Source organism: Symphalangus syndactylus, chromosome 4 (assembly GCF_028878055.3).
Source record: "Symphalangus syndactylus isolate Jambi chromosome 4, NHGRI_mSymSyn1-v2.1_pri, whole genome shotgun sequence".
NCBI classification, from domain to species: Eukaryota; Metazoa; Chordata; class Mammalia; order Primates; family Hylobatidae; genus Symphalangus; species Symphalangus syndactylus.
This window is the reverse complement of record NC_072426.2, coordinates 147,309,858-147,454,036: the sequence shown is the minus strand read 5'-3', so window position 1 is coordinate 147,454,036 and position 144,179 is coordinate 147,309,858. Positions and strand designations below refer to the sequence as shown.

Here is a 144,179-nt window from a genome sequence, read left to right as displayed (position 1 = left end):
AGCCTCCTGAGTAGCTGGAATTACAGGTGCATGCCCAGCTAATTTTTGTATTTTCAGTACAGACAGGGTTTCACCATGTTGGTCAGGGTGGTCTTGAACTCCTGACTTCGTGATCTGCCTGCCTTGGCCTCCCAAAGTACAGGGATTACAGGCGTGAGCCACCGCGCCCGGCCCTGATAAGTTTTTACATCAGTTTTCTCCACTCTGAAAGATAGGGAAGGACAAAAACATAAAGGTAACATTGGATGGAGAAAGTCAAAGGCTGAAGGATTGGGAATAACTTAAATAATTATCATATGGATGGAAATGAAGCAAGAGAAATATTGGGGAGAAAAGGGTAGAAGAGTTATGAGCAATGTCTGAAGGAAATAAATAGCCAGATGTCATTAATTTTAATGAATACTCAGTGTCTTCAGCCAATGTCAAATAAATTTTTGAATATATATTTTTCCTTAAAAAAATAGCAAATTAAAAAATAAGTCCTTTCCAGTTTGGACAGCTTCTACCATAGTTATGAGAAAACTTGCCATTACTTCGTTCTGTACATTGTCATTTAAGGTATTTATTTAGAAAAACCTTTTTAATGCTGACCTCTACAAATATCTTAGGTGCAGGCTTTTTTTTTTCTTTTTTTTTTAATGAGAAAAGTCATGTTGTTGAACATGCACAAACCACTTTCTAATGTTCTTTAACCTCATACCATTTAGACTTGCCTCTCCAAAGAGATATATTTCAGTAAGTGGCCCATTAACATTACATAGAGGAAGAGCCTCATTTTTTTTTCATAACCACTGAATCCCTTGTTAGACATCCCTGGAGTTTGCACTGATAGAACAACCCGAAGCTCTTTAGCAAATGGTAACTTCGAATCAGTGCCAGTTCCAACGCTCAATCATGCAACCCAAGCTCACAGAAGACATTGTTTACACAATGGTAATCAACAGAGTAAATTTAGAATGTCCTAGAATAAATTATGATAAATGTCCTGCTTTAGGATGATAACTTAATGGATCAGACACTGACTGTCTCCTACAGGGAGGGTGAATTGATGAGCTCTCTTTTCAGTGAGCAATTATGATCCAACTTTCTGAAGCTGTAAAATTCAAATTGGATATTTTCAACCAGTTTTATTTTAACTCAAAGCTTATGTTTTAAAAGTTAAGAATAATTGCGGTCTCTTGTGGATCAAGGAATAAACTGCTTTACAGCAAAAGAGTAGCAAGGTCTTCCTGGCAAGATGATGCCTTTCTAGTGTTCTTCCTACCGACAGAGTAACCTCCCGATCTCTAGAAGGAATCCTGAAGCATGTGCCAGAGATGCAGTTCCTAAAGTCTTTTTTTCTCCATGGTTAGAGTGACTGGCCAACATCCCCACAAATCTATTAAAGCAGGTTTTTGTTTTTTTTTTCTGATGTCTTGTTCCTTGAGATTTCATTTCCACATGTGAGCCTGAGTAGTCTGTACGGAATCCATGGTTCACCTTTGACTCAATATCTGCTGCCTCTACTGAACAAAAACAGCATCCTAACAGATAGATCGAGTGAATTTCAATTTCCATGCATCTCTGAGCCTTTTAATTCTCATCACTTCAGCTTAACAACTTCATTTTTCACTCTCATGCCTTTATCCATTTGATTATAGATTACGTTTCTCAAAGTGGACCTTTTCCACAGCTGAGTTTTTTTAAGGCTGAAATCATGGAGCAAGCCTTTTCTTATTTTCAGTTCTTAGTTCCCCAAATCTGAGTTGTTGGAGCAGAAACCGAAAGGGATAAAGTCAGTATTAATTAAACATATCTGCTGTGATAACATATGTATTCATCCAGTTTGAAAAGTACACTACTACCATTGGTGTTTCTTTAAGGAGTTCCACGAGCATGATGTGTTTCTTACTTGTTTGTTTTTGCTTTTGTGACTGAGCCAGCAGTTGAATGTATTAGTTAAGCAATCTGTTTCTGGACTCAGGTAGAACTGAGTTTTTATCACAACTCTACCACTTAACAATCTTGGTTGAGTTATTTTGTGATCTTGGTTGAGTTATGTAATATCTTTAAACTGTGTCTGTAGATAGAATCAGTAACATTGACTTTGAACAAACGCTAGCAGTTTAAATGAGAATCACAAATTTAAAGAATTTGATGTTAGTGGGCAGTCAATAAATATTAAATATATTGACTATTCTTCTGTTTTTCATCCACGATGACCATGTTCCTCTGTGATTCATGTTTCTTAAACTGTTCCCAATAATTGTGAGTTGGTTATAAGAAAAATTTGATACGAGAAAGCAAAAGGGTACAAGACAGGGGTTTCTAACATGAAAGGAAGCCTTGTAAACCATAAAGCACTATACAAATATTATAAAAATGAGAATGTATGTTTTCTTACCAAATAATAAAGGCAGTAGCCCATCTTGAAATGTACATGACATGCGGCACCAACCCAGCACCTCCTACAGTGGTAGCAGGACTAGTAATGTCAGAATGGAAGTGGCAAAATGATCCCAGAAGAAAAATGAACATAGGCCAGTGTAGCAGGTTTGCTCTTTTGCTTGCAAAAGAGCTGAGTGCAGCTATCACAAAAGACTAAAGCTCAAAAGACCTGAAAGATCATCTGGTTTAATTCCAGTTGTAGATTCAGATATTAAAGCCATTGGAGGGTCAGTTACTAATCAAAGTCACATAAATGCAAATAGCCAATGAAAAAACTTAATTGAACTTAACAGAAATCTAACTCACAGGGACTTTTGATGCTCTGATTCACCAGGACTGGGTCAAATATTCACTCCTGAAGTAAGGGGTAGAATCAGCTTCACCAGAACTACATAGGTTGTGTGTTTTTTTCTAGATGGGGTTCTCCCCGTGTTTCCCAGGCTGGCTTCAAACTCCTGCGGTCTAGTGATCCTCCCACCTTGGCCTCTCAAGTCGCTGGGGCTACAAGCATGTGCAACCATGCTAAGCAGAACTACATAGATTGACAGTAGAATAGCAATGCTTTCCCAAGGAAGATTGGGGTGCCCTTACTGAAAAGAGGAGGAATGGAAGACCCTCCAAAGATCCTTCCATTTCATAGAGGTTCCTTAGAATCAACAGTAGTATCCTTCAACAGCAAAACATTTCTATGGTTCAAGATCTTCTTTATTCTGTAAAACAGTATGGTGCTGCATCCAGGCATGACAAGCCTGCTTGCAACACCAATCGTATTTTATTTATTTAAAAACTGACAATAATAAAACATTTTCAGGTTTAAAAATCACTGTTCAGATACTGAATAAATACATTAAGAAAATTAGCATGTTAGGAGCTGCTAATGAAGAAAATTAGGATTATATTTCACATTTATATGGAAAGATGCAACTTCTAATTGATGAAAAAAATCTTATTGCTAAAACAGAAACTTCTTCCTTCAATGGAATATAATATATGCTCCAACTCGCTGGGTCAGAAAACTTGTTAAATGCAAATTATTTTATATAGGGAGCTTCAATCACCATACAAATTTTACAAATATTTGTTGACATTCGTTGTTACTCATATTTACCAAGTACCATTATTTCACAGCTCATAGGATAATTATCATGTATTTATAAATTACACTCATTATTTAGCTTTCTTTCAAATTATATATACATTTTAAATTTAATTGAATTTTAACTACATATTCACATTGAATTTTAACATAGACCTTGAATTTACAGCTTTCTCACTCTTTGCCTGAGACCACTTTCTGTATTACATATGTTTAGCATGTAACTACAGCTCTTTAAAAACAGAATGGTTTTCCCAAACAGATCCTGATCTGTAAGCTATTTATGTGGATAATTGTGAATTGTTGTGAGATGGTATTGACGAATACAACATGGCCTCCACTGAAGTGTAATACCGTGGTGCTATTTGCTGGGAGGGCCATATATTTCCTGGCAGAACTACGTAGATTGAAAGTAGGATGTAGAATAGAGTCTTGGGCCAGGCCTATGGCAGTAGTTCTTAATATTTTGGGTATTACAAACTCTTTTGAAAATCTAATGAGAGGTATGAATCTTTACCTTTAAAATATTCGCATGCACACACCTTTATAAATACTTGCTTAGAATTTTGAGACCACATGAAGCTATTTATGTACCCTGAGGAGTCCCTAGGATCTGACAAGACTTGAGCCCCTCTAGGGTTTACCTCCATATTCTGGAGAAGGTCTGTGAGACTTTCACAAACCCAGGAAATTTTACAGTCTTGGGCTAAGTCCTAGTCACTCATCTATTTTATTCATTTATTTATCTATTCACTTAGTCACTTATTTTTTCTGCAAGTTGATGCATGACACTGCTGTGAAAAGTGCTGCAGTAAAGCATAGCATGTTCAGGAAGAGCCATTCATTCAATAGTAAGCATTTACTATAGTCATACACTCAAATGTTACTGTTTTGGAGGAGAACTAAATGAATACTAGCCTTCCTCAGGAAATGACACAGAAAGGAAGAAAACCTAATAAACAGCAATAAGCTAGCAGATGAGACCCTAGGTAACTTACCTACATTTTCTCTTTTGATTCTATAACAACTTTGGAAGCTCAACATTATTTTCACCATTTATCAATGAGTAAATTTAGTTTAACGGAGTTTTAATAACCTGCTTAAGGTCATAAGTAGCAGAGCCAGGGTATTAATCCAATCAACTGCATTTCCAAATCCTAGGATACTCTGCTGTCTTCCTAGGGTAGCATACATTCAGATTTGCTAACACGGCAGAGTCAAGTCACAACTCCTTGCCTGGTGGTACGTAATGCATCCATTTCATTGAAAAATACTATGCATATCACCTACCTTCTGAAACATAGAAAAAAAAATAAAAAAATGCTACACATATTATGCAGAGACAGCCTGCCCAGGGAAAAATATATTTGGCCCACCAATCAGAGGACTTTGAATTAAGTTTTTTCATTGGCTATTTGCATTTATGTGACTTTGATTAGTAACTGACCCTCCAACGGCTTTAGTATCTGAATCTACAACTGGAATTAAACCAGATGACCTTTCAGGTCTTTTGAGCTTTAGGCTTTTGTGATAGCTGCACTCAGATTGTCCAACTATTAATAAAGTTCAATAATTTAAAGACTGATTAGTAGATTATATCTGCGCACATATTTTTCATCAACCTAATTAAAAAGAGAACTATTTATATTAGTGGACCTTAACATATCAAAAACACTAGAGACAAATAAAAGGCAGAGAGACTACTCACATATAATTTATCAATTTCCCGAAGAATTCACTACTTAAGTGTCCTTCATTTCTCTCTTTACAAATGAGAAGATTAAATGTTGAAGAGGAAGAAAGAGTTGCCCAAATTTACAATCTAGTTAGTGACCCTTATATGAAACTCAAACCCCAAATTCTGCTTTTTTAATATCACATTGCAGGAGCTCCTTCCTAGGCCACTACCCAGGGCCAGATCCTTCCTTTCACTCCAGGAGAGTTCTTCCCTGGTGAATGGTTTGGCTGTGTGCCCACCCAAATCCCACCTTGAATTATAATAATCCCCACATGTCAAAGGCAGGGCCAGGTGGAGATAATTGAATCGTGGGGGTGGTTTCCCCCATACTGTTCTCATGGTAGTGAATAAGTCTCCCGAAATCTAATGGTTTTATAGATGTGAGTTCCCCTGCACAAGCTCTCTTGTCTGCCACCATGTAAGGTGTGACTTTGTTTCTCCTTTGCCTTCTGCCATGATTGTGAGGCCTCCCCAGCCATGTGGAACTGTGAGTCCATTAAACCTCTTTCCTTTAAAATTACCCGGTCTCAAGTATGTCTTTATTAGCAGCATGAGAACAGAACAATACACCTGGTTTGCCTGAAAGAAGGCTCTCCAACAAATGTATTCTGCTTCTCAGCGCCCAATTACCATCCAGAAAACCTGACTTCCATACCTCTACTCTACTGCTTTACATCTCTAACGCCCCTCACTGAACACAGAAAATCATTTCAGCCCATTCTATTATATTTAAAGCCCATTGAATGTGCCTCTATCTCTCTCTTTTGGGACATCTCTCTCTTTTGGGACATCTCTCCGTCTTCAATCCCACACGAGTTTCAGTCCTGACAATCATGCCTTATCCTCTGTTGAGTTTTCCTTATTTCTCCTAGCTTGAGGAGCATCTCTGTGCTTGGAGTTTTCTAACATTATAACTGTCATACAGCAACTCTCCTCCTTTACCCAGGGCTGTAGTTATTGGTATGCTTCGTGTTTGTTTCACTAAAGACTTCTGGAGTAGGAACTCGAGGGTAAAGTGATTAGCATGGGGTCTGGTGCTTTGAAGAGAGCCATAAGTATGAATTCTCCTTCTCAAACATTTTCTTCCCTCACACCTCTTCCCACAGTGTCTCTCAGACAGAAAGAACTCAGTAGGTGTTTATTTTTGGAACAGGTGGGTGTAGTTGGTCATTTCTGGAATCCAGGCCATCTCTGAACCCCACCCTCTGTGCCTGCTGCTCCCCTGCCTGTCCTGACTTTCCTACTGATGCCCACTGGTGTATGTCTCAATGTCTCTTCAAGGTCAGCCTGGATGCTGACTCCTTTCCATCCATACTGCTATTCCTGCCACCGTTTCTCCTCTTTCTGAACTCTGTCAGTGTAGATGGTCTGTTTTAGTGAATTGGCATTTAATCCTCCATTATTTCTGCTTTTATAAAGTTTTCATTTGTCCGGTTTCTCCAAATTTAGGACATGAGACCTTCCTTATATGTACCTTTCAATATATTTTCACACATGGAATTAGTCAAAATTAGATAATTCAGAGAATTTTAATAATACTTTTGAACCTACTGGCACACAATATTTTATAAACTTGCTAATACTCTGGTCTCTAGAAATAGTCACTGAAGCTTCCCAAAGTTGCTTGATTTCTTTTTGTACACACAGCATTTGAAAAATTTTTTTCCTCTTCAGTATTAATTAAGTCCCAACATATGTCCCTTAAAATACAGGACACTGGGATGTAAAGCCACCGCCTAATTAAGGGAAACAAACATGAATGACCATTGCTGGACCTCCCTTCTCCCTGCTTTTCCATAGCTGTGGCCCGTTGGGGTCTCCTAACAATGTGGAAAAGAGACCGACTGATATTGCTCTTAGAAACGTGGAGAATTTTGTTGCTATCATGACACGTGTTTGGACACCATAAAATTTGGGCATGAACCTTTTCACCTGGCCCGAAATACTCTTTAAGTCTCTGTCCCCTTCTCTGACTAGAATAGCCACAGTCATAAGGAAGCGTGCAGGCTTCCATGGTCACTTGTATCTCTAATGGTGATCTATTTTGCCTAGAAAGTCTCCGTCCAGCAGCCTGCAATGAACTTAACGTTAGTGCCCCCTGCCCCCAATTCGTGTGTTGAAATCCTAACTCCCAATGTGCTGGTATTAGGAGGTGGGGACTTTGGGAGGTCATTAGGTCATGAGAGTGGATCCGTCATGAATGGTAGTGCCTTTATAAAAGAGACCCGAGAGCTCTCTCACTCTCTTTCTACACTGTGAAGATACAGCAAGAAATATGACCACCCACAACCTGCATGAGGGCCCTCACCACAACCCAGTCATGCTGGTAACCTGGTCTCAGACTTCTAGCCTCCAGAACTGTGAGAAAATGAATTTCTCTTGTTTAAGCCTCCCAAGTCTAGAGTACTTTAAGAACCCTAACTAAGACAGAGCTGGTCCCTTGTATGGATTTTCAAGCCTAAAACTACTGACTTTGAGAGAAGTGATGAATGGAAAATAGCTTTCTATATGGTTTGGGAGATTGGGGACATATGGGTGATGTCGGTGAGTTAGTGACTGCAGGGATCTGTGTGTGGTGGGGTGCTTGACGAAAAAACTTGGAAAAGAATTGCTTTGTTACTAAACAGAACTGAGACAACACAATTTTTAGGTATAATTACGAAGCTTAGTTATTACCAGGAAATCCTTGCTACAATGTTTTATTCCAGCCTTTAAGAACATATTTGTAGATATTTTCTTTCCCCTTTTCGAGTGAAGAATTAGCATTGGTCAAATTTTCTTCAGTTTCATCTTTCAGTGACACTTTTTTTTTCACTTTTCTGCTAGTATTTTCATGCACTTATTAAAAAGTCACCTAGTCCATTGTATTGTCATATTTTAATCAGTGCCTTTGTAATACGGACATACATGGCCAAAGGAACAACGACTCAAATATGAGTTTGTGAATAATTGATCATTTAGGAGGACATACACCTTCAAGAACAGGCGCTCTGTGTAAAGATACAAAATGATAAAATATATGGCTTATATGATTGCAAGTTAGTCTCAAGAAAATAAATGCCATCTTTTATATTTTTAAAGGCTCTGATTCTCACTTTGCATGACTGATTGAAAAAACTAAAGAGAATTTACTCATTCACAGAGAGTTAACATTATTCATACATATATGTATTTCGCTCTATAAAATAGTCTCAAACTCTCCTGTTGCTATTTTTTTCCATTCCACAGACCTCATTACACTAAGTAAAAAAATAAATGGAGTAAGCATGTACGTGAGGGAGAACTTTACAAGCAGATAAGTCTTCCACCGTTGAAACCCTGCCAAAGCCAAACTGTGCAGTTTATTTTCAAAGAAAGAGTGGTTATCACTTGCATACACCACTCCGGCTTGCCTCATGCCAGATAAAATTAATGGCTAAAAACTTCAACTTGACTTTAAAACAAAACCTTAAATACTAAAACCTGATCTTTATCAGGCTGTTATAGGAGAAGATGACATCTCTATGCCAACCGCAGATATCTATTTATAAAAGAAAGGAGTTGTACTTTGGCAATCATATTGCAGACCAATAAAACAATCTAAACCACTCCTCAGACACTGTAATCTACATGACTGCATTATGCTCACAACATGAAAAGGATGAAAAATAACTGACTATTCAAATATGTATTGATTTGGATCATTAGATTACAGTTATGTTGGGGCATATCTCCAGTAACTTTTCACTAGCATGTTTTCATTGCACAGTTGAAGCTAGTTAAATCTGCTCCATTGATTTCTTATTTCAGTGAACTGCTGGACATTTTTGCGGGGAGGAAGATTAAGTAGTTTATACAGTGACACAATAAACAATTCAGTTTCTAAAATTAGAATCTAATTATCAGGTGGCAAAAGCCTTGAGGACATAAAATGTGTTAGCCAAACTAAATAGATTGCTTTATATAAAGTAAGAAAAAAAAAGTCAAAAAAAATCGTAGTAATATTTTAAGTAAATATCAATGGAGTAAGTGTGACAGATACTATTTCTTGTTTCATCAGGAATTATACTTTCTAAATAGTTATACTCATCCAAAATAATAATGGAATTAATTTCAAATGTACATGTATATATCATGATATATACACAAATCACCATCTTCATGAATATCACTCTTTAATATGTGAAATTTTTGGTATTTTTATATATACACCAGTTATACAGTGATAGGAGGTTGACCATAAGAAAAAAAGACTGAAATTCTTTGACTGGAAAGTGCCGTAATTACCTTTCCCGTTTCAGTCTGTTTCACATTGCCTGACTGCTGTCATGTTCAAAAATAAGTCCATTATAAAGTTAGACACTAGGTGGCAATAGAAACCCCCCTTTGCTGCCTTTGTCCATTACCCTCGCATTTGAATTCTACTCTCTCTTATTGACTTTTAAGTTTCACATAAAAATCAAAAACAGGAAAACAGCCACATTTCTCTCACTCCTCTTTCATCATAATATTCCCTTTCTTATGATGAAAGATTATGTTTCAGGTGAACCAAAGTATTTCATGTGCCTATGATGCAGGATTTGGAAAATAAGTTCATTACATTTGTTACATTTGTTACATTTGTCATTTGCATATTTAGCACTGAAGATGGTACATTTGTTTATAAATGCTAAACAATGTATTAACATTTTATTGAACAAAAATAAGTTGTATGCTTTAATGCAAGCATCTGTGTATGATACATCAAATTCATGAAATATGGTAATATTGATGACTTAGGTACCTTTTTAGCACTGCATTTCTAATAAAGATTTTCTCCTAAAGTGAATAATAAGAAGCGAGCTTATTGCCAATAAAGATTAACGATGTGCTTTTCCTAAAATAATGTAAACTGGGAGGAAGAGAAGTATTCAGAGAAGGAACAGAAATTTAATATGATAATATTCATTAGTATTATCCATAAAACCACTGTCAGAATATGTTTAAATTTTTATATAAAATGGCATTGAGGATTTCAGGGGGGAAAGAAGGGCAGAGTATTTGAATAGTGAAGTATCAGTCAAAATGAACATTTATTTTGTTGGCTGGCTCTACTGTATTGCCAGCACATTTACCTTGTTGTACTACACAAAGTAGGCTGACCACCAATTCAATTCAAACTGCTGAACTTGATGTATGGGATTTGTATGGTTTAAGCCCCTGGTTACTTTCAAGTTTGCTTCTCTTGTTCTTTACCTTGCCAAGGTTTACATGGGTTGAATTTGGAAGGAATTTTTTTTCCAGTGAAATGATTATAGATTTTTTTTTTTAAGTTTGGTATATGGCCAGGTTTCTAAGATTGTCTTCCTGATTATTTGCTGACAGTATTAATTGATGATACTCTAGAGACCGAGTAATTTTGAAAATATGCATTTTCACTGTATCAAATTAAAAACTCATTCCAGATTACAGGAGTCTAAAGAGACAACCAAATGCACTGCATAATTTTTTACTGGATCCTGGATCAGAAACAATAAAGCATTGAGGAACGACTGTCTACTAGATAATACGTTTCTTGGGTACGTTATATTATGGTTTTGTAGGAGAATATTCTTGTTCTTAAGGTGATATATGCTAAAGTATTTGGGGCTAAAATGTTATGTTGACTGCAACTAACTTTCAAGTGGATAAGCACAAAAAAGTATACACAGAGATGAAGAAAGAAAAAAAAACAAATGAAGCAAGTTGTTAAAAAAAAGGATGACCCTAAGATATGTTGATATTCATTATATCATTCTTCTCATCTTTCAAAATAAAAAATTGGGAGAAAATCAACTTTATCTCTGGAAGTACACAATAGAAAATATGTATTACTATTCTTTTATTTTCTACTTATCCGGAATGAATCTACCATTTTCTCTAGATGAACTGTACTCCAGATATTTTAAGGTTAGTATTTACTTGATTTTTTGTGGCTGACAAAAATTTTGTCTTATGGGTAAGATAAGAATGATATTTGTTTCTTGAACAGATTGTAAGGCATGAAGAAGGAAAAAACTGACTTGTTTTTATAAGAAAATCTGTTCCTCCTTCTATAATCCCAACTGTCCCAAGCTGAATCACTAGGCATTGGATACACAGTGTGCTATCCGAGGCTGAGTCATCCCTGCTGCAGATCGAAACCGTGGATCTAAAAAGAATTTTCTCATCTAAACCAGAGCTTCAGTCTACCAGGTGATGTAGTTTTTATGGTGTTATCAGTTTAAAACATTTCCTCGTAGAATGTATGTTTATAATAATCTAAATGCCAGTAAATAATATGACAGAAAAAGCATTTGGAAATATGGAATAGGAATTTTGATGACCATGTTTTGCTATCGAAAGTTAAACCAGCTCCTGGGGGAGCATGTTAATGAAGAAAGCTGTTGACTGTTATATTTTTATTCAGCAAAGCAGCCATTAAATATTGTTTGTTTATAGTACTCCACCTTATTCAAAAAGGAATTTGAGGCCAAACATGTAGTAAAAGAGCATTTAAGATGTGAGTGTTTTGAAAAAGGAAATTATATTTATCACATTAGCACAGGGTAGGGACATAAAAAATATCAAAATCCATGTGTCAGGCTTTTAATAAACAAACAGAAATTCGGTTTCGAGGTGTATCACATGTCTTCTGAATGGAATCCTAGAAATAAATTATGTATTTTGCTTTCTTTGTTGAAATAGAAAAGTTTAAGCTATATAGTTAAAAATAATAAATATGTCATTTACATATAAAATATATGCAATGTAATATGCATAACATAATTGCTATATGTGATATATAATTATATTACATATAAATATTGTACTATATTTAATTTATGTATGAAATATATATTTTAAATAATATATTTAATTATATAATTCATATATTAATATATTTTCATTACTCATTTGCTTATCATGTATCTAAAAATGTAGCATTTTTAAATTAATTTGGCTTATAAACATATTTATAACTATTTAAATAATACAGGAATTTATTTTAGATAAAATATTAATTTTTCCAGAGTGACCTTACACAACTGCCATTCTCAAATCCTGATATTTGTGCTTATAACTTTTTTCATGACTTTATAATTTTTTCATTAGGTTTCTTAAAAATTGAATGTAGCTCCCCTGTTTCAAAGTATGGCCACATCATGGGGTCTCCTGGGCTCTAAATCACTTTCCGAATGTGGATGGGGTGTGTCTACTTATTTGTATTTGGGTCTATCTGAGAAAAACCTTTGTAGGAGCTAAACATACATATATATTTTACATACCATATACAGATGATCATATTACGTAGGACATATGTGATAAATTAATAAGGAGAACAAAACTTTAGGACAAAAGTTTAAATAATCTTAAGAACATATTTCAGTCATATTTAAAAGCTTTCAGTCATATTTAAAAGCTTTCAGTCATATTTAAAAGTCGTATTTAAAAGCTGGCATAGAAGTGACTGAGTAAAAAAACATGAATATTTTACAAACCACAATGTATATCTTACATCATTATGCTTATTCTTTAAGACAGTTCCACTATGCATAAGTGACAGTGAGAAAGGGGGGGAAATATCATATTACCTCTAAGGAGGGAAACCTCTCTATATTATAGTTAGCTGTTTGTTAAGCAAAGAGAGGAGGTTACAATTTATATCTTCCTAATGAAAAGATGAACTCAAGATTCCAAGGGAAAGAAGCTTAATTTTTTATTCTTTTACATCTTGAAACTACATGTTGGAAGAAGTGCAGTGGGTTTTTTTTTTTTTTCTTCTGTTTTTGTTTTTGTTGTCTCCAATTTTAAGCAGGCTGTCTTCAGTAGCCAAAGATCAATGCCCCCACCCATTATTCCCAGGCTCCAATTGCTGCTTCCTGCTAGGTTTGCTATAAAACCAGAAGGACGGACAAGTAGGATTGGCAGCACCCTGGTGTCCTCTTGTTGCTCCTCTATCTGGGGCTGAGCCACATTATTCTTAGAGACTTCCTACAGGAGATGCTTAAAATTTTAGGAGAGTCAAGACATCCACACATAACACTGCCCTCTATTTTGATTATATAGAATTTGTTTTCTGAACTTCAGAACCTGGTTCAAGAGATTGCTTAAAGTCAGGCATGTAAAGGCTGAATTCTCTTCATAAAAGCCTTTTCAGTTTTTCTTTGTGAAGCTTTAGCCTAGGGATCACCATTCAGGCCACACTCTCTCTCTCCATGTGCTCATTTTTCCTACTCACAGAGCAGAAGCAAATTTTCCTGCATTAAGAGCAGAAAAGAAAACAAGATTTTGGAGAGTTTGACTTATTAAAATCTTGAACTCTTTTCAAACTGTCTCTTTTGAATTGCTCATCAGGCTGAAAAATAGTGATTATGGATAAGAAAATCAAAAGAAGAAACGGGAGCTTGAGGGCTGGTTTTGAGGAGTGTGGTTTTGGCATGGCTATGCCCATTTTAGCATTTCATTTTCACCTTCAGCACTTCCCTTGTTTCTAAGCTTGCCACTTTTGTCGGTCAACATTTATTGTGCAGTTACTATGTGCACATTTATATGACATTCTGGGCACAAGTTTTGTCAAGCAGCAATCTGTCTGACCTTTCCTTAATCCTTTACGCTACCAAAGTTTTTCTATATTAAATGCCTACTGTGGATTGCTCCTCAAGTAAAAAAGTAGTTTGATAAACATGATCATTTTCATGAGGACTGTGGTACCATAAACCAGAGGAATGATCCAAATGGTAGAAGTTTATGATATTAAGGGTGATGACTAATTTAAGCTAAGTCAAACTTCAGTTTTTTCATGTTGAAATACTCAGAGAACTTTCTATCAAGCCCCTCTTGATTTTGACCAAGGAAAGTACAAATTATTAACCAGTCAAAGAACACTGGGTCTTTTTCCCATATTCCTAATTTTTCCTTGGTTAAGGTATCTTCTTCTGTCATTGTTATCAATTGGACAGGAAGGTAACATTTAAAAAATAGTGTCTTTCATAAAATTAATTAAATTAATCCTCATGCTAGTGCTTCTCCAACTTATTGAGGTGAAAATTATCCCAATGTTCTGATGCCCTTTATAGCGCACCAGAAAATATTACATCATATGAAGTAGGAACATTTTTATCACAGCAGAAATCTGACTATATATGAGTTATACATCTATAGCCTTAAACTTATGAGTCCATGGTAACAAATATTCTTGTGCTAAGTTTTTAAGTTAATGTCTTCCTGCTGATTATTTATTTTGTCCTTTGCTAGCAGTTGCTGGCAGCCAGGCAGTTACACGTTCCACAGGTTAAAGAAAAATTTATACGAGTAAAATTTAAAATTGAAAACATATTATCCATGGATGATACGTCTTTCCTGAGAAATAGAAAAAGACGGCAGCTATTTTATCAGTAGGAAACCTGTGTCACCCTTGGCATGTTCGTGTCCTGCAGCGGCTTTCTTGAGAGTCACTCACCTGGCTGATTGTTAGACTGTGGAAAAGAAGCAGATGTGAGTGCCACAGAGGTGACAGCTCTGTGCTACTTCTCAATGTATCTTGATCTTTGTTTACTTTTTTTCACATTAATTGTTTTCAAGTTTTTTTTTTTTTTTTTCGCAGTGGGAGAAATCAGTAATTCCTTTTTCCATTATGCCTCTTACTATATTATTACTTTAAATATTTTAAATTTTGTTTTATATTTTATTTACAACAACCCTGGCATCCCACATTAAAGAAATGAAAAATCGCATTTTCAAAAGATGAGAAATGAGGTAAAATGAACAACTAAATGTATCTCAGATGTGTATTTATATAATTTTATATTCATTTAAATGACTTTTAATTTCACTCTGTATTCTTCCATGCATTTATTTTACTTTTTTGTATAATTTTTCTTTTCCCAGTTTCACCCCAGTAACCCACTCCACTCCTCCCCAAATCCTATTGGTTATCACAAGCTAGTGCAGTTAAAAGAATTACACTGTAGAACTTTCAGTTATCTGACATTGAGTGCCTGTTCCTCTACGTCATAACCAATGGTCATTTGTATCTTTCTAAAGGGAGAAAAATGGGTGTTTTAGCAAAACTGAATAAAAAGTCTGACATGTTCAATGGATGGCCAAGCTCAATTTCTATCTTTCACCTCTTGTTCAGGAAAGAAATATTGAGTGCATTGAGGGACCAGTTTAGACTTCAAACAAAATGCAAAAACGTCACAGAGCTTGTTTGCAAAGTTTCTATTGAAAGCAGTAAGTGGGCTGTTGCCAGTGTAATGAACCCTGATCAAAAAGTATTCAAGAAGTTTTAAAAAATTAGCTTCACTTTAAAAGACAATAAAAGTAGGATAGATGGAGGTTGCACGGTGAGGGAGGAAATGGGCGAGAAAGGAAAATATTTCAACTTTTATGCCTTTTGATCCTTTGCTTTACCTTACCCATCATTGTATCAGTATTTGGAAGTGAGAGAAAGCTGTCACTCGGATTTTTGCCACGTTTTCTTCTTTTGTTTTACTAGGAATGTTCTGCTGTTAACACACTGGAAATATTTGTAGTAGAAAAACATTCTGACATGTAATTTGAAGTATAAATAGAATTAAAATAAAAGTAAAATCTAACATATGTCCTGGTTGAACACAGATTTACTTTTCACTTGCTTTTCACCCTATCCTTTTTCGGGTTCACTTTATCTTTTTTGTATTGTCTTTTAATGTCATAAAGACCTGTCCTTCACACCCACCTTTCCAGTTTATTCTGTAACAAACTGATAATATTCCATTAAAATTAGTTATTACAGGAAAATGACTTTCATAGGCTTTAAATTTTAGTTTTTTTTCCGCCCAGAGAGAGAAAAAACAAACAAACTCCATTCATTAATGGAATTCTAATTTGTTCATCTGTCTGGTAATGAAAAGCAGTTGTTTTGTTTGCCTCTGTATCCCTCCAAGAGATTTTCTTTCTCTGTCATTGAAAATGTTGCTTACATTTTGGGTTCAGAGACTGCCTGCAGGGTCTGTGGTATCTTAACCATCCCTAAGCAGCAAGTACAGGCATTTTTGGTGGAGCTGATTTCCATAATGTGCAACTGGAGAGGTGCTTTTGAAAAATAATTGCAATGAGTGGTTGAGTGTTTGTTGTCCTGTGGGCATGGAGAGATTTCTGTCACTCGCATCTTGGCCTGCTCTAGGACTTGAGGAATAGGTCTCTTGTTTCTACCTCTAAGATCTTACATTTGACCATTGGATGAAGTTTCAAGAGAGTTTAAAAACAAGTAAATTTTACAAAAAGTTTATATTATAAAAAAGAAAAAAAAAATGATGGCCCCCCCAGAGAGGCCCTTAACAGAAGTGATGGCTCAGATTTATTTTGATGTAAGTTCGCTATTAAATAAAAAATAATTAAAAGAAAGGTTTGTGGCCAAGAAAGCATGACGTGTCATTCAGATTATGACTCTCGATGGCTATAGTTTACAGCTGCATTTATTGTCAAATAAAGCAGATGATTCCTCAGTGTATTATCAGGAACAATCAACAAAATAAATTTAAAATATACTATTTAAATGTTAATAGAAAGCATCCCCACTTACTAGATAAAGAATAGCCCAGAGAAGAAAGGCAGTGTTTATGTGGTCACTGAAGTTTGAAACAAGCTTGTTGGATTTTGATCCAGTGAACTTTCCAGATATCACTTTGGATACAGGAACCATAAATTTTCATCTGAGCAGAACATACTTGTTTGAGTTTTGCATTATAGTTCATTTTCCACTGGACTAAAATGAGATACAGTTATAACGTTAGCACACATAGCTCAAATCATGAGGAATTTTACTTAGTCTTTACAAGCACAGACTGATGGGCACTTAGCAAATAACTTAATAGTATTTTTCCAGTTTCCCTATAGAAAATAATAATATTTCATCTCCTTCCCTGTGAAATCCTTATCAGTTTAGGCATTCCCTGGAGATATTTAGCCACTGATAGGACCTTCAGTGAAAGTTTAGAAAACTTATATTATAGATCTCAGGTACGTATAATACTTTCAATAATTTTTTAAGTACCTTTTTTTTTAGATTTATAAAATCTACATCTATAGCATGCTTCTGTAGTCCAGCTGCTTCTGAAATAGCACAGTATCAGCCTATGTGACATCCTAACATATGTTAAATGAATCACCCTGAAGTGGCAGTATTTGTCAATCTGAAATACAGATTTTATTTTTGCCTTAAAAATAGATAAACTAGCATGAGAGTATCAGAACATCATGGAACCCATTTTCTGAGGAGCAATGTAGTTGGATGAAACCAATCTTTGATATTTGTTTTTGAGGCATCCCCCAAAATGTGATTTGCCAAAGAGCTCTGTGAATGAATGGCATAAATTTATTTATTTCACTTAACGTGCAAAATAAAAAGCAGTGACACAGAAGACAGGAAGAAGAATGGTTAAAAAATTCTTCACTCAAATCTATTAACAACGTTTTCATATTCAAATAAAAATGATAGTATAAATGAATACATAAAAACTGCTATTTGTTAGTCATTTCAGAAAATAAATGCCATGTTGAACTGAATCCATCATTGTTCAATAAATGTGCAAGAGAGAATCAATTGACAGTATTTTAATAAGTGAAAAATGTATACCACTTATCGCTTTGTTTTAACTTAAAATAATGACCAAAGCAGGAAAACTCTATAAAAGAAAATGCTAAAAATATTTCTTAACAAGCACAGGGCAAAAGCTGACATCTCAGATTCAAAAGAAAGTTACGTTTGGCAAGAGCCTTACTCCCATGATGTGTTAGTTATATTTAACTCTTTTTTTTTTTTTTTTTTTAACAAATGACTAAAACCTGGACCCTGCATTGCTTGGGCCAAGACATCATCTTTTATGACACATTTCTACACAAACGTACTCCCACCAAGGTCATCACTCACCTTCTTAAACACCAGGGGAGCACAAGCCAACATTTTAATTTACAGAGCACATTTATACATGGGACTAACAGATATGGTGCTCCTATTGGGGGCTGCCACTAAGCACCAGGAACATATGGAGCGGCTCAAGGCAGTTTGGAAATTCTTTATATTCTGCCCATGTGCTTTACACTCGCATTCTCACTCTCTGTTAACCTCTTCTCTTTCTGTAATGGTTGTAACCAGTGCCGGCACTTTGCTGGAAAAAGCACAAGGAGTTTAGCTCAAAAAATACAGTGCTGGAATAGTGGGTTCTTGCTGTATATGAAACAAAAAGAGAAAACCTGCATAAGGAATATGAACAAATGAATTAGTTTTCATCGGTGCACTCCACCAGCAGTCTATTCTGGGCCACATCTAGATGCAGGGCCCTATGAAATTAGGAAGAAGACAGCATTTACAGCTGCTATTTTAAAATGTTCCATGACTTAAGAATATTGCTGGGTGTAACTTTATGCCACATATCATTTTTCGCTTCTAATGTTCATCTGAAAAGCTCTTTTACCAGAAATATCTTTGATCAATTTCCCTGCTTTTCTGATTTCTTTCTTTCTCTCCTCTTAAAAACCTCTAACCCTACCTTTAAGGGCATCTTAGTAAGAAAACGCAGGCCACGTTGAGAAATAACCAGACTAGATCATGGAGAAAAACAGGGTAAGAGGCAGGGAAGAAAAGATTTGTGGAGAAGTGAAGAAACTTAAGTGTATTAGAAAACAATTATTCACGAGCCAAATTATCAATTGTTTTTTCCCATATTCCTTTCTCTTCTACCAACCTTGTGGACCAACACAAACTTGGCATATTTGTGGTTGGATAATTCAAAATCACATCAAATGCTCCCCATGTGATGTATGTTCTCTTGCTTCCAGAGATTTCTGTTTCGTGGAAATGGATAGTGAAAATACTCAAATGTTTGCCTTGGGAGAGTGAGAAAATTTGTTTGAAGGATGCCAGGGATTGTGTGTGTGTGTGTGTGTGTGTGTATGCGCACACACACATGCACGTGTGATCTTTATTCTCTAGGGTCTCCTTCTTGGTTCTGCGCCAGCGTCTCCTTAGCCACACAATCCTCCTTCCTCTTACTCTGGGTAAACGACCTTTTAAATTTTTTTGCCTAATAACAATATTAGTAGAGACACTAACATTTTGATGTCTTTTGTCACTTCTTCCTCCTTCCTTTCTGTAATTTTGATTCCACATAGGATGAGAAAAAGAATAGAGCAATGCATTTTCTTTAAACAGAATAACTGGCTTGTATGCATTCATCATTTAATATATATCCATTGAGTTGCTTTGAGGTGTGGGTCTAGCCACTGGCCTGTGAAAGCTACATTGTACGTGTCTCTATTAAAATGCTGTTCTTTGGTGTCTAGATTCCTCTTGATAGTTTGATATTTGTGTTAACTTGTTCTCAACTTTTATGTGCTTCCTCATTGTGTCTGGTCTTTTTTTTTAAAAACGCAGAGTTTTCTAAACCATGGTCTATTGAATGCCATTAGGTTGTGAGATGTTAATGGGTAAAATTAAAAAAAAACTCCTGTAGTAAAATAAACTTGGCACTGTAGCATACCCTCTAATCCTCAAGGAAATATATGGCAATATTAGAATATTCAAAGTTCTGAGAAGTTATGCAGCAGAGCAACCAATTTAACATTGTCTAATCTTGCATTTATCAAATATTTTTTGATCTCAGAACTGAGTTTTGGAGAACATCTATGATATATCCAGTTGGATTCCCAGTTTCAAAAATGCTACTTTAGATCCTTACAGCTAACAAGTGCCAGTGGGTTCACACTCAGCATAACACAAAGCATGATACTTATGATAAGAAGGTGTCCTTAGAAAGAAAGGACATAGGTAGATAGATAGGTAGATAGACAGATGGATGCTATGCACTAAGTTGAGGGTGCCACAGCTGTCAGTGCTGTTACTTAGTTTTAGTACATTTCAGATGTAGAAATTACGCAAAGCCAGATTTGGTAATGACCAAAAGCATGTAAAAGGCAAAATCTTTTAAAATTATTTTTTGAGCCACTGCTCTGCCTGGTTGTCAAGAAACTTATATTTGATCTTATTTTCTCATTTTTAAAGTGAGAAGTAATAACCCAGGGAGACTCATACCCAACTCATAGAGTCTTTGGAAGATTAAATGGCAAAATTTATTTTAAAAACATCAGTACAGTGCTCAGATTATTGGAACTGTTCGATAAAAGATCATTTATTTTCTTCCTTCTAGCCTGCTTTCCTGCATGAAACACAAATCTCTATGGCATAGTATTTTCTCCTAAGAAAACATTGTTAAGAAAAGAAATCCAAATATGAAAACTAAATTACAAAACAAAATAGATTTATTTTGCTTCACAAATATTTACATTGTTCTTATTATGTGCTAGGCATTGTTCTAAGAATTTTAGAAAAATTAGCTCATTTAACTCTTGCAGCAACCCTGTGAAGAAGGTATTACTATCATTCCCATTTTAAAGATGAGGAAACTGATGAATATTATTTGCTTGAGATGCACCAGAGATTTCACAAGAAAAAAAGTTATTGTGGAGAACATAAAGCGTAGCTTAAAAGAGCAAGCATCAAATGTGGAAGCAGATATATATTGCTAAAAATTTTAATGGAGTATCAAACTATAAAAAAGCTTGGACTTTAAATATCTCTACACAGGGCAGGAAGTTAGGAGACCAGGTGGCATACTGCATATTCATGCGTGTGTGTGTTTGTGTGTGTAAAATCCTTCAATGTGTAATGCATTTAACACATGGCAACCACTTTATACATATGATCCAATATTATTTCATTATCTGTGTGTCCTGGTTTGTCAATAGATGCTACCTGGGGAAATTTGGGAAGTTTTGTTAACAAGAGGCTTTCTCTTTTCCCCTTCCATTTGAATATATCTTATTTGTCTCCCCACAATTTCCTGCAACTCTCCAAAGATTATTCTTACACTGAAAGAGATCCTTGAATGTTTAATTGTCCATAATCACCCAGCTAGAAAGAGGCAGACCGAGGATTGTATATCCAGATACACATGACTAAAAAGCAAAACTAGCAGATCACCCCCTTTCATTACACTTGCTGTTTCATGTTCAGGACTTTTTTCTCCCCAGGTCCTTACCCTAGCATGCTTCTCCCAAATTGGAAACAATAGGACTATCTATTGGAAGAGATAGGGCTTTTCATTGGAAGAGATACTAGAGATACAGTGTCTATCCTCCTCATTTATGGCTAAAGGCACAGACATGAGAGAGGTGAAATCTCATGAGGACTAGAAGTCATTATATCTTTCCAAGTTCAGGGCAATTCATTCCTCATTGTTGTGAGCTTTGGATTAGTTTATATTAAAATAAATAGTAAAATGTTTCAACAACACAGTGTAAACCTCATAGAATGTTTACCACATGAATGTGTGTATATTTTTAAAAGCCAGAAAAGCCATTAAGCAACTTAAAATTCTGGCCTCCAATTTTGATAATTTGTCTCTTGGGTACTGAGTATGTCTTTGTGCATCTTGCAGAATTCAGAATGCTCTGTTGGCTCCACAAATGGAACTGTTTTGCTCTATCTTGATAGTAAGCTGGGAGACCAGTTTGAATCATGTTCAAAGTAGACAGCACAATTATTACAATAATGTGCATAATAAAATTCTATAACTAGGTAATCTCTTAACAGACCATCATATATCTGGCCTGTCAACTGTTTCCACTCATATGACATGACAGATTTCCTTTCTGCCTTTTCTCTGTTTCTCAATTTAAACATTGTCTAAACTGAAAGAAGGTCTTATGTGTTTGAAATGTACAAAAAGACCCAAGAAACCTAGATGAACAATTTAATTCTATTCAATTGAATTCATCAGAAGAAGTGTGCGGGTAAAACGTGAAGCTGAAGCTTTTTGTTGCTAACTTTAACTTAGTGACGTAGAAATGTCAAATGCAGTAATTACTCAAACGTCTGTGGAATGGATTAGTAATACGGTAAGTAGATATGGCTAAAGACCCCTTGGTTTTGATTGTAGTAATTCTATTCTGTGATTTTATGAGTTGCTTGGCTGAGACCTTAGTATCATGTATAATGTGTCTTCTTTCCTTAGTAGGGTTATTAATTGTACTAAGCACCTGTGAGAATAAATGCAAATATACTTGTCACATTTTTTTTCTTTTAAATATTCTTTAGTATATATCATTGGTTAGTCCTTTGCTCATGACAGCGTTGCCTAGATTCAATATTCCAAGTGGAAAGATGATCAACTTAAAGAAAATGTTGGGTTTAAATTCTAGCTCTGGAAATTATGAGCTGTGTTACCTTGGATTAGTGATTTACCCTCTCTGAGACTCAGTATTCTCGCCAACAGATGAAGAAGGGTAAGTGAGGCCTATCTGATAGAGGTGTGAGGACTGAGTGAGCTATATGTGGTTTGGCACAGGACCCTTCTGAGTTGGTTCTACAGATATAAATTTTTTACCTTGAAGGAGAGAAAAGTGAAATAATTTCAGCAAAATTAAGCTATGAAAAGACTAGAACAAATATGTCACAAAGGAGGCTATTCAAATGGACAATCTACCTGTGAAGAGCTATACAACCTCATTAATCACTGCAAAAAACCCGCAATGGTATAACACTATATACCCATTAAAACAGCTAAAATGAGAAAGACAAATTCAAGTACTAGTAAAGATGTGAAGCAAACTGCTGGTAGGAGTATCATTTGTTGTGACAACTTTAAAAGCGTTTTAGCATTGTTTATTAAAGTTGAAGATATGTATCTTTTATGACTCAAAAATTCTACTTGTATGTATACCTGTAACAGAAATGCTTAAAAATGTGCACCAAAATACAAGCATGATTGTATTTAGAACAATATTGTTTGCAATAGTATAGAACTGGAAATTACCCATGTGTTTGACAGCAGTAGAATGGATATGTTGTGGTATCCATTATATAATATTCAATATTATATAATATTCAATATTATATAATATTCAATATTATATAATATTCAATATTATATAATATTGAATATTATATAATATTCAATATTATATAATATTCAATATTATATAATATTCAATATTATATAATATTCAATATATTGAATATTATATAACAATGAAAAAGAATGAAGATCTTTGACACGCCACAACCCAGACAAATATCACAAGTGTAATGTTGATCAAAAGAAGACAAAGGTAAAAGAGTGTATATTGTATAATTGCACTTATAGAAGTTTCCAGAATAGGCAATTTATGCTCTTTGAAGTTAAGCTACTAATTATCTTGTGATGAGGATGAGGTTGTGACTTGGAGGGCTCATGGGGGTGTCACCAAAGATACAGGTAATTATCTATTTCTTAATTTGAATGTGTTACTTAAGTGTATTTATGCTGTAAAAATTTATTGTGCTGTGTATTTATAATTTGCATTCTTTATGCATGTTATACTTCCAGAAAAGAGTTTAATTTAAAAAAACTCACGATCTAAATCCTGCTAATGATTTTCAAATTCTACTAGGTGGAGTTGCTAATTATGACTCAGTGCACCAGTGGTCAGCAGACTATCAATACTGATTTCACTTCCTTCATTGTTTACATTCTCAATAAGAGAGTACTTTTTCTATTGCTTATTGTAAAAAGACCTTTTTTTGTGATGTTATGTTCCTCCATAATAGATTTCTAATATTCCCAGGATCTCTATTTTTTTCTTATTTCTGTAATTATCTTTTGTAAGGTTAACCAGTCCTTATCAAAGGTAATGCAGTGAGGCTTCTGTGGTGGATATTACTGGCACCCAGGAAGAGTTTAGATGTTTTGGAAGCAAAACCTGCTGCACTGTGTGATTTACAGGCCCTGTTTTTGGAAAGCAGTTTGTTTTATTCTTTATATCATTCTATTATTTATATATGGCTGCAGAACAAGTGAAACGTATAGTCTGGTTATTGTCAGGATATGAAGGAAGCCAAAACAGTGTGGAAATGTAATTTTGTAAATTCTTTCATGTGACAGTTGTAAGCATCATTTTTTCAGAGTATGTATACAGTGTGCTTGGATATCCTGTCTTGGAGAAGAGGTGCTGTCACCTTCTAAAGGAAGAAGAAATAAAATCAGCTCTGGAATTATGCCAAATTATGTTAGGTCCACCTCTTGGTAGTGCCAATTCATTCAGTTTACAATCTCCAGTGATTCTTAAGACAAAATGTCAGGAAATTTGACCCTGGTGTTCTGAAAGATAATTCCACTTGCAGAAAACTCATGATTTATTTTCCCTCTTTGTTTATTAGTTATGTATTTCATAACACAGTAGAAAATATGGATTTCACCAGGCCAGTTTGCCAATGTGGCAGCCAGTCAAACACACAACCAGTTCTAAAATACTCCAAGTTCAAAAACCTCTTTGGAAATTGGCATTCTTAATTAAATTAAATGTTAAATTTAAATTGTGGTTCATTAGACATGTGCTTTAGGAACAACTTATAGCTAGTAATATTTAACTTTATTAATATTCCTTGTCATATTCTAAACAACTATCTTTCCAAAAACATTTTTAACAAAACGGTATTTCATTACATAGAAACATTACAATCACAGAAATCTAAAACAAGCTAGAAAAATTAGTTTGTGCATTGACTTAGTCTCAAAATTCCATGCAGGCATAAAAAAGACTCAGATTGTGAGAATACTAAAGTTGAAAGCAAAACTTCTTCCACACAGCCTGGCAAAAGTGCAGCATTGTGTTTTTTTCCCTGTTGCCAGATGAACCATGGCTATGGGCTTAATGTAAACATTCAGTTTCCTTACAAAAATCATTTCATCATATCGTCAATGTTCCCAATAGATGTAATGCGTTTCCATTTCATTGTGAATTCTAAATAATGAGCGCAGGTAAACCTTTGAGGTTCAGCTTGGCTTGAACCAGGATACACATGATTAAATGCTTATTCAGAACTCTTTCATCTGGAAGTCTTACAAGAAGGCTTGTTTTTGTTTTACTGCCTTGCTTAAAGTGTTTCAGTATTTCCAGTTTGACTTCCATCTCATACCAGAAGGTGAAAAGACATTGGAAATGATTGCTCTTTCAGTGAATTTCAAAAGAAGTTCTGGGTTTGATTTTGGGTAAATATTTGGCTTTGTTTTCAATTTTCTGACCTGGATGGCTCAGCCTTTTGAGGTATCTTTATAATAGATGTAATTTTATTATTCTGATGGTGACTATATTTGCAAAATAAATTAGAGAATTGAGCCAATTATCCACATAGTTCAAGCTGGAAGGTCATTTCATCTTAATATTGCATGAAACTGAGCATTTGGGGAGGACATTTCTTTTAATGATTGCTTGAATTCTTCACTTTGTATGAAAACAACTTTCATTGCTGATAAAATTATTTCATTTAGTTTTATTTTCTCATATATGGACTTAAGTCATTATGTATAAAAAAGCTTAGAAAATCTCAAGCAATGAACCATTCTTCTACTTTAATATATTTCTCCCTGAAAGATCATTAAAATGTTGGAAAAAGTTATCATTAACTTGCTTCTTTCTTTTAGGTTGAATGATTTCATATAGCTTTTTTTTTTTTAACATAAAGTAAGAACATTCTAAGGAGTGATCTATATGCTATGAATAAAAGGATGTATTGTAACAAATGCGGTGTCTCAGGTGATCAGTTGCATAGCAATAGATAATGGTGAAACAGGTATTTTTTTTTTTTTTTTTTTTTTTGAGACGGAGTCTCGCTCTGTCCCCAGGCTCGAGTGCAGTGGCGCGATCTTGGCTCACTGCAAGCTCCGCCTCCCGGGTTCACGCCATTCTCCTGCCTCAGCCTCCCGAGTAGCTGGGACGACAGGCGCCTGCCACCACGCCCGGCTAATTTTTTGTATTTTTGGTAGAGACGGGGTTTCACCGTGTTAGCCAGGATGGTCTCGATCTCCTGACCTCGTGATCCGCCCGCCTCGGCCTCCTAAAGTGCTGGGATTACAGGCGTGAATCACTGCGCCCGGCCGAAACAAGTAATTTCTTACAGCAAGTTTCAGAAAGCTCTCACCAGCAAGAAATTTCAGCATTTACTATTAACTTGGAATTGTCGATTATCAAGGAATCACCCCTTAACTCTTGGAAATGGTTAACACATGAAAACATAGACTCATACAATATTTAAACTAGATATTCCCTTAACCACCTCATCAGCTAGTCACACTAATCATGAATGAACTGTCGGATACTTTTCCAGGCAGTGGTGAGCAGCTTTCAGTAGCAAGATTCACAGGGAATATATTTTGGTGGAGGGAGCTCTGTCCTGGGTAGTGTACTGCAGAGCATCAGAGGATAAAATGGGGTTGCCACACACCAGGGGAAACACATGACCGAATATAAAGAGGAGGGATTAGAGGAAGTCGTAGGTACCAGATTTGGTAACTTCTTAGCTGGCTCTACATCAAAGAATGTAAATCTAGCTTTACTTTAAGTAGTTCGATCATCCAAAATAAAATTACCCCAGTGATAATGCCCCCATGTGCTTCTTTTATATGTTTCTATGCTGTTATAGTGTGTATATTGATTATACTACATGAATAACTTTTGGAGTGTTACACAACCTTTATCAATACTCCTTTAGAAATACCTCAATCAATATTCCCCCTTAAAAGGACATGAAATAGAATTTATTCAAATCAATGCTAACATGTTCTTATTTTAGGGAGACTTTTTTCCTTTTCTGGTTATTTCATTGTGTGTCTTTTAAATAAAGTTTTTGCCAATTATTTTCTTGTCGTAGTATATATTATTATTTTGGGTTTCAGGAGCTCAAATACATGCTTTGTTAATATTTCAGTTGTCCATAATTTCCCCCGTTCAATATTCAGGCCTCTGATATTTCAATATTTCAAAATACTGCCTTCAACTTCGTGCAACTTTGGCTATAAAAATACCCAAAATAATATAACTTTATTTCCAAAAAATAAAATGTATAAGATGCTAATAAAATATTATTTCAAGGAAAATAACTAAGAAATGTTTTGGTTAATAATATGAAGAAAAAATGAAGAATAAATGTTTGCATCATGTAACATTTAAAATAGAATTCTTAGTTTGGTTCTGAGAAGTCCAGTCATAAAATGCTTACATGTATTTCCTTAGTGTTGAAACCCAGCTATTTTACTCTGATGGAAAAAATTCCACTGGTGATATGAATTCCTGAGCTTAAGGCTAAACTATTAGATATGAAACCTCTAGAGATGATGAACTAGTTAGGCTTTTAGACTAAATAAATACTTTCATGATGGTTTGTGGAATGCAGCAATCAAAGGATTTCCATGGCTTTCCTTGGGAGATGGGTATCTTTTTAGGAATTCCAAAGGCAGCCTCTTACAACTTCACATCAATCAACCAAAAAGTAAATTTTTCTTCTTTTCCAATTTTGGTTTCTAATAGTTATTTATTATTTTGGACTCATAATCATTTTTGTTCAGGAAAGCAACAAGAGCTGTCTTTTTAGGGTGAATGCCAACTAGAGATATGGAATAATAATATCACCCTATAATTAATAATCTTTATTTTGTAGCTTTAACGCTATTCTCTCACAGACCTGAATGCTATTTATGGTGAGGTGATAATAATAATATGTTATGCTTATTGAGCAATTACTATATACTAAGTACTGTGCTAAGCACCCTTTACATGCTTCCTCATTTAATTCTCACAGCAATCCTACAGGCGAGTATTTAAGTACTTGTATTAGAGAACTTAAGTAATATCTCAACGGCACACCCTTAGACAGTGGCTAAGCCAGGATTGGAATTCCGGCAGTGCATGTGATTCTGGCGTCCATGCTTTCAGTTGCCGGGTTATACTGCCTCATAATTGTACCACTTGTGGCTGTCCGAAAACTCAAGAATTAAGTGGGTCATCAAATTAAGAATTTTATCAAGAGAGCTGAAGGCTTGGAGAAAAAGGAAAGGGGAGAAAACAGAAGCAAAAAAAAAAAAAAAAAAAAAAAAAAAAAAAAAAAAAAAAAACAAGAAGTAGTTTCCAGATTTCCTGAGCTGGGTTAGAGACTCCTGTTCATCCATTGCTGTGCTGTGCTGTGCCAGCATGCTCTTCAGGTAGAAGTCCTTTCGAACTTTCCTTAAAGCACTTATGAAATGTGTCAGCACCTGAAATATGGACAGAGGCAGAAGTTTCCTCCAGTACTGGGAGGCGTGAAGGTGACATAGCTGTGATTTGCGGATCTCTCCTGCATCTTTCTATGGTTAGGCCGTGGGATTGCTTGGGGTAGGAGGTTCCAGATCCCATTTACTCTTAGAAGGAGACTCAATGGCACCTGCCTTTCTGGCAGCTGGCACTCTTTCTAATGGGAGTGGAAAAAAAGAGGTGTTCATCCATCTGGCATCTTTAATTTCTTCTATTCTGTATTTCTTCATGTTTTGGGTTTACATTTATAAAACCCCTCTGGATGATGAAAAACAATGGAAATTAAGTGAATCTCTCCAATACACATTAAAAGCCTTCACCACTGTCTGTATAATATAAATTCTAGCTGAAAAAGTTTAATTTAGCAGAGAGGACTTTCTTAAGATTCTATAGAGTTATAAAATGCTATCTTCTGTTATATATTTTAAGTAAGAAAATTATAATCTACATTAATTTTTTTCTTCCTACATATCTAACAAATAATGTAAGAGGTTTTACAAAATGTTGATATTAAGAGATGCTGGAATTATAGGACCAAAGTAAATATTTTTTAATTCTTATCTAATACTGTAGAAAAGTAATTTATTAAAACTTTAAAAATTATTTTGTGTTGTTGCATTCAGTAATCAGCACAAAGTGGGTAGTGACTCATAATAAACTATCAACAAAGGTGAACTATTCAAAATCAGTAAAAATATTATACAGTATGAACATCTTCTATAATCACTTACATTATTAATGATATTATTTTGAACCAAATTTAACTAAGCAAAGCCATTGTATTAGTTGATTATAATTCAATGTAGCAGAAATTATACCTATATCTACTTAATTGTACCTACTTACTACATACATTTTTGAAGTGATGATCATTGATTAACTTTATATGTTGTAGCTTAATATTCTTTTGTATAAAACTGAAGTGAGAAACTGGATAAAGGTCCAGATCATTATCTTTTTTAAAGAATTAGCTTTTTTGGGGAAAAATGCCTTTGTAGTTTTCCTCGAGGTTAAGTAAGATGAGGGTTACAGCTGTCATGAGACCAAAACAAAGGTAAAAGATATAGGGCACATGGGTCTGCATTTTAGAGAAGAGGAACAGAGAAGGCATGACGAAATATCAAGTGGTTAATAACAACCAATAAGGCGATAACATAAGCCTTGTGTCTTGTACAAACCACAAAATGATGTAGTGAATGGAGACTTTATATTTTTTAGCCTAAAATATTTGGATAATTTATGTAAAGTCTTGTTTTGATCTATTTTGTTTTGTTGCTGAAATTATCTGTATAATTGCTAAAATTATTAGCTCAGATTTTGTGGGAAGATGCAGTCCATAAGCTGAGACGGAAATGCTAATTTGGGACACTAAATTAGAAATAAAATTTCCAAGTTAAAAAATATTGAAGTACATGCAACATTAAGAAGTTTATATTTTGGCAGAGGGACCTGGTTGTAATCTGTTTTAAAATAAATAGATTGTGTACAGCTGTCCCTATATCCCTGGCGAAATGATGATTTAATGTTGATTAAGAGAGAAAGCCTTTGAAGTGAGTGAGGCAGCAGCTCCGAGTATGTCTTTAGCGATCATTATCAGTCTTTTCCTGAAGGATGACTTGGTGCCAAAAGCTCTTTTCTTGCAACTTGTTAAGGTGGATTCAGGAGTGAAGGCTTTGTAAGTCTGAAAAGGCCCTTATTCACAGGCCTCTGGTGTCTTATTCCTTTAGGATCGTGAATGTCTGAGAATAAGCAGATGCAGCCCTTTTCACAGAAGGGCAAAGTCCGCAGCTCCTCGGCATCATGGCATTATTTATTCATCATGAGAGCCGCGAGTGAACATGGACCCTGCAGAAAAATCAAATCAGTGTTCGGTTTCTCGAGCAGCTGCGTTTGGCAGAGAAAAAGCATTTGGATCTAACTTTGGTAACTGGACAATTATAGGCATTATTAAATTGGAGATGCAAATGAGTAACCATGTTTTCTTCCGAGTTTGTTCTATTTCACTTGTAGTGCTTAAATTAAAACCAGCTCAGCATTTGTAAAAGCTGATTCCTGAAAGCTTAGAAAAGTTCCGTACTTGTCTATATACCAGTAGTTTCACTAAAAACATTTACATATTAGTTAACCTCAAAGGACCGAACCTGCATTTCTTCATGTTTACAGGTTTAAATGGTTTTAGCCCTAAAGTCATTGTGTCCTTAGATACCTAACACTGAAGATTTGCTCACAAGTGGAGATTCAGAGAGAATAAAACACACAAGCTTAGAAATGTTAGTAAGTGTCTCTAGGTATTATAAAAATACCTATAGATAATTTAAAGCCTGAGTAATGTGTATATGTATTTCCTGATTTGTGGAATAGACTAATATTACATCATAGTCCGAGAACTTTTTATAAATTGCCTAGCTTTTAATTTCAATTCTTCCATTTACAAACTCTGGGACCTTGAACAAATTATTTTACCTCAGTCTCCTCACTATAAAATGGAGACAATAATAGTGGTAACTCTTAAATTGTTGAAAGCATTAAACAAATTAGTGTATGTTAAATAAATTAATACACATGCTTAGGATAATGCCTGATAGTAATTGCAATTCTGTAGATGTGTGTATATATGTATAGATTGAATGTAGTTTTATCAAATAGTAAATTGGCATATAATAATAATCCCTCATTATCTGTCTACCTTTCCCTCCATATTTTAGTTCAATAAAATTATAGTTTTATTCACTTTGTAGTCCACAACACTTATCAATTTGTGTTGATGCAACATGCTAATGTACATGTTACAATAAATATTGTAGCTTTTAGACTGTTTAATGTCTATCCTGATTTGATGTGTCCAAAATTCAAAGCTTGCGAATTTTTTGGCTAGTATTTTATCCACACATCTTCATTATTGGAAGTCTACTACAATGCATGAAAAACAATAAAAAATTACTTAATGTAGATGAAATCATGGCAAAGTAAAACTGCCAAGCCAGACAGCAGGAGAGCAGCCCCAGGCTTCCTGTCTTCTGCCATGGACATCCACCGTCACACACGCCACACATGCCACACACACCGTCTTCACCAAGTTCAAATAATCAATCCCCACTAAATTCCTTGAAGTGATTGGCTCCTTTATTCAGGCTCTGTCCATAGGGCATAAATCTCTCCTATACATTTTAAGTATTTTTCAATGCCTTTACTTTTATATAGTTTATTTCTTGTCCACAACAACTAACCTCCCTACTTAATTTTTCCCCATTTGCAGCATTTTTGGCCTCCTCTCTAAACTTGTCATGACTCTATTTTACTTTCACTTTGAGATTAAGCTTGAAGCGTATTACCATGTAAAATCCCATCCAAGAAAGTGTGTATTGCTGAGCTGTCTACAAGATGTGCTTAAATTGTGGAATGCCAAGCATTTTCTTATGTACAAATGGAAACATTTTAGAATTATACACAAATTAAAATATTAGTGCATCTGGAGTCCGTTTGTGGGCAAGTGAAGAGAGGCTGTAGTTTAAATCTGTGTGGCACTGGTGGCAAATGTGATGTTCTATGAACAGCTCTTAAAATTGATGTCTGTAATATTATAACATTTTGTATGATTCTTGGATTTTTCAGTGATTTCTCTTAATGATATCACATACTTTTGTGTTTTCATATGTGCCTCATAAAATTTGATTTCATTTGATTTCTGTTTTATTTAGCATTTTAAAAATTAATTTAAAATGGAAGCTATTTTATCCTTATTAACCTCTTTTACATTTTTATATGTTCTAAAGAAAACCCAAATTATTATTTAAAAAAATACATGCAATATGGAACTGAGGCTTATTACCTCAACAAATACATTTTATTTAAGAGATATACATTGGAAGATGATTCAGACCTTCTTTGTTTTAACTACATATAAAGGATAAATGATTTTTAAATTATCCAATGATTTAAAAAAAAAGTTCAGCAATACAAATTCCACATCTGCTCCAACTGCAGACATATAAAACCAGTGTGACAAAAAAAGGATCATTAAACAATCTGATTTTCTTGTTGGGAGGGTTTAATGCTGTTGGGCATAGTATTAAAATGTAGAATTTGATAGCATGTCTTAAACTTTTAATGATGTGTTCATGAATATAAAACATGCTTCTCCCAGTGACTTTATGGCTTCTTCTCTGCATAATTAGTGGTATCTGTTTTATGAGCTTACTGTTGTTTCCTTGATCCCATGAAAATGTGAAACCACTGTAATGATTTACACCATTCCAGAGCTTTAAAGATACGAGCTGTTTCTTAAAATAAATAACAAAAAAAAAATCCAAAAGTATAATCCTAGAATTAAAATCATAGTGGGATCTTTGAATGTTAAAAAACAGACAGAGAGGATTTGTACATAAATACATTTTCAAAATTTTGTTTGGTAATATCTGATTTTCAATAAACACTAATATAGAATATATTCACCATTTATTACTTACACAAAGCTCTCCTCTTATTATCTATATATATATATTTTTCTTCCTCATGGTTGAAACATTTGGGAAAAATCTCTTTGGAAAAATGTTGTACGAATAATTGTTTGGATCATTTGCAATTTTGGGGAGTTACTAATTGAAGTAACAAAGAGACATTCATTACTAAACATTAAAGATCCACAAAATTCCAAGTAAATTATATTATTAATTCTTTTAAAGTTGTCATTAGTAGAAGCACAAAAGAGTGTCTGTACTGTTGGCTTTCAGACTTAAACTGATTATTTTACTTGTCATAATAGAGTGTATATTATTTAACCAAATATAACTTTGTCATATTGCCTCAATAACTGAAATAGTCTTGATCTTTTTTGTTATTTCCATTATTTGGTATCCTGAAATGTAACTTTCTCAATGATCCTCAATTATTTTATGTTTTTTTTTCTTAGTTTGATTACTGGTAGGAAAATTTTATACATGAATAAATTGTATGTTATATATTCATGTAAAAATTGTATCCAAAAGAGGAAAATAACAAATAATTGGCATAAGTTGCATATATGTTTGGATTATTGCTAAGCTTTTTCTGTTGCTGTGGAAATGGAGCTGTGGATGTATGTCTCAGAAGAGTGTCTATAATCAACCAGGTTTCCCACTGTAAAACAATTGGTTTGGATTCTCTTCTTTAATTGGATTGACTTTTAAAGTATAAATTGATCAGTTATTTGATGCCTCATGCAACTTATGTAAGCTTAAAAAAGTTTTTGTGGCTAAGGTAAGTAGTTATTTCTTAAGGTAACACTGAGTTAGTAAGATGATACCTAAAGAACAGACTTAAAATGTTGTGTTTTCATTATATCCACTAAATAAATATAGCATTCTAATTATTAAATTTTAAAATAGAGACATTTCAGCATCAGTGATTCTTATAATTTGAGGACTTGCATTACTTTCCTTCCGTTTTAGTAAATAATTTGTTTTAAAGTTATCTTGAAATTGTTTGATGGAAACAATCACAATTGTAAGAAGTGGAGCAGACGTCGCTTTAAACAACACAAGCGTGTTAATGACTGTAAAGCAAATATTGGAAAAGCGAATCCATTTTCTATTTGGATTCTAGTGAAGATGATTTCCAGTGGAAAAAATCATTTCCAATAAATTGAGTTAAAAACTTTTTGATGTACAGGCCATTAAGATAGAAGTATGGCCCACCCATTCTAGCTGTCTATTCCTGGAAGTATTTTAAAACTTTTTTTTTTGCAACATTTCTCTAGTTTTTGTGCTGTATCAACCAAAGGCAATATTCCAGTGCCCGAAGCCAAAAAGATGTCTTGCTTTTACAGTAATGGCTTGATTTCCACCCATCATTTATTTGGAGTTTTACTATAATAGCACATTTACTAATAGCACATCTGAAAGTTTCCCCTTTGAAATTTAAAGAGATTAGTGTCCTACATTTATTTAAAGGAAACATACTCCAAATTTAGTGACATTAAGATCAAACAAATTTGTATGAGCTTTTCTTTTTTGGCTCCAACCTACAAGAATTTATTTTACTACTCTTTAACCGCGTTCTATATGAACATTTACTAGTCATCGTTCACGTTCACTGTAAGACTCCTTCAATCCATCCAGTTCCTGACCTTAGATCCTAAATTAGCAGTTTTCACTGTGATTTGAGAATCAATAAGGAGAAAGAGAAATGCATTGCAAGCGAAATTTGGATTCAGTTGTAGTTGAAGTAGTAGAATTCTATAATAAAAAATTATCCTCAGGTCATTCACACCTTGGGTTCAAATGCAAATTTAAATGACAGAAATGACTTACATTTAGTACCTTATGAGATTTTAATTTTAGCCAGTCCTCTTTTTTTTTTTGAGACAGAGTTTCACTCTTTTTGCCCAGGCTGGAGTGCAATGGTGCAGTCTCGGCTCTCTGCAACTTCTGCCTCCCGGGTTAACTATTCTCCGGCCTCGGCCTCCCAAGTAGCTGGAATTACAGGCGCACAACACCATGCCTGGCTAATTTTTTTTTGTAGTTTTAGTAGAGACAGGGTTTCACCATGTGGTCAAGCTGGTCTCGAACTCCTGACCTCAGGTGATCCGCCCACGTCAGCCTCCCAAAGTGCTGAGATTACAGGCGTGAGCCACTGCGCCCTAGCCAGTCTTTTTTTGTTAAGCGACCATATTATCTCATTTTCTAAGACGTACCAATTTCCTCTCATACGAAGTTCGTATATATTAAAAACATACTCTTCCATCACACGTATGCTTTTTAACTTCTCTAATCCAGTAATTATTTTTGGAGCAGCTCTTATATTCAATTTTTTAAGCACTGAAAAAGATGTTAAAAAATTACAAAAGTTAACTTCTTGTCAACACTGATATGAGGTCATAAACCTCAGCTTGGACCTCCTGTTCCCCAAGCAGCAGCCTAATGAACAATGCACCAAAATTTCCCAATAGTAAGTCAGAGAAATAGAACCATGTCTTCTTCAGCATCTATTGTAGTGTCTGGCACATGGTACATTTTCTTTTTTTTCGAGATGGAGTCTCGTTCTGCAGCCCAGGCTGGAGTGCAGTGGCGCCATCTTGGCTCACTGCAACCTCCACCTCCCGGGTTCAAGCAATTCTCCTGCCTCAGCCTCCTGAGTAGCTGGGATTACAGGTGCATGCCGAGCTAATTTTTGTATTTTCAGTAGAGACGGGGTTTCACCATGTTGGTCAGGTTGGTCTTGAACTCCTGACCTTGTGATCCGCCTGCATCAGCCTCCCAAAGTGCTGGGATTACAGACTTGAGCCACCACGCCTGGCCACATGGTGCATTTTCAATATATTTCTGGCTCATTAGTGTATGACTAACATAATTTGTTTATCTTTGTATCCCTTGAACGAGCTTAGTGCCCATAAGGGCTTATGTGAGATAATCAATATACCCACCTGATAGACCCACAGAACTATATGCAGTTCTCTTGGACCTCATGCTGTCCCACCTGTGTGCATTTTATTCCCCCTACCTGGAAGAAAACACCTTTCTTAACTTCTAAACATTATCCTACTCTCTGCTTCAGAAATTACCCCCAAATTCACACTTTTTGAAACATTATATTTTATTTGAAGAAAAATTAGAAAACTATGCTTATTAATTGAGAAAAATCTTCCTAGACTGAGAATCACATAAAAGCAGGGACAAACCATTCAAATGGCCATTTGAGATGGTGGCTCATGGCACTGCTAGCCCACCATGGGATGGCTGTGGTTGATCCATCCTTGCAGAGACACTCTACTCTCCAGCTGCACAGAATGAAGATCTCGCTCACATCCCTCAAAACCCATGATAGGAACCAGAGGTTGATGGTAGACTCCTATGAGCACCTAATATTTGATGAATGAGAAGAGTATACATCAGAAAAGAGGCCGTGACACATGAAAATGGCCCATACTCCCCTAGACTTGGCATCTAGTGAACCCCAAAAGCCCTACATCATTAGAACCTCTTGAATTCTGCATATTTTCTCATTTATCTGGTCTTTCCTATCTTAATTGTGTGACCTGTCTTATAGGACTGTTTCCCGATTGCTGCTTCAACACCTTTGGTTGGTGCCTGGCTGGGCCAAAGGCACAACACATGGATGATGGGCTTTGAGTAAGGCAGGACAATTAAGAGGAGAGTATTTCATTTGCTGAAGCAAGAGATAAAAGTCCAAGGACATTAGTGGGAATGGAGAGAAGTGGACAGATTTGAGAGCATTTAGGAAGTGGTATCTACCTGGCACAGTATATTTTAGACCCAAATACACTGGTGTTAACTGAAACTTTAAAAAGCCAATATGTCTTTTACAAAATTTTTATTTTGAAATATTTTCAACTGAAGACAAAAGTAGAGAGAGTAGAACAATGAATCACATTTAATACCTTTTCCAGATTATGCAGTTAAGATTTTGCTACATTTGTTTTATCTATTTTTTTTAGCTGACGTTCAAAAAGAACTCAGTAATTATATCACTTTATCCCTCCATACTAACGCATATGGGTATAAGCACAATCTAACCAAATAAAATTAACAGTAACATCGCATCTTCTAATATGCAGTCCATAATCAAATTTACCTGTCTGAAAAATGGCTGGAAATACAATTCATACAAGAACTGTGCAAAGATAATTTATACATTTAAGTCAGCTTAAATCTTGATTTTCATATTTTAACAGTGAAGATTTGGTGCTCTAGTTATTTCCTATGCTGCCTACAGGTTGTTTTGACTTGTTTGGTTTTTCATTTATTTGCAGTATTACAGAAACATAAACTTTTAAAATGTATATGTATTCAGTGTGTATTAATTGATTTCATTTACTTTTTTTGATGCCCATGTTGTCCCGATTTTGGCCAATGGAAGCAGTTTTTCTTAATTAATGTTTATTATCTGAATATTTTCCTTTAATACAGATTGTGTGAATGTAAAATACAAAGCATTGTGTATGACTACCATAGAACTTGGTTAAAGAAGAAACAGTGGGCTGGGCGCGGTGGCTCACGGCTGTAATCCCAGGGCTTTGGGAGGCCGAGGCAGGCAGATCACGAGGTCAGGAGTTCGAAACCAGCCTGGCCAGCATGGTGAAACCCCATCTCTACTAAAAATATAAAAATTAGCTGGGCATGATGGCACACGCTTGTAGTTCCAGCTACTCAGGGGGCTGAGGCAGGAAAATCGCTTGAACCCAGGAGGTGGAGGTTGTGGTGAGCTGAGATGGCGCCACTGCACTCCAGCCTGGGTGACAGAGTGAGACTCCATCTCAAAAAAAAGAAAAAAAAAAAAGAAGAAACAAGAAACAGTATGTTCCCCATGATCCACACATGATCCCAAACAATTTGTGATCATTATTTCAGCTTCAAAACTTTGTTAAGATTTTGATTAAAATTAAATAGTTTGGGCAGATAAAATAACCAATTTGGAATACTTTTGGATATTGTTACATTTGACAGTTCTAAGCTTTGTTAAGTAAATTTCCTAGAAGATCTGATGTTCAATTTTTCCTAAAAAAAATGGTGAGCTTCTATGTCTACAATCATGTCAGATGTTCTATACTAATCCGTTCTTTTGACCAAAGCTGCTAGTCTAGATATTCATTTTGGATAATCATTGTTTGATAAATCTATAAGAAGTAGAACATGAAACAAAATTAAGCACAAAGGCCTGTGTAACTGGAGCCTCACCTTGCACTCTAAAATTATAATTCCTCTACTCCAAACAGTCCTCCTAATGCAAATGCGCAAGATCCCCACTTTCTAAGTAACAGAAAGTTCAAAATCCTGTCAAATCCCATCCCAGTTTCCAAGCCTTCCCTGTTAGCTACCAAGTTCCACTGTAACTCTGATTGCCAATGGCAGTGGAGGGTAAAGGGCAGCTTAGTGGAGGTGTGCCTAAATCATGAGAGCTGGGTGTGGCTCCCAACTCTCCACATTGCCAGCATTCTGCTGCTCCCTGTATAAACTCATCTTCAGAAGGTGAGATGCTCATTTCTTAATCTGATGTTCCATGAAAGGGATGCTAGGTTATGAGGCTAGGACCCTGTGATGTAAAGCTTTTTCAGTTTCCTCTCGGCTGACAGTACAGATTTTGATGGAGGCAGGCCAGTGGCCCTAGGCACTGAAACACCTTTCTTGGTAGAAAGGATCACCTCCGCAGTTGTGGGGCTCCTCAGAGGTCAGCGGCAGCTGTCTCTCCAGCAGGAGGTGTGGATTACAGGAAGGTGGAAGGGGTGCTGCCAGCAGGGCAGCGTGTTCTCTGAGGTTTGGGAACGGAACTGTAGAGGCTGGGGGTGAGAGTGGGCTGTGCTGGCCCTCTGATCTCTCTGCTCCTGATGGAACCAGAACAGCCCCAATTGCCATGGGTCTTCCAATAAGGTTATTTCCTTAGTTGCAAGTTCAGGTGAAGGGCGAATGCTTTCTGTGAGGCATGAATCCAAAAGGTTACAACTCCTGGTGATCAGCTTAAATTCACGACCATATTTCAGGTCACAAACTGGCCTCAGGGGTGCAGTGACTCCATATACTAATCTACGTCAGTCCCCCACAGACCCAAAGCCAACATCCCTGATGTCTCCTTGCTGGTCAACTTAAAAAGTGGTGAGGAAGCATTGATTTTAAATGAGCATAATATAAAGTAGCTTGTTACACACTGCTTGAGGCTACTTGCCTTATACCTATTTGCAGTAGTGAACCATCACTACTGCAAACTGGAAGAACAGAACTATGAAAATTAAACTCCAAGGCAACATATTAACAGCTATAATACATGCTTTTCCCTTCAGTAATTGAAATTTGACAAGCAACAGCAGATTTAGGGGGTAGATAGTGTTGCCTTTGTAGCATTCTTTTATATCATTTCAGAGAATCATAAAGACTAAAGGTTAAAATGGAGAATTTAAAGGTTCTTTTCCATTTAAAATACTAGGGCAAAATGATATTCGTTCTTCAGGTCTAACATATACTCCATTCTATTTATTCAAAGATTAAAAATAGCTTTTCTAAATCAGGTAGTTGAACCATATGAAATTGCTGGTTTTGTAAGGCAAAAATAGTTAAATTGTGGCAATTTCATACAGTTCAACTCACATATGGATACCATATTTATTTACTAGCCCAAAAGTTATGAATACATGGTTTGATGCTGTCTTTTTCTTAATAAAGCTTACTTGAATTTATTTAATTAAATGGAAATTTAAAATAAAGCATTTTATTAAAGGATGACATTATATAAAAATAAAAGAAAAATATATCTGATATGTATCAGACATAATATATGACTCATTTAGGTGCTGTTGAAATTGATGGCCTATTGTGCTGTTTTTCATTATTTGGAGGACTCAGCAGCTCAGTGAAGCTCCATTCTTTTCAGTGATTTCAAGTATTTCTTGGCGTGTCTCTGCAAAACTCATTTTTACAGTTCTATCAGGCCCTGGTGACTTTTTGACCCTTCTCACTACCTCTGATTGTAAAATTAATGAGCAATTACTTTTGATCACTGGATTCTTAACAGGCACTGAAAGGGAAAGATGTGTCTATTTTTTTTATATTTGGGATCTTGATTTTCTCTCAATGGAAATTGTTGATTATCTTCAACCATATCAACCATAGATGCTTATACTTTGTTTCATTCAGAAAACAATTTTTCATGATGTCGTAATTTGGAGGAGTAGCATTTCTTAGAAAGGGTATTGTATGGCTAGGGTTTCCAAAGTGTCTATTCCTTCTCTTAATCACTCCATTCAAGGCTGTTTTTTTCCTAACTGAATCTAGGCCAGGAGGTATTGTGGTCAGTTTTATAGAGCACTAGATGAGTGTTGCCCAATGTAGCTGTGTGCGGTGATGAAAATGTTCTTCATCTTTGCTCCCCAGTACAGTAGCCATGAGCCACATGTGGCTACTGAGCACTTGAAATATGGCTTGAGTGAATGAGGAACTAAATTTCTCATTTTATTTCATTAATTTAAGTTTATATAGTCACATGTAACACAGCAAAATGCACAAGACAAAAAAAGTGAGGATCCCTCTAAGTGCAATCAACTACGTGCACTGGCTTCAGAATTGATTGTATGTGAAAAAATACAGTGAGAGCAGTAAGTACCCTCTGATCTATTGTCAGAGGGGCTTATGCTCCCCGTTTTCTACTCAGTTTATTTACCTTCAAAACATTTCTGACCATGAAGGATTCATTTTAATATCTGGTCAGAAAAGGGTATGATTCATTTGACTGGAACATGTGAAACTCAACAGAATGTAAGAGTATAAATTGTAAAGGAGTAGTACTGACTTAGAAAAGAGATGTTATGCATGTCATCGGCCTTGATTTCATTATCTAAAATGCAATGGTTGGCTTAAATGGCTTTTAATGTTTCTTCTAACTGTAAGATATAGTGTATTAGAATGAGATAGTAGAATCAGTTACCTGCCTGTTCTCTTCCTTAGTATACTCTCTGCATGCTCCAGCACCTCTACCCCAAACAGAGAATAGATGGAAAGGATCTATTCCTTTCAAGCCTGGAGGCAAGAGGACCATCTAAGGTGCTGGGCAATAACATGTGTGAAAGAATTTTGGGGACGGGGGCGTTGAACTAGGAAACTGTGGCAAAGGGGATGGTATTAAGTGGAAAGACTCAGGAAATGTTTAGGAGATGGGTAAGCAGGACTTGTGAAGGGTTTGGCGTTTAGGCAGGGATGGGAAGAGTAAAGAGGAGAGATAAATATGCCACTATGTTTCTGGCTTGTTCAATTTTATGAATGGTAATGCCATTTAAATATTGGAGGAAGTGTAGATTCTGAGGAGGAAAATAATAAAATTTTGCTTTAGAGATCTTAATTTTTGGGTATCTGTTGAAGATAGAGAGAAAGAGAAAATTCTAGGATGGAGACACAGATTTAGGATTTATTAGCATGTTAAGATGATATGTAAAGCATTAAGCAGCAGTGGACTTACATAAGGAGAGAAGAGAGAGACAAGAGAGAAGAAAGCTGAGTGCAGGAACACTAGCATGGAAGCGACGCATGCAGAGGGAAGCTCCTAAAAAGGAGCTGAGAAGGAGGGATGGAGAAATAGGAGGCAGAAAAGTCAGATTGGTGAGGAGTCCATCATAGTCAGGAGTTAAATAACATTCTCAAGCTTCTGACTTGGAGGATTCATTTTGTTCCCCCAACCAAGATTAAGAACAAGGGAGGGGGGAGGAAGGGGACATGGATGCGATGAAGAAAATTAGTGCTTTGTTTTGGACTCATCAAGCTCCAGGTTTGTGAGGCATACAAATAGAGCTATGTAATAAGCCATTGAATATTTGGATCACCAGATAAAATGAATCTTGGTCCTATAGTAAAAAATATGGCAAAATATACCCTTGATTTAAAAATATTTTGTTGGGACCTTACCATGACATTCTTTACATTGTCTGGAATATCGTCTCTCTCTATTGTCACATTTCTGAAGTTATCTTGAGTAAAACTACAACCCCTCTCACATAAACAGATACACATACTAAGAAACAAATAACCAAAACACACTCCTGGTGAAGTACAGAAAATGTTTTTCTTTGTAGAAGCTGAAATCAGTAACTTGGGGTCTGACAGATCCGGGTTTGAGTACCAGCTCTGCCACTTACACACAGAGTGACCTTGGGCAAGTCAGTCCCTCCAGTCCAGGCTAGTAATATTCAATATTATAGAGTGTTTGTGAGAATGAAATTAGGTGACATATGAAAATGGTCTAGCATGGTAATTTGCACCTAATCAATGCTCGGTAAATAGTGACTATTATTATTATTTAAAAATCATCAGGCACAAAATTTTAATTCTTCACGCTTGCCTTAATTACCTCCACATTTCATCATGACAGTTATATTTTCTACCACCCTGCTGCACTCTTTAAACTCCATCCAGTATTAGCATCATTCTGTTCACAACAAACTCAAGAGTTTATCCACATATAGAATTTGTTTTGGGGACAAATACTATTTGTGGATGACAGTGGAAGGTTAAGATTGCAGAGGAGATAGAAGGAAACAATAAATATCACCATGTCTTCAGCTTGTCTTCAAGCTGTGGACAATCCAATTGAGGAATCAATAAGCGCTCTTTCCTTTAAAGTTCTGAAAATATTTGACAAAGCAATGCATCCACAAGAAAACTAATGTCAGACAAGCTGGCTACTAGTTGGATAGAAAAGTGTGAAATGGCTCCCTTCCTTCCATATTAAACTTGCCGATGCCTTAATAAACACCACCCCCCAGATTGCTGTTCATTCAGTTTTGTCTAGAAATCCAGTGACTGTAATCACTTTATTATTTCCTCCAACATCTGGAAGGATATGTGGATATAGACCATTATCAAAAAGGTGATTTTACTGGAAAATAATCTTAATGTTTGCTTATTATAAAGATGCATAGAATCTGGAAAGTGCTGCCAAGTGTTTTTCCATCACAGCACCTTTTAGTTCAGAGTTCACTTCAAACAGAAGTCAAGGGGCCATCCTCCTGTTTTTTCTACACATCTGCCCACCCCATCCCTTGTTCCAAGGTCCTGGCTTCTGTTCAGTAATATGCTATGGTCAAAGCCTCTGACACTTTTATTCTTGGCTCCATTTATAGGAATAGATGAATTCATTCTAGGAACAAGCTCAGGTTGTCTTTGGAGATTTTTCCAGAGTGAACTATTCACACAGTAAAAATATCAACCACAATGAAACAAACATCTTTCTCTAAGTTTTACCATGCCTAATTGTTTAACTTCAATGTGTTATTATGCTAAAAGTTCTTCTGCTTATTATGGGTGAACAGGGGAAGGGTGAAGTGTTTGAAGGAAATTTAAAATTTTGTCCTGCCACATAATATGCTGGAAATGAAGGGAATAACATCCTCTGATTCTTGCCCCTGGCCTCACTGAAGAGACTTCCTAGCTGTTGCCCAGCTATCAGAAGTGTTTCATAACAGTATGAAAAGAAATTTGCTGTCCATACTCTAAAAAAGCATGAGGAAAGCAATGTTTTGTAATAGTTCCAAATGGAGTAGAGGCTGCTCCCTTTGTGACACTCTACTATTGAGAATCCACAGCTCCTTAGCAATGAGACATAGGAGGAAGATAGATTCATCTGGTCCCAGTATTAATAATGCAGTCTGTTTAAATTAACACAGTACATTCAGTTCAATCAAGGGTGTTAAAGTGCCTACTATATGCTAGTCATAGCAGTAAGTCCTAAGTTTAACAAAGAAAAGGTCCCTGCCTGCTGTAATTAACAGTCTAGTGAGATAGAAAGACAAGTAAACATATCATTTAGAGTTAAAGGCTTAAATAGAGGTGTTATAAGGTACTGCGTGAAAAAATGAAGTGTTTGGATATGTTTGTATGCATGTCTTTGGGGGAGGTTGGAAGCTTAAAGGATGTCTGGACAAGATTAAGAAGGGAGTTGAACAAAGAAACAAATACATTGATAAACATGTTCTAGAAAATTCTCTCTCTTATATTTGTGAGTTTGCATCAGGGGAATATCAGCAATATTCATCATGAATCTAATTGCCAGTCCCTCTGTGTGTTCATAGAGTGCTACTGTATGTACTATCCCATTCCTATGCTTGACCCATTTATTTTCTAATCTCCAGTTTGGAGAAGGAAATACCAATTTTACCCCACGCATAATTTCATCTGTGACACACTGTGTTGTCAACAGTGAAGATGCAATTTGGGTAGAGAATATAACCTTAAGACAGTCTTCTTAGAGCAAATAAACATGTTCTTGCATTAACCACTTATTCTCTTTGGAGAGCTAATTATTCTTCCCTCAGCTGGCTGGGGCTGAGGGTGAGGGGCAAGGCTTTGCTGCAGAGAAAGTCAAATATCTGACTAAAAAGACTTTTCATCTATGTATCTGATACTTTTTAAACAATTGCATCAGCTAAGTGTTATGGGTTTTCCATCATATTTGGAATAATGAAAATATTATGGTCAGGCACGGTGGCTTACACCTGTAATCCCAGCACTTTTGGAGGCCGAGGTGGGTGGATCACAAGGTCAGGAGTTCGAGACCAGCCTGGCCAACATGGTGAAACCCGGTCTCTACTAAAAATACAAAAAATTAACCGGGCGTGGTGGCGGGCACCTGTAATTCCAGCTACTCGGGAGGCTGAGGCAGGGGAATCACTTGAACCCAGGAGGCAGAGGTGGCAGTGAGCCAAGACCGCACCATTGCACTCCAGCCTAGGCAACAGTGCAAGACTCTATCTCAAAAAATAAATAAATAAATACATAAAATAAAATAAATAAAAAAGAAAATAAAATCTTATATTTTAAGAAAATTTTATTTCTTTTTGAATTAAAACAAAATGTTCACATTTTTGTCTCTAAGTTACAAGGACAGATTAGTTAGTAGGAGATTATGTATTCTGGATAGCCTAGATTAATTGTTGCTTTTAATGCCTTTTCTAAATCTGATTCACAGATGTATATCATTATGGATGTATATTATTAGTGAGAGTAGGAGAAAGGGGCAATTATACTTCACAATGTCTGAAAAATATTGCTACATAATTCCAAGCTATTTCTTTTTCTTTTGGAGGAATACTTTACTTGATTTCAAAGGGGAATTTGTGGACATTCACGTAAGTTAGAGAAATACATTACAAATATGCACCATTGTAGTTCACAGAAGTTAAGAATTGTAATCTAGGGACTCTCAGCAGCAGGCATCCAATAATGCAAAGCAGCAATAAAGAAAGGCTTGCAATGAAGCATGGAATCTGTAAAATGTGACTGGAATGAGGCTGAAAGTGTAGAAGGCCTGTTATGTCATCTGGCGTTTAGTCAGTGAAGATGGTGGCCTGACTTTGTCACAAGGAACTGCATTAGATAAGAGTACTCTGATTATGTGGTCTATTGCATACTTTGAAACATGGAATTGAAGAGCTAAGAGTTCATCTATTCTGGCCCTTTATGGAGGAAACTGAGCTCCAGGGTGGTTAAGTGACTTGGTAGAAAGAGAAGGAAAGATATCCTGCTTCTGACTTCAGGGCTCTTTAAAGTTCACCATATTTCTTAATGCCATTGGAGGATGAAAAATTAAAACATAGACCTGGTATTTACATTTTAACTACTGTTTGCCAAATCATGATTCCACTATGTTAATGAATTCATCTGATTTTCTAACGAAAGGCAAAGTCGCTTTGTTGGGTTAAAAGAATCAACTTAATTTCTGCCACTAGGTGGCATGATGCATTTTTTTCCCCCTCTGGACACTTTTTGAAAAGGAATCTATCCGTCTCTCTACACCACACACGCACGCACGCACACACACGCACGCACGCATACACACGCACGCGCGCACACACGCACACGCACGCACACACACACGCACGCGCACACACGCACGCGCGCACACACACACACACACACAGGGAGATTGGAGAGAGAGAGGAGAGAGATATGTTTTCATCTATCCTTTGTGGACTTCTGTTGTTTTTACTGCTGTGAAATTTGACTTGGGGTATCTGCTTGTAAAACATCAAATCCAAATTCATTATATTCCACTTTTTCTATTACATGGTTTCTGCTTCACTGATTCATATCTGTTTTATCTATTCTGTACGGGAGGAGAAGCTGAGTTAGTTTTCAGCTCTTGTTTAAATTCAGTTTAACAAATAGTAGATAATGTCTCTTCTTTCCTTTTGAAGAGGAGAAAAAGGAAAGAATTGTAGTTGATTCTTATGTAGCAACTTATTCATTCATTCAGTAGCTATAGAAGCGAATTATTTTGTAGGTAATTATTAACGATGCTTTGGATAATTCCCTAGCTAACTATTCCTTCTTTTCCATCCCAGAAAGCAATGAAGAGAAAAGCTGAAGTCATAGTGATTAGAAGTGTCTGTGTAAGTAAAAGCAACAGGCAATCACTGAGTGTGGTGTGAGAGGCACAGAAAGATTGGGAATTCAGCAGGAAGAGGAATTGAAGTCAAACCTCACCTACTTCCCAGAGTCTTCCGGAGTTTCTGAATCGTCAGAAGCTTCAGTATCTGAGGTAAAGAAAAGAAACTGCAGGACTTACAGAATATACCCTTTTCTTTCCATCCTCTGTATTACTTAATAGGTATTTTGCTTTGTTTTCATTTTTTCATTCCTCTTCTTATCTTCTGCCTTAATTTTCAACTCCGTATTACTAAGTGGCATGGTTTTCAAGTTTTCTGCACAGTGTGCTACTATTTTAAATAAAAAACATTTTTATGTTTTAAATTGATTTATTTTTCTTTTAAAATTTTAGATTCAGGGGCTACACATGCAGGTTTCTGACATTGAACCCATCACCCAAATAGTGAACATAGTACCCAAAGGAAGTTTTGCAACCCTTGCCCTCTTCCTCCCTCCACACTTTTGAAGTCCCCAGAGTCCACTAAGAAACATCTTTTAGAAAGTAAACAAGCAAATGCTTTTGTGGAAGAGCCAGACACTTCAGATGAATTTTGTTCTCAGTATCATCAACATGGACTTTTAAAAACACTAATATACAGAATCACTCCTGACCAACGGATTCATCATCTCTGGGGCTGAAGGTGGGGCAATTGTATCTTTTCAAAGCTCTCCGAAATATCTTGATGTACCCTGAGAATAGAGACTTTCTGAAATGCAGCAATATGCCATGTATCATTTTTTCTCCTTTAACCAGCATCCTGGTCTAGCGCCATTTTCCTAGTGACTCATGCTTGAAACACAGCCATCCCTGGTTCTCCCCTCTGTTGTTCTTGTGTGTAATTAGTTCCTAAGTTCCGCATCTTTCATCTCACTAATGTTTTCTATCTTTCCACTTTGTCACATCGCCATTGCCATCACCCCAATTCAAAGTTTCCCACCTTTCTCTCTTTTCAACACAGATGTATTTGACTTCTTTTTCCGATGTTTAAATTTACAATTTTTGTTGCACCTTGGAATTGCAAAATAACAAGAGAAAAAACATTAGGAGAGGAGAACGTGATATTATCATGAATAATAAAACTCTTGTTACATGTGTAACATAAATGAAAATCACCCCCAATTCTTTTTCTTCAAAAGGAAGGAAAATCAGCATCTGAGACGGCTGAAAAATAAGTTCATTTTTTTTCCCTTGCAAAGTTACTGAATTGCCGTCTACTGGTTTTACCATAAGGGTAAGAGCTATATATCTCTTGTTCATCATGTCTTGTTTTATTAATTAAAATTTTATTAGTTGTAAGTAACAGGAGCCATCCTGACATAGCTTATACAAAACAGGTAATGTATAGTTAAGCTATAGAGCACAGTGGTAGAATTCAGGCTGGTCTAAGGAAATAATTGCATACAGGCCATGGAGAGCCTTCAGGGTTTTACTTTTTGGGGGTGCTTATTTTATTTTTCTTCTTTGCTCCATACTTTTTTGGGCTTCTCAAGTCAATGTGGCATTACATAGCTGCCACTGCTTTCAGGTAGATAGAGTACAATTTCAGTCATGAGCTAGGATTAACTAGCTATTTCCTAGCAACTTGCCTGGGGACAGGATCTAACTGGCCCAGCTTGAGTGAGATAATGTACTCTGGTCAAGTCAGCCACAAGCTTTATTCACTGAGACCTTAGTCGAAGGTCACCCCTTATGAATGGGGAGTTAATGTGAGCTGGGAAGATATCCCAAAGGTGTCTAATGCACTGACAAGTGGCAAAGATGCAACAGATATTTTGAATAAATAAATGAATAAAATAATAAATGAATGAACCAAGAGACTGTTAGTTTTGGGTAGCATAATAAACTCAGATTGACAGATAAAGGGCAATTTATTAGGCATCTACTTATTACCAGAGGCTGTAAGGAATAAAAGCTGAAAAAAAAGAGGAGTTCCTGACTTTAAGGAACTCGTCAGAAGAGGTATCATTAACAAATAAGGAGAATATAGACAGTGACAAGAAAAACACAAAATATTATGTATATTCTGTCAACTGAGAGATCATAATTTTACTTACATTAGTTAAGATATTGTCAGCTGCTGAGAAACTGAGAAATCTCAGTGGGTAAACACGATATAATATTTTATGCTATGTAAAGTTCAATAGGAAGGAGGGCTGGGTTTGGGGTTGGGGGTGAACCAGGTGCCTCCTGGGCAGGCTGTACTGCATGGAGCCATCAGGAACCCCAGAACTACCACCTCCAGCACGGACTTCCGCCAGGATCATATTGCCAATCAAATGCAGCCAGCACAGTGAAAGGAAATACCCATATAGAGGGTATTACTACTTCTGCGGACAGCCCATTGGTCAGTCTACTTTCACATGGCCATACCTTACTAAAAAAGAAAACTGGGAATTGTAATCTTGCCGCATCCAGGGAGAAAGGCAGTAATGTTTTGGGAATTGCTAGCCAGTGACTACTATAGCATTATTGTAGTTATGGCACAGTGGGTGGGGGAGGAATAATTTTTTAAAAATTATGGAAGAAATGCTATAGTTAGACCATCTTTGAGGTGTAGATCTTAACTGTTGGAAAGAGAACAGCAATTTTTGAAAGAAAAAAGTAATGTGGGCAAAGATCTGGAGTTGGGGAATAACTGTGTTTTAGGAGTGGTGAATATGAAATAGTTGTCTTGAAAGTATAATAAGAACTGAAAAGGTAGTTATCTTTATTTGGCTATTTCTTTTGAACATATCTTTTTATTAACTTCAGCACATCAGTTTATTTTTCCAGGAAGTGGATTTTGGTTAAAAATTATGCTGATAAATAAATAATGAGGAGAAACAAAAGTTTGGAGGAAAAGTAATAAAAACTTGATATAATTATCTATACTATTTCTTGTCTTCCTATTCTGACCTTTTGCATTCTAAATTGAAACTACCACTCTAATTTTCCTTGTAAAATATCAAGCTGGCTTGAAAATTGTGTGTAACAGCAGTACAAATGTATTTTTCAAAAGGGGGATTTAAATCAATAAATATTAATATATTTTTATTTTTATTCCCTGCATCTTCTTTCTTAAATCAAATATATTCAGACAAATGTATTCATTTGTTAATATTATTTTTTTCTGGGATCGCATTAATTTCAACTAAATATCTTAAGAGAGTAATGGGAGGGTTTTTTCCTTCTTGTTCAGAATTTCTTTTAAATCAGACATCTGGTATTTGGCACTTGACTTTTACTAGACCAATTGAGCACTTTTAAAGGGGAATAAATCATATGACTTTCATTTTAATTTTTACTGTAGTGGTTTAATGCAGCCAACATATGCTGAGTAATAGTATTAAAATAAAATCAGTAAATGAGGGATTAAAATTTGCCTGAGTTCAGTTTTGCAAAGACACTAATTAGAGAAAGGTTTTTCAGATCAGAATTGGATAAGCCAGCAATTTTTTAAAATTGTAATAATATAATGAGAAATATTTGGGTTTGAGCATGCTGTTATTGAGAAGGAAAAATTACAAGGGAAATTAACACCTTTGCTCTAACACGAGGCTGTGGGGAGAATCTGGGAACTCTTCCATGCCCGTTTTTCCACTGCCAGAAAGCATCCAGACAAACACTGAAGACCAATCCACACTTACTTATTTTAAACGGAGATACTAACTTGAAAACTGGAAATATTTGAGTTGGACTAAGCAGGATGGAGATTTCTTGACATCATAAGGAGCATTCATTTAAATTTCTCATTTCAGAAACTTGAATACTAGAAAGCCTTTCTATCCCACGCCTTACTTTTTGGCAGCCAGCCAGTTATTTTCTATGGTTCTAGTTATTGGGGTACCGAACAGTTTGCAGAATTAAGTTAGAGTTTTATTTATAGCTTTGAAACGTCTAGCTAAATGTTCCTAAATATGGTACTTCTTGGTAAACAAATAAAACCGAAATTATTTCTACATCAAAATTGAGCAAGGAGAAAATTAATGGGCAATATTTAGCAGTTTCTTTAAATTTCCTTCAGTTATGAATAGCATAAATAAGAAAATTAAACGGATTAGTCTTAGTACAGAGACCTTAATTCTAAATACTTTGGGTTCATATATATGACCAATTTAATTAAAGGAGGTTTTGACCAGCAACCTAAAACATGCCATATCATAGTATAAGAAATGGGTTTTCTGACTTGTTAGATAATCTGGAAAGGTGTTGTTCTGATTAAAAGGATAAAAGGCTTTTCTGTTCTGTGAGGTATAAAAAGGAATTCTTTCAATATCATGAATAGAACCACTCATGTCATGTTCACTTAGTGGTTTTCAATAAATAAGAAACATGATTGGTTGTACTTTGCTATTTTTAGACATTCACTGTAGTCATAATTTCTTTATATTACAGAAATCCAGAACAGGATAAATCAAATCACTGGTTCAGTGTGCTAAATTAGCATATTCAGCTCTTGAAGAATTTATGGAAAACGGCTTTCAAAATGCAAGCATGTCTTTGTTCTCTTATATTTCTTCAAACCAGTCTCTCATTCTTTTCCAAATATCTAACATTTCAGATTCATTTTTACTTTCATTTTTTGCTCTCTCCTTTTCTAGACACTGCCAAGCAGACTAGGTAATATAGGGAGAAATCTCAAGAAGTACCACGAAGTAATGCTCATCTCAAGACTTCTGCTGTTTGCCAATTTTATTTCTTTTCTTCTTATTGAGATAGTAATTCCCACCATGAGATTCATTAGAAATCAGGCATTAAGGTTGGAGTCTTTCCTTAAAAGATATTAATATACACAATAAGGAAGGAGGTATTGAGGCTGGTGTGTTTCTTCTGTTTTTCAACTTCTTTTTTTTTTGTTTGTTTTTTTTGTTTTTTTTTGTTTTTTGAGACAGGGTCTCACTCTGTCATCCAGGTTGGAGTGCAGTGGCACAATCTTGGCTCACTGCAGCATCCTCCTCTCAGGCTCAAGCAATCCTCCCATCTCAGCCTCCCAAGTAGCTGGGACCACAGGCCTGTGCCACCTCACCTGGCTACATTTTTTGTATTTTTGGTAGAGACAGGGTTTCACCATGTTGCCCAGGCTGGTCTCAAACTCCTGAGCTCAAGCAATCCACCTGCCTCGGCCTCCCAAAGTGCTGGGTGTCTTTCAACTTTTGTATTACTTTTTGTTTGTATATTACTCTTGGTGAAACAAAACAAATTGGAAATTGTAATATATGTTATTTGTCCTCAGGAGTTTATCACGAAACAATCTAGGAACAAAATAAAGCTAATAGTAAGTAGAGAAATTAAATAAAACCACCTAAAATAAATGTGATACAGATACTAGCCAGGACAAGGGGGCTCTGATGGGCAGAAGTTTATAAGTCCAATTTATGTGTAGAAGTGACTTGAGTTGGGCCTTGGCTTATAGTATAAATCAAGAGTGGGTATCTTGAGATGTAATTGAATGGATGTAACAGAGGTAAAATTTCAAGTACAGTAATGACTAATATGGCAGTGACAAACTTTGGGGAGGCTAGGGTACCACCTTAAGTGTGCCAAGTCATGAAGGAAATGCTTAAGTTTACTTAGCATCTTTCTGAGGCTCACACAAGGAGGATTTGGAAAGATGTGTAATACAACCAAAAGAGGAGCATCAAAAGATCAACAATGATTGCTTTAAAATGTTGGCTACTGCCAGTGTTGCCCCAAGTATATTTATCCCTCTTCCTTTCTACTCCCCAATTTTCAGACACTTTGATGAAACAGAATAAAACTGGACTTTTTTTTTTTTTTAAGATATTCCTATGCATTCTACTGCTTTAATCCTACCTAAGTAGAGATGTCCACAACAGAGAGAATGGAGCTGTCACATCATTTCAACTGCCCAGTTTGTTCCTACTGGCTGAATGGGATTGTCACCTTCACACCTGCCAGAGGCTTGGAGCATGCAACAGTTTTATTAAGTGGCTTCACCTTTCTTACGAAAATGCAACCACTAGTAGTCTTCCAATAAAAGCTTTTCTCAACTGTGAGTATACACTTGGCTTGGAATATTTTAGCTATTTTCTCTCTCAGGACTCATGTTTTATTACATAGCATTTAGTCTCAACATATTTGGATACATATTTTCTGTCTGATAGTTATTATCCTTTTGTTTCTTCATATTTGTTTTATTCTTGATTTGAAAAAACTAATTTCAGAGAAACCTCCAGACTACACGCAAGCCAGTGCAGGCACTTGATATCATGAAGCTATGAGAATTCCCAGTTATGGGAAGCCATGATGTCATAAGACAATTAGACCAGCTTAGCTCAGAGCAGTTTCAATGAAATACATTCATTTCACACTGTATTAATATAATCCTTGTGTTACTTCTTTTTATCAGTCTCACAAGTCTTAATTTTTCCAGTCAGATATAAATAAGACACAAGGCAAAAGAAAGCTTAAAGACGGAGAGGCGAGGAGATTCCTTGAGGTCAGGAGTTCTAGATCAGCATGGGCAATATAGTGAGATTCTGTCTCTTAAAAAAAAAAAAAGTAGTAAAAATAACAAGAAAGCTTAAAGAATGGCAAATGTCCCTTTAACGTACATTTCTTCCTATGTCAGTCTCCACGTTTTCTATCCTAGTTGTCACTTATTAACTCAGAGTGTTCATATTCGTGTTAAATTGAGGAAAGGTGAAATTCATTCTGAGAATAACTATTCAGACATTGATAAAAAGATTTGTTCTCTCTGGGCAACGTTCTAGGTCAGTGAATTTAGCATTGAATAAGATGTTATTTTGTATTCAAATAACAGCTGTATCTGGTTTACCCCTTGTGGCGCAGTGATGAAAATTAGGCAATGTGTAAATATAATTTTTGTTATTTACTATGCTACATATTCAATTAGCTTGAAAACAAAAAACAAACACCAAACCATTGATTCCACCATATAGCCCAGAGCTACCATTTCCCTCTCTAAGGGGAAGAGAACCGAAGCATTGGCTAGGAGCAGCTGCAATTAGAATTTCTTTCATAGACTTTCCTGAAAACCCAATAAAAGAAGTAGAAAAGAGAGGCTGGGCCTATTACATTTATTGGAGGCCCACAGCCTGGTTTCTATTAAGTTTGACAGTATTTATTCTTGAAGCTAGAATCATGTACTTACCTACGATTGCAAACATTGATTTCAAAATATCAAATAACGAATGTGCAAAAACTGAGTAATAATGAAATGGATGGAAAGTGACAAAATGGAAATTCTTCTCCCCCACAGCAAAGGCTCAAAAATTCCAGAGGGTGGACAAACATGAACACTTCCTGTCTCACTGTAAAGGTTTTTGGTGCTTAAATTTTAAGTCTCCGTTTTCAGTCTGTGATTGTCTATCAATTATATTTAATTAATGTTTTTATTACAATAATATTGTGCCATCAGTTACAAAGTATTTTATAAAACAATGCATATTTGTATTATTGCCTTTCAAGAAAATTCCAGAAAATTCATAGGGATATTCCCCTCAAATTTTAATGCTATAACATTTCCCGTGTAATGATGTGTCTTAAAAAGTTGCCACTTTTAAAATAGTTTTCTCATACGACATACCCAAATTCTGGGTCTTATCCAAACCTTAATGTTTCTGTCCTACAGCATTTTCTCTTTTGATAATTGGTCATGTGAAAAAAACATGTTATGTTTCCCTAAATAGAAAGATTTTTCCAATGAACAGTAAGAGTCTGAACAAGTAATCTTGGTATGTTGTAGAACTTCAAGTTCTGTTATGGGCAGGATTTCTTCACAAATGTAGCAAAATTATTGCTCTTACTTTTCAGTTTTTCTTGTCTTTTTTTTTTTAATGAAGGACTTGAAATGACCAAATCTTATTTTCTTTCTTATGGATTCTATTAATTATAATGCATATTTGAAAATTGAGGCTTTGTAGTTATTAAACTACCTGTTACTTCTGATGTTACCTTTTGGACAAATGGTATTCATTTAAATTTGGGTTCTGTGAATTTTTGATTTTACAAGAACCCTTTGGCTTTAGAAAGAGAATGAGAACATCTCTGGATTCTTTCACCCCTTTTTAACGGTGGGGCTCCGTGTACTTTCCACTGAAGGAGTGAGCATTGTCAACTAGTTAACGCAAGCTATTGGAAAAATCCCTGAATTGTGTATGGGAAGAATAATTGCACACAAATGCACTCAGGAATCCTATGGAAAATATAGTGCTGTTAACTGGCATGGTTACAACACAATTTAGCAAGTATGTTAGAACAAATTACCCCCTTTAACCATAAGCCATTCTGTTTCACGCTTTTTAATGAAGGCCTGTGCCACACACTAGAATACTTCTCACCTCATTACTACTCATAAAAAGCAATGATCCATTCAAAGTCTCCTCATATCTCCCATATGAGTGGTAAAGAGCTTCGCCTCTCATTCTGGCAGGAGGACAGGGAGGCTTCTTCCCAGCCTGCCTTTGAAGTAGGTCATTAGAATGTTTACTAGATAAAAGGACTCAAAAATTTATCTGTGTAATCTCACTGTTGTCATGTGTTAATGTTCTATCCTTCCTTTAAAAACAAAACAAAACAAAGCAAACAAAACCCAAAGGCATTTCTGTCCCTGTTTAGAGAATACAGGAGATTTGTAAGACTCAGTGCAATTTTTCTCCTGCAGTATTCACAAGATATTTTCAAAGAAACTCTAAAAAGCAGGAAGAATTTAATGGGCCACCGAAATACAAAGTATGGATTCAATAAAAAGGCAGGAAGAGAAGCAAGCTGATAGGCCAGTTAAGAAGAAACAGTCCAATTTTTGAATTAAACAACTTTTTCTCTCCACGGAGTGTCATCAAAAGGAAAATAAAGTTGAATATCCTTGGAAATAACATTATATCAGTTACTAATGAACACGATTTTCATCTAGACTGAAATATTTTTCCCCTATTAATTTCAGGGACAATATATGATACTACTTAAGATACCTTGTGCATGCTCAATAAAATTTGAGCTGAATGCATGCTTTTTAGATGATGATGATAAGTGGAGAAGGAGAAAGTTTTTCATAATTTTTTGAAGACATTCTAGGTCTAATCCAACTATAAAAGTATGTGTGTATACGCATGTGTGCGCATATATATATATATACATGTGCACATATTTTAACATCTGACTGTATAATAAGAATGAAAAAGCCTATAGAAGAGTAAACATATCCGAAAATGCTATTTAACAACATTAGAGTATTTCAATTAGCAGGAGAAATATATGTCATCTCCATGACATATGAATTTCCATTTTGGCTATTTGCTTAATAGTATCCAAAAGAAGCAGCAATGTTTGCAATTCAAGAAAAAGCCCATACTAGGTACTAAAACAGTTTGAAAACAGGGTACTAACATCTAACTTCTGTAATGAAATAAAACACTGAAATCTGGCACAGATTATAAATTTAAATGGTGTTTAAAATCAATTTATTTGTAGGAAAACTATGCTTAATATAAACTCTCTGATGACATTTCCAACCTTTCTTTGTGGTATCTCTGAAAATTTATCTGATCACCTGATGCAACACCGTCAAACCCTACCCAACACTTACGCTGAGCAGTTTCTAAATTAAATTGGTACTCTCCAGGCGCTTTCCCAGAAATGCAAGCTCAGGTCAGATCACACTCACAACGCTACAAGAGGGAAATGCTGGTACTGTATTTTAATAGGCCAGAGGAAGCACGTGCTCCCAGAGACCAGTCGACCCCTGCAATAATAGCTGCACAGCTTTGTTTCATTTGAAAACATAAATCTGTACACACATACTTACTCAGACATATATCCATGTATACAGAAAAAAGTTCAGCTAATAACAAAAGAAAGGATGAACATTGGCACTGTAGATGTTGACAGCATTATGCAAACTTTTCAATATTTCCTTGCATGCTCAACTTTAACTTTTGTTTATAAATTCCACTTAGACATAATTTACAACTTCTGTTAACTTAAGCTGGGTTCTGTAAATCTGTCTAAAAAAATCAGGGCAGAGTGCTTTGAGATGTTACAAATATATCTAGATATCAAACATTGAGCTGCACAAATTATATCCACTTTGGAAACTCTAAGTTTGTATTTATGTCCATAATATATTTTAGTTCTGATGTTTTTAAAATGATGAAGCAAGTCTTACTCTTTTTTCACCCTGCCTTTTCCAATCCTTGCTGAAATATCTATGAAAGAGACTTACAAGCCCAAGGCAAATAAAATGAGAAATTCTGGAGGTTGTCACGATTTAAAAACACTTTGTAAGGTGATTTGAGGAGAAAAAAATACAAAGGTCAGGCAAAACTTCTTGCTAACTACCTGAAATTTGTAACTTTATTCTAGTATAGTTTAAAAACTTCAATACATAAAAATGTTATAAAGCTTTGTATCTGTTATTTCACCCTTGTAGAGCTGTTGCAGAGATCTTACCTTCCCAACTTTCTTTAGAAATAGTTGAAATGTCAGAAATATCTGGATTAAAAGAAAAGGATAAATCCCACCTCTTTAGTAATTCTTCCTATTTAAATTGCTTTTGAGATCAAAGACAGAAATTGAAGCTCTTCTGAGAGTTTGAATTTTAAAATAACAGAAAAGCAAAACACTTGGCTTCAGTTTTTTTCATTTTTTTTTTTCACTTTCCTTGAAAGAAGCAGCTGTACTTTTCACTCTGCAGTTTTGGGAAGAATGGAGAGTCCTGACTGATGCCCCTCTAACCTGAAAAGAGAACACTTAGCCAGCAGCATACATTTACAATAGGCTTTGGCTGAAGTGAGTTACTCTAATTTAGGGCAGGAATTAAAAAGATTAAGTGAAAAGCAAAATAATGGAGAATAAAACAACTTGATATATTTTAATAAAATGGTAGTTTTTAACTATGAATATATGGTTGTAAATCAAGTATTAATATTAAAAAGGGGGGAGGCAATTCCATATCAAAATGCAGTTGGATATGCTCGTGGAGACGTTCTTAAGGAGAGTGTCAGATTCACTTGCATTATTTTCCAGTGGTGGAAGATAGCAGTTGATAAAAAGGTATAAATTGACATGTAATTTTCTTCAGAAGTAAACTTATGCTTCTATCAGATTTAAATTGCTTAGCAACAACAAGAATAATTTCGACTGATAAGATTATTGTCTTTTCTTCTGCTGGTATGTTGCTGTCTCTTATATTTCAGTGATAATTCTCCAGTTCATGGCTGTACGTGTGGATGATCAAAGAGAAGCATTTTAGCTCATGTATGGTACAGCTTCCTTTAAAAGTTTGCTCCAGCATTGTCCAAGCCCTCTTCGGTGACCTAAATACCCTCCTAGGCCAGATTACTCATTTCCACGGCTTCAACTACTATCTGTCCTACCTAAGTTTTCCAAACTATATTTCTAGATCACATACGTCCCCCATGCTCTAGCCCCTCTTCCTGCTTGAATGCCTTATAGGTGTCCCAAATTAAACTTCTGTTCTTCAACCCCTCCTTTCCTACTTGGAACCCTGTATTGGTTCATGGCCTTAGCACCCACTTACTTGCTCCGGTGAAATCTATGAGTTGTCCTTGTTCCCCCTCTTCCTTCCATTTCCAATGTAATCCATCACAAATTCTTCAGATTTTATATACTAAATAACTGCTACACATCACCCCAGTCCAGGTCACTGCCTTCTGTCACCTAGACTAGGGCAACAGCCTCCTGATCTTACAACAGCAGCATAAGGATGAGATGCTGCTGGCAACCACGAGGTGGGGGTGATTGCAGGCTCCTTTGAGTTTTTCCCGAGTATGCAGATCACCCCAGCAGGAGCTCTTCACCCTAATAGCAGTGGGCTCCAGCCTCCCCTCCAAAATCCAAAACAGCCTCACTGTGTCCCTGCAGATACCATCAGGATGTGCCGGCCAGAGTCCCTTGCTCTGAGGCCGGGGTTCCAGCTCTGGCCCCTCCTCCAAGCTTCTAGGTTCTAGTAACCCTATTCTCTTCTCCTTGTTCTCCTAGCCTTAGGGATTCCTGCTTCTTGAAGTTATAGTCTTTTGTTGTCTCATGCCTATGAAGCAATTCTCAATTCTCTTTGTTGGACTTACCAATGTGGTTTTCCTCTTTCTTACAGACTTCGGCTGATAACACTCTCTCAGCTCCAGACAGATGGGATTTTTAAATTCCTCAGACTCTTTATCGTTTTGCTTCCTGAGTTTCCCACATTCAGTTCCTTCTGCTAGAAATGTTTTCTGTTCCTGTTCTCCTTTCAGCTCTCTCACCCCTTAACTCACAGCTTTTGCCTAGGCAACCCCTTTTGGAATGCCACTTCCTCAGGGAGCCTTCCCTGACCCTCTAGACCAGGTTGAATCTCCACTCCTCCTTCCTCCTCCTCTGAAACCAATCACTTCACTTTCTTGCCTGATGTCCATCTTCTGTCCTGATTTAGGCAACGAGAGGGCAGAGAACATATTTTGTTCCTACCCAGTACCAATTTCTATGCCAAACATATTGTAGGCAATCAATGTTGATTGATTATTGATTAAACTTAGTTTCTTATAAGTAGAAAAATATTGGGTAAAGTTTATCAGCTAAGGATATAATTTTAGATTTTTTTTCCCTTCTCAGTTTAGCAATTGCAGGTATATGGGCAAAGAAATGTGAGACTTTTGTTTTTTGTTTTTTTTTGTCTTGCATGGACTTTATTTCACTCATAATCTCCATCAGGGCCCCTCCAACTCCTGGTACCAAGTTACTCTAAATAAATAAATCCTGTAAGCAAAAGCTGTGCAAATACTGTATCAAGGAAAATTCTCTAGTTTTCTTTCCACCTAAAAGATGACCCCTATGCCTCTCCTTTGTAAACATTCTGGAACTGCCACTGCTTTTGCTTTTGGACTTTAATTTCCCACTTGGCTGTTGCTTCTGTTACATGCTATTTCCAAAATTCTAGCTCATACATATTTCTAGAGTCTTACCAGCATGAAGAGGTACTGTTAACTCAGTTGAAGCATTCCTTTTTGTTCATTACCTCACAAGATGACGTTGCAGTTAAAGGTCCCAGTAATTTCTTTAGAATTTACAAAATTGTTACAATACTGCTATATTAATGAGAATAGCCAAGAAAATATTGTGTGTCTCAAAGAGTGATTTTATGACTGTGGACAGAAGTGTTTTCACAAAAAACTAGAAAATGAAATCACCTTGTTTGGGGCAGCTGTTCCCTTGTCTTGCCCCCCATTGCTCCCCAGTGGCTGCGGTTGGCCCAAGCCCATCACTGCCTCATGCCATGAAGACCGCCCTCCCAGGCAGTAGGAGTTTCCCATCCTTGCCTAAATCAGTTACCTGGTCTTTGCTCCACCTTCTCTCAGAAAAATGAAATGGAAAAACTAATACAGATTAATAAATTAGTGACTACTGAGGGCTAAAGAAATCAATTCGAGGTAAAATATGCATCTAAAATGGAATTTTCTAATCTCATCATACCTAAATTGTGCCTTTTGAATTGTTTGTATTTCTTTCAATAGCAGATAGCAGATATTTAACACTCTGCTTTATTATTGTTTTGTAACAGACTGCAGAGGTTTAGCAGTACTTCCAAATATCTTGTATTCGATGGTGATCAAATATTCTACAGCTTCAGAGTCCCATATTTCATGTGCATTGCCTTAACTCAAAGGACAAACTCCAACTGTGTGTTGTAGATATCTGGGGGCTGAGGTAGCCTCTGGAGCTAATGCTAGTATTTGCTTACTTCACCTTTGAATAAAATCTGCCAAGAAAAAGAATCTTGAGTAATTACTCACACGTATTCGCAATGAGGTTCTCACCTGAGTCTCCACCATTCTGGTTAGGCAGAAGGGAGTATGTTTTCATGATACTCTCACTTACTGATCTGCTACTATGTGCCAGGTAATGTTCAAATAGACTCTCATATAATCCTGACAGTACTGCAATCTCTAATATATCTTTGAGGAAATTGAAGATTGGACTGATTAAATAATTCCCCAAAGTTACATGGTTAGTTTAGCCGCTTGACTGGAATTTGGATTCAGACCCTCTTTGAGGCCAACTTCCTGGCCCTCTTGGTCCTTCTGCTTTGTCACTGTCTGTTCACTTTTTAGAGGCACAGTTTTATTCACAATTAAATATATTACTTATTTTAATGTATCTTTTAGCTTAGCTTTTTGATAGGACTCAAGATTACTTAATGGAATTCTGGCCAAACTCTGGTCTGTACATCCAAGTATCTGTTGCTTACATTCTTAAAGATGGGGCTTTGGGAATTTTATAGGCCTTGGCATTTTATAGCATAAATAAATTTTGCTCTGAATGGCTTCAGTGAGACTAAGCAGACTATTTGCCTGCTACCTCTATTCTGATCACTGTAATCTGTTTTGGAAACAAAGAAACAGAAAGCCCTTAAGCCTATGTAGCATGTCAACCCATGTAAACTACCCTCTATTGTTCTTCAGTGATGTGTAAATACACATTGATGTAAGAAGTTTATAATGTTAACAAATTAAGTTTCAAAAGCATTTGTCAAATTTAGGACTTATTAAGTGGTATAGTCTTAGTCTTAGATGAAGTTAAACAAAATTCTTTTCTGGTAACTCCAGTAATCTTTTACCTGGGCAGGAATTTAGATTCATGAAGCTGTAACAAAATGTTCAGTACTCAAGCTGCTAGTAAACTTTGAACAAGAGGCAGTGAAGTGCCGTAGCTGGTTCACACTGGCTCACAAAAACAGATTATTAAATAGTCAGGTATTTTGTGATTTTGTTGTTAAAGACAGCCAATAATGAAAATTAGAGTGGATAAACTTACAGTTAAATAAATTATATCAAAAGGAAAGGTAATAATCAAAATTCATTAGTTTCTAATTAACTTACATCATAATATTATCTGTGATCTTGAGATTATTTATAATTATTGTGTCTGTCTGGTGGAAATACTACATAATGCTGTGCTATTGCATATCTCTTCCAAACTCCATGTTCAGGTATTTTGGTAGCTTAAATTCTGTCATCGTGGGAGTACTTAAACCATGGAAATCAGCAAACACTAAGAATCAAGCCTTTAATATTTATTTATTTATTTATTTATTTATTTATTTATTTATTTATTTATGGTAGTCTAGACTTGAGGAAGCAATGGAAGAAACGTTAAGAACGCAGATCAAACCTAAAAGGATGTTGTAGCTGTAGCTGCTACCTTGTGAATAGCACACAATTTGATGACATATCCTTCCAGTACTGTTTTTGCAAACTATTATCTGATTCAGCAAAGGAACACATCCCTGATAAATGAATAAAGTTCCAATATACTTTGATGTGTTTACTTTCACCTTGCTTGTTAAGGTAAATGGAATATTAACCAACATTCATATTGATACTACATTCATTAATTGTAAAGAGATTGATTATGGATTTAAGAATCTGGCAAAAGTAAACAAAAGCCTTCTGTGAGAATATATTGGCTATATAAAATGTAAAATAGTTTTAGGTATTTCATTATTACTTATAATTTGTATACTATACATTGTGCATATTAGTAAAATTTATAAGAAATAATAAACATATGTATATAATATATATATATTATATATACATATATACGTATTTATTTATTTCCCTTCTGGGAAGCCTGATGTTAGCCTGGCACATGCACCAGAACACCATTGACAGAAGCCAAGCCTTATTTTGATTCCAATTTATTCTCTGTGAATTGTAAAGTCACTGCCTGCTTTTAGAGGGCTGACGCTTGTCCTTGCCACTGTTAATTAATGTATTAATATAATTAGCTGAAGAAATACAAGTGCTGTAGAGGCTGTGGGTAGAATCTATCATGGCATACTTAAAAGTGTTCTGAATGTTAATGAATGATTTGCCCAGAATGAACAAACACCTACCTCATTCTACAAATTTTTGGAAAACTTCCTCCCTCTTGGAAAACATGTAGTGTGGGCTGTCTATGACATCCAAGAGAGCTTCATATTTCAGTTGAATTTTGTTTCCCTCTGGATATAGTTAGTGAGTTAAAAAAAATAAGTGAAATTTTTCAAAAGACTTACTCAAGCCTTAGAAGGTTTTGCTATCACAGTCAATGCTGAAAATCTTGAGCAATAGGGTCTAGAAGGGAAGTTTTACCTTTTATTTTAAGACTGTGAAGTTCCTATCTTTCTCTTTTATTTCTTCTCTCTTCTCTTGTAGCTTCCGTCTATTTTTCTTGTATTTCAGTATTTCCATTCTTTGGAGATTTTAATTGAGAACAGAGGCATAGATAATCCAGAGATACAGGAGAATTTGTGGAAAGTTACAAAAAATCGGGCAGAGAACAAAGTATAACTTTAAACATTTTATTATTTTAGATATTTAGTGTAATGGGGAATGGTAAAATGACACCTGAGTCATTATCTTTGAAATATTTCTAACTTATTTCTGTACTGAAAACCATTATTACTTTGAAGATTGTAGGTAACATGAAAAAGTAGGAGTTATTTCTAACAATAATCAATGACTGATGAGAAGGGTCCATCGTGTTCAAGATTTCATCTTCCACAGGTTCCTACGGTGACTCGCCCAAGATTAATGAGGCATTTTCCACATAAACTGTTAAGACTATGTTTTCGCAAATTTCTGAGATAGGTTGTGTGTGGCAGTGGGGTGCGGGGAGGGTGTGCACCCCTGTCTGTCTCAGAATGTTTATGCACAAACATTCACAATAACTATCTTGAGAAGCGTCACAAGAATCTGATTTTCTTTCTGGCTATTTGTGAAATGTTTTGTTACATCGTAGGGTGTGAGGAAACTTTTAATGACAGAGAAGCTAGGTGCTCATCATATGGCCAGCAACAAACCCCCCTTTTGTTTATTTGGCTTTATGAATCTAAATACTTATGATTGTCCTAAGACTCGAGTAATCAAACAACAGTCTTCGTCTTCTCTCAATGATAAAATTATCCAGCAGATCTAAAGAGATCATCTAAAGCGATAAAAAAAAATACTGTTATTATGCAATTGAACCACCTAGACTAATAGGATGTTTGGTGTGTGAAATCTAACAGCAAAATAGATTTAAATGAAAATGAAGTTACTCACTACTATAATATTCAGGAAATTTTCTAATATGACTCTAGAAAAAATTCCTGCTATGAGAATATTTCTGAGTATGAAATCTCTTTTTTAAAAAAATTCCTGTACCTTAAGTTCTAAGAGCAATATTAATCTTTGCTGGAAATTATTTTCATTTTATTTGGAATAATTTTTTCAACATGTATTCTCTTTTTGCTTTCTATGAAATAAATCTATTACCTGAAAATTTGGTACATTTCAAGTTGAGGCATGAAACTGAGATTAATTTCTCTTAAGAAGCCTTTGGGCCCCCCCGCCACCACCCAGTTTTGTTGATCTAATTAATGATAAAAAATAACAAGTTTCCCATATTTTCACTGATCTAGATTACATACATGCTTATTTTTAAATTATTCCACCTATAAACTTTGCTGGCTTGAGATCTGTGACATATGATTTTATGTCAAAACTTACCCTTTTATCTTCTAACCAGGATGGAAAAGTTTTTCTTTTGCTCCTCCTTATAACAGTGGTGGTAAATCCAAAATAAGCAAGAATTCTGGCTCCTAAGAGAACGTTGCTCATGAGCCTTCCTACTGCATCTAACTGGGATAGGCTTTCAGTATTATAAGGTTACCGCTATTTCTCAATTTAAGTCTCATCTTTCATAGAGTCAAGAAATTCCATTGTTGCCAGACATCTTAAATACCAACAAATCCAAACACTTTATTCTTCAATTAATGAACTGGGATTTAAAGATCTTAAGTCACTTGCCAGTATCCTACAAATGGGTCAGAACAGAGAATAGAATGTAGATTTTCAAGCTTCTATTTCTGTGCTCTTTTCACTACTTCATGTGGCTTCTTTTGAAACCTAAATCATCTTATTGGTGGTTAATCCTTACAAATGAATTAGAGGTGATTAGGAAATTTTAATATTTTTAATATTTATTTGATTATCTTAACTATTGAAATGTTACATCTTGTCCCACAATCAATAGGTGCAGGGTAGATTAGGTTATAATCTGTGGCAATGTTTACTGACTTTCTGAGCCCCAAATATCTCTTTTTTAAAAAACAGAGTCAGCCTCTGTCCCCCAGAATGGAGTGCAGTGGCATGATTATGGCTCACTGCAGACTCGACCTCCTAGGCTCAAGTGATGCTCCCACCGCAGTCTCCCGAGTTGCTAGGACTACAGGCACGTGCCACTATGCCCGGCTAATTTTTTATTTATTTTATTTTTTTTTTGTAGAGGCAGGGCCTCATTATGCTGCATAGGGTGGCCCAAATAACGTCTTGTGGGGAGAAAATAAATAACTAATTTTCCCTGGGTAGAGTTAATTGTACAAATTTCTACAAATTCCTAGGGTAAAGAAGAATTTTGGTTCATTTTAGTTTCTTTCTCTCCCGCCTTGCCTCCCTTACTCCCTCTCTTTTCATTTCAGTTGACTTTCTGACACCAAAATATTCACTTCTTGAAAGATAAGACACTTTGACCCAAATGGGAGCCAGCTAGCTTGAGCTGATGGGCCCGTAAAGACTCCTAGAATACCAGAAACAGAAAGTACCTTGGAGATCATCTGGCATGCACTTTTTACTTTACTGGTGAATTCCAGAGACATGACCTGGTTTGTCAAGGCCACAGATATTGGGAGCCAGAGCTAGAGCCTGGGATCCCTACTTCTCTTTCTATCACACCATGATATAATGAGGTAGTCAATATGTACTTTTGTCCTAGATAAGAAGAAGAAATAAAGAACATAAATAATGAACTATACCTATTGTACACATTTTTGTTTGAACTTATCTGAAAACATAGATTCAGATATTTATGTGTAGTCATATTTACACATATGGGTGCAAATGTGGAAACTTGCAAATTTCATTAGATGTCAGTTTTATAGCATTTTTTGATGATCATAGCAAAAATTTAATGATCTCCTTACATAATGGTACATATAATAAAAAGTACTATGGAAAGTTTTCAGTGTACAGAACATCCCTGTTATTGAACTGGTTATAATTTAATGACAAGATGGTTGGGCGTGGTGGCTCACTCCTGTAATCCCAGCACTTTGGGAGGCTGAAGCGGGGGTATCACCTGCGCTCAGAAATTCAAGACCAGCCTGGTCAACATGGCGAAACCCCACTTCTACCAAAAATAAAAAAATTAGCCAGACATGGTGTCACGTGCCGGTAGCCCCAGCTACTTGGGGGGCTGAGGCAGGAGAATCACTTGAACCCAGGAGGCAGTGGTTGCAGTGAGCTGAAATCACGCCACTGCACTCCAGCCTGGGCAACAGAGCAAGACCCTGTCTCAAATAAGTAAGTAAGTAAATAAATAAATAAATAAAAATAATTGAATGACAAGGAAAGTGTAATTGATTGATTTATAATTCACTTTGCTCCAAAAAATTTTAGGCAACTAAAATATATGTGGTACTAAAGGAAAATGGTTAAGTATGTGTTCTTCTCGTGGTCACTGTAGTAGAGGCAATTGTATATGATCACTTGCTTCCTTTTCTTCCGGTGCACATGGCTTAACTGCATTTCCCTGCCTATGGGTGTGGCCATAGCATTGAGTTCTGGCAATAGAACGCAGGCAGAAGTGATGTACCCCACTTTCGGACTGCGCACTTCAAATCGATCTTGTGATTGCCACGCTCTGTCTCTGCCAGTCTTCCAGCTAGGTCCAATGCAATAACACGAGGCCCTATAAAGGTAGCAAAACCACAGGAAGCAAGAAGATGGAATCTTCAAATGGCAGCATAGGGCAGAATCATCCCTAGACCCTCTTAAACTGCAAATGACTGTGACAACAGTAAGAAACAAACTTCTATTGTGTTAAAATATTGGGTTATTGGCTTACATAACCAGATTTAATACAGACCATTTAACCACAGAGGAATTACTTGCTTTGGAAGTTTTGGATTAAGAAATAATTGCTTCATTTCACATCTGAATGTGTTTTAGAAAAAGATATAATTGCTTCAATACAAAACAATTCTCACTGTAAATTTTGTACTTGATTAAACTTACCTCCTAAGAAAAGTCAGTTAGACTGAAATGCTGTTTGAATGAATAACTCATGAGCTAATGAGTCTATGATACTGGAAGATCATCAGCTATGTATTGTGCAAATACTTTCTCTTAATCTGTGGCTTGTCTTTTCATTTCCTTGTACTGTCTTTCAAAGATTAGCTGTTTTTGATTTTGACTATGTCCATCTGATAAACTTACTCTTTTATGGTTTGTGCATTTTTGTTATCTCCTCTAAAAAACTTTTTACCTAGAAAAAGGTCATAATTTTTTTCCTATGTTTTCTTTTGGAAATTTAACAGATTTATCTTTGACATTTGGGTCAATAATCCATTTTGAGTTCATTTTTATATCTGGTGTGAAGCAAAGCTTGAAGCTTATTTTTTAATATGCATATCTACTTGTTCTATTATGATTTGTTGAAAATACTATTAATTCACCATTGAATTACGTTAAACTTATTTTATTTCTGTCCTTTGCTAAGTCCCTAGTTTTATGGTAATTTGCCTTTTATTTATTACATTTCAACTTTTATTTTAGATTCAGGGTGTATATGGGCAGATTTGTTATATGGGTATATTGTGTGAGGCAAGTTTGGGGTAGGATTATTCTGTCACGCATGTAGTGAGCATAGTACCCAATAGGTCCCCATCCTACTTTCCCCCCTTCAGTAGCTTCCAGTGTCTATTGTTCCCATCCTTATGTCCACGTGTACCTAATGTTTAGCTCCCACTTATTCATGAGAACATGGGGTATTTGGTTTTCTGTTTCTATATTAATTCACTTAGGATAATGGCCTCTAGCTGCATCCATGTTGCTGCGAAAAACATAATTTTGTTCTTCTAAATTATTCCATGGTGTATATGTACCATATTTTCTCTATTTGATCCACTATTGATGGATACCTAGGTTAATTTCATGTTTTCTCTATTGTGAATACTGCTGTGATGAACATATGAGTGCATGTGTCTTTTGGCTGAATGATTTGTTTTCTTTTGGCTATATACCCAGTAATGGGATTGCTGGGTAAAAAGGTAGTTCTATTTTTAATTCTTTGAGAAATCTCCAAACTGCTTTCTATAGTGGCAGAAGTAATTTACATTCCCAACAGTGTATAAGCATTCTCTTTTCTCTGCAGACTTGCCAGCATTTTTTTTTTTTTTTTTTACTTCTTAATAATAGCCATTCTGACTGATGTGAGATGTTATTTCACTGTGGCTTTGATTTGCACTTCTCTAATGATTAGTGATGTTGAGCATTTTTTCATATGATTGTTGGCTGCGTGTAAGTCTCCTTTTGAGAAATGTCTGTTCATATCCTTTGCCCACTTTTTAATGAGTCTTTGTTTTTGCTTGTTAAAGTTTTTTTGTTTTGTTTTGTTTTTTTTGAGATGGAGTCTCATTCTGTCGCCCAGGCTGGAGTGCAGTGGTGCAATCTTGGCTCACTGCAACCTCCACCTCCCAGGTTCAAGTAATTATCCTGCCTCAGCCTCCCAAGTAGCTGGGATTACAGGGGCCCACCACCACGTCTGGCTAATTTTTGTATTTAGTAGAGATGGAGTTTTGCCATGTTGGCTGGGCTGGTCTTAAACTCCTGACCTCAGGTGATTTGCCTGCCTTGGCCTCCCAAAGTGCTGGGATTACAGGTGTGAGCCACCGCACCTGTCCGAATTGTTTAAGTTCCTCATAGATACTAGACCTTTGTCAGATGCATAGTTTGTGAATATTTTTTCCCATTCTATAGATTCTCTCTTTACTCTCTTGATAGTTTCTTTCTATGCAGAAGCTGTGTAATTTAATTAGTTCCCACTTGTCAATTTTTGTTTTTGTTGCAATTGCTTTTGAGGACTTAGTCATAAATTCTTTGCTGAGGCTTTCCAGAAGAGTACCTACTAGGTTTTCTTCAGGGATTTTTATAGTTTTAGGTCTTACGTTTAAGATTTTAATCCATGTTGAATTAATTTTTGTACATAGTGATAGATAAGGGTCCAGTTTCATTCTTTTGCATATAGATAGCCAGTTATCCGAGCACCTGCCTTATGGTAATTCTTAAAGTCATGGCTTATAAGCCATCTAACATTGTTGTTCTTCAAAAAATTGTATTGGGAGTGATGTTCAGCTGAACATAATTCAGCCAGCTGAATACAGACACCTGGTGTTCTTCCCCTCCTCCACAGGAAAGGACTCAGGCAACAAATAAACAGCTAAGATTTTACTAGAGTACCAAAAGGAAAGCACTGGAGTGCAGTGTGGGGGATGGAGATGCAGCTGTGGTGGCTGGAAGTGCAGGAGGGAAGCTGGAGGCACCCGGCCTCTGAAGCCTGTCTTCTTCACCTGGGTGAGATCTGCTGGAGTCAGGAAGGACTTCCTGCTGCAAGGAAAAGGTGAGCAGAAGATCCCCACCAGTGCCCATTGCCATCACAAACACCTACAGTCCTTATAGCAGGTGAATCCAGCAGTCCTCACAAGTCATGAGACAGGTTTGGAGTCTTGCTGGGAATTCACACAGCTGCATTGTCCCAGATTAGGAGAACAAGGTGTGGACCCCCAACCCTCTATTCATCCCTTGTGAGCCATGGTGCTATAGCATGGCACCATCCTGAGACCAGAGCCACTTCTGCAGTGTGCCCTGCTCTGAGGGCCAGTAGCCACTGCACCTCTCCAGCACTTGGGCTCCATCTTCATTCCACCAAGCCCATATAGGAAGCTGAACACCTCAATCCCAGGTTAGTAAAGCATGGGCCCAGGATAGGCTGTGGCTCTGGTCCTGTTCTGTTCAGGGCGAATCTGCCCTTGAGCTGGCCAAACTGCTGCATAGCCTCCCCAAAGCAGGCTGGGCCCCCAAGCCTGTGAGCAGCTGATATGCTCCAGGGCCAGTGAAGTGGCTATGTGCTTGCACACAGGAACTGAGAAACAGTCTCACAGCACACCTGCACCCTCCAGAGAGAGCCCTGGCCTGCCCCAGTGGCCCTGTATCCCCAATCAGGGCCTGACAAACAATTCCTCAGGCCGCTCTTGGCAGGTATGATACTAAGCTGACCAAATAGCCAAAAGCACATATCCCAGACCTGAGTATCAGCCCTGCGGGCCAATCCAGGTGGACATGCCCCAGGCTGGCCAAGCAGCCGTGTACCCACATTCTGGGCCTGAGAAACAGTTTTTTGGGCTGCTGCTGGTGGGGACACCCCTGAGCCAACCAAGCATCCTTGCAATTGTGTTTCAGACCTAAAAAGCATCATGACCCAAGAAACAGTTTCACAGGCTGCTCTTGGCAGGTATGATCCCAGGCTGGCCATATAGCCAAAAGCCCACATCCTACATCTGAGTGACAGCCCAGGCTGACATGACCCCAGGGCAGACATGACCCCAGGCTGGCTGCCTATTAAGTAATTTCTTATCCTTTGCCTCCTCACAAATGAAATGCTATCATTTGTGAAAATATGAATAGAATTGGAGGATATTATGTTAAGTGAAATAAACCATGAACAGAAAGTTAAATACTACATGTTCTCATTCATATTTGGAAGCTAAAAAAAAGTTGAACTCACAGAGGTAGAATAGAACAGAGGATACCTGATGCTGGGAAGACTTGGGGGAAGGGAAGGATAGGAAGGGATTTGTTAAAGAATATAAAAGTTAAACTGGATGAAAGGAAGTTCTTGTGTTCTCTACCACTGTAGGATGACCATAGTTAACAATAATATATCATGTAGTTTAAATAGCTAGAAGGAGGATATTGAATGTTCCTAACACAAAGAAATGATAAAAATTTGAGATGGTGGGTATGCTAATTATGCTGATCTGATCACTATCTATTATATTTATCAACACCTCATTATACATCCTAAGAATATGTACAATAACTATTTGTCGATCTAAAAAATTAGATAAAAATTGTTTTGTCTATTCTGGGTACTTTACATGTTCATACATATTTTTGAGTCAGCTTGTCAATTTCTACAAGAAAAGCCTGTTGGGATTTCGATTGAGATTATGCTGAATTTATAATTTGTGAATAATTGATTTCTTTACAATATTGGATCTTCCAATACGTGAACATAGTATATGTCTCCATTTGTTTAGGTGTTCTTTAATTTTTTTAAACAATGTTTTGAAATTTCCAAGATTTTTCACTTATTTAATTAAATTGATCCCTAAATATTTAGTTTTTGATGCTGTTATTTTTATTTGAAAATTTCTAATTGTTACATTCTAATACATGAAAACAGTATATATAGTGAAATTTCAAGTAAAAATTATATATAGAAATATATAATATATAAATATACTTTTTGTATTATATGTATGTCATATATTTATATATTGTATATATTATATATATCTATGTATTATCAATATATTTATATATATTCTCTCTATATTTATATATATATTTTGTTTTTTATTTATTTATTTTTTGTAAAGACAGGGTTTTGCTATGTTGCCTAGGCAGGTTTCAAACTTCTGGCCTCAAGCATCCCAGGCATGTGCCAAAATACCTGGCCCAGTTTTCTTTTCCATAAGGTCTTTGCCTGGTTTTAATATCGGTGTACTAGTGAACTCTTCAATTTTTGGAAGAGTTTGTATAAAATTGGTATCACTTGTTCCTTAAATATTGAGAAGAACTCACCAGTGAATAAATCTTTTTCTTTCTTTCTTTCTTTCTTTCTTTCTTTCTTTCTTTCTTTCTTTCTTTCTTCCTTTCTTTCTTTCTTCTTTCTTTCTTTCTTTCTTTCTTTCTTTCTTTCTTTCTTTCTTTCTTTCTTTCTTTCTTCCTTTGGAAGAGTTTGTATAACATTGGTATCACTTGTTCCTTAAATATTGAGAAGAACTCACCAGTGAATAAATCTTTTAGTTTCTTTCTTTTTCTTTCTTTCTTTCTTTCTTTCTTTCTTTCTTTCTTTCTCTTTCTTTCTTTTTTCTGAAACGGAGTTTCACTTTTGTCACCCAGGCTGGAGTGCAATGGCACAATCTCAGCTCACTGCAACCTCCACCTCTTGGGTTCAAGTGATTCTCCAGCCTCAGCCTCCAGAGTAGCTGGGATTACAGGCGTGTGCCACCATGCCCAGTTAATTTTTCTATTTTTAGTAGAGTCGGGGTTTCACCATGTTGGCCAGGCTGGTCTTGAACTCCTGACTTCGGGTGATCCACCTGCGTTGGCCTCCCAAAGTGTTGAGATTACAGGCGTGAGTCACTGAGCCCAGCCAACAATCTTTTTTTTTTTTAAACAAAATTATAGCACGACAAAACTTTTCAAACAAAATTATATATTAATGAAATACTAATTTTATTTTCCTTGAGAGAGCATTGGTAGTTTGTGTGTTTCATGAAAACCATATGTAATTTTAATTGCTTATTTACTTGTCTTCCCCATTAGAATGTTATAGACTGTTCTTGGGAAGGGAGCCTGTCTTTTATTTTTAAGATTCTAAAGCTTAGTAAATATTCAATAAATAGTTGTTAAGTAAATGAAGAAAAGGATAAATTTTTAGTAGGGCCATCAGGAGTTTCATGGGAGGAAATTAGAGGTGGATTGTGAGGGATTAAGATGAGAGAAGGAGAAAAAGCCCACAAAGAAGGGATAGCACAAACATAGGAGAGGCAAGGCGAGGGCGTGATTAGGGAATGGCTGCACATGCCTCTTGGAGTATTGAAGTAGAAGTTAATCTGTGCTAAGATAAGCCAGAACTAAGTCCAGGGGTTTACTGATACTGGACATCTGTTTACATTGGGAAGCCACTGAAGGTTTTTGAGAAGGAGAGTTTAAGAACTGGTTCTGTGTTTAAAAGGATGCTTCTGGTGATACAATGTGGGACTGATTAGTGAGGACAGAGACAAGAGGCTATGCAAGCAGTTAGGAGGCTGCTGCATTATTACTTTGGTGAGTAACAATGGGGACACAAAATAGGCCATACGATAAGTACAGGAAAAGAAGATTTTTTCAAAGTGGAATTCATGAGACTTTTTTCACCTGAATGAGTGGTGAATGAAAAGATGAAAGATAATCCTAAATTCTGAGTGGATGGTGCGCCATCAACTAAGGTGCAATTACAAGTGGAAGGGCAGGTTTGCCAAAGAGGACAGAATCTCGCTCTGTCACCCAGGCTGGAGTGCAGTGGCTCTCTGGGTTCCAGTAATTCTCCTGCCTCAGCCTCCCGAGCAGCTGGGACTACAGGCACGCAACACCATGCCTGGCTAATTTTTGTATTTTTAGTAGAGATAGGGGTTTCACCATGTTGGCCAGACCAGTCATAGCCTGGTTGGCTAAGCACAACCACAGCCAAACAGAGTGTTCAGGGACTCAAGAAAAGTGATGAAGATTTTAGAACCACACCCATAGTAGTAAAATTCAAAGCTACTGAAATAAATGAGAACAGTGAATTGGAAGAAACCCTGGGAATGGGAAAAATCTTTCATATATGTCAAGACAAAAATAGAAAGTTGATGGAGTTTTGGCAGAAAGAAGGAGAGCCAGGAAAACATAGAAATGGGATTGTCTTTCAAGAAAGTAACTTGGGAGGTGGTGTAGTGGAGTGATTTAGAGTCTGGAGCCAGGAGTCAGAAAGACTTCCTGTTGAATCTCTGCTTTCACACTTGTAGGCTGCATGGCTTTGAGCAAGTTATCTGGCCTTTATCTGTAGAGTGAGGGCAATTTTATAATCTATCTCATAAGACAGTTGCAAAAAATAAATAAGAAATAATGCCCTTAAAGTGCTTCTCTTATTGTATGGCATACAGTAAGCAATCTGTATTAGCTACTATTACCAATATTAGTGACAGATCCTTTGGGAAGGTTAAAAAGAATGAGGGGCATGCAGATCTGAGATCTTCTCTGGAGGCAAAGGCAAAGATTACAGACCTGTAGGAATTCCTCTTACACAGATGTAGAGTTTTCAAGTCTTTTTGCAGTAGAGTCATCTTTATACCTGTAGAATGTTTGGATGGGGCATGTGTGTGTGTGTGTGTGTGTGTGCGCACACACTCGTGCATTCACCTGAATAAAAATAGTTAATTCTAAACAGGTCTGATAATTTCTATAAAAAGAAGCTCCAAAGAAAATGTCAGGAAGACTACTTTTTTTCTCTGGAAAGACTGATGAAGAAATGCTTCAAAGAAATGAATCAAAGGCAAATGCATGCTAACTTGGTTTCATTTCTTTGCTGAAAATTAGTTAATGTTGTTTTATCACAGTGTATTATGCTTGTTTTTATTTCTTTAAAACAAGTAACTTGGATTTTGATTGTGATTTAAACTTAAGCCCACGTGGCTTATGAAATTAGCCATTTAATCAACAAAGACCAGATGACAGAATTTTAATGTTCAAATATAATTATAGAATTAAAGATTAAGTCAGTATTGTTTTTAACATTTTTATTTATTTGATAGTCTTATCAAATTAACATTTATAAATATTTCTGTGGAGTTTGGAAAGGAGATTGTGAAATATCAGATACAATCTCAAAATTTGAGCATGGCTTTGAAAAATGTGTCTTAAACATCATTGACCAACCTGGCCAACATGTTGAAACCCTGTGTTTATTAAAAATACAACAATTAGCCGGGTGCAGTGGTGGGTGCCTGTAATATCAGCTATTTGGGAGGCTGAGGCAAGAGAATCACTTGAACTCAGGAGGCGGAGGTTGCAGTGAGCTGAGGTTGCGCCACTGCACTCCAGCCTGGGCGACAGAGTGAGACTCCGTCACAAAACAAAACAAAATCATTGATATGTTAGGAAAGACATTTTGATCAGAATATAGTAGCAAACATAATTAGTTATTCCATACAGTGCATACATAATTTACACACATGCCTATGGTAACAAGTTCCCTTTTATAGGGAATGTCCATAGAGTATCCTTAACCAGTAGTGAGCTTTAAACTTTCAAGGCACACACACAACCGCTGACTTACCTTTCTTTTGACTGAGTCCAAGCTTATTTCAGCAGAACTAAATGATTGACTGACTTCCTCCATGGCCACCAACATAATGCCTCCAGAACTAAACCCTTAGTTTCACTCTGCTGGATAAAAAACATATAAACAAAAGCTATTTTAAACTTTCTTGTTTGCTGACCTATCAACGCCCAATAGCGGAACCTACCTTTGATTACTGATGCGGGCCTACTGTGGTCATCAAATATTATACAATAAACTGTTTACATAGCAGCCCCCTTTACAGCTTTTAGATCTTCCCAAGCTGCCAATTTCTGAAGCTCAGCCTGCCAGCTAGCAGACAGAGAGGTGCTTGTGTTCTAGTTGATGGAGGTAATTAACAGCCTAAACTGTCAGAAGGTGACAGCAGGCAAAAAGTTCTTGCCCTGGGGTCACAGCTGGACTCCAACAACTTATTCCTGATTTACCAGTAAAACTAATAATGTAAGTAATATTGGTATTAAATTATAAAATCAAGGGTCAAACTGAAATTCTGGTTTGTACCACACATTTACTGGCAGCAAATTAGTGATAACGTCTTGCAGGGACTGCCCTCCTAAAAAGACCCCTGGAAAAATGAGCACGTGTCTATTTTGGCAACAACATGTGGATTTTGGTAATATAAAGAAGTGAAATGGTGTCTTTTACTTTGATTTATCTCAGCAATTGTAGCTATGAATAGGATAATCTTTTTTTTTAACGTTTAAGAAAACCAAACCCCCAAGAAGTAATGAATCATGCTTAGATGATAAGCATCAGCGTATACTTTTACTAAATTTTGCTTCGCAGTTCAAAAGTGAGCAACACTTATTATTCATAATGTTATATTTTCCTATAGTGAGCCTTAGAGAGTGAGAGAGAGAGAAAGAGAGGTTAGATGGACGGATAGACAAATTCAGATATACACTTGAATTATTAGCATCCTAAACGTACTTTTTTCGTAATCTTGATTATTAAGGAATAATCATCATTATTAGAAACTTTTCAAAGTTTTAAGAAAAAATTGCTTGGGGCTTGCTAATTTGAAGTGAATCCTGGCTTCCCAAATTTTATTATACCTTTTAGCAAAGGTCACATCTGATGTTACAAGGGAAATAAGCAATTGCCACTTCACATAGAAATTTTCTTTCACATACTCATAAATTCCCAGAGGCTCTGTGCCACCGTAAACTTATGATCTAACAAATAATTGTTAGATTTGTTTACTTATAAAATAAATAGGCTGGGTGCAGTAGTTCACACCTGTAATCCAAGCACTTTGGGAAGTTGAAATGGGAGGATCCCTTGAGCTCAGGAGTCCGAGGCTGCAGTGAGCTATGATCATGCCACTGCACTACAGCCTGGGTGACAGAGTGAGATTCTGTCTCTAAATCAATCAATCAATCAATCAATCAAACAAGCAAATACATAAAGAAAAACAACTTTTTAGGTTTATCAGGAAAATTACATAAGTATGAAAATGTAAGTTTTCTGAAAATGAGTCATGCAATGTGCTTAGTGATCTAACAGTGGATCTATTTAAAATACATTTGCAAACCAATAAGCTCCTTTGAACTACAGTTCAATACCTGGTCTCAGACATGTAAAAGATGGAGTGTAGAAATCCAGAATAAGAAACCTAACAGGTTATCTTGTTTAACTACCTTATCTTTGGCATCTGAATAAAGTAAAAGGTTAAGCTGACTCAAGTGAACAATGGTATTATTGACCATACATTTTCATGTGTTTTTGCAGTTTTAAAGGTTTTATTGTGGTCAGCTTAATATCTGCATGTTTGTTAAATTTCTGAATACTGTGTAATTAAATGGATTTTTTTGTGATAGCGATTAGCACATACCAAAAATCCAGTGAAACAATTATTTCTCTCTTCTTAACTGGAGATCATATTTGTGAGCTATGGTATCCATTATCAACAGTGTATTCATGATTCCATTCACATTTTGTGTATCTGATTATAAATTTCATATGGCATTTAATTTGACACAATATAAATCCATTTGAATTGACTATAATGGGGTGTGTGTGTGTGTGTGTGTGTGTATGGTGTGTGTGTGTGCACTTTAGTTTCATGAGCCTTGGGAAAATGATTCTATAAATATATAGATATAAATGTATCAGGCTAATTTTTATGCAAAGCGATGTATGCATTCCTTTCACTTATTAAATCACTGACTTTAGTGTTTACGTAGAGATATCTGTAGACCTCAGAACAGAATTAAAACATTGTGAAAATTATAGCTTGATAAATGTGTACTGTAAAAATAAATCTAATTTGTTGAGTACACATTATAACACTGTGTTAAGAATGCTGAGGGAGAAAAATAATTTTAAGATGTAATTTCTACTGTCTAAGAAGTTTACTGTCAAGGTGGAGGTAGAAAGAATACAATTACAAAAATAAATAAAAGCATGATACTCTAAGATGTGCTGCAGGCAATACACAGCTTTTTGGATAAGGAGTCGGCTGAGAAAAGGCCCCGAGGGAGGTAAGTTTGAAACGTTCTGTAGATAAGGGATAGGCTACCTTGAAATGTGCAAAGGTTACAGGTAGATATGTCAGGTAATGTGAAATTGTAAGGAGCTAGCAATTTATTCTATGAGAACAATATTCCATTGAAGGTGTATTAGCAGGGAGTAGTTTGATCACAGGGCTATTTTAGGATGATAATTTTAGGACAAATTTTGTAGGAAGTTGATTGGAGCAGTAATTCTCAAAATGATTTTTTTCCCTGAACTTGAGGAGTTGTTACACTCTGATCAGTTAACAGTGGTTTATGGCAGGATGATTGTCATAGGGAACGGCGGCTTCTTGCTGAACGTTGAAATCACTGGCGTAGAGGAAGAAGAGATTTCCTTTAATAGTAAGCATTCCAGTTCAGGAAGGAAGTGATGAGGCACTTAACTATGGGGTGAGAATAATGGGAAAACTGGAATAAAGGATGGATATGAGTCAGTTGAAAGGGGAATCTAAAGGAATAACTCTGAAGTCTGGAAATAGTATATGAGATGAAATGAACACTTGAAATTTATAGTGATGAGTGGACAAGTGGAAATTGTTATATGTGTTCAATGATTGATAATCTTGTTCTTTTGACACACTGAATGCTCTCACACATTTTGTGCCACTTAAAGAACCATAGAGTAGCTTGTGATGGTATCTTCATTGACTTGCCCTGCAAGAATCATATTCCTCACCACGAAATTCTACAGCTTCAACTCTAAGAATCAATAGACGTTATTGAGTGCCCACTCCTTATCCTAATGCTGGATTCAGGAAATACTAAGAAGAAATCTCAAAAATCTGGACAGGAACATAAGACGTTTACTTTTACAAATGTCGAGCATCGTATAATAAGCAGAAAAGCACCTGTTCAGAAGAGGATGCGCTTTAAGTATAGGTTGGCAGTGAGAATAACATAGACTAGGGAGAAGACATTTGAGGGAGGCTTATAGCCACAAAGGTGAGACCAGAAGCTTCTCAATTTGCCTGGATTGACAGCAGTGAATACCACACTGTGAATTTTAATCTACAGCTAAAGATGTATTGTTTTCCAAAAAGGGAATAAAGCGATAAAGACCTTCTCGAAAAATAATTTTGCAGTGAAGTGCAGAGTAGACTTTACTGGGGAGCAGTAGGAGATGGTGAGATGGTAAGGATGCATCTGTCACAGTTGTGTAACAGTCATGTGTATATCGTATATATCAATATCCTGGATGTGCCTTGGCTTCAAGGCAGCTCAAATGTGTGGGCCTGGGCCTGTGAGGTGTCTAGCAAGGTCTTGGTTTAGATGACGGCCAGAAGTTCAGCCTAATTGAGTGCAGTCATGACAGCTGGGAACCATTCTGACACATTCAAGCTTAAGCTGAGATTTAGGAAGCTCAATCCCTAATTCAGATAGCATTGTCCTTGAATGTTGCTGACCCTTCCTGAAACAAAACATGCTAGATAAAATTTCTTAGCTTTTTATAGAGCTTAGCATGCAGTGATTTCAATCCCAAGTGAAAATTATAATACTGATAAAGGCTTTTCCTAGGAAATGTATTTTATGAAACTGATAAGTAAGTGTTGGAATTCAACTAGCCTAACCCTTCAAATGAATGCATAATTTTCTTCCAATGCACTTCCAAAGCTTTTTTATTATGGCAAGTTTGCACACAAAAGTAGGCAGAACAGCAGAATGAGTATCTGTGAATCAATTGCATAATTCCAATGCTATCATTTTGTCAAACTTATTTCACCTATCCCCCTACTTTTGTGGAAAGCGAGGGCTTGTTTTTTTTTTTTTTTTTTCACAAAACAAATTTCAAACATCATATTATTTCATCTAAAAACACTCCAGGCAGGAAAAACCCACTATTCTTTCATTTTACTTATCATATTTTAAAATAAGCACCTTAGGAATAATAAATCTTTGCCTATTGTATAAGTAGGATTTTCAAAATTGTATTATGATTTGTTTTTTACTTTGCTTGTGCTTTTATTTTTGTCATGCAAAACTTTCATGTATGAATGTATATATGTGTGTATTTATCTATACGTATTTATATTAACATTTATCAATCTTTTCCTTTACTGATTCTAGATTTTGAATCATAATTGTGAATGTTGTCCCCTTTCTCAGGCCATAAAGGAGTTAGCCCATGTTTTCTTCTTGTACTAGTATGGTTTCATATTCTACATTTGAATATGATTAGTTTGGAATTTATCTGGTGAGAAAAAGATACAGTCCTAAGTACTTGCATATGACCATGAACTTGATGATTGAGACCCTTAGACTGTCCTCTTTTTCTCAGATTCATCTAAGTCTACAGAATCTTTATTCCTGCTACTTCTCCTTTGCTTATTATCTTCAGTCACTGTGTGATACAGTTTGGGTCTGTGTCCCTGTCAAATCTCATGTTAAATTGTAAACCCCAATGTTGGATATGGGGCTTGGTGGGAGGTGATTGGCTCATGGGAGCAGGTTTCCTCTTTGGTGCTGTTCTGGTGATAGTGAATGAGTTATTTCAAGATATGGTTGTTTAAAAGTGTGTAGCACCTCCCTCCACCTTTGTTGCTCCTGCACTGCCTATATGAAGAGATGCCTGCCTCCCCTTCACCTTCCTCCATGATTGTAAGTTTCCTGAGGCTTCCCCAGCCATGCTTCCTGTACAGCCTGCAGAACCATGAGCCAATTAAACCTCTTTTCTTTATAAATTACCCAGTTTCAGGTATTTCTTTATAGCAGTGCAAAAGTGAACTAATGAGGCTGGGCGTGGTGGCACATGCCCGTAATCCCAGCACTTTGGGAGGCAGAGGCGAGTGGATAACTTGAAACCAGGAGTTGGAGACCAGCCTTGCCAACACATTGAAACCCCATCTCTATAAAAGATACAAAAATTAGCCAGGCATGTTGGTGCATGCCTGTAGGCCCAGCTACTTGGGAGGCTGAGGCAGAGAATTGCTCGAACCCGGGAAGCAGAGGTTGCAGTGAGCCGAGATCACCACTACACTCCAGCCTCCTAGACAAAGTGAGACTCTTTCTCAAAAAAAAAAATAAAAAAAAATGAACTAATGATACAGAGACAAATAGTTACATTGTTGACCTCCAAAGAGCTTGTAACCCACGTGGGGTTATAGGCAGTTAGGCAGACAATTGCAATATAACCTATAAGGCCCTAGGATAGTGTTATGTATGGACTACTCCATGAGGATATTAATTCAACCTGGATGGCAGAAAGTGAGGAAAGTCTTTCAGGAGGACATTCAATCTCCGTGATTTTTTAAAGGTTAAATGTGGGAATCAATTAGAGAAAGTGGTGTTGGGGCCATGGGAGAAGACTGGATTCCAGCCTGAGGAAGGAGCACATGTAAAGACAGCATCCAGAGGCAGAATAATGTCTTCAGAGAGTGCCAGCAGTTTCTTTTAACTGTAGAGAACACAGGACTCAAGACATGGTAACAGATTATTTTTATGGAATGTGTACTATGTGTGTGCCAGACACTGGACTAACGGCTTTATAAGCATTATCTCTTTTAATCCCAACCATATTAATGCAACACTAATATTCCATTAATTATTTTACAGAAGGAAAAATTGAGAAGCAGGGACATAAAGTGAATTCCCAGAACCACATTTGGTGTTAGAGCCAAGATTTGTACCTAGACTGTCTGGCTTTAGGGCCCAAGTTCTTGATGGCTCCACTCTATTGCCAGATTATGAATAGCCTTGAAGAATATAGTGGACCATCAAATGGTTTTCAGCAGAACAATGATATATTTATACTATTAGAAGATGCATCTGGATGTAGAGTGGAGAATGTATTAAAGAGGCATCAGTGGGTGTGTGGAGCTCACTTTGGAGCTTAATGGAACCTCAATGAGAAATGTGAATTCAAGAGTTGACCTGAGGTGGTAACAATGGGGATAGAGACACATGGATGGAGATACTAAATAGCTAGGACTTCACTAGATGTTTAGGGTTGACTGGGAAAAAACCCTTCTGGCTTGGGCAGCTAGCTGGATGGGGTGCATTAATTCTGAGTAAGTTAACTGATGATACTCCACAGAAAAAACCAGAACGTAAGATTTTTGGTATCATAATAAACAGATTACACTGTTGTATGATCTGTATATGATCATTTGGGCAGCAATGTAGCACTGTTAATTATAATATATTAATGTTTAGTGCATACATCTATCAGGTAATACTGTTTATTTTGGCCTGAGACATGTTACTCAACATTACTTAATAATAGAACATACATGGCAATGACCGAACACAAATGTTCATTGGAATTCCACAGGTTGCTGAGCTGTCTTTCACAGTTCCAGTCTTCTAACACCTTTTAAGTTTGTTATCTCCAATAGTATCTGATCCTCAGAGATATCTGGGGAAGCTTGTTGGGAATTAATTTTGTAGAATTAGAAGTGCCGCTCTTTTGTTAATTTACTGTTTGACAAACATGTCAGAATAAATACCAGTTTTTACCATTAGGTTAAAGAGGCAATTTTCTATTTACAAAGCAAGGCTTTTCAGTTGCTGACCACTTGTACTTACTAAATATGGTAGTTGTTTAGCACATGTTTTCTTGTGAACATCCGTGTCTTTGTGACTCAGTCTAGGCTGTTGCAATTTGCTCCTTATCAAGCTTCGGGAGAAAATGTAGTAGGTAAAGAGGATAACTGTTCAGTCATTTAATGTGCTTTCATGTAGAGCAGTGGTTCTAAACAGTTCCACAATCAGATTTTTAAATATTAATTTTTATATTCTCTAGGCACTTCAAGTTTTTAAACTATCTACCAAACTCTATTTTAAAGTTATAAATTTTATTTCCATTTTGTATCAGAGAGTATTTCAACATGAAATAACCAGGGTTACCCAATTAGGCAATAAAATTCCAGTCTAAAGCAAAGAAACATAACGTTAGAGTTTGTGCAACTCCGTTTGGGTAAATGTAATATTTCAATTAAAAATATTCACAGTTATTCACTGTTATCAGTTAGGATTCATTATGATTGAACTCAACAAGGCCCAGAATAACAGTGGCTTAAAATAGGTTTACTTCTCTTCAACCTAGTATCTCAAAGTAAGGACTTCCAAGGCTTGCATGACTGCTCTGCTCCATTAAGTTATAAGGGAAGTATATTCACTGTACCATTGTGCCCAGGTGTGGTGGGCCGTCCTCAAAAAGATCTCAGGCCTCAAAAGATATCAGGTCCTGAGAATCTGTAAATGCTACCTTATTTGGGAAAAGTGTCTTTGCAGATGTGATTAAATTAAGGATCTTGAGATGGGAAGGTTATGTTGGATTATTCCGGTGGCCCCTAAATGCCATCATCTATATCCTTATAAATGAAGGCAGACAGAAATTTTATAAACACACACACACACACACACACACACACACTGAAGACAGAACAGGTTTGAAGATGTTGCACTTGAAGACTGGAATGATGTGGTCACAAGCCTAGGAATTCCCGTCTTGAATTCTGAATTCAAGGAATGGATGGATTCTCCTGTAGGACCTCTGGAAGTAGTGTGGCTCTGGATACCTGGATTTTGTCCCAGCAATACTGATTATTTCTTGCCTCCAGAACTGTGAAATAATAAATTTTTGTTTTTTTAAGTCATCAAGTTTGTGATAATTTCTTATAGCAGATATAAATGGTAATACACTAGGGAATGGTATATATTCTCCATGTTCAAGAAAACCAAGTGTCTCATTCACCTTCTAAGCAGGACTGTGTAGAAAGAGGAAGGCATTTATTCATTCATTCACTTCTTCATTCAACAGATATATATATCTGTACTTCTACATTTGAGTCCTTGTGGACAAACTGCAACATAACTTAGTAGGTAGACAAGATTGAAACCCTAACTTTGGAGTATGTGCCTGTAACAGTGGCTGAGTCTTGGTCAGTCCTAACAGCCATATTTCAACCATACGCTGCTGAGTGTTCAAACTGTGTTCAAATAAGGTAAACACCAACCTGCAACCAATCCAGCTGTTTCTGTACCTCACCTCTAATTTCTGTACATCATTTTTATTTTTGTCTATAAATTTCTTCTGACCATGAGGCATCCCTGGAGTCTCTAAGAATCTGCTGTGATTCTGGGGGCTGCCTGATTCACAAATTGTTCATTGCTCAATTAAACTCCTTTGAATTTAATTCAGCTGAAGTTTGTCTTTTAACAGGGGGTTTGAAATATGTCAATTTAAAATACATAATAATAATTGTACAACAAGTAAGCTAGGTAATTGTAGTTATACTATTTTCAGCTTCTAGCAATATCTGGAAAGTGGTAAATGCTAATTTATATTAGATTTTAATAAGTCAAGGATTCATGCTGTAATCTCTGACTAATGACTAAAAATATTAATGTTACCAGGGAGAAACAGAATGATAAATAAGATGAGACAAAATATTTAATTAACCATAGAGAAAGTAAGAGAGGAGGAAAACGGAATGTCAGACACGTTGGATGCAGAAAAAGAAATAAAAAGCAAGGCATTGATTTAAATCCCAATACAGCAGGAATTATATTAAATATCAATATTATAAAGACTCTAATTAAAAGGCAATAATTGTCAGACTCCTTAAGAAATTCAACTATGTAATACTTAATAGATATATGCCTTAAAAAAGGAAAAATGTGTTGAAAGTAAAAGGATGGAAAGTCACACATAGTACAAACTAATCAAAAGAAATCTGATATATTTAAATGAATAACAAAGTTGATTGTAGGCAAGAAACATTACTAGAACTAAAGAAGAACATTTTGGAATGATAAAATTTTCCATTCAGTAGAATGACTTAGGAATTCTGAATTTGCATATACTTAATACATAGCCTGAAAATTCATAAAGCAAAAATTGATGTAATTAAAAGGACAACAGAATATCCACAATATATTTGAAGATTTTAGCAAACATCCCTCAGTAACTGATAGAACAGGCAAGAAAAAATTATAGGATTATAAACACAAATAAGTTACTTGATATAATCAATAGACACAGACCACTCTACACAGTAACTGAAGAATGCCTATTCTTTGCAAATGTATTTTAAACGTTTGCTAAAATTGGTCATAAAAATAAAAAATTTAAAAAGATTAACTGGAAAATCTTCGATATAATCCCCAATGTAATTTTGCAAAAACATATGGGGCAACAAACATAGTTGCAATTAGAAGATATTTAAAACTGAATAATAATGAAGATAGGATATGTAAGTACAAGCATACTTTATTTTGTGGTGCTTTGATTTATTGCACTTTGCAGATACTGTGTTTTTTACAAATTGAAGGTTTATGGCAACCCTGCGTCGAGCAAGTCTATTGGTGCCATTTTTCCACTGGCTTGTGTTCCTTTTGTGTTTCTGTGTCACATTTTGGTAATTCTTGCAATATTTCAAACTTTATTATTAGTAGTATTATATCTGTTATGGTGATCTGTGGTCAGTGATCTTTGATATTGTTATTATAACTGTTTTGAAGTACCACAAATCACACCCCTATAATACAGCGAACTTAATCCGTAAGTGTGTGTGCTCTGAATGCTCCACTGACAGGCTGTTCCCCTATCTCTCTCCCTCTCCTCAGGCCTCTCTTCCCTGAGACACAAAGATATTGAAATTAGGCAATTTAATAACCCTACAATGGCTTTTGCGTGTTCAAGTGAAAGGAAGAGTCATATGTCTTTCACTTTAAATTAAAAGCTAGAAATAATTAAGCTTGTGAGGAAGACATGTCCAAAGTTGAAATAGGCTGAAAGCTAGGCCAAACAGTCAGCCAATCACAAATGTAAAGGAAAAGTTCCTGAAGGAAAGTAAAAGTGCTACTCCAGTGAAGACACAGATGATATGAAAGCAAAACAGCCTTATTGCTGATATGGAGGAAATTTGAGTGGTCTGGATAGAAGATCAATCCAGTCACAATATTCCCTTAAGCCAAATCCTATACCAGAGCAAAGCCCCAACTCTCTTCAATTCTGTGAAGGCTGAGAAAGGTGAGGAGGCTGCAGAAGAAAAGTTGGAAGCTAGAAGAGGTTGGTTTATGAGGTTTAACGAAAGAAGACGTCTCCATAACCTAAAAGGGCAAGGTGAAGCAGCAAGTGCTGATGGAGAAGTCGCAGCAAGTAATCCAGAAGGTCTAACTAAGGTAATTGATGAAGGTGGCTGAACTAAAGAACAAATTTTCATTGTAGATGAACTAGCCTTCTATTGAAAGAAGATTCTATTCTGTGGTATGGTGGCTCAGACCTGTAATCCCAGCACTTTGGGAGGGAGGGGTGGGAGGGTCGCTTGAAGCCAGGAGTTTGAGACCTGTCTGGGCAACAAAGTGAGACCCTGTCTCTATGAAAAATACAAAAGTTTCTATGGAAAGTCAAAGAGCCATGAATGTCTAAGACAATCTTAAAATGCTAAATAAAGTTTAAGGAGTCATTTCTCTTCTATAAATGCGTATAAAGTTAATATGATTGAGACAGTGTAGAATTTAGGCAGACATACACAAATATACCAAAGGCACAGAATAGACAGTTCAGAAACAGACCACACACATAAGGATCATTAATTTATAAAAAATTGACACTGCAGGGCAGTGAAGAATGATTGTACTTTCAGTAAACTGTACTACATCAATTGAATATCAACATGGGAAATAAAGTTATCATTTAATCTCTATCTCACATTCTTTAGTCAGAGTTCTCTAAAGAAATAGAACTAATAGGAGATATATGTATATACACACACACACACACACATATGCGTGTTTATACATATATACTTATAAATGTATTATAAGAATTGGTTAATACAGTTAAGGAGGCTGAGAAGTCCCATGATCTCCTGTTTGAAAGCTGGAGACCCAGGAAAGCTGGTGTTGTATTAAATAAACGCCAGTCTGAGTCTGAAGGCATGAGAACCAGGAGCATCAATGAAGTAAGTCCCAGTCCAAGGGCAGAAGGTCCATGTCTCTCATCAATTAGTCAGGCAGAGAGAGAACTTTTATATCCTATTTTGACCCACAAGGCACTGAAGTAATATTGTTAAATAAATAATAAATGCTTAGATGAGAAAAAAATAACTTCTAAAAGTTGATTAGACAAATAATGTGCTAACCCTTCAGGAAAAAATTAGACAAATCAGACTCCACTAAAATTAGAATATGTTATTAATCTAAACATACAATTAAGAGAGTACTACAGAACTTGCCAGATGACAAAATGTTTTAGGTGTTTCAATATCTTGGTAGAAATTCATGTTGCTTTAAGAATTTGGGCAGAGATTGAGCTTTAACCCAGCTAAAACATTTAATTAATTGTAAAGCGACAGATTTCATTGCAAGGAGGGCATTTATCTTGTCAGAGATTATATATGAAATTGTTCTCTCAGTCAAAAAAGCATAGATTCATTTCTACTGAGACATTAATACTATTTAATTTAAAAATTAATGTGCATTAGAATACTCCCACTGTCATGATCTCTTCTTTCATTGTGTCTTTATTTCAGAATAAATTTTAGTACTAAGGGTAAAAAATATGTTTTAGTTATTTCTTTTGTGACAGAAATTTAGAGAATTTATTGGAATTGTTGGCTATTACATAACTACATATAACTACGTAGTAACTTATGACCATTTCCATTACAAAGTTTAAGCTTTGCTGTCCTATATAAAATTGTGAGTAAAAGAGTAGCTTAAAGAATTCTAGCATCTATTTTTTCAAATTTTGATGTATGGACTTTATTTGACTTTAACAGAATTGGTTAGTTAACTATATTTTAAATTTTCTGGTGAGTTGGGAAAAGGGGAACAGAAAGAAGGTCTATTGAGTCATGGCAAGATCTTTCCAATATATTACTGTGTTTAATCATTCAACCAGTCTGACTGTAGGTGCTATACTCCCATTGCCAAGAAGAAAAATTTGAGGCACAGAAGATTTAAATTTCTTGCCCAAGGTCATATAGCTATTGATAGAGACAGGAGGCAGGGAAATTCTGGGCAGAAGAGGGCAGGTCCCTGGTGAGGGCCCCACCCTTAAGCCAAAAAGCCTGATACTGCAGCCCAAAGTGAGAACTTACATCCCTGATTTCCTGCTCAAATGTTGCCTTTCCAAAACCACCCATGGCCCACCCCACCCCCATTCTGTGCACATAAAAACCCCAGGCTCAGCCAGCAGAAGGAGGGGAAGTGGCTGGATGTCAGAGACTATAGTTGGACGTCAGACAGAAGAGGCTTTACTTCAGAGGGACAGCTTGACAGCATAGCTTTGGAGAGGAGTCTGGCCATCCATGGAGAATCTTCAGGGGAAGATTATCTTACCGCTCCATCCCCTTTTCAGCTCCCGTTGCTGCTGAGAGCTACTTCCAACGGCAATAAAATCCCCCTCGTTTACCATCTTCAATTTGTTCATGCGATCTCATTCCTTCTGGATGCTGGACAAGAACTTGGGTACCATGAGTGCAGGTGCAAAATGTTATCACAATGACCCTCCACTGAGCTGTTATCACTTAAGCCATCCATGGACAGGAAAGCTAAAAGGGCACTGCTTCTGGGGCTTCAGGGGCCATGGGCACCTCCCCAGATGCTGCTGAGGGGTCACACAGAGTTTTGCTCCTGCCAGTGCTCAAAAGCACTCGCCCCAGCTCCTGTACCCACTCACCTGCACACTCCCCCTCCCATGAAAGGTGAAGCGCAGTGGATCCACGTGAGTGGAATTTGCCCCTGCCGGTGCCAAAGCAGCCAGCTAATTCCAGCATCCCTGTACTCAAGTTCCCACCTGCAAAGGGGCAGGGAAATATCCTACTTCACTATTAAGTTGTAGAGCCTGATTTTTATCTTACTTTTATTATTTATTTATTTATTTATTTATTTATTTATTTATTTATTTTTTGAGATGGAGTCTTGCTCTGTCTCCCAGGCTGGAGTGCAGTGATGCAATATCAGCTCACTGCTACCTCTGCCTCCTGGATTCAAGAGATTCTCCTGATTCAGTCTCCTGAGTAGCTTGGACTACAGGCATGCACCACCACACCTAGCTAATTTTTGTATTTTTAGTAGAGATGGAGTTTAACCATGTTGGCCAGGCTGGTCTCGAACTTCTAACCTCAGCCTCTCAAAATGCCGGGATTGTAGGCATGAACCACCACACCCAGCCTGAGCCTGATTTTTAAATCCATAGATGTGTAACCTTAAAGTTCATGAAACTACTTTGGTCAAGGTCATTAACTTCTATTTTACCATCATCTGCCATCAGTTTTCTCTACCAGTCAGTAATATTTGGCAAAATTGATCACTCCTTCCTTCTTGAAATTCTTTCTTGTCTTGGCTTCCATAATATCAAATCATGTGGAGTTTCTTCCTCTCAATCACCTTTGTGGATTCTTCTTTCTTTCTTGAACCTTTTAATGTTAAGGTACTTTAGAGTTTAGTCTTAGGACTTCCCTGCATCTCTATTTATAATGTCTTTCTGGATAATTTCATCTAATTCCTTATGGCTTTAAATACCATCTCTATATCAATAACTCTGGTCCTAATCTGGCTAGTTAGACTTGAATATCCAGCTACCTATTTTATATGCTACTTGGGCATATAATAGATAACTGAAACTTACCATAGCTGAAGCCAAATTTATTCTACTCCAATCAGTAGTCACTACCTCATTAATGCAAACACTATCCACCCAGAAGCTTGAGTCCAATACCTAGGAGTCATTTTGATTTCTCGCTTCCTCTCATTTTCTACATCCAACCCAAGAGCAAGTCCTACCAACTGTCGCCAAAGTTCATTATGTTAGTCTTCTCTTCATCTTCACTGCCTAGTCCAAGCCAATATTACTACTGCCATCCACTCCCAATCAGTTGCCATAACTGCCACTCTTGTTCTCAATTCTCTACCTAGAAGCTCAATTAGTTGTACATATTAAATTAGATTACAGTATAAGCCTACTTAGCTTCAATTACTGCCCATCCAACCTAGAATATACTTCAAATTGCTCATGGTTTTAAAAATGTGTGACAACAACTTTACCTACTTCTCTGACCTCATTTAAATACTTTTCCACTACTGCACTTGGAAATTACAGCAGCTTACACTGGATTCCTTTCTGTTGCTTAGTCACAACTTATTTATTCCCACTTGAAGTCTTCTATTTCCTGTTTCTCCTGGGAATGCTCTATTCTCAGATCTTTGAATAGTTGGCACTTTCTTGTCACTTAAGTCTCAACTCAGATGTTACCTTTTTGGAGAATCCTTCCCTGACCTCCCCTTTCAAGTTGTCCTCTAGTAACTCTCTGTTACTTTCACTTGTTTTATTTTTCTTCTTTTAGCCTATTATGATCATTTATTTGTTTATTTGCTCATTCTCCCCTCCCTCATTTTGGTGGATCTCAGCAACTGAAAAAGACATTATTATAATCACTGACTTAATGACACACTGTTATCATTGGTCCTGAAGCATATCTACTTTTATCTTGCAGTTGTTAGTGTAGGCTTCATGAGAACAAAGATTTGTCTTACTTGTTGCTGTTCACCACTATTTTCTCAACACTTAGCACGGTGCCTGTTTAGCATTCAGTAAAATTTTGTGGAATAATGAAAGAACTAATGAATGCATGCCTTTCATAGTATGGGTTGGTCTAAAAGGAAAATGAGACTCAAAGAGGTCGAATGATTTACCCAAGGCTATTAGTTAAGAAAGAGATGGCCTTAGAAAAATCCAGATTTCCTGGTAGTCTAATGTGTCTTCTATGTCCCATCTTGCTTTACAGTCCGACTAGATTCTGAGGATTTTCTGAAAGCCTTGGAAATATGTTCTATTTTTTCTTCTCAAAGGTATACAGTGTCTTGAGAGAATTAATATATAAAATTTTTGAATTAAAAGAATACAAACAGAAATATTTGTCTTATTATATTCAGGTCCTTTGTTTTTAAAGAAACCTAGAATGTATTCGTTTACATGCCAGTGATGCAAATTTCATTTAATTTACCCTGGATTAAGTTATTTTCATTCTTTCAGAAATGTTGACATGATTTTGAGTGAAGTAGTATTTTTATCTTATAGAAGTTTGTTGCTTTATTTCAGAGGTTTTAAAAAAATTCTATTTTGAATGTAAGAAAGCTCATAGTTCTACAAAATAGAACCTATATGCAATTTAAAAGAATGCTTTCTAAAAATATGAAAAGAACAGCTAACACCACTTTCTGTTTGTGGTTGAATGATGGACAGCAAGAAAATTCTCCATAGACTAGAGTTTCCAAGGGGGTTCTGCAATAACCTTTTAACAGGGCTTTGAAAACAAAACCGCACTATTTATCAATAAAGATATTTTTATTGTATTTTTATAAATATTCATCTGTAACAGTAATGATTCATTTGGCTCTTTCAGAATCATAGATCTTTTGAGAGTAAAAAATTATCCAAGAGGGAGAACTAAATAAACTTTTGTGCATATGTAAGAAATGAATCCCAATTCTTCCTTGCTTCTGTTTCTTTTTTCCCCAAAAATTGTATAAATGAGGAAATAGTGCCAAGGACCTATTAGTAATAGTTATTTCCTAATTGCAGAGGGAAGCATCCTGCATGTTTAAATAAATATTGTTAACTCTGACCTCTCGCTTTGCCAGGACTGATAAGGCAATTGTTTGACCTATATGAAGTACATACAGTATACACAGAGTGGAGTGCAGCAGGAAAACAGGAAACAATAAATCAGAAATTAGAGCACTGATTGTTGTAGCTAATTACATCAGGCTTCTGCTTAATTTCTCACTCTGTCATGCTAACCTGATTTTCTTGCCAACAGACTTTGCAAATTGCTGGTGTCACGTACATTCAGCAAATAATAATCCTTAGTTACTGTGACTGACAAATGAATGAACAGGAGAAGATAGTTTATTATGCAAGGATGAACTGAGACATTCACCAGATACCTGCCTGGATGCTTTTTTAATTCACTTACCTAGATGTGCTGCATGATGCATTTCTCCAGGAGCAGAGATTTTGGCATCAAGACAGTTTAATTAGATTTGTAGCTTTGTTTGATAATATTGAGCAGGAAAAAAGATGGTACTGTAGAAGGAAGGAGAGGGAAGGCATTGGTTTGGACAAAGCGATAAAGTAGTAACTTAGCTACTTAAGTCAAATCTAAAAATAATATGTTTAGAGTGAATGAGACTAGTCAGCACATTATTGAATCCTAATTTTGTCTGCACGTAGATTTGGTAGTTAACTTGGTATTTTTAAGCTATTATGGTTTGATTACTGAAATTCTAAACCACATGTATTAAGAAAGAGTGATACAAATGAGATGCTCTTATTCAAAATTAATTGTTTGATTACTCCCAGATTCTACTTCTGCCTCTAGATAGTACATGCCAATTTAGTTTTCCATGGTCCCAGTCCTGGTGTTGTCCATGTAGGCAAAAATCAACTTTCCTTTCCTGCATGATTTTACAAAATTTACACAGATTCCATACTTTAAACAACTTTACTATGGCTTCTGAAGATGCAGTAGGAAGGACAGAATTAAGGAGAATTTGTACACTCTTATTATTTAATAAATTTTCATATTCTGGGTATATTTTCTACTTTACTGTAGTGTTCACTGATTAGATCATCCAATTATAAAGCAGGTCCAGAGCTGGCTACAACTTCACCCAGGCTCTCTGCTCTTCTGGTGCTTAATAAAAACAATATTATTTTGTTTAGCTGAAGATACCATATATGCAAGTTCTTTAGAATGAAAACTTTTCTCAGTTTAAAATAAAATGTTCTTCATCTTTCCATTTCCAATGAACTCTGAATTTACTCCTGCCTTACTTTAGTGTTATTTTCAGAGAAGAAGAAAGTAAATTCAGTGTAGGGATGCGAGGAGATTATAACAGAACCTTCCCCAAGTAACGAAGGACATGGCAGAGCTGTGGAGTCCCATTTTTGGAAACCACTGTTCCATTTGGTAAAGCCAGAAGAACGATATAACTGTTTACTTAAGTGTGTAGGTGATAGCTTACATTCCAGTGATGAAGTTGGAATGCAGGCCAATTAAGCAGCCCAGAAAGCTGTGGAAGAAGGGCCAAAAATGAAAGAGTAGAGTATTGCCAGCATTGCTGCCAGCCCAAAGGTCAGAGGGAGCAGGATATTTCAGTCCTGTGTCTTTAAACTAATTCTTGTGCATAAAATGTTTAAAATTCTCCAAATCCCAAGCTGACTTTCCCAGAGTCCTTCTTAATATAATTTTTTAAATCTATGTTCCCAGACAAATTTTATAAATATATACATTAAGCATCTATTGGGTGCCTACTTTTCTACAGTGTGTTCCCCAAAGGGGAAAAAGCTCAATGCAGGAGAAATGTATCATCAAGACAATACTCTCAAGAGTTAAAGAGTTAAGGAGGCAAACAGATTTATAAAACGAGCATTAAGTAACCTCAAGTCAGAACATAATCTTCTAGATAATATAAATGTGAAGTATTGGCAGTTAGAGCTATGGAATTGAAAGGGACCCAATTTTTCAGAGAAGACTTAGTGGGGGATAATTTGGCATGAACTTACATGGATAGCTAGTGTTGGATAGCTGAGGAGGAATGGGGAGACATTTTAAGCAAAGAAAATTGATTAGTAGAAGTGGGGGAAATGGCAAAACTGGATATACAGAGATGAGTGATAAGAAAGAGTAGGAGGGAAATGTGGTTGGATAGAAAAGGTGGGTAAGATACTGAGAGTGGCAGGAGGAGTGTAGACTTAGCGTTATAGGCAATGGGACCTCTCAGGAACCCCTGCACTGGGGATTGATGTGTGAATAGGTCAGGGCGGGAAAGGCGGGAGCCAGCACATCTAATGAGTTAATGTTAAAACATTCCAGGTTTGATATGACCAGGGTCTAGACAAGGTGGTGAGAGTGAGAGAGAAAAGAAAAACATAAATTCAGAAGCTCTTCAAAAGCAGCTATTGGCAGATTTGATGAGATTCCATGGAAAAAAGAAAGGGGAGGAGGTTGAGTCAAAGATGAGAGATTTGGCGCCTGCAAGAATTATCTTGGCTTAAGCCAGAATGAAAAATTTGGAAGAATAAGTGTTAAGATGGGAAGATGAAAGAGCATCAATTTCCAAAGACAGGAGGAGAAGGAACAGAGCTTTTCTGGTCTTAGCTGCCACAAGACTTCCAGATGCCTCATTCTTGTCAGTTGCAGATATATAAATATGTATGAGCACAGCTTGGTTTGTCTGAAGCACATAAACTTGTCTTAGGACAGTGGGTGTAATAACTGTGTGAAATGTGTCAAAACTGGAAAGGTGTGTGCAGGACATGACAGCTGATGAAATATTATCAAATGCTGCTCCGGGCATACCAGAGGCAGCACGACATTTAGGCATTGGGAAGAAACTCCCACAAAGAACGTCACCTGGGAGGTGTATTTCTTAGTTTCCTTTCCTCCTCTTTAACTCTAGTCATTATAATCTTAAATGTGCTCCAGGACTCTGGTTCTTGCACCTGCCCAGCTTTGGTTTGGCATCTTCTGCCAGCTGTCTAGCCTGTGACTGGCCTGGCTCCCACTCTGCTTTTGCTCTAAATGCTGGGATTGGGATCCAGTGTCTAACCTCATCCCATCCCCTAGAGATTTGCTTTGCAGTTTCTACATCGTCATTCTCCATTGGAAGGGACTCAACAGTCCAGAATAGTAGACATATAATCTTCCATTTTCTCCCACTTTTTTTCACACCCAAAACACTCAAAATGGGATATAAAAGGCTAATACGTTTGCTTGTCAGTATGCTTACTCCCTTCAACTCACTGCCAAATGGCTTGGAGCTAAAAATTCAAGTGGAAGCACATTTGCACTTTTTTCATGTATTAGCATCTATGACAATTTCAAACTTTAGTGCAGCAGAAAATGGTATGAGTGTGAATTGTGTGTCTTCATTATGTTGTGTGAGTACAATAAGGAACTCAGACACATTTCCTTATCCATGACAGTTCATATTAACTCAGATACTGTTTGTGGTGGTGAATAAATTTTAAAGATTCACATCAGTCCCCCAAGAAGAACCATTCATAACTACCTCTGATGGTAAGGGGATCCAAATGAAACCAAGACACTTTTGAGGTTGACTTTTGTAAATGAGCCAGTTAGAATTTTAAGGAGCCCAAGGCTTGGTTTGCAGTGTCCAATGATGCTAAAACTTGATGTGAGTCATTAATTGAATTTCATTTTTGACCTTGTTTAAGTGCCATTCAATATTAACAGAATTTACATAAAGATCAATGCATTGGACCAATCTTTGGATCTAGCATCAAGGTTGGTCAAGGTTTCCCCAGACTAGACCAACATTACAGAAAAATGTTTTCCCCCTTTTCATTAGAATTGAAAATATTCTTTCCCCGTGTAATTTTCACTGGTAAGTGATTTGCTATAATTGGGGTACACCACAATAGTTCAAAGAAGTTTTGATTTCATTTATGATTCCAAGAATATTTAAAATTAAAAGAACCCTAGCATCTTTCCATTTTTTAAAAACTTAAACGTGTAATATGGTTGCTTTCTTGGGCCCTGATGACACCATAAATGAGAATGTAACTAAAAGCATATGCTGCTCATTAGTGCGGCTCTGCCACACCTGTGCTGGCCATGTCTGTAAAAGGCTGGCTTACTGCCTTAGGAAGCACCATATAAAAGAGGTTGCTTCAGGCAAGTCCCTCTTAGAAGTATTGTTTTTTTCCCCTTAAAGAAAAATTAGTTCTAATAGTTTTTCCTATAATACCGTGAGAAGAGAAAGAAAGCAGCTAAAAGGGGAAAAGCACAATTCTGCCAAATCCAGTTAGTCCCCCTCATGAAGAAGCATTATTAATAATAGTTGTGAGCGTTGTACTTTACTGATTTACTGCAAGAGCAAAGAAAGCTCGATTTTAAGTGTTTGTGTCTGGAGATGTTAAAAGCATATTTATTAGAAGCGGTGGTTCAACTGAAGACTCTAGAGGACTTCAGAATTCTCCTCACCCATCAGCTCCATCAACTACTTCTCTCACTCCCACACCCAGTGCCCCAAATAAACATGCCATTTCAGCAAAAGCCCTGTACTGACATTGCACATAGGCTTAAATAAAACCACTTAAAGAAACTCATTTCCTTCAATATTGTCATCCTAAAATCATTTCTAGGTAGGAATTCTGAAGCCATCACACACCAGAAAAACAAACCTTGACTCAAATTATGGAGGTTCTGGCCAGGTGCAGTGGCTCATGTTTGTAATCCCAGCACTTTGGCAGGCCGATGTGGGCAGATCACAAGGTCAGGAGTTCGAGACCAGCCTGGCCAACACAGTGAAACCCTGTCTCAATTAAAAATACAAAAAAATAGCTGGGTGTGGTGGCGGGTCCCTGTAATCCCAGCTACTCGAGATACTAAGCCAGGAGACTCACTTGAACCTGGGAGGCAAAGGTGGCAGTGAGCCGAGATCGCAGGACTGCACTCCAGCCAGGGTGACAGAGCTAGGATCTGTCTTAAAAAAAAAAAAAAGGAGGTTCTTGTGGAATGCATAAAATGGCAATCTCTGATGCTGTCTTTGCAGTTTCTTCACTTAATACTTTTCATTCTCCTCATTTTCCTTACTAAGAGAACCTCATTTTCTTTTTCCAGGGGCACACCCAGCTCCAAGATCACCTTCCCAGGCCTCTCTTGCTATGACAGATGCCATGTGACACAGTTCTAGCCAATGAGAAGTAACCAGAACACCTTGGGTAAGTCTTCTTGGAAAATTATTTAAGAAGGTGAAGCTGACTTTGCCCTTTCTCTTTTGCATAGCTAGACTGAAAATATAATGCTAGATGTGGAACTGTCATTTTGTGATTAGAAATAAAGGGTGTGAGAGACAAAACTACCTACTGAAGATGGCTGGATAGAAAGAGAGAAGAGATTCAGATCCCTGAAGCCATCATAGAGTCAACACACCATTCCATAGCAAGATATAATTCTTTTTGTGGAGCCAAATATATTCCAGGCTGATATTCACTGCTGAAAAATTCAGCAATGATTTTTTCAGTAACATTACAGGACATGATAAAAAGCAATTATGCATATGTTCATATTGAAGTAGTAAATCTGTTCCAGGGTAAGATAATTAATATTTATTATTGTGCATGTATTAGAGATATCAGGCACATATTTTTTATACCAACTCATTTACCCTTCAGAATTTCACCAGCCAGCAAGTGTGATTATCCATCATGTTACAAATGGAGAATCTGATGTTCAGAGAGGTTAAAAAATTTCTCAAGGATGCACAGTTCATGTGCCAGATTCCAAAGTCCATTTGCTTGCCAGCATACAATATTGAATATATTCACGGTTATTGTGTTTCTTAAATGAATTTTATTTTAAAGATCTTTATGGTGAAAAATCTCAAAATGAAAGAAATTATAGAGGATTATAGTCTAACTAATACCATGAGGTCACTCTCCAACTTTAAAAATGTTTAGGCTGGGCGCAGCGGCTCATGCCTGTAATCCCAGCACTTTGGGAGGCTGAGGCAGGAGAATCACTTGAGCCCAGGAATCTGAGACCAGTCTGGGCAACATAGCAAGACCCCATCTGTACAAAAATACAAAAAATTAGCTAAGCATGGTGGTGCATGCCTGTAGTCCCAGCTACTATGGAGGCTGAGGTGGGAAGAGTGCCTGAGCCCAGGACGGCAATGATCGTGCCACTGCACTCCAGGCTGGGCAACAGAGCGAGACCTTGTCTCTAAAACAAATTAAAAAACAGGATTAGCATTTTGCTAAATTTGCATCAAAAGTGTTTAAGAAAAGGAAAATATTATAGATCTATTAAAAACCCTCTCTGAACTTTTCTAGTTACATTCCCTTCCTTTTCTCCCTTCCACTTCCAACTCTAAATATTGTCTTGAAGTTGCTCTGAGATCCTCCCATCTCAGCCTCCTGAATAGCTAGGTCTACAGGCATGCGACATGATGCCAAGCTAATTTTTTAATTTTTTGTGAAGATGATGTCTCACTGTGTTGCCCAGGCTGGTCTCGACCTCCTGGCCTCAAGCCATCCTCCTGCCTCAGCCACCCACAGCGTTGGGATCACAGGTGTGAGCCACCAAACTCCAGCCAAAACTCTTTTTTTAACAAAAGACACTATAAAATAAAATGGCAACCCAGAATGCAATACATATGCATAACAATGCATAACCAAAAAAAGAATTTGTATCTAAAGCATTTAAAGAACTCCCAGAATTTAGAACTCCAAACATTTAAAGATAGAGATCCCAATGGAAAAACATAAATATGGTGTGAATACACAATAGAAGGGGGAACTCAAATGGTTAATATTAACAAATATTAAACTTTTGTAGTAATTAAGGAAATACAAATAACAACCACAAAGACATATTTCCCACTCCATCAGATTTGCAAAACATTGAAATGTCTAACCCAAACAACTATTGGCAAGAATGTGGAGCAAACTACTTTTATTTACAGAGGTATGTAGCAATATCAAGCAGAGTTAAAGATGGTATGTATTTTATGACCCAGTAGTTTTACTTCTAGTGTATATATCCCAGAGAAACACATCTATATATTTATAATGGAACATATCCAAGGTGTTTATTACAGAAATATCTATGGTGGCAGCTTTTAAAATCTTCTTAAATGTCCATCTGTATAAGCAGATGGATAAGTAAATTTTGTTACATTTACATAAGGAAAAATCATACAGTAGATAAAACTCAAGTTTCTTGTATTAACATGGCTAAGTTTCAAAACATAACATTGAGGGAAAATTGATCCATTTAATATATCATTTATAAAATCCTTGAACCTTTTGTAAATGTGTGCAATAAAATTATAGAATATTGCAGGGATATTCTCTGTGCAACCATCAGCACAATCTAATTTTAAAACCTTTTTTTCACCTCAAAAAGAAACCCCATGTCCATTGGCAGTTGCTGCCAATTCTCACTGCAGCCCAGCCCTAGGCAACCATGAACCCTACTTTTGGCCGTGTGTTGGTCGAGGCTCTCCAGAGAAACAGAACCCATAGAATATATACAGATATGTAAGTGGATGTTTATTCTGGAGACCAAGAAGTTCCACAATATGCTGTCTATAAGCTGGAGAACCAGAAAAGCCAATGGTGTAATTTAGTCCAAATCCAAAGTCTTAAAAAACAGGGGAGCTGATGGTATAACTCCAAGTCTGAGGCCCAAAGCCTGAGGACCTGTGAAGCTGCTGGTTCAAGTCCCAGGCTCCAAAGGCCCAAGAACAAGGAGATCCAATGTCCCAGGCCAGGAGAAGATGGATGTTGTAGCTCAAAAACAGAGACAGAAAAGTCATCTTCCCTCCACCTTTCTGTTGTACTGGGGCCCTTTGTGAATAGGATATCATCCCACATTGGTGAGGGTGAATTTCCTCTACTCAGTCCATTGACTCAAACTCTAATCTCTTTCAGAAGCACCTGATAGGGTCTGGTATAGTTGGTCTCTGCCCAAAGCTCATGTTTAAATACAATCTCTAATGCTGGAGGTGAGCCCTGGTGGGAGGTGTTTGGGTCATGGGAGTATATCCTTCATGAATGGCATGAGCCATTCTCTTGGTGATAAGTGAGCTCTTGCTCTGAGTTCATAGGCCTGAGATTTGGTCATTTAAAAGTTTGTGGCACCTCCCCCATCTGCTCTCTACTTCTCTCTCTTGCTTCTGCTCTGACCATGTGATATACATCTCCCCCTTCACCTTCTGCCATGATTGTAAGCTTCCTGAGGCCTCCCCAGAAACAGATGTCACTATGCTTTCTACAGCCTGCAGAATCTTGAGTCACTTAAACCCAATAAATTACCAAGTCTTGAGTATGTATTTAAAGAAATTCCAGAATGGCCTAACACAAAAAATTGGTACCAATTTCTGTTTGGAAAAGAGTGTAACATTGCTATAAAGATACCTGGAAATGTGGAAGAAGCTTTGGAACTGGATAATGGGCATAGATTGGAAGAGTTTAGAAGGCTCAAAAGAAGACATGAAGCTGAGGGAAAGTTTGGAACTTATTAGGACTAGTTAAATAGTTGTGACCAAAATGCTAATAGTGATATGGACAGTGAAGGCCAGACTGCTGACGTCTCAGATGGAAATGAGGAACTTATTGAGGACTGGAAAAAAGGTCACATATGTTATGCCTTAGTAAAGGGCTTGGCTGCATCCTGTCCATGTCTTGGGGGTCTGTAGAAGTTTAAATGAAACAGTGATGATTTAGGGTATCTGGCAGAGGAAATTTCTAAGCAGCACAGTGCTCAAGAGGTGGCTTGGCTGCTTCTAACACTCAGATGTGGTAGCAAAGAAATGACCTAAAGTTGAAATTTATATTTAAACAAGAAGCAGAGCACAAAAGTTTGGAAAATTTGGAGCCTGGCTGTATGGCAGAGAAAGAAAAAGCTTTCTGAGGAGAGGAATTCAAGCAGGCTGTAAAGCCACCACTTGCTAGAGATATTTGTGTAACTAAAAAGGAGCCAAGTGCTAATAGCCAAGACAATGAGAAAAAGGCCTCAAAGGCATTTCAGAGACCTTCATGGCAGCCCCTCCTGTCACAGGTCCTGAGGCCTATGAGGAATGAATGATCTTATGGGCCAGGCCCAGGGCCCCACTGCCCTAAACAGCCTTGAGACACTGCTCCCCAAATCCAGGCCACTCCAGCTCCAGCTCCAGCTCCAGCTGGGGCTCTAAAAGGGCCCAGGTACAGCTCAAGCTGCCACTTTGAAGAATGCAAGCTGTAAGCCTTGGTGGCTTACACATGGTGTTAAGCTTGCAGGCACCCAGAATACAAGAGCAAATGAGGCTTGGCAGCCTTCACCTAGATTTCAGAGGATGTATGGAAAAGGCTGGGTGTTCAGGCAGAAGGCTGCTTCAGAAGCAGAACCCCCGCAGATGATCCCTACTAGGGCAGTGCCAAGGGGAAATGTGAGATTGGAGCTCTCACACAGAGTCCTTACTGGGGCACTCCCTATTGAAGCTGTGAGAAGGGGGCCACTGCCCTCCATACCCAAGAATGATAGATTCACTGATAGCTTGCACCTTGTGCCTAAAAAAGCCACGGCACTCACTCCAGCCCATGAGAGCAGTCACGGGGCTTGCACCCTGAAAAGCCACAGAGATGGAGCTGCCCAAGGCCTTGAGAGCCCACCCCCTTGCACCAGTGTTACCTGGATGCAGGATATGGAGTCAAAGAAAATTATTTTGGACTTTTACAATTTAATGACTGCCCTGCTGGGTTTCAAACTTGCATGGGACCTGTAGCCTCTTTCTTTTGGCTGATTTCTCCCATTTGAAAAAGGAATATTTACCTAGTGCCTATACTCCCATTGTATCTTGAGGGTAACTAATTTGGTTTGATTTTACAGGCTCATAGATTTTCCTTATCTCAGATCTGACTTTGGACTTTTGAGTTAGTGCTGGAATGAGTTAAGACTTTGGGGGGATTATTGGGAAGGCATAATTGTGTTTTGCAATGTGAGAAGGACATGTGATTTGGGAGGGGTCAGGGGTGGGATAATATAGCTTAGGTATTGGTCCCCACCCAAATCTTAGGTTGAAATGTAATTCTCAGTGTTGGATGTCAGGCCTGGTGGGGGGTATTTGGGTCATGTGGGTGGATCTGTCATGAATAGCTTTGGCCATCCTCTTGGTGATAAATGAGCTCTCACTCTGAGTTCACGTGAGATCTAGTCATTAAACTATGTGTGGCACCTCCTCCTACTCTTTCTTTCTGCTTCTCTGGCCATATGATGTGCTTGCTTTCCCTTCATGGTTCTACCATGATTTTAAGTTTTCCAAGGCCTCCCCAGAAGCAGATGCCGCTATGCTTACTGCACAGCCTGCAGACCCTTAAGCCAATTAAACCTCTTTTTTAAAAAAGATAAAATAAATAGCCCAGTCTCAGGTTTTTTTTTTAAAGCAATGCAAGCATGGCCTAACACACCCCCTCATAGACATATCCAAAAATGTGTTCACTGGATATCTGGTCATTTCTTTACCCAGTCATGTTGACATAAAAAATTAATCATGACATGTCTATATATTTGCCTTCTCAGACCACTTTAAATAAAAAGGATTCATACAAAAACTGTTTGTTTTGTGACTAGTTTTTTGACTTTTTGACTTAGCATAAGATTTTTAAGTTTCATCTATATTGCACATGTATCAGATTTTTATTCCTTTTGATTATACCATACTTTATTCATCCATTCATTAGTTAATGGATATTTGGATTGTTTCTACTTTTTGCTTATTGTGAATAATGCTACTATAAACATGTACAATTTTTCATGTACAATTTTTTTGTGGACGTATGTTTCTATTTCTCCTGAGTATATACCCAGGAGTGAAATTTCTGGGTAATAATTCTATGGCTAGTCTTCTAAGGAACTGCTGAACTATTTTCCATAGATGCTATATATGTCTTGTTATGTTTCCACCAGCAACGTATGAAGGTCCCAATTTCTTCGTATCCTGTTGTTTTGATTAGTAATCTAGTGTTTTGGAAGTGGTATCTCATTGTGGTTTTGGTTTGCACTTCACAAATGACTAATAATGATGAACATCTGTTCAGGTGATTATTGCCCATTTGTTATCTTTTTTGGAGAAATAACTGTTCAAATCCTTTGCCTATTTTTAAATTGAATTATTTGCCTTTTTATTATTGAGTTGTAAGTGTTCTTTATATGTTCTGGATAAAAGCTTTTTATCAAATACATAATTTGGAAATATTTTCTCCTCTCTTTTCACTTTCTTGATGTTATCCTCTGATGTACACACTTTTACAATTTTAAGGAAGCACACTATTTTTTCTTTAGGTCTATGATTCATTTTGAATTAATTTTTGTGGATGGTGTGAGGTAGGGGTTTATCTTTATTCTTTTACATGTGAATATCCAGTTGTTCCAGCACCTTTAGTTGAAAAGATTATTCTTTCCCCATTTTATTGTCTTGGCATTGGTGTTGAAAATGAAAGGATCATAAATGTGAAGGTTTACCCTCAATTCTATTCTATTGATCTAGATGTCTATTCTTATGTCAATATTTCCACTGTGTAGCTTTGTAGTAGTTTTTTAAATCAGAAAGTGTGAATCCTCTAATGTTGCATTTTTTTTTCAAGATGGTTTTGGTTATTTGATGTCTCTTGCATTTCTATAGTAATTTTAGGGTTATTATATCAAAAGCCAGCTGGGATTTTTTATAGGCATTTTTGTTTAGTATGTAGATCAATTTGCAGAGTATTGCATGTTAACAATATTGTCTTCTAATCCATGAACATGAATGTCTTTTCATTTATTTATATCTTCTTTAATTTCTTTTAACAATGCATAGCTTTTATGAAGTTCATTTCCAAGTATTTTATTATTTTTGATGCTACTGCAAATACAATTGTTTTCTGAATTTATTTTCCAGATTGTTCATTGCTAGTGAAGAGAAATAAAATTGATTTTGGAATATTGATCTTGTATCCTGTAGCCCCTCTGACCTTATTTATTAATTTCAATAGGCTTTTAGTGGATTGCTTAAAATTTTTTATATATAAGATTGGGTTGTCTTCAAATAGCAGCAGTTTTATTTCTTCATTTCCATTCCAGATGCATTTATTTCTTTTTCTTACCAAATTGCCATAGCTAGAACCTCCATTACAGTGTAAGACAATATGGCAAAAGTAATACCCTTGTCTTGTTCTTCTGTTGTTGATTTCTAATTCTTTTCCATTGTGGTAAAATAACTCACTTTGCATGATTTTAATTTTTTAAATTTATTGAGGCTTGTTTTATGGCCTACCATATGATCTATTCTGACAAATGTTCCAAACTGCACTTGAAAAGAATAGGTACAGTATTCTAGATGTCTATTAGGTATAACTGGCTTACAATGTTTTTCAAATCTTTCATACACTTATTAATCTTTTTTGTTCTATACATTTTTGAAAGTGTAATATTAAAATTTCCAGCTATAATTGTTGAATCATGCATTTCTTCTTTTAATTCTGCCAGCTTTTACTTCATGTATTCTGGGCCTCTGTTATTTTATAAATAAATAAATATATATATTTTAAGATGACTATTTCATCATTATAAAATGTTCATGTTCATCTTTTTCACTAGTGACACTGTTTATTTTAGTTTATCTTGTCTGATATTAGTAAAGCAATTGCAACAAATATTATTTTCCTTTCTTTTTTTACTTTAAACCTATTTGTATCTTTGAATTTAAAATGTGTCTCCTGCTGGAAGAATTCCCCTTGAAAACTGGAACAAGACAAGGATGCCCTCTCTAACCTCTCCTATTCAATATAGTTATGGAAGTTCTAGCTAGAGCAATCAGGCAAGAGAAACAAATAAAAGGCATTCATATTGAAAGAGAGGAAGTAAAACTAACCCTGTTTGCAAATGATATGATACTGAATATAGGAAACTCCATGGTCTTTACTTCAAAGCTCCTTGATCTGATAGACAACTTCAGAAAAGTTTCAGTATACAAAATTATTGTACAAAAATCACTAGCATTCCAACAGTCCAACAACAACGAAGCCAAGAGGTGAATCAGGAAGGCAATCCCATTCACAACTGCCACAAAACATAAAATATTTAGTAATACAACTAAAAAGGGAGGTAAAAGAACTCTAGAGTGTGAATCACAAAATATTGCTTAAAGAAATGAGAGATGACACAAACAAATGGAAAAACACGGCCGGGCGCGGTGGCTCACGCTTGTAATCCCAGCACTTTGGGAGGCCGAGGTGGGCGGATCATGAGGTCAGGAGATCGAGACCACGGTGAAACCCTGTCTCTACTAAAAATACAAAAAATTAGCCGGGCGTGGTGGCGGGCACCTGTAGTCTCGGCTACTCGGAGAGGCTGAGGCAGGACAATGGCGTGAACCCAGGAGGCGGAGCTTGCAGTGAGCCGAGATTGCGCCACTGCACTCCAGCCTGGGCGACAGAGCGAGACTCCGTCTCAAAAAAAAAAAAAAAAAAAAAAAAAAAGAAAAACACTTCATATTCATGTATTGGAAGAATCAATATGAAATGGCCATATGGCCAAAGGAACTTACAGACTCAATGCTATTCCTATCAAACTACCAATGACATTCTTCACAGCACTAGAAAAAACTGTTTAAAAATTCATAGGAACCAAAAAAGAGCCTGAATAGCCAAGGCAATTCTAAGCAAAAAGAACAAAGCTGGAGGCATTATGTTACCCATGTTCAAACTATACTACAAGGCTACAGTAACCAAAACAGCACAGTACTGGTACAAAAACAGATGTTTTGCAGCATTATTCACAACAGCAAATGCATGGAATCAACCTAAATGCACATCAACAGTAGACCAATAGAACAGAATAGAGAGCCCAGAAATACAGCTGCACTCCTACAACTATCTGATAGTTGACAAAATAGACAAAAGCAAGCAACAGGGAAAGGACTCCCTATTCAATCAATTGTGCTAAGATACGTGGCTAGCCCTATGCAGAAGATCAAAACTAGACCCTTTTCTTACACCATATAAAAAAACTCAAGATGGATTAGAGACTTAAACATAAAACCTAAAACTATAACAACCCTGGAAGATAACTTAGGGAATACCATCTGGACATGGGACTTGTCAAGGATTTCATGATGAAGACCCCAAAAGCAATTGCAACAAAACCAAAATTGATAATTGTAACCTAATTAAACTAAACAGCTTCTGCACAGCAAATGAAACTGTCAACAGAGTAGACAGACTATAGAATGTGATAAAATATTTGCAAACCATGCATCTGATAAAAGTCTAGTGTCCAGCATCTTTAAGGAATTTAAATTTATAAACAAAAAACAACCCCATTAAAAAGTGGGCGAAGGACATGAACAGATGATTTTTAAAAGACATGCAGCCAATAAGCATATGAAGAAAATGCTCCATATCACTAATCATTAGAGAAATGCAAATCAAAACCACAATGAGATACCATCTCACACGAGTCAGATGGCTATTGTTAAAAAGCCAAAAACTAACAGATGCTGGTGAAGTTGTAGATAAAAGGAAATGCTTATACACTGCTGTGGGAATGTAAATTAGTTCAGCCATTGTGGAAATAAGTTTGGTGATTTCTCAAAGAACTTAAAACAGAACTACCATTTGACCCAGCAGTCCCATTACTGGAATAAAATGTTCTACTATAAAGACACCTGCACACATATGTTCATTGCAGCATTATTCACAATAGCAAATGCATAGAATCAACCTAAACGCACATCAACAGTAGACTGGGTTAAAAAAATGTGGTACATATACACCACAGGATACTCTACAGCCATAAAAAATAATGACATCATGTTCTTTGCAGCAACATGGATGAACCTGGAGGCCATTATCCTAAACAAACTAACACAGTAACAGAAAACCAAATACTACATGTTGTCACTTATAAGTGGGAACTAAACACTGAGCATACATGGACAAAAAGAAGGGAAGAACAGACACCATGGTTTGCGTGAGGGTGGAAGGTGGGAGGAAATGAGGCTGGAAAAACTACATATTAGGTACTATGCTGATTATGTGAGTGAGGAAGTAATCTGTATGCCAAATTCCCGTGACATGCAATTTAGCTATATAACAAACCTGCTCATGTACCCCTGAACCTAAAATAAAAGTGGAAAATAGATAAATAAATAAATAAATAGAATGTGTCTCCTTTAGACAGCATATATTTAGATCTGGATTTTCCCTCCAGTCTGACAATTTCTGCCTTTTGATTGGATTGTTAATACATTCACTTTAATGTTATTATTGGTATAATTGAATTTTTGTTTTTTGTTTGCTATACATCTCTTATTTTTTCTTTGTTCCTCCTTTACTGCCATCTTTTGTATTAACTGAATATTTTCTAGTGTACCATTTAATTTCTTTAATGATTTTAAAATATATGTTTAAAAAAATTTAATGGTCATTCCAAGAGTACAAAAACATCTTAACTTATCAGAATCTACTTCTGATTTACACTAACTTAATCATAGGAAAATGCAATTTACTCTTATCAAATTTTGTTTCCTTCTCTCATTTCTGCTACTATTTTTGTGCATTTTAAGTCTATATGTGTAACCTGTCCAAAAATTTATTGTCATAATTTTTACTAGAATTTTATATATTTTGAGAGAAGAAAGGAAGACTATTACATATTTATGGAATTTGTTACATTATTTTGCATTTTATTTGCAATTTCTAGTTCCCTTAATTTCTCCTTGTGAATTCTAGTTGCCACCTGGTGTCATTTTTGTGCTGTAACACAGCTTTGTTTTCATCCATGTCTTTTTTGCTGTGGTTGCCAAGTGCATTACATGTTTTATGTTATAAGTCCAATAATAGTTGTATACATATTGTCTTATAAAATTTATTTTTAAATCAATTGATTCATAAAAAAGAAATATGCAATATACTGTCTTTTACAATTATTTTATAATTACCTTTACCAACACTCATTTACATTTCATATAAACCTTACACACTTGCCTGAATTTAGTTTTATATAATATTTTAAATAATTTTGCATATAAAACAAAGTTGTGACTGGCCTATCACATAAGATTAGGTGTGAATTTTTCTATAGGTGGCATTATGTTGGTGATCAAAAAGTTTCAGATTTTGGAGCATTTTGGATTTCAGGTTTTTGAATTAGAAATGCTCCACCGGTATCAGCCACCTCTTAACTGCTCACCATCAATATCTTCATTGTTTTCCACAATACCTTTTGGCACGGACTTCCTCATACTCTGTTCCAAGTATAGTCAGTTCTCTTAAGCACAGTTGTGGCATTGTCTGTTATTATAATCTGTTGTTCCCTGTAGGCACAAACTCTGTGCCACTTCCCTGGAACTCTGGCCAAGAAGAGACCCACTTCTCTCAGAGTAAAACCCCTGCTCTATGAACAGAGCTCTGGGTGGGAACAATAGACCCTGGTCTTTCTTTTTTTTTTTTTTTTTTTTTTTTTGAGATGGAGTGTTGTTCTGTCGCCCAAGCTGGAGTGCAGTGGCGCTATCTCCACTCACCATAACCTCCGCCTCCTGGGTTCAAGAGATTCTCCTGCCTCAACCTCCCCCAAGTAGCTGGAACTACAGGCGCGAGCTACCACGCCCAGCGATTTTTGTATTTTTAGTAGAGACGGGGTTTCACCATGTTGGCCAGGCTGTTCTTGAACTCTTGACCCCAGGTGATCCACCCTCCTCGGCCTCCCAAAGTGCTGGGACTACAGATGTTAGCCACCATGCCCTGCCGACCCTGGTCTTCTTAAATTGCTCCTACTAGTATGGAATCATTACAAGTGAGTTTAATTTATTTTATTTTAATTTTATTTTTATAAAAATACTTTTGTAGCATTCATTGACTTTTCAAAATTTTCAACTTTTATTTTAGGTTGGGTGGTACATATGCAGGTTTGTTACATGAGTATATTGTGTGTCACTGAGGTTTGAGGTACAAATGATCCCATCACCCAGGTAGTGAGCATAGTACCCAATAGGTAGTTTTTCAGCCTTTGCCTCTCCCCCTCATCCCTCTCTAGTGGTCTCCAGTGTTTGTTCCCATCTTTATGTCCTGAGTACCCAATGTTTAGCTCCCACTTATAAGTAAGAACATACAGTATTGGTTTTCTGTTTCTGCATTAATTTGCTTAGAATAATTGCCTCCAGCTCCATCCATGACCCTGCAAATCACACAATCTTGTTCTTTTTTATGGCTGCACGGTGTTCCATGGTGTATATGTAGCACTTTTAAAAAAGAATCTAATTCATCACTGACGGGCACATTTGTTGTTTCCATGCCTTTGCTATTGTGAATAGTGCTGCAATTAACATGTGAGTGCCTGTGTATTTACGGCAGAACAATTTATTTTCCCTTGGATATATACCCAGCAATAGGATTCCTGGGTCAAATGGTAGTTCTCTTTTATGTTCTTCGAAAAATCTTCAAACTACTTTCCACAATGGCTGAACTAATTTATACTCCCACCAACCACATATAAGTGTTCCTTTTTCTCCATAGCCTTGTCAGTATCTGTTATTTTTTCACTCTTTAATAATAGCCATTGTGACTGGTGTGAGATGGTGTCTCATTACGGTTTTGATTTGCATTTCACTATTGATTAGTGATGCTGAGCATTTTTTGTCATATGCTTATTGGCTGCATTTATATCTTCTTTTGAGAAGTGTCTGTTCATGTCCTTTGCTCACGTTTTAATGGGGTTATTTGTTTTTCACTTGTTGAATTGTTTAATTTCCTTATAGATGCTGGATATTGGACCTTTGCCTATGCATAGCTTGTGGATATTTGTGAATATTTTCTCTAATTTACAAGTGAGTTTTGACGGAAGCATTTAAGGTCTTGTATTCTCAGCCTACGCTCCTTCTAGTAGAGCTTCTCTGTTAGTGGGGGTTGAGTGGAGGAAGGGAGATAGATTCCTTCAGCCATGTCTATCTGGAATATTGCTTCTGAAATATGGAACAGAAGATAGGGATGAAAAATGCTAGTGGTCTGCCCCTCCCAGCATGAAACCATACCGCTACGTGGAAAGCAAGGTGGAGAGAGACCCCTACCTTCTTGGCTGCACATGCTCAGAGTAAAACTGCCAACACACTGAGCTGGAGGAAGAAGTTATGAATGGGTCATGGCTCAAATGCCACAGATTCTCACTGATCATATTAAGATTTATTAAATCTTTTTGAATATATGTTTCTTTATTTGCTATTTGAAGCCGATTTCTCCTTGGCAAATTTACAGAAACTTTAAATGTTTGTTTTAAAATAATCTTTAGCTGGTAAATTTTTTGTTCTTGGGAAATTATGTGTCATACTCTCACACCATCATTTTTGAAATGAATTTTACTACAGTTTTTAGATAAGTTTGTTTTGTCTGGTTAGAAAACTGTTCCTGTAGTTTTGACTCAGAACTTTAAAAAGTCAGTAATGAATGTGATTTGAGGATCAATGTTATATTAGTTTTATAAAAAGGGGTCCAGTTTCAATTTTCTGCATATGGCTAGCCAGTTTTCCCAACATCATTTATTAAATAGGGAATCCTTTCCCCACTTCTTGTTTTTGTCCGGTTTGTCAAAGATCAGATGGTTGTAGATGTGTGGCATTATTTCTGAAGCCTCTGTTCTGTTCCATTTGTCTGTATATCTCTTTTGGTACCAGTACCATGCTCTTTTGTTTACCATAGCCTTGTAGTACAGTTTGAAGTCAGGTAGCATGATGCCTCCAGCTTTGTTCTTTTTGCTTAGGATTGTCTTGGCTATATGGGCTCTTTTTTCATTCCATATTAAATTTAAAGTAGTTTTTTCTAATTTTGTGAAGAAAGTCAATGGAAGCTTGATGGGGATAGCATTGAATGTATAAATTACTTTGAGCAGTATGGCCATTTACACAATATTGATTCTTCCTGTCCATGAGCATGGAGTGTTTTTCCATTTGTTTGTGTCCTCTCTTATTTCCTCGAGCAGTGGTTTGTAGTTCTCCTTGAAGAGGTCCTTCACGTCCCTTGCTAGCTGTATGCCTATTTATTTTATTCTCTTTGTAGCAATTGTGAATTGGAGATCATTCATAATTTGGCTTTCTGCTTGTCTATTGGTGTATAGGAATGCTTGTGATTTTTGCACATTGATTTTGTAGATGAACTCATGAAGGTGAGAAAGAATCAACGGAAAAATGCTGAAAACCCAAAAGGCCAGAGTGCCTTTTCTCCTACAAATGATTGCAACAACTTTTTGGCAAGGGCACAAAACTGGATGGAGGATGAGATGGATGATTCGACAGAAGTAGGCTTCAGAAGGTGGATAATAACAAACTTCACTGAGGTAAAGGAGTATGTTCTAACCCAATGCAAAGAAGCTAAGAACCTTGATAAAGTTTAGAGGAGTGGCTAACTAGAATAACCAATTTAGAGAGGAACATAAATGACCTGATGGAGTTGAAAACACAGCACAAGAACTTTGTGAAGCATACACAAGTATTAATAGCCAAATCAATCAAGGGGAAGAAAGAATATAAAACATGTGAGACTATCTTGCTGAAATAAGACCATTGTACAATATTAGAGAAAAAAGAATGAAAAGGAGTGGACAAAACCTCTGAGAAACATGGGACTGTGTAAAAAGAATGAACCTATGACGGATTGGAGTACCTGAAAGATGGGGAGAATGGAACCAAGTTGGAAAACACATTTCAAGATATTATCCAGGAGAACTTCCCAACCTAGCAAGACAGGCCAACATTCAAATTCAGGAAATACAGAGAACTGGACCCCTTCCTTACACCTTATACAAAAATTAACTCAAAATGCATTACAGACTTAAATGTAATACCTAAAACCATAAAAACCCTAGATGAAATCCTAATGATACAATTCAGGACATAGGCATTGGCAATGACTTTATGACTAAAACACCAAAAGCAATGGCAACAAAAGCCAAAATTGACAAATGGGATCTAATGTTTAAAAAGCTTCTGCACAGCAAAAGAAATTATCCCATAATCAGACTGAACAGGCAACCTACAGAATGGGAGAAAATTTTTGCAATCTATCCATCTGGGTTAGATAGATATTAGGGCTAATATCTAGAATCTACAAAGAACTTAAACAAATTTACAAGAAAAAAAACAAAAACCCCATCCAAAAATGGGCAAAGGATATGAAGAGACACTTCTCAAAAGAAGACATTTATGTAGCCAAAAAACATAGGAAAAAACTCATCATCTCTGGTCATTAGAGAAATGCGAATCAAAACCACAATGAGATGCCATCTCACGCCAGTTAGAATGGCAATCATTAAAAAGTCAGGAAACAACAGATGCTGGAGAGGATGTGGAGAAATAAGAATGCTTTTGGACTGTTCGTGGGAGTGTAAACTAGTTCAACCATTATGGAAGACTGTGTGGCGATTCCTCAAGGATCTAGAACCAGGAATACCATTTGACCCAGCAATCCCATTTGACCCAGCAATCCCATTACTGGGTATATATCCCCAAAATTATAAATCATTCTACTATAAAGACACACCCACTCGTATGTTTATTGCAGCAGTATTCACAACAGCAAAGAAATAAATGAAATTGAAAATAGGAAATCAATAGAGAAAAATCAATGAAACCAAACGTTGTTTTTTTTAAAAGATCAATAAAATTGATAGGCCTCTAGCCAGCCTAAGAAAAAAAGAAGAATACGAATCATTCATAGCTGAAATGAAAGATAGGGTATCATTATAGGTTCTATAGTGATTAACAAAATAATACAGTAATATTATGGATAACTCTATGCCTACAAATTTTATAACATAAATAATATAGACTAATTTGTTGAAACACACAACCTGCCAAAACTCACACTAGGAGAAATAGACAATCCGAATGGGCCTATATCTATTAAATAAATTGAACTTAATTAATAATTAATACTGAATAATTTTCCAAAACAGAAAGCACCAGGCCAGATGGGCTCACTGGTGAATTCTGCCAATGATTTTAGGAGGAATTGTACTAATTCTATATAATTTCTTTCAAGAGATAAAAGTAGAGGAAATATTTCCTAACTTAATCTATAGGCCAGCATTATACTAATACACAAACCAGGCAAAACTATTATTAGAAAACTACAGACCAATTTCTCTCATGAACATAATGCAAAAATCCTTGACAAAATATTAGCAAATTGAATCCAACGATGTATAAAAAGAATTATATACCACAAGTAAGTGGGATTTATCCCAAGTATGCAAGGCTGATTTAATATTCAAAAATCAATTAATATAATCTACCACATCAATAGGATAAAGAAGAAAATCACATGACCATATTAGTAGATGCAGCAAAATCATTTGGCAAAATCTAGCACCTATTAATGATAAAAACTCTCAGTAAACAAAGAACGGGAGGATCTTTCTGAACTTAATACAAAATATCTACAAAATACCTACAACTAACATCATACTTGATAGTGAGAAACTTGAAGATTTTTCACTAAGATCAGGAACAAGGCAAGAACGTCTCACCACTGCTTTTCAACATCATATTAGAAGTCCTAGTTAATAATCCTAGTCAATAAAACAAGAAAAAGAAACTTGTAATCAAATGCGGTCCAAAAATATTATATATTGAGGGAGAGAGAGATCACACATTCATATAATTTTTATTACATTATATTGTTATAATTGTTCTTTTATTACTAGTTATTGTTAACCTCTTACTGTGCCTAATTTATAAGTTAAACTTTATTATAGGTAGGTACATATAGATAAAACATGTTACCTGTAGGTTTAGGTATATCCAGGCTTTCAGGCATCCACTACTGTACATGGGACACCTCTGTACTTTTCATCCAATTTTGCTTTGAACCTAGAGCTGCTCTGAAAAACTAAAATCTATTTTTAAAAAAGTCATGTTACCCACTTTTGAAAATGTTTCAAATTGCTGAAATAAATATACCTTTTCCACTTATTGGCTTCAAGGTGCTTTTGTTATTTTTGTTGTTTAAATCATTCATGTCTTATTTTGTCAATTTGTGGGTATAATAAAAACTCTCACTGTAACTATGAACTTGTCAATTTCTCCTTGCAATTCTGACAATTTTTCTTTAAGTAGAAATCTGTTTTGGATGATAACATTGTGATTTATTTTTCTTTTTAAAATAATGGAATGCTACTATTCATAGTAATAATTTTTTCATTTTAAGCTTATTTTGTCTGATATTAACATTGCTGTATAAAACTCTTCTAATATCTGCATAATATATTTTTCATCACTATATTTGCAAATTTTCTGTGCAGTTTTGTTTTAGTTGCAATTGTGTGTGTATGTACATGTATTCAAGTGTGTGTGTTTTGTAAACATCATGCAACAGATTTAAAAAAATCCATCTGCTAATCTCTTATAGTATGCCAGGTTAATTTACTTGAATTGCTTATATATTTGGACTTCATTGTATCAACATCATTATGAATTTATTATATTAACTTCATTATATCACTTAATATATCAACTTGTATCTGTTTATCAATCATTTGCTGCTTCTCTCCCCTCCTTTCCTGCTGTATTAGTTTGCTAGTGTTACCATAACAGAATAACACAGGCTGTGTAGCTTAAACAACCCAAATTTATTTTCTCAGAGTTATGGAGGGTAGAAGTCCAAAAGTAAGATGTTTGCAGGTTTGATTTCCTCTGAGGCGTATCTCTGTGGTTTGCAGGTGGCCACCTTCTCCCTGTGTCCTCGCGTGATCTTTCCTCTGTGTATGTGTGTTTCTGATACCTCTCTTGCCTGTCCAAATTTCCTCTTTTTATAAGGGCACCAGTCACACTGCATTAGGACCCCGCTCCCATGATCTCATTTTAACTTAATTAAGGCCCCACCCACATGACCTTATTTTAACTTAATCGGCTCTTTAAAGGCTTTATCTGCAAATACAGTCACATTCTGAGGTACTGTGGCTTAGGTCTTCCGCATATGAATTTTGGGAATCAAAATTTAGCTGATAACAACTGACTTATGTTTGCTTGACAGTGTTATACTCAGTTATTTTTTCTGTGTTTGGAAGATGTTGATTGTATTTTTGTCCTTAAATTTAACGGGCACACAAGATTATAAACTTTTCTAACAAGTTAAACAATGCAAAGTATCTCTTATTTATTCCTTCCTTCAAGATTTACTTTTCATTTTGCTGTTTTGTTCTTTTAAGAAAAAGCTTGTGGTAGATACATTCCTTTATCCTATTTTGGAAAATATATTGTACCTTTAATCTCCAAAGACAGATAACCAGGATAATAATTTTTAATTTAAGAACCCTATTTTCTTACTTCCTTAAAAATATTATTGTGTTGCCTTCTGGCATCTATTGATACTGGTGCAATTTGTTTTCCTCCTAACATAATATATTTTTTTTCTATGTGATGGCTTTTAGGATTTTTCTTTTTATCTTTTTGTTTCTACATTTTTACTATGTTTTAATGTACTTATTTATCTTGCTTATAGTTCAAGTACATTTGCAGTCATATAATGCAGTCATATAATTCATTATTTTATCTATTTCCTTCACTTGGAAAATTTTCAGAGACTGTAAATTATAATGTTGTTTCATACAATTCACTCCACTATACTTCCAAAAACATCTAATAGGCACCTGTTGCAGCTCTCCATTTATTCTCCATATCACTTAACTTTTCTATTAAATGTATGTTTATGTATTTTTACCTTTTCTATCTCTCTGAACTAAGTTCTGTGCTTTTGCTGAAGTACTATCTAATTCTTTTACTGTGTCCCGTCTAATATTTATCTATACTATTGAGTCATTTCAATTATAATCTCTTATTTCTGTTATTTTGAATTTTATATCTGACTTTTTATTTTTTCCTCGTTTCTTTTCTTCTTTTTCTGATTTTTTCTTTCACAAATTTTCTTGTGGTTTCTTTTCTTTTTTTTTGAAAATTGCATTTTATTTTATTTTTATTTTTTATTTTTATTTTTTTAAATTATACTTTAAGTTCTAGGGTACATGTGCACAACGTGCAGGCTTGTTACACATGTGTACATGTGCTGTGTTGGTTCGCTGCACCCATTAAGTCATCATTTACATTAGGTATTTCTCCTAATGCTATCCCTCCCCCATCCCCTCACCCCATGACAGGCCCCATTGTGTGATGTTCCCTGCCCTGTGTCCAAGTGTTCTCATTGTTCAATTGCCACCTATGAGTAAGAACATGTGGTGCTTGGTTTTCTGTCCTTGCAATAGTTTGCTCAGAATGATGGTTTCCAGCTTCATCCATGTTGCTACAAAGGACATAAACCCATCCTTTTTTATGGCTGCATAGCATTCCATGTTGTATATGTGCCACATTTTCTTAATCCAGTCTATCATTGATGGACATCTTGTGGTTTATTTTCTTGTATGTATTTGGAAAGCTTAAATGTACTTAAATCATCTTTTTATGTAATACTATTTTAATTTTTTGTAAAATGAATTTATATTGCTTGTCAACTGTCTTCCCAATCAAAGGATTTCTTTGGGTGTTTTGGAGATGAAAAGCGAAGGAAAATTTCCAGTGTACTCTTTCCCTTTTTCTCCCTGTCTTTTCCTCCCTTTCTAGAGTTAGGTGGCTGCCTCCATATGGTATAGCATCCTGCTTTATATCATTAGTTTAGCATCCCTAGTCATTAGTGATACCAGGGATATATATGTCAAATCACCAAGGTCAGAGGTGAATGGTCTTGGTTCTTGTCCTGTCCTGACAACATCTGTATTCTCAGGGTCCTCCTACGTCTTCTAGTCTCATATCTTCCAATGAGTCTTGATTCCTAAGTGGCTTACTGGGGCTTTTATTCACTTATAGGAAAGCTACACCAAAACCTAATTTCAAGTACATTTTAGACCCTGTTCCCTTCCAGCTGCTACTGGCTGCTGCTAGCCCAGGCCTCAGCCTGACCCACAGCTTTGTGCTTTGGCTATGATTTTAATCAATTTCTGCAATAGTCTGAATGTTGGTGTTCTCTTCAAATTCATACATTGAAACTTAATGCTCAATATGATGGTATTAAGGAATGTGACCTTTTGGGAAGTTATTGTTATAAGGGCTCTGCCCTCATGAGTGAGATTAGTTCTGTAAAAGGGGCTTGAGAAAGCCTGTTTGCCCCTTTCACCATGTGAAGACACATAGAAGCCATCATCTAGGAGGAATGAGTCCTCACCAGACACTGAATCTGCTGGCACCTTGGTCTTGGATTTTTCAGCCTCCAGACTCTGTGGTCAAAAAAATTATATTTGTAATGTACGCAGTCTAAGGTATTTTTTTATGGCAACCAAAATTATGGATGATTGTCTTGCTTTTGATCCTTCTTTAACCTTCTAGGAGAGGGTCTTAGTTTTTATATTTTCTATTATTTCTATGTGTCCAATGAGCTGGATATGATTCACAACTTACCCTGTGGTCTTGACTGGAAGCATTTTTTGATCTTCTTAAGAAAACTGCTTGTATTTGACCTTCAGCTCCTGAACTAGGAAAATAACTCCTTATTTTTTAAGATGTTTGCAAGGCTTATTTTACTTACTAATGTAAATGTAGATATAGTTGCTATAAATATATTCAAACATTGGAATTAGGACATGTTGGTTTTTATTTTATATGTATAGCAAAACATTATTAAATTAAATTGATAATACGCTATCTGCAAGCATGGTACCAGGAAGTTTTCTTACTGAATGGGATCATTCCACTGAATATAGGTCTTGGGAAAATTTAGACGTAAATATGGTTGCTGGGAGAGAGATATAGAAACTTCTCTGAATCAATTTTTATGGCTAATGTTCCAGTAGAATGAGAATGCTATATTATATGACTTTCTATTTGGATTGGTAAAGAGGACCAAATCAAGGAAGAACATTTAAATTTACATATATTCATTACTGAGAACACACAGGGAAATTCCTATATCTGTGTGCATAAATTTTCTTTAGATCAATGCATACTAAATTTAATCTAAATGATTAAAAATATGAAATTTGTCAGTAGGATTCACTATAATTAAAGTAAGAACTTGAATACCTAACCACACCAAATATTTTATAGTACAAGTTATTTTGAAGATAGTAGTAGATTATTTTCCACTCTGCTGTCTGTAGCCCTTCTTCCAATGGCCAGTATGTTGAAATATCCACTTTTGCATAAATTGGTAATAGTTGTATTTTATTGAGCAGTTACTATGTGCAAGACTCCATTTAATTCCTTAAGTGTATTTTCTTATTAAAATCTCACATCCATGTTAAGGAACAGGTATTATGATTATTCCTGTGTAACTGATGAGGAAACTGGGTAACAGGAAAGTTAAGTTGCTTGAGTATGCAGAACCAATAATTAAGGTTGGGCTGGGAATGCAGTGCGAGCACATCTGACTCTAGTATCTACCTTCTGAATCACTGACCTCCAATATGACACACTGAAGTTTTCCTAGTAGAAAAAGGTACATGAATTTTTCAAGACGTGTTTTTGAACAGCTTTTTGAAAAACAGTTTTTTGAAAAAACACTTTTTTGAAAAAACAAAAGGACACAGCATAGAATTGTCATCGCATATTTAAGATTAAATGGGTAAGAAAACTTTAAAGACTGTGTCCTTTGAGACAAAGTCAAGACAGATGTGAGAATAACAAGAGAATTTACCAAATGGAAATTTAAAAAGCCAAAGTATGAAAACAGCAATAATAAACAATTGGTAAATGGAGAGATTTGGGGCATGTCATGTTAATAAGGAAAGACTTCTTGATGGAAGTAGGAGTTCGAGATGAAAGGGAGAGAATTACAATGTGTAGAACGGAATGGAAGAGGCTATGATATGTGTAAGTGGAAATCTAGGGAATGCTCAGAAGGAGTTCTGCCAAGCCCTTAGAGACCAACAGGTTGGGCCATGATTGGAGAAAAAGGCACACCCTAAATTGTTTCAGGGAAGACTTAAATGTGATATTAGAATGAGGACCGAATGAAGTGGCTTATACAGCCCATTTTGGGGAGCTATAAGCCTGAAAGCCATTGAGAAGAGTTTCAGAATGGAGATGATGTGGTATGAATGATGAACATGGGGTAATTATGTTGGTGGCACTTAAGGGAACCTTACTGAGAGATGAAGCTGTTTAGTGGACCTCTAAGGGAGTGGGAAATGTGAGAAACGTTTTATACATAGAAATGTATTGCCTTTCTGTAAATGATATATATTTAAAAAAAAAAAGAAGGAGGTCCAGAGACTCAAGAGAATGTTTGTCACTGGCACTGTTGGAGAAGTAAGGCAGCGTAAAATAAAACACTGAACCGAGTTGTCAAAGTAGATTTCTGAAGTCATGGAATACATCTAGATGGAAATTTTACATATACAATAGCAGATTCTAGAGTACCCTAATGGTCTTAGGTACAGGTTAAGAAAGACCTAGATGCAACCTGCATGACAATGGAAACAGGTCAGTTACAGCGATCCAGGGAGGACAGAGGAAGAAGAAAACTAACTACTAGATATCCACAAGAGAACAGTCAGTGAGAGAAGGGATTGGGGAAAATTAGAAAAGGGTAATTCCTCCGAATTTTACCTCCTTTTGTTATTAGGTTATATGTCAAATTTTTAGGTTTGTATTAAAATAAATATTTTAATTTCAGCAGATATCCACTAGAAACTGTGATAATATATACATTTTTCCTGATTTTATACTACCTGAAAAAATGAATCATAAACTTTTCAATTTAGCAATTTATCTAAGAGATAACAGATAAAGTACCTCAACAAAAGTTGAAATTGAAAGTTTTTATCTAATATTTTATTTCTTAAGGTGTAATTGAGTTAGGTTTTAAACGACTGTGTTAAAACATGTTAAAATAATGAGGAAATGATTTTAGGAAGGTTGAGTAAGAGCTAATACCTTCATTATGTTTCAATGCATTTGATACATTAGGAAAATGAGGATACTTGTTTCTTTTCAGTTCCTCCTCCATCCTCTCCCGCCAGAAATGTTTATATGTTAGGAAGAAGCACCATAGCTAGGGATAATTAGTTTGGTCTTTGGGATCAGTTCCCAGATAATAACACTGTGCCCCAGAGACCTGAGAAAAGAACAGTACATATGAAACTCTGAGTTCTAATTGAAGCCCCATCATTCACTCACATTCTGATTCCTTGAGCAAATTACTTAACCCATCTCTGGGTCTCTGCATAGCACATGAGGAATGATGCCTGCTTTAAACAATGTGGTAAGTATTAGCAATTTAACGATGGCATAATGCCTCGAAAATACAAAGCTAGACTATATAAATTAAGGTTAAGTAAGAACGTAGAAAACAAAGAAAGAAACAAGCTTAGGAGTACGCGAAGAATAATTCCCAGAAAATCCCCTCAAGAGGCCAGGGCTCCCTGCAGGGCCTTGTTTTGCACAGCAGCTAAGTCAATAGACCACCCTTCATAGGTAAAAGAGGCGGACGGACCCTGTGAACTTCTCACTGGATAAGCACAAATTAATTTGGTACAGGTGTTTCTTTTATATGCTGAGGGAGAACATTCACAATGTCCTGTAGCCTTCCTACTCCTGAGGTGGTCTGCACTGAGGAAACACTAGGTTGTCATCTAAAACCTGTCAGCACACCAGATGGATGTAAGTGGTTAGAGCCCTGTGTGCTGACTTATTTTTGGTATCCTGAATACACAGAGAAGATGTAAAATACTCAAGAAAAATTTCAGAAGGATGGGAAGCTATACAGGTCGATGGCTCTTTACTCAAAAATATCCAGGACCCGTGGTTTTCCGAATTTTGGTTTATTTTGGAAGTAGAAGGTGTGCATATGTATACATACACCTACATATGTATCTACACACACACACACACACACACACACACAGTATATTATGTAACCTCACAAGGTGATACTGAAGCATCACCTTGTAATACAACACATTGTTATTTCTGCTATAAAATGTAAGCAGCACAAATAAACATTGTAAATAAACTCACATTAGCTCAGGTCAAATTTTATTGGTAAATGAGTATTAAAATATATTTTTAGCATTAAGAATTTGACTCTTGAATGTCAAAATTGTAGAAAGGAGATTGTCAAACTGTTGAAAAAAAGTCCAACTTTGTGGTGAAACTAGAAATGTAACCTTATAGGGCAGAGTGTCTTATGTCCTGGACTATATAATTTTGGGGGTAGAAATTGTCTACTTAGGTGAGGATTATAATTATGATTTAAGGACCACAATTCATTTAACTCACTGTAAAATAGTTTTTGTGATTTTTTTCTTTTAACCTGAAATCCATGGGCCCATGGGTAGGCTCCAGGGGGACCATGATCCCAATTAACTCCTGAAATAGTGTGCACGTTTCTGTATAAATGTGAATTTTTCCAAGGAAGGTGGGTTCATGGCCTCCCCCCACAAATGTCCAAGCATTCTGAGAATCAGAAAAGTTCACAAACTTGTGTTTTATGTCATTAAAACAGGCTAATGACAATAGTCTGAAAGGTCGTTTGACATTAATATTTTAGTAACACATTGCATGCTCTTTCCCATAGCTAAGAAGCCACACAGAGCCCAACCCCCTCCCGTCTGCACTCCTTTTGCCTCTCATTCCCATTCCCCAGTTCATTGGCTTTATCCCCACTGGCCTTCTTTATGTTTCTTATGCTCAGCCAATGCATCTCTGCCTCAAAGTTTTGCTGCTAGTTGTTTGCTCTATCTGGTGTACCTGCCCAAGGCCTTCCCATAGCTAGATGATTTTTGTCATTTAAATCTCAACTCAAATGCACCTCCTCCTAGGAGCCTTCTCTGACTATTAATCTCAAATCACTTTCTATTTCCTCTCTATTGCATCATTCTGCTATATTGCCTTCATAATACTCACAGTCACGGGTTGCATAGCTAGACATGGCAGCCCTCATAGCACTTACCTTCTAACTGAAATAATCTTATGTATTTATATATTTACTTATTTTCTTACCCCCCAACCTAGAATGTAACTTCATTGTTTCCTCTATGTCCAGAATAGTGATTGGCATATAGCAGACCTTCAGTGGATATTTGTTGAATAAATAAATAAAGGAATTCATTAAATTCATTGCAGTAATAATGCAGCCTATTGTGGAAAATTGGAAATGGTAAGTAATGGTCAGTTTAAAGCCACTGTGTAAACCAGTGAAGTTACTTCTCTTTTGGCTCATTTTCCTCATTAGTACAGTTCACCCTCCAAGTAAATTTATTGTGAAATTTAAATGAGTGCATTTAAGACACATGGCATACAGGTGGCATAAATGTAGTCTAATACATTTGTTAAATACTATTGTTGTTATTATTGCCCTTTTGGAAAATATTTTAAAATTACTTAAATGATACACAAGACATAACCAAGAAATGAAAATAGATATCCTCTCAAATCTGTGATCTAAGATTTCAGATAAAATTATTTAAAGACATGTATATATATATACACATATCATATATATATGACAATCATGTTAATATAAATTTCATTTCCTGAATAGGTATTGAAATGGATACATTTTAACTTCTGAATAGGTATGTGGATTTGAAAACAGAACATGAAAGTGTTTTAGTAACTTAAGCATGATTTTGGATTCCAATGTTTGAGAATTAATACAAGTTTGAAACTAACTACATGCTTTAATTTTTTTATTTTATACTAACACAATACATAAACAGAATAGCAAGTAGTCATCATCATATCTAAAACTCTCCAGAATTCAACACTCTCTTCATTAGTAATTCCGTAAAAAAATGGGGTACTTGAATATTCATTTGTCTTTACAAAAGGAACACTCAGAATATATTGGCTAACTAGATAAATGGAGAATGTGATTTGGGGGATGCATTCCCAGAAACTAATTTTATTTTGGAGAATTTTGCTAATACCCTGTACCAGTAGCATTAACAGGATATTTTTCTGTTTAATTCTAGCTAAAAAATTATTTCCAATTCATTGAAGTACTTTATTGTTAACATTTTTGTCGATTAGTTTTCTATATCATTTTGCTGAAAAATGTAATAAATCAACTTCCTAAAACCACTGGATGTGTCCCAATTCCATTTATTAAATATCACACCCTAAATACTTCTTTTCTTCTGTTTTCTTTCAAGCAATGCATGCACCAGTCTTGTTTTCATCAACTGAAGGAACTATTACATAGCTTTACAATATTTTAGAACTGAAAGAGTCCTTAGAGATCATTTAGTACCATTTTCATCATTTAAAAATGAGGAAACTGCAGTCCAGAAAGGAAAATGTGTCCAAGATCTTCCAGTGAATTAAGAGAAGATCAGGGGCTAGAACTAATTTCTGATTTCCTTCCTTCAGATATCTAAACGTTAATTCCCAAGCGGCAGTTACCCGCTAACAGGCTCAGCACAGGCTGTGGGCCAAGTCACTTCTTAGTTTAAAAAGTCATAATCGCAAAAAACGTTGTCAGCTTTTTTAATGGAGAGGGATTGCCCTAGAAAAGGGAGAGAACCATGAAGGGAAAAATGTTTTCATTTGGAGATAAATTTTTCAAGGTCACTCCCTTCCACCTTTGTTCTCGCGATAATTCTTTGCTGTATTTTTTGTAATTTTTGAGTTGTGGGTTAGATCAATACTAGTGATTCCGTTTCCTTTCCTTAACGGTATTTCTTCTCCTTCTTCACTCTATGAGATATTTTGTCATCTTAGGATAGAATATAGCAAAGCAGTTAAAAGGCTTAGCAAATACGTCCAGTTAAGCAGACTTCCTTTATATAAAATTAAAATTTAAAAATATAGTCAATTATTATGATAAGAAGTGCAAAGAAAATGGCAAAATTTTTTCTCCTAAAGTAGCCAGAAAATTAAACTAAGAAGCATTGTGCAGGAAATCAGTCAGTGGTTTAATTCATTTTACCCACCCAGACATACTCTGTTGTTTGCCTCTTTTTCTTTCTTTCTTTCTTTTTATTTTTTTTTAAACAGGACCTTTCAACATGTATCTTTAGAGGTCCTAAAAAAATGCTGCGAGAGAAAAGTAGTGAAATACTCTCTTGCCATTGTGTAAATTTTCCGTGTTTGTTCTCAGAATTTATGCCGTGTTTTAAACCAGGGATTGTAATCTTAGTTTGCTCACTCTGAAGGCAAGATAAGATTCCAAGCATTTCTAAAATAGTTGGTATAATTTATTGTCATTGCAGTGCAGTCAGATTTAAACCCTTGCGGACCCTGATGCCACAAAACACTTATTCAGAGTTCAAAGGGGTAGGCCTACACATGCGATTAACTTATCTCTAATGGAACTACACTAACCCTTGCTGTGCCCTGGCTGATCCTGGTGTTCCAAAGATTATGTGATTCTCAAAAGCCTTCACATACCTATTGTGCATATTTTGTTGCATAAATCATAGCTGTCAGAGTCAAACACATTCAATGAATTACTTCCCACCAATAACCCCCAAATAATTTCAAAATCAAAAATCATGTTTCCTCATGAATACAAACTTTTCTTGACAAACCTCCAGTGCCAAATGTGGTTTCCATTTGCTGTTTTTGGATTTATTTGACTGTGCCAAAGTTCAGGTGTGCCAGCTCTTTGTAATAAGCCATTTGGATGAAAGCTTGGCCAGCTCAAAGGATCCTGATGTATTTTATTGCTGCCTTTTAAGATTATTGTTCAGAAATACCAAGTCTAATTTTGAAATCAATTAGCCATTCGGTCTGATGAGGTGTTGGCCCAGCTCGGGTTCACACCCGCTGTCCACAGATTATTGTTCACTTAAGTCAAGTCCTTAGTATCGCGCTGTTGCCCAGCATCTGGTAGACACATGTTTGATGTTCTCGCAGAATGAGCTGATGGTTTAAATAGCAAACCCTAACGAAGAAAGCTTTGTACCTTGGCTGCTGTTAGCCAGCAAAACAAACTTTTTTATAATGCTCTGTTAAAAAAAAAAGAGAGAGAAAAGAGAGAGAGAGAGAAAGTAAAAGAAGAGGAGGAACTTCATTGCTTTCATATTTTATTTTTTAGGATCTGTATCTAGGAAACAACTCTTCAAAATAAATGTTAGATTGAATGGATGTAATGTAAATTATCCACTACCTACTAGTACCAGACACATAGTCCTATTTTCTTGGGCCCTCCCCACAACCAGGCTGGAGGTGTAATATCTTTCCCAGAAAGCTGCTTCCAGAAGGGGTCTATATCTTTCCCTCACAGTCAATCAGCACTTGCAAAGGTGCAAATTCTGCTTGGCAGGGGCAGTGCTTCTGGGAACAGTGCCAGAGGCCCCAAGCACCACCCATGCTGTTCAAAAGAAGTGGCAGATAGTAAAATATAAAGCTAAACTACCCCTTCCTCAGGTTTCCAACTCTCTGGCCACCTAACTTCTTCGTATAGAAGGGAGATCTAACTTGTCCTTCCACACGACAGCGCTGATACCCCAACAGAACTCATTGTGGAGGTCTCATGAGAAGCCAAATGATAACAGGGTAGATACTGGCTGGGCGTTTTCCATGATTTTTCTTATCTTTTATAGATAAGAACATTTTCTTATTATTTTCTCAACTCTGTAACAAAGCCATTTATAAATGAAAAATGAATGGATTTAATACATTATTTATATGAATAATGATAATAAGGATTCAGTGGGCTAATGGGAGACCAAATGACATGGAAGACTGCATAGCCCTCATAGCTCCCATTCCCTCCCACTGAGCTGTTAGTGAGACATTAAGACCAGTGGCACTGGTTGTGTACATTCATCACGTGCATACTCACTTTCCCTCAAAGCAGGTTCATTTTTTATTCATTGAATCAATAAATATTTATTGAACGCCTGCTTGTGTTTTAGGCACTGGGAAACACTGGGAAAGCTACAAGGAGCAAAACAGAACTGGTCTCTAACCTCATGAAGCTTATAGTCTGTGCATAAAGAGAGATGTTAAAGAAGTAAATAAATAATCATTGAATTTCAGCCTACAAATAAGAAAAATGAGGAAACGAAGTACTAGTTACATATTTAAATTTTTACTTACATCTTGAACATTCAAACAAGTTTTATTAAAAATCGTCTCATGTTCTGACTGTTTTTGATGAGAAGGGTACAAATTTTCAATGTATAAGAAGTATATCCTGTTAAATAATTTCTATTATTTTAACTGTGTATTTAAAAACCTATTTCTTGCCAGGTGCAGTGGCTTATGCTGTAATCCCAGCACTTTGGAAGGCTAACGTGGGAGGATTGCTCGAGACCAGCCTGGGCAACATAGTGAGAGCCTGTTTCCACAAAACAGAAAAATCAACTGGGCATGGGGGTGCGTGCCTGTAGTCCCAGCTACTAGCGAGGCAGAGGTGTGAGGATTGCTTGAGTCCAGAAGGTGGAGGCTGCAATGAGGTGTGATCATGCCACTGCACTCCAGCCTGGGAGACAGAGTTTTGTTTGAGACCTTGTCTCAAAACAAAATAAAACAAACCATTCCTACTTACTGAACATACATTATATATGTGTCACTCAATCATACTTTATCACATTTAATATCTGCCCCCATTTTTTAAAAGTAGCTGTTTACTGATAAAGACACTGAGGATCACAGTGGCTGTAAATTAGAGCTGAGATGAAATTAAGGTGATATTTAGTTCCAAGCTCCTTGCTATTTCCAACATTACTGATTGCCTCTCAACTGCCAAATTCTTAATAAGTGAAAAAAGCTACTTTCGTTATCATTGAAGTTGCCAGTTAAGTGCTCAACAAATAAGTAGCTCTAAACCTGCAATACCAAGTCTCTTCAGGTGTTTCCAGATATAAATGATGGACACACAAGTCTGTACCATCTTTACAGATAACAAAAGGCATAGATATGCAGGATAAGTATGCTTAGCAGCCTATGGGTAAACCCTGAGAGGAGAATTTGTGTTCCTTTACAAAAAGAGAGGGAGAAGGCAGTTGAGAGAAGAGCTTCTGAATAGGAGGAGCTGTATGATTATCCTTCTGTTGTTTTGTTGTGAAAATATGTTGGTACTCTGATCACTTCGGTCACTTCCTAGGAGAGCTTTTTCTTAGTTTTCAAAGAAACATGAAAAAACATACTGATTTAAAGGGGAGAAGGTTATTATATGGAACCACAGAGTGTGATATTTATTCCTGTTCCTACAAATTTCTTTATCAAAGAAATATACTTTGAGATTAATGTTACAATAATAAGTCCTAGCTTTCTTAATATTTCTAAAAACAAAGATGACCAACTTGCACCAAAGTACCAAAGTAGAATTAAGGTTATAACTACCATGGTAAGTTACTGCCATTAAAAAGTACTGCTGTTCTAAGTTTCTGGCTGGATAACAGACTATCATAAAGGATGATAAAGATGAAATGGCTTATTTTTTCTTCTAATATGGAAAATATTTCAGCTAATTTTTATTGTAAATAGAATATGACAAGAAGTTCAACAAAGAGGTAGGTTTTAAGTATTCCTAAACCCTCTGTAAGATCTAAGCTTGGTGAATCTTTAACAGTCCAGAAGCTTAGTTTCTATACTGCCATACCTAAAAATGTAAATATCAGTAATTTCGTTGTCTTTGTTTTTTTTTATATCCATTAGTATACCCTTTGACCTCAAGTGTAAGAGGATTCTTGGTAGATTAAAAATGTAATTACTGATATTAATAGTTCTCTTCAGATATTTAAAAAACACATTGAAACAGATTAACAAAGGGATATCTTTTATAATTTTCAGCATGACTCCATATTGTCAAGGAGACTGAAATTCAGTAGTGTACAATAACATTGCTTATTGTTATTTTTACTGATTTTATTGTTCCAGTGAAGTGCTACCGTGGATCTTCTGATACAAAGTGATCATACCTTGCTCTATTTCCATATATCACGTTTATCCAATTCATCCAGTCATCTATCTTACTCTTTTCTTATCACCAACATAACAATTTTAGCCTTCATAATGGCTGGAAATTGGCAAACAGCAATGAGGGACTACCACATATCAAAATCTATCACAACCACCTTTGGTGTATTCTGATTCCTGACTGAGAAACAGAAACAATCATGTTCCAATGTTTCAGAAAAAATGCATTAATACGAGCAGTGGGCAGAAATCTATTTTCACTTTTTTCTGATAGATTTTTCCTCATATTTCATAGTTAGAAAGAAACTGAGAACATTACAAAAAGATGTTTTTGCTTTCACAGTGACACCTTAAATTTTTTTTCAGTTTGGTTTTAGTCTATTAATTGATGGTGAATGTAAACATTTTGCCATCAGCAATTGTAGTATGAAAATTCAATTAAATATATCTTCCACGAAAATTCTATTGAATATAAAATTTGAACCATTTTTAATATATTATTTTCTAATTTTCAAGAAGACGTTGGAGATTAATAATATACGCCCTCTTATTTTCATAAAGCAATTAAAACAAATTTAAATATGGATAAACCTTTATTTATTTATTTTCTGAAACAGTTAAACACATTACATACCTAGCTCTGAAAAGTATAGCTGGGTTATTGGGTGTTTTTGTAAATGAAGACAGAACAAGGAAGATTTGAATCCAGTGTATATAGCATTTTATGTCCTGATTTTCTTATAAATATTTTGCATGGTCACTAAATATTCTTTGAAGATGTAGTTTATTTTATTTTTATTTTTATTTTTTTTTGAGACGGAGTCTTGCTGTCGCCCAGGCTGGAGTGCAGTGGCGCGATCTCGGCTCACTGCAGGCTCCGCCCCCCCGGGGTTCACGCCATTCTCCTGCCTCAGCCTCCCGTGTAGCTGGGACTACAGGGACCCGCCACCTCGCCCGGCTAATTTTTTTTGTATTTTTAGTAGAGACGGGGTTTCACCGTGTTAGCCAGGATGGTCTCGATCTCCTGACCTAGTGATCCGCCCGCCTCGGCCTCCCAAAGTGCTGGGATTACAGGCTTGAGCCACCGCGCCCAGCCGAAGATGTAATTTATGATGGTTGCAGGGCATTGCATTTAATGTATGTGTTGTAATTTATTCAGTTCATCTTTTATTATTGAGTTTTGTTATTTTTTCTATTATAAATAAAGCTGTGATGACTATTCTTATACATAAATCTTAGTGTGTATCTCCAAATTCGTTCCATATGATTACTCTCCAGACATGGAATTACTAGACCAAGGTACGTAGACATTTTTAAGGATCTTGATTCATATTGGCAATGTATCCTTTCAAAATGCTCTAATTTACATTCTTGTCTGCAGCATTTGAGAGCATCTGCTTTACCCAAACAACACTAGATATTACTATCATTTGTTTCTAATATTTTTAAAACGGGAAATAATATTTCATTTTAATTTCTTAGATTGAAAGTGAAATTCAGCCTTATTGGATATATTGAATGACTATTTATATATTTTTTGTACGTTGTCTCTTCCTGTCTTTATATGTAATCTTAGTGATGTGTTTGTATATTTTTGTAGGAGTTTTTTGTTCGTTAGGATTTTGTCCACTAATCTGCAATGAGTGTTATAATACTTTCTAATTTGTAATTTTCTTTTAATGTTCTTTTTGTTTCAAATGTTTCATTTTTATGTTGTTAAAATATTCTGTTTTTGCCTTAATGGTCTGCCTTCATTTCGATGCCTAAGTTCTTCATCTTGAGATCAAGTCATATTCATCTATACTTTCTTCTTGGTCTGTTATGGTTTCTTTTTTCTTTCTTAAATATTAAGATTGTTCAACTATTTAATTGTTTAGATGGCTAAACCATGCTGTTGCTTGTTAGAAGTAAGGGTATAACTTCATTTTTCCCCCAAAAGTTAAATATATTATTTAATGGCTACATTCTTTTCCAAATGCCTTTATGTGCCATCCTTATTATATGCTATATTCTTATTTTTTGTAGTGTTTTCTGTTTCTTGGAACTCCAGCTGGTTTTATTTTTGTGTCAATATCACCATTGTTTATTAACTATGGTGGCTTTAGAACACATTTTTAGATCTTATTGAAAGTCTCCTCCTACAACTCTTTTTTTTCCTACTTGTCTTGAACTTTGCCATTATACACGAGAAAAATTTAGTTAAAAACATACTTTAGAGATTTTGATTCAAATCCTAGACTTTGGTTTCTTCATCCATCATTCTATCTTAGACTGTACTTGCCTGAAGTTTGTAAAATTTGTATCCTTATACACTATTTTCAAATTCTCACACTTCCTTTGTCCCATCAGGTCAGTAAGTCAGAGTAAAAGGAAGACTAAAATCAGAATCAACGTGAGACAGAGACCTGAGAGAATATGCATAATATCTTCCTTCCCCTGCCTCCACCCATAGCATTTATGACATTCAACATAGAGTTCCCAGACCCACCCTCCACCTCCGACTCGAATTAGGACACAATTCACTTGGTCCAAGTTGTGTGGATACAGAAAAGATGCATGTAAACAGATATATCAGAATTTCAAGTGGACAAGGGGATTTATTTTCACAGTTTTTTATATCTATAGATCTCTTTGCAAGTTTCAGAGGCTGTATAAAGCTGTAATACAGCCACCTTTCTAAGCAAACTTGTGTGTAAATACAGTTTATTTCACTTGAAGCCTGTCCCAGAGACTGATGGAAATTGTAGTAAAACTTCCACCTGGGTTGTCAACTACGGGAAACTTTCTTATTTATTTTTATTTGTCACAGCAGGTTAAGCTCACAAAGTCCAGGTGTTACATGGCTTTAAATCTCGACACAGGCACAGGAATAGTCTGTTGAAGGTAGTTTATTTAGGATTCTTAAACATGAAGGGACTTAACAAAATGGATTTCATCCAACTTTGTGGGTTGGGGTGTAAATTCAGTGTACAATGACCAGAAATAGAACACAAAAGTAGTACCAATAGAACAAAATTCTGTGGCGTGTTATATAATAATTCAACATAGTTTTTCTGAACATGATAGGAAAGAAGGGAGCATGGAGACAGAGAAGCAGCAGGTTTTCTGGTAATTTACCTAATTTTTTACAACATAGCTAGAAGCACTTATTCCTCTCAGCAATGTTTCTGGTTTTGTGTGAAGTAACATGTTACCAACAGATAAGGTTTTATTTTCTAAATGTTTAAATAGAACGTTTTACATATCTTAATCTTTTATTATTTTATCTTTATTTCACTTTATTTTTTAAACCTCGTTCCCAAGGTTCTAATATATGTATTTACTTAGAAAACACACTGCTTTCATGATTATTTTATTTCATCTTAAAAACTGTTGTTTTCTTTTCAAATGACTTTACACAAACTAACCTGGTGATTCTTTGATTAACATGGTAATTCACTGTACAGCAATTTAAATTATATAATTTATGTAATTAGCCTGTCATACTGGCTATATTTTCTTTGTTTCCTTCCTAAAGCAGCTGAAAATAAAATCATCTTCCTGCCTTTGCCTACACATCTAGCAGATGTCCGTATCATCCATCCAAATGCTTCTACTTGTGAGTATACAACTAATTTGGATCCAATTAATGCACAAGTAATTAAAGTTGATTTTTGTATGTTATTATAATTTTCCTCACACTGTGCTTGTGTTTCAATACTTTGGTATTTCATAAGCTGTCAGCTCATGAAACATTCCAGTTATAAGAGACTTTAGTTGACTCTCATAGGATGTATATAAGTGCATGTATCAAATTGACCCATCTGGATAGCACAAAATTCCCAGACAAGCCCGTTTGAACTGAGCCACTTGCGTGGTCTGCTGTAATAGTTTACTCTGTCCTGTTTTACATTTGTATTTGACATTTGCTTTCTACTTCCTGTACATCAATACAAGAATTCAGGAATCTTTTTTTGAGTTACCCCTTAGGCTAGGTCTACACTTACCAATCCATACTCTCTCTATCCAAAATTGCAAGTGTTAAAAAAGCAGAGTTAAAATTCCTACTTGATTCCACAGCAAAGATAATTAATCATAATGCAGTTATTACTTTTTTCAAAAGTATTTTGGCCCAATAGCATATTATTTTATTTCAAATAAGCCATTTGATATTGAGGTTGGAATTGGCAGAAAAATCCTTTATAAGGGAACTTTGAAATTCAAGATGTAATTCTGTTTTGTAGTTCTCATCCCAAAAATCTTCAGAAAATTTTAAATAGGGGAAAGCAAGGAGGAATTCAACAACTCTCTAAAAGGCAGAGAGGCAAAAGTCATGAGATAATATCAATTTTATCTAACTAGTTACCACTATAAAAATTCTATAATTGACTGCCTGTTTTTTTAACTATACTTTATTTTTCATCTTAACCTAGTTACCAGTTCATAACAAAATATGAGACAAATACATATATGACATTATGTTTCAAATGAATGAATAAATGAATGAATATTACACTGTATTCTGCAAAATATTTTTTCTCATCTATACTTTCCTCACCTCTATTTCACAATTAGCAAATTATACTGGAAAATTGGAATAATTAAGGATATCTGTTTTCTTCTGTCACTGCTATTTATTACCTGTATGGCCTTGAATATATCACTTACTCTCTCTGGTTTTCAGTTTTCTTTTTCTCATAACAGTAATACTTACCTCTCATATCTCACAAGATTGTGTCATAATATAGATATGATGAAAGCAATTTATACCTGGAAACCACAATATGGCTATAAGATAAATGTCACTTAACCCTGGAGTTAATTTTGTTGTTGTTTTGCTCTTAATATATTTTTAATTTTCAATGTATACTTTGTAGAATTCCTGAATTCTTGTATTGATGACCAATGTAACTTAATCACATAAGGGAGTTTCGGTTAGTTTCTGATTGGCAGATACCTAATTTTGTATTTCATGGCCTTTTGGGCTTTGTACCTTTCTTAAAGTGCTTTGTATTATACATAATTTAAAATAATTGAATTGAAAGCCTTTACGTTTGAAAATGTTTTGGATGTTTTACAATACCTTCTTAGTTGGGAAATGTGACTAATCTGAGTATTTCATAAAAGCCATGGTTTGGAATTCATGCTCCAGACTTTTTCTAACCTTCCCCAAGCCCTACCTCACCCCTACCCCCAACACGTCTCTGGATGGACCAGAAAGTCGCATTGGTCACTCACTTTGTTAAATCATCTGTCATTTCCTTGGCAAGTTAATTTGGCCAATGCATACAACGAATTGAAGCGAAGGCAGTTTCTTCTCTTTGAAGCCTCAGGCATTTTGTTTCCAAATAAACTAACTGAATTAGTGAGTCCCCATGTAATTTATGATTTTTCATTTACTTGACTTATTTCCATGATGATTGGAGATTAGTCCATTTTAAAGAAGACAAGAGAAATTGGGTTTAAGGAACATTAAAACTGACCAAAAAAGCATACCAAGATCAAGTGGTTCAAAGTTATGGTGACAGATGGTCCTTAATTCATGCCTCACTCAAGAAAGAGAAAAATACATTTTGTTTTGTTTGTTTTTGCTAAAGCCTGTGCTTGAAGAGTTTTTATTTTTATTTTATGCTTATAGGGATTAAAATCTGAGTTTTATATAAATTCTAAACTCACAACAAAACCCTTGGTTATATGGAGTTTATAGTTTAAATGTGAAAATCTCTGTTTATAGTTGGAGTTGTGCCTGCTGGGGGATTAAGGTCTGAAGGCCATAGTGATGTCACTGGATTAGAGTTAGGAAGATACATTTTGGTAGGACTAAAACCAATGCCAAATTCATGACTCCAAAATTTATGACCGAACTCTAGACTGCCTACAACTTCATGACTCCCAAATTTACGATTGAACTCACGACTTTCCAGCTTACAGATGTAAGTGCATGCATGAATAAATAAAAATTCTTGAACCTCAAAGTAAGTTCAGGGAAAATCAATGTGCAGTTAGTACTTAAAATAGTGATCTAGGAATAGCCAATGCGATAATTGTGTCTTGACTGTGTGTGGGTGAGGAGACTATACCACTTTAGATACCATTTAAAATGTTAATGTTGATAAAATTATACAAGAGTAGGCACATTTTATGCTATTGGTCTTCTGATCTTTTTGACATTTTGTTAGAATTTATTTTCTTAGCTTTGGTCTCTTTTTGTCTGTCTCAAGGGATAGTGGTAAGACTACTCCCCTTGGAATAAAAATTCCAAAATCAAGTTAAGATATTCCTTGACCTTTACACAAGAATTATGTTTTTTTGATTTTTTAAAAAAAATTAAAATTCCAAGTCAAATTCTGGGATAATGCCAAATACCTGGGTGAAGAGCTCAGCCATCTGAATGTTTTATCTATGTAATAACAAATAGCTCTAGACTGGCCTTCAAGGCTCTTTGCCACCTTCATCCAGCTTACATGTTTCTTTGTACTCCCAATAATAATCCTATAGCTCAGCAAATCTGAAAGGTTTATTCTCCCGTCTCCTTAATTCCTTAGTTCTATTTCCTTTGCACCAGATTACCTTCATTTATTGCTGCCCACCAACACAGATGACTTCTTCCCTCATTCTCTGACCTGGTGTATAACATTCCTGAGGTATATGTTACATGCCACCTTCCATAATGACGACGTGTTTATCATAGACCTTTCCTAGAGAGCACGAACCACTATGCCTTCTAAAATCTTACATTACACCTTATATTTAGCATATAGAATATATTCAATAAATATTTATAAAAATATTACATATAACAAATGATCCACAAAATGTTGGTTGATTGGCCTATTGTTTTATCTGTTTATTTCTTCTGGGAATAAACAATTTCAGGTCTTATCCATTCCTTTTTCAGTGTATCTTTAAAATATGCACAAGAAAATTCATATCTATATTTAAAGTATACAATATAAACAAATACTATACTTGTCAAATTTAAAAATTGAGGTGTCAATAGAAAAAGAGTTCAAAGTTTTTAATTTAATAAAGTTGAAGGTAGAATTATTATTGTGTTATCACTACAATTTTATAAATGTCTTAGTCTGTTGTGGCTGCTATAACAAAATGCCATAAACCGGCTGGTTTACAAACAACAAAAATTCATTTTTCAAATAAATAACGAAGATATTTAGTTCTGGAGGCTGGGAAGTCCAAAATGAAGAGGGTTGCAGCAGTGTCTGCTGAGGGCCCACTTTATGGTTCATAGAGAGTGACTTCTTGCTGTGTTCTCACATAGTGGAAAGGGTGAGGGCTCTCTCTAGGGTCCCATTTATAAGGGCACTAATATCATTCCAGGTGACCTAATTACCTCCCAAAGCCTCTACTTTCTAATACCATCACTTTGGGGGTTGGGATTTCAATATATGAATTTTGAGGGAACCCAAACGCTCAAGACTATCGCAATAAGCCAGGGAACAAGTTACAAATTTGTAAAATGAGAAAGAAAATGGTTGCTACATCCTTTAGTCACTTCCAAAGTCATCATCACTAAAAAATGTAGAGATGATCAAAGAAACTGTGTGTGCCACTACTGCATAAAAGTGTAGTATGAATGTATATATTTTAGGATGGGCTTTGTGTGTTTAAAAATTTTATTTCTAATTTACGTTAGAATATTTTTTACATTTTATTTTCTCAGCTGAACCTAATTTGTCTTAATCCATAAATATTATGTCCCAAAATGGATCATCTATCTTCCAAAAATCTATTTTCCACTTTCAATACTCCTTCTCCCTCTGTTGCAGCACCTGGCCAAAAGCAGGATGTGTTGGACCGTACCCAACTGATTAGAAGTGACACTACAGTAACAAACTCCACACAAGGAGCCTTCCACTTATTCTGTACATGACATCTCTCTTCTCTAGGCAAGCCTATGTCCCCTCTGAGGGTCTTTGTTCCCTGAGGACTTTCTCAAGCCGAACATTTCAGTTTAATTTTATTTAATAGAGAGATCACGAGTGTCTCATTTTCTGAGTCACGCGTGTGCATCACCAGTTAGTCGTTTTGCCTGGGAGTGGAGGGGGACTATAGACTTAAAAATATTTATTTCTTTTAGCTGCATGTCCTTGGGCAAGTTATTCAATCTCTTGGTAGCTCAGCTTTCTTGCTCTCATTTGTCATAAGTGGTGAATAGTACAACTGTCATGAGAATTAAATAAATGAATACATGTAAGGTGCTTAGAATTCTGCTGAGTGTTTGACAAGTGCTTAATTAGCTTTAGCAATTCTTAAAAATGATTAGCTTGCTCAAAGATATCTTGGTGAGATGTAGCCCTTCGTTGTAATCATCCTCACAGGCCAAGTAAGAATCCAAGTGTTCTTAAGAACACTTAAGAAGTAAATGGGGAACAAGAAAAAAACATTAACGATCAGCCAAGATTTACACCTTTTCTTTATTTTTGAGTCAACAAATCTGTTAAATCTCATACTCTGTTTTGGAATGAAAATTGATGCTCATTTCATAATTTAAAATTTTAATATAAAATCATGGTTTAATAGTTATTTTTCCAAAGTTGGGCTATTTTTCCAGAGTTGGGACAGCAGTAAGCTAAATATAGTGAGGGATGTTTCATTATGTTCTTCTACAGGTAATAAAGCATGAAAACTTCTAAGGCATATTTTATTAAATCTTCTTTTATCTAAATTATTTGTGTAATAGTAGTTTAAATATTGTGTCTATCTCTCTGCATTGTAAGATGAATCTTCATACTTTCAACTGTAGTGTGTTTATTACAAAGCTCCAGTTTGCAGGACTATGCCCCTTGGACCATTTACCTCACAGTTTCCATTGCATCCATTCATTGATTCCAGTGACTGTCACACACCAGCCATTTTGATGGAACATTGGAAGCTAATGTGTCCTTTGTAATGTCTACCTTTGAGTGATTTATCTTTGAGTGATTTGGTTCAAGAGCCTCTTGCAAAGGATACTTTGCCTACAGTTTTAATTTTTTTAGGTGCATCCACTTAAATTTTTAATAAAGCCACTGCTGATCTTACCACTTTATTTTCAGATTCACATTCCATGATAACTAATGGCAGGTCATCACTTAAGTCCCTTGGAGAGAGACAAATCTAATTCTTTAATGTATAATTACTGGCACTCCATCTCCTCCTTCCCACCTTTAATTTAAATTCATCTTTCCCTTTCTCTTCCTTTTTCACCATCTTCCTCCTCCTCTGCCCCTTATTTTTTTTGTAACTGTATCTTTGTTTTTATTTGTGGTTTGTTTAAACATCTATGTTCCTAACACAATGCAGCATATTTTATTTTTACTTTCTTATTTAATTCTTATATTTTAACCTACTTTTTGGCCATGCTATCTTTTCAGGTGCCACTTGCAAAAGAACTGATTATATATATATATATATATATATATTTTTTTTTTTTTTTTTTTTTTTTTTTTTTTTTGAGACAGAGTCTCGCTCTGTTGCCCGGGCTGGAGTGCAGTGGCGCAATCTCGGCTCACTGCAAGCTCCGCCTCCCGGGTTCACGCCATTCTCCTGCCTCAGCCTCCGAGTAGCTGGGACTACAGGCGCCCGCCACCGCGCCCGGCTAATTTTTTGTATTTTTTTTTAGTAGAGACGGGGTTTCACCGTGGTCTCGATCTCCTGACCTCGTGATCCGCCCGCCTCGGCCTCCCAAAGTGCTGGGATTACAAGCGTGAGCCACCGCGCCCGGCCCTGATTATATATTATTAACGTCATACAGAGCTATGTTTTAGACACCATCTCTTTTTTATAGAATTAAAAGTAGTAATATTTTCAGCAAGTATGTTCTCTGATAAATCATTACTTGCTAACTACTTCAGTTTATAACTGTCTTGGAGTTCATTTTCACCATATTACTGCAGATGACACTTTGGGATCATAAAGTTGTATAGCATATTATGTTTGGGTAGGACTTGAGAGAGAGCCATTATTTTTCCAACAGAACATTTATTCTAGGTTCTTAGTTGAATTCTAGGTTCCATTTTAATGGCTACTGTATATATCCCAAGGAAATTGATTAGGTTCAATTGATTCTTCTTTTATTCCTACATTTAAAGTTACTAAATGTATAGAACATCAATTGGAAAGCGAATCTAGAGTCTTCCACTCCAAGTTCACCTTTTGCTATATGTTACTGGGGATTATCATGTCATTTGAAGATACTCAGGTTGTCAGCATCAACTCATTTACCGTGAGTTAGTGTTTCTCAATTTGTGGAGGTACCGCCTTTAGGAAACATTCCTTAAAATTACTGGGAGCTTGACTGACATTTAAAGGATAAGAATGTAGGATACTAAAAGTCCTGTAATACATGGGCCAATCACACAGATGATGAATTATTTGGAACGAAATGCCAATAGAATCTTCATTAAATACTGAGGGGGCTTAATCCAATGTTGCTGGGATATAGATGTATAAAAGTCCTGAAAAAGGACTGTGTATTTGTTACTGATTCATTGAACATATTGGTTTTGTGAGAAACAACAAGAAACCAATTTTATTTTTTTTCTTCCACAGCTCATTCAAATCAGTTCCACAACTTATTTTTCCCCATACCTGAGATGACACTCAGGCTTGATTCTTTAACTTCTAGATACTTTCTGAAAATAAAAACACTGGCCCAGTTAAGGGAAATATCAAAATCCCAAATTCTTACCCAATTTAAATTTCTCCTTTCCAGCACCTAGGTTTGACTCAGCTGGGAAGACTTCAGTGAAACGAGACGTGATTGATTTCTCTTCTTTTTCACCCGCTCGCTAGCTGCTTTGTGCAGATGTGAACAGGCATGGGTGCCCTGTGCTGTTAGAGAATATCCAGAACTGGTATTCCCTCTGGGAATCTGACTGCGGCTCTCCTTATGCTTAACATCTCTTCTCTGGCCAGCTATTTAAGAGACTCCATTCTGCCTCTTGGTTTCCTGTGACTCATCCACTTATTAGATCATATTGGTCTTCCAAAGTGATTTTATTGGGTAGCATAACTCTTAATGCATGTCACACTGGTTTATTGCTACAGGATCCACACCTAGTCCATAAATATCCATGGTCCGCTGCAGTTTGAAAGCTGTTACTCCCCAGTGCAATCCTTTTCTGGTGCTGCCGACTTCAGCCAGGCTCTCATCTATGCACTTCTCTTCTCCTACTCTAGCGAAGACCAGAGTGATTGTCTCAAAGCCCTTTCTCTCACGTGACTTCCTTCTGGGAAGCTTACAATATTGACACTCTTCTTCAAGCACCCTGTGGTCAATGCCAAGTTTAGGGATGGTTTGTGGAAAAACAGTAGTGGCATTTAATTATAGGGTAGAGTATGTATGATCTGGCTTTAGGGCTCCTAGCCCAGAGTTGAAGGGCAAGTTTCATTCTCAGGGAAAATATACAAAAAAGGAAAAAGTGCTTCCTTTGACACATGGTTCTCTCTCTCTCTCTCCCTTTTTTTGAGATGGCATGTTGGGATTACAGGTGTGAGCCATCACACCTGACCTGGTGCTCTCTTTTATAGCTCAGACAGATGGCTAAGGGTTGGAGGCTCTAGTCTGAGTCAAGAGAGCCACTTCCCAATGTCTGTGCTATTTTCTGTCCTGTTAGGCCAGCAGAATTGCACTCAAGACTCTCATTTGAGTTAAACTCTAGGATCTAGGTGCAAGAGACCAGATGTAAATGTCAGCACAAGCCATGAGATACAGGATTTCTTTGTCAATAATGAACAGAATGGAACACCAGGTGCTCATGCTGTTTCTTCATGAAACTTAGGCAAATAGGCAGTTGGTAGTAGGGATTCCCAATATTCATAAACCTCAAAAAGTAAAACAGTGTGGTACTTCTGCATGAAAACATAAAACATAATATAAAGTCCATAAAGAAAATATATACAGGAATCTAGCATACAATAAAGATGTCATCACAAATAAGTGAGTAAAAATGAAGCTTTTAATTTTTATATGGTTAAAATGATCAGTGTTAATTTTTTCATGACTACTGGATTTTGTAGTATAGTTAGAAAAGTCTTTCCCAATCTGAAGTTATAAAAAAACTAACCCAGGGTTTCTGTCTCATGTTCATTAAAAAAAAATAAACTTATTACTGGTGTTAGAACAATTAGCTAGCATCTGGAGTAAGTTAGCATTGCACATCTTACACCAGAATAAATCCCAAATTGATTAAAGGTTGAATTTTAAAAATAAAACCATGTAAGTACAAGAAAATATCATTGAATTCTTTTATGTCCTTGGAATGAGGAAGACCTTTCTTAATAAAATAAAAAATCTAGAAGTAACTAAAGATGAAAAGGATAATTTTAACTACATAAAAATCAAGAAATTCTGCATGGAAAAAGATACTATAAGCAAACTCAAAAGATAAACGCAAAATTGATGTGGTGGTAGAGGGGTGATTGTAACTCATGTCACCAACAAAGGCTAATTCCAAAATACATAAATAACTTTTAGTAATTGAGATAAACTAACAACCTCCCCCAAAACAGTGAAGATCATCCACAGATAACTACATAAATAACCCACAAACATAACAAAAGAAGCAACACCTTAACAGTAATGTGAGAAATGCAAATGTTACCTAAACAGAGGTACGATATTTTACATATTTTATTAGCAAAAACCCAGAGGTTGACACATTCTTCTGGCAAAACTGTGGGGAAACCAGTATCCTCATGCATTGTTTTTAGGATTCCAAAATGGAACAGCTCCAAAGGAAGGAAATTTGATATTATTTACCTAAATGCATTTAACTTTTCTTAGTAATTCCACTACTGGAACATAATCCTACAGATGCACATGGGTATTTAAGAAGTAACGTATGTTAAATATTATTAATTGCACGATTTTTTACAGCACTAAGAAGTCGGAAACCGCTTAAGTATCCAACAATAGACACTGGTCCCACGGATTCTGGTGTATCCACACTACGCAGTCTTAGGCAGCAATAAAAAAAAAAAAAAAAAAAAGATCTTTTGGTACTGTAACAGTCAGGTCTCTAACATTTTTATTAAGTAATTAAAGAAAGCAATAGTACAATATTTATAGTAAGCTATCTTTTGTATAAGAGAAGAGAAGATTATATATATACATTTGCTTATATATGTATAAAGTATTAAAAGAATACACAAGAAAACTAGTAAATCTGCTTATATACAAGGGAGTGGATGGGGACAGATGTAGAAGTCTTCTCTTTGTGTGTATTTATATTGTTCTGATTTTTGAGCCATGTGGGCACACCTCTTCAAAAATAAAATAACATACCTGTGTATATGTATATACAAAGTATACATAATTTTAAAATTCTAGATTCAGAATGTTTTTCTGGAACTCTGAATACATTTATGAATAAATTCCTCTATTTTCTTCTAGAATCTGGTTGGTAAAAGTCTAATGCAGTCTGATTCTTGATTCTTATTTCTTAGTAGGCAACTCTCTCTTTTTCTCATTCTCCATCTCTCCCTCTCTCCTTTCCCTTTCCATTCTCTCTCTTTTTGGAGGCTTGTCTCATTTTTTCCTTTTTTAAATTACAAAATTTCATCAGGATGAATGTGCTCAGCATTTTGAGTTTTCTCTCAATCTAAATATGAGTGAGTGTTTTTTAAGTTTGGAGTGTTGTTTTTTTATACTCCTAATTATTTGATTTTTTTTTCTTTACATTCTGGAAGATTCCCATGCCTTTATCACCTATTTCACCAAAACATGATTCTTATATGTAAATACAGCTTAAGTATGTGAACGGTTCCCAAACAGACTGTACATTGCTGGGAGAAAAAATTAAGAGATCTAAACAAAAGAGGTTGTATTCACATTATGGAATTTATAGCCAAGATATATGTTCTTTTAAACTTCACACTCCCTACTATTTATCATCTCCTCCCCAAAAACCCAAAGATCTCTTTCATTAAAAGGCAATAAAAATGTAGAGAAAGCACCTAAAAATAGCTCTCATGTTTCTTTTGACTGGCTTTCCCAAAGATGTATAAACTAAGAACAATATAAGACAAATGTTTCCTACTGAAACTTCACATACAAAAATCCTGCACATTTATCACAAATACAGGAAAAATCTCTAAGTAGGAATGGATATAAGCAAAGTCAGTTAAGAATTATCTACCATACAACTCCTTTTCTAGCATTTTGGAGGAAATATAGGGAATATTTTATCTAATATTCTATATAATTATAATAAAATTTTGAAATGTTCCAACGTATTAAAAAAATAAACATAATTGATTTCAGATTTGAAGCCAGAACAGTGGGCAAATGGCAGTGATTTGGCAGTTTCTACTTGTAACACTGAACCACCTTTGTGCTAGTTTTGGTTAAGTCTATTAAGCTTATTAAATTGATGCTGATTGTTTTCTTTTAACAGATGTGTTAAGAGGCTTCGAGTTTTTACTATGATAGGATCTTCCTTTTACCTTTGGGGTTATATTAGGTTCTTTCAGGTTGACCTGATGCTCCGGAAGTGAACACATCATTGAATAGCCGATCCATTCATTTCGGATATGTTATTATTTAATAGACTATACAATGCAGTACAGTGCACTGCCTTGACTAATGTATGTACTTTCTCCCTTCCTGGATTATGAAGAAGTTCATAGTCATGCATTTTCACTGAAGGGGACTTAACTTCAGATTTGTTTTCTCTGTTTGGTTGGATGGAAGCTTACTCAGTACGCGGTAGCACTCATCTGTATTTATTAACTGTTTTCTTTATCAGAGTCTGTGAGGGAAAATGTATTTATTATATTCTGAGATTTGATTATATCTCTGAGGCTACTTTTTCATACTTGTAATTGTTGAAACCTATTTTGTGCCTTGGAAAGTGAAGAAAGTTGTTGAATCAAAGATGTTCTCTCTCTTTTTTTAACCCTAGAGTTTACATCGTCACACTATAGCATAATTTTTTCTCCCTGAATCACAAAGCTATTTTCTACCTACTCTAACCCACCTGTCCTATCCAGATCCCTCCAACTTACTATGAGCAGACTGATGCCATACAATTTCTCACCGTGTCCTCTGTCTAGAACTCTGTCTCTCTTCTCCATTCATCTGTCCTACCCTCCTGCAAAGTGTAGTTCAATCTCCTTCTGAACCTTCAAAGCCTCTCAATCTCCTCTTTGTCTTTCCTTATAATAATAATAATAATATGGCCATTTATTAAGTACAGGTATCATCAGAACTTGTAAAACTTTTCTACTAAGGTGTCCCTTTTATCAGAGAAGAATGGGTACTATTTCAAGGGTGAGTAGGAGTGAGGAGGTGTCTTACATGTTTCTTAAAAATTGCATATATGTTTTAAAGTAATATTTTACATGTATTCCCATCAGAGTTAAATCCAGCGGTGGGTTGTTCAGGCGCCTGTCTGGGAAACACAGCTAGAAGGCATTTTAAGCATCCATAGAGGGAATCAGAAATATACTACTAGATACCTCAGGTTTTCACATGTAACTCCTTCTATGATGAGTGAGATGTGAATTAGTACCACTTCTCCTGAAGAATGGGCCCTTGATTCAAAAAAGAAAAGAAAAAAAAAAAGAAATGACAGAGGAGGAAAGGAGAGAAGGAAGGAAGAAAGAAATGTGGGCTATTTTCACTGGCCCCAATCTCTAGCAAGGAGCATTTTCTGATACACAATTTCCCCAATGCAACTGCAGGGCTCTCATCAACCCTGAGATCTGACAACTGCCTGAAGTGGGCAGTCACAGGATGTTGAAATTAGGAAAATACATAACACATAGAATAGCGCTTTTTTACCTGAAAAAAGGGTAATTTTAAAAATCTATATTTAATATCTCCCAATTGTATACTACTCAAGAAAGAGTGTAGGGGCTCTACACTAACTAAAAAAAAAAGAGTCATAAAAAGGTAGAAAACTTTTTTGCTAATACAAAGTGAGAAAAACATCTTATTTAAAACAATGCTTTGTGGCAGGGCATGGTGGCTCACGCCTATAATCCCAGTACTTTGTAAGGCCGAGGCAGGTGGATCACTTGAGGTCAAGAGTTCGAGAGCAACCTGGCCAACGTGATGAAACCTCGTCTCTACTAAAAATACAAAAAGTTAGCCGGGCATGGTGGTGCACCCCTGTAATTCCAGCTACTCAGGAGGCTGAGGCAAGAGAATCGCTTGAACCCAGAAGGCGAAGTTTCCAGTGAGCCAAGATTGTGCCACTGCACTCAAGCCTGGGTAACAGAGTGAGACTCTGTCTCCAAAACAAACAAACAAAAAACAATGTTTTGTGTCATAGTTGCATAATTTACCTCTAGGTATAATAAGTTTTAGCTCTGACAATATCCAATTATGAATAAAGAAAATAATGAACAGACTATTCCAAGTAAGTTAGAATGTTATGATCAATGTAAGGGATACAGCTCTTGTTTGCAATTTAAAGAAGTATATGAGTTTTAGTAATAGAAAATCAGTTTCTTTACTTTTTCCCTAAGTTAATATTGAACAAAGATGTGAAACAAAAATGTTAAGAAAGGAATTTGTGGTGTCCAAATAACCTGGGTTTAGCTATATTCCCTGCAGAGTAACTCATGCAGTAGTTAGAGGTGCAAAGGCTTTATCAGGAAGGCACTAAAAATGTTACATACCAATTTCTCATGTAATATTCGCAAGACTTCTGTAAAGGAAGTTTATTTAAAACCCTTCAATCAATTCTTCTGCTGCTTAGGTTAAAGTTTAAAATCCTTATTGTCATTTATCAGGTCCTCTATAATCCAGTGTCTGTCAAAATCACTGGTCTCAGAAAGGTTTTACTTTTTGGTTTACTTTTCATTTTCATTCCCATATCTCCCTTTCAGAATACTTATCCCAATTTGGATTCTTTGCTCTTTGTTGAATAAGGCCTGAGACCATAACTGTCATGATCACCATTGTATCCCTAGAGCCTAGCCTGAAGAAATTCAATAATGTTCTGAAATGTACCTATTTTAAGGATGAGATACTTGGAACTCATGGTGTAAGTGACTTATTCAAGGTTGCACAGTTGATAAGTAGAGTCAGGACCCAGCTCTTTCTGACTCCATGGACACAGGACTTAATCACCATACTATGTAGATTTAGAGTTGCCATACCCTTATCGTCTGCTCAGCTTAGGGTCCATCTCACTTGCTGCCTTGTAGTAATTTCCACGCAATTTCTGTCACGCTATGCTATTAGGTATTTTTTTACGATCCTTTTTCTGTACCAGAATGTTGCCTCCTTTCCTTGAAGACATAAGTCATGTTTGTTGTTATTGTTTTATTTGTTTCTAGTTCATATATTGCTGAAATGGGTGCCTTGGACATTTAATTACTCAGCAAATATTTTACTGAATGCTGTATAGGAAGGAATAACCTACTGGGCAGGGAGGCAAGCCTATTAATTTAGAGGATGGAAATAATTCTTCTAATTAGTCATAAACCATACGCATATATTAGGATTATGAAAATCTCTTTGCTATGCCTCATGAAAAAGATCAAATATCAATAGCAATAAGAGAGGTTTAATCTATTTACTTGAAGAAAAAGGCCAAGGAAGGTTCTCCCCTTCGGGTGAGAAAGGGAGAGCACTCACCGTAAGCACTTTGAAAAATAGCGAAGTAGGAATTGTATCTGTTTCATCCTTTAGTTTTCCTTTTCAACACCTCTTTTCACTCCTCTCATTTATCCTGTAGAAATACCTATGTCTCATTTCCACAGAAATTCTGCAGTTAAGAAGTGTTAGCTAGTAATAGTTTAAGAACATATCAAACTAGGCACAACACATGTTAGGATTGTGTGAATTTTCAAGGGAACTTGCAATTCCCAAAGGACTATAACCTTGTAATTAGGAAGATATATTTGCAAGGCCTCTAGGGCCAAAATTGTTTCTCATTCTTGATTTCCTGCACAGAACATAGCAGAAGACCTTGCATACAGGAAATGACCATCATATGCTAAGCTGCAGAAGGAGTTCCACAGTCATCCATCCTCTTCCTCTCACCTCCATCTCCTCTTCCCCTAGGAGAATGAGGCCTGATTGGAGTCAAGCACAAAATGGACTTTTAGAAATATCAGTTGGGCA

The 144,179-nt window shown here is 36.1% G+C and overlaps 1 long non-coding RNA gene across 2 annotated transcripts; it reads left to right on the top strand.

The window, feature by feature from the left end:
* The first annotated feature begins 45,728 nt into the window (after window positions 1–45,728).
* LOC129481258 (uncharacterized) lies at window positions 45,729–110,938 on the top strand. 2 transcript variants are annotated; one of them, XR_010120620.1, is made up of 6 exons: window positions 45,729–45,857; window positions 46,192–46,388; window positions 52,038–52,269; window positions 68,505–68,711; window positions 95,377–95,477; window positions 109,415–110,938. It is a non-coding gene; the product is annotated as an uncharacterized lncRNA (long non-coding RNA). The 2 variants fall into 2 exon arrangements; XR_008657312.2 differs by lacking the exons at window positions 95,377–95,477; window positions 109,415–110,938 and having other exon boundaries at window positions 68,505–70,488.
* The last annotated feature ends 33,241 nt before the right edge of the window (window positions 110,939–144,179 follow it).